At 40.8% G+C, this 144,179-nt stretch overlaps 1 protein-coding gene across 4 annotated transcripts; it reads left to right on the top strand.

Annotated features, from left to right (window-relative positions):
* Positions 1-38,142: 38,142 nt before the first annotated feature.
* UGT8 (UDP glycosyltransferase 8) lies at positions 38,143-110,929 on the top strand. 4 transcript variants are annotated; one of them, XM_054031137.1, is made up of 6 exons: positions 38,143-38,723; positions 66,154-66,977; positions 95,809-95,951; positions 100,737-100,813; positions 104,770-104,989; positions 108,127-110,929. In XM_054031137.1, exons 2-6 carry the CDS (start codon positions 66,156-66,158, stop codon positions 108,488-108,490), a joined length of 1,626 nt encoding a protein of 541 aa, XP_053887112.1. In that variant the 5' UTR covers positions 38,143-38,723; positions 66,154-66,155; the 3' UTR covers positions 108,491-110,929. The 4 variants fall into 4 exon arrangements, with proteins under 4 accessions (XP_053887112.1, XP_053887115.1, XP_053887113.1 ...); XM_054031140.1 differs by having other exon boundaries at positions 38,176-38,195; XM_054031138.1 differs by lacking the exon at positions 38,143-38,723 and adding an exon at positions 39,076-39,149.
* Positions 110,930-144,179: the final 33,250 nt, after the last annotated feature.

Raw genomic sequence — 144,179 nt, forward strand, 5'->3', positions numbered from 1 at the left:
TAAGGGGAAAAGCTACTTTCAAATCTGGGCAGGGGGGAGGTTTTTGCTTTATGCTCTGTGTGTGTTGTTCTCTCTGAGAAAGAGAGACCAAGCAAGTAATCCAGCTCCTACTGAAATGATACATCTAATATTACAGATAAATAGTAAGTAATAGCAAGGAAATGCATTAGAATATCTTTTGTTTTAGCTTGTGAATTTTCCCTATGCTAAGAGGGAAGTTTATTCTGGATTTTTGTAACTTTAAAGTTTTGCCTAGAGGGGAATCCTTTGTGTTTTACATCTTATTACCCTGTAAAATTACCTTCCATCCTGATTTTACAGAGGTGTTTCTTTTACTTTATAATACAGTTCTGTTTTTAAGAATCTGATTGTGTTTTTATGACACTAAAAACCCAAGGGTCTGGTCTGTGCTCACCTTGGTTACTTATTTGGTTGTTATATTATTCTCAAGCCTCCCCAGGAAAGGGGATGAAAGGGCTTGGGGGGATATTTTGGGGAAAACAGGAACTCCAAGTGGTCCTTTTCCTGAATCTTTGTCTAACTCACTTGGTGGTGGCAGCGATACCATCCCAGGGCAAGGAATTTGTGCCTTGAGGAAGTTTTTAAACTAAGCTGGTAGAATATAAACTTAGGGGGTCTTTCATGTGGGTTCCCACATCTGTGCTCCAGAGTTCAGAGTGGGGAGGGAATCCTGACATAGCACCTATGGAGCAGTCCTTGCTTCTTCAGCTTATAGGGCTCCCCCCTCCTTTGTGTAGCTCTGTCAATTTTCCTTCTGCAGTCCCTTCATTAGCATTTGACTTAGTATGCAAATAGACTTCTATTGTAAGACAATACACAATGGTCAGCTAGAGAGATAAGTGCCTCCCACCTCCTGTCTGGAGAAGTGTCTCAAGGCACACTACCTCTGGGTGACTTGCCTTTAACTACAAGGTCTCAAGAACATAATTTCCAGTATTTATACACACATATATCACCGTACATATCCGCAAATACACTTAGTAAAGATTATGAATAAAAATGCCATTTAAAAAAAAGCTAATCCCCCCTCCAGCTGTTTGAAAGTCACTATATTTGTCTCACATTTTTAAAATACTTGATCAGTCAAAAGAGGTCATATCCTGGGGATTTTTTTCATTGTAATTAAAGCACTAGTTCCCCCAGTCATAGCAGCACAGAGGAGACAACTCTAGAGAGATCTACTCATCCCATTAGGAAGGGATCCTATGAAGGACTAGTACTCCTTGTCTCAGGATCAGCAGGGGACCCTTCCTGTGGACATAGATCTCTGTTGGGTGCAGGACTGGAGGATGCAGAGAGTTAGTTAGCATACATGCACATCCCTTACGCTGGGGAACTCAGCACAAGTGGCTGGTAAGAGCTCTAGCATCATAACCTACCTCCTGAGAATACCAAGGGATTTGTGGTTGAAAGGCAGAACCACTTCTGTTTCCTCTGAGCATCAAAGATCACCCTTCAATGGGCTGATACAAAGATAATTCTGTAACTTTGTGATAATGCTCTGGGTGTCCCTAACCCTGAGTGCTAGAAGCTGGAACTGGACGACAGGGGATAGACTGTTTGATAATTGAACTGTTCTATTCACTCCCTCTGAACCATCTGGTTCTGGTCACTGTTGGAAGACAGGATACTGGGCTTGCATTAGTCTGACCCCAGAATGGCCATTCTTATGTTCTTAAGAAGATCCTGAAGGAGTTCTCACCCCATCCTACAAGTCTTCTCATAAGAGAAAGCAATCAGGACCACAGGTTTGGGTTTTTGATATCTTAAAATGTATTGAATATACTCTCAAGTGTACACTCATTTCAGTGCCAAAGTTCTACGTTCCACTCAAATTTGATGCCCCTTTGCATTTGATGCCCTCTTGCTTTTATCATAAAAGAAATTAAAAAAAAACTGAGGTTGTAGAAGTATTCATTCCTTTAGTGTAAACAATTCTTACCTAATTTTAAGATTCCTGTATGAGTAAATTTTTTGGAATCCTGTTATCTTTTGCTTTTTATAGATCATAATATGAAGGAAGCCATGAACAGAGGAGGATTGAAATAACCATATTTATTAATTCTATGTCACACACACACTACTGCTCTGGCAGGGTTCTGGATAGCTTCTGTACCATAGTTTGTGTACCTTTTAGTGGACTCTGTTTTCTGTTCAGAGGGCTACTACTACCCAACTCCTATACAATACAGATACCTTGTTCTGGGTCTTTGTCACATTGTGTGTCACACACGAACCACATCAAGTACTAAGGCAATGTACTTTAAAACCCAGTTAGGTTTCATTCACATCTACTTCTTAACACCCCTGAACAGAAGGAGGGAGATACAATCTTGCTATAAGAAGTTGTATATATACACAAGTTTGTGTTTTTCCCCCATATGAACATAAAATACAGGGCCGGCTCTGGCTTTTTTGCCGCCCCAGGGAAAAACGCTGCCGGCCGCCCCCGCCCCTGCGGGGGGAGAGGGCGGCCGGAGCCCCGGGGGGAGGGCACCGGGAGGGGGAGGGCGGCGAGCCCGGCCGTGGCCCCGCTGTCCCTGGGGGCTGGAGCGCCGCGCCGCCCCCCTCCAGGTGCCGCCCCAAGCACAAGCTTGGTGGGCTGGTGCCTGGAGCCGGCCCTGATAAAATAGAAGTGTATTATTGAAACATACATTTAAAAATATACCTAGTTCCACAAGGGCAAGCTTCTTAACTTCAGTGACCTGCCTGCCAGAATACAACACAAACAGTAAAAGTCAGTAATCGTGGGTTTTTTTAAGCTATGAAGTACAATAAAAACAGGCCTCTGGCAGTTGGAAGTGTAAGAGCCAAAAAAATGCAAGCCAGTTTTCACAAGACACCTTGTTAACTAAACACTACTTTTGACAGGCAAACAGTGTTTTGTTAATAGACTGATTTGCTAAGTAATAAATCACAGAGGGCCTGATTTTCTTATCCCGATTCATTAAACTCAACCCTGTGCAGCACAAGTCTTATGCACCACTTGAATTCTGTGTAGGCCCTATTTTACATGACAGTTAAGTGGTGCTTATTCCTTGACTTTAGCAAAGCTTTTGACACGGTCTCCCAAAGTATTCTTGCCGGCAAGTTAAAGAAGTATGGGCTGGATGAATGGACTATAAGGTGGATAGAAAGCTGGATAGATCGTTGGGCTCAACAGGTAGTGATCAATGGCTCCATGTCTAGTTGGCAGCCGGTATCAAGCAGAGTTCCCCAAGGGTTGGTCCTAGGGCCAGTTTGGTTCAATATCTTCATTAATGATCTGGAGGATGGCATGGACTGCACTCTCAGCAAGTTTGCAGATGACACTAAACTGGAAGGAGTGTTAGATACGCTGGAGGGTAGGGATAGGATACAGAGGGACCTAGACAAATTAGAGGATTGGGCCAAAAGAAATCTAATGAGGTTCAACAAGACAAGTGCAGAGTCCTGCACTTAGGATGGAAGAATCTCATGCATTGCTACAGAGTAGGGACTGAATGGCTAGGCAGCAGTTCTGCAGAAAAGGACTTGGGGGTTACAGTGGACGAGAAGCTGGATATGAGTTGACAGTGTGCCCTTGTTGCCAAGAAGGCTAATGGCATTTTGGGCTGTATAAGTAGGGGCATTGTCAGCAGATTAAGGGATGTGATCATTCCCCTCTATTCGACATTGGTGAGGCCTCATCTGGAGAGCTGTGTCCAGTTTTGGGCCCCACACTATAAGAAGGATGTGGAAAAATTGGAAAAAGTCCAGCAGAGGGCAACAAAAATGATGAGGGGGCTGGAACACATGACTGAGGAGAGGCTGAGGGAACTGGGATTGTTTAGTCTGCAGAAGAGAAGAATGAGGGGGGATTTGATAGCTGCTTTCAACTACCTGAAAGGGGGTTCCAAAGAGGATGGATCTAGACTATTCTCAGTGGTACCAGATGACAGAACAAGGAGTAATGGTCTCAAGTTGCAGTGGGGGAGGTTTAGGTTGGATATTAGGAAACACTTTTTCACTAGGAGGGTGGTGAAGCAGTGAAATGGGTTACCTAGGGAGGTGGTGGAATCTCCTTCCTTAGAGGTTTTTAAGGTCAGGCTTGACAAAGCCCTGGCAGGTATGATTTAGTTGGGAATTGGTCCTGTTTTGAGCAGGGGGTTGGACAAGATGACCTCCTGAGGTCCTTTCCCACCCTGGTATTTTGTGATTCTACATGACAGTTAAGTGGTGCTTAGTGGTACTGGTCTACACTAGAGGGAGGGGAAATCGATCTAAGTTACACAACTTCAGCTACGTTATTCACATAGCCGAAGTCGACGTACATAGATCGACTTACCGTGGTGTCTTCACTGCAGTAAGTCGACTGCTGCCGCTCCCCCGTCGACTCTGCCTACGCCTCTCGCCGAGCTGGAGTACAGGAGTCGACGGGAGAGCGCTTGGAGTCGATTTATCGCATCTAAACTAGATGCGATAAATCGATTCCCGCTGGATCAATCGCTGCCCACTGATCTGGCCGGTAGTGAAGACATATTGGAAGCCTACTAAGATATTCTAATTTGACCTGAACAACAAAGACAAGGGGATTTTTCTGAATACTCTTTTAGAATATAAATATACTCATCTCTTTCAAAGCCATTATTTTTTTTAAACTTTTTCCACAATCAGACTTCTAAACATTTGCCCACTAGAAAAATTGTATTTGTTCAATTCCCCTGCCCCACCTTTCTTCCCCCCCCCAGTACAATTTTGCCACCCTTACTCACTTTGAGAAGCAATTTATGCAGCAAGTACTCCCACAATGGGCCCTGAATGGTGAAAAAAAAAAAAAAAAAAATCAAGGGAAGTTTTCCAGAAGGCAAGTAACCTTCCTCATTTTACCAGGAGTCTGCCAAAATTTAAGAAAGAATAGACTGATTAATGCTTTACATCTTGTATACTAGCCCCCCCCCCCCCCCCACACACACACCTGTTCAGAGGGGCAGCATCTTACACCAGATTTCCCTCAGATGTAAATGAGCACACAAGTGGCAAGGCAGTGGAGAATTAGACATTTTTACTATAAAAATAGAAACATTTTATATTCAGTAGAAGTACTCAGGAAATAGTAAGTAATGTCAACAAAAGCAGAAATGGCCAAGTAGTAACTAGCCAAGTAATAAGGACGTAGGTACAGCCCATAGCAGAGCATGTTGCTGAGACACAGCACCCCAAACACCAAAAGGCTTTCTTCCTCCGGAAGGCAGAATATTTAGGTTGCATGACTACTACTTTGCCCCACTGTTAACCTAGGCAACTCAGGGATTGATCTTGTAGAAATCACTTTTCAGTTGTCTTCAGAGTTTGTCTCGAGGCTGCTAACAAGCAACAACTGAGACAAATGGGAATACTTCAAGTTTAAGAGAGTGAGCAGTAGGGGCTAAGGATGGAGTAAGTGGCAGGTCCAAAGAAAGTGTTTAATTATTAAATTTAAGAGCCAATGCTACTGTCATTTATACCAGTTTTACTTTGGTATAAATCCACCAGGCCACATTCTCAACCAGCACAGGTAAGGAAAGGGGTGGAGAAAAAGGTGGCTCTAAGACACCTTTGGCAGCTTGGGTCTTTCGAGAGCCAGTTTGTCCTCTGACACGTGTAACACAGAGGGCTGCTCTAAATTCTGCTAATGGTCACCGGGGATTGCTTAAATGGAGCAGCATCTGGCTATGCCCACTTTCCCCAGCCATCTCCATGCTGAGGTATATGGGGGAGGAGTTGCATGGGGAGGGAAGGAGTGAGCTGTCAGTATGCCTCTGGGGAGCTGGGTCTGCTTACAGGGTTATGCAAAGGAACTAGAGGTGTGATAAGGCTCTGGCCCATTGAATTTAGTGGGACTAGAAATGCAGTGGAGGGGAAGTAGTAATACTCCCTTTGAAGTCACTGGAATGCATGATCAGGCCTTTAAAAGAAGGGCCAACTTATTAAGCATATTAAGAGACAACTCTTACATCTGAGGCAAAGGAACTCCATCAGTGTTCTCAAAAAATGTCATATTTCAGGCTATTTCTTTTACTACCCAATTCTGATTGGCCTAGGGTGACCATATGTCCCATTTTAACCCAGACAGTCTCTTTTTTAAGCCCTCCCCCCAACCATCCCAACTTTTTTGGCAAAATAGGGCATTTGTCCCATTTGCTCTTGCCAGCTGATCATCAGTTGTCAAGAGCCAACTGGACAAATGCCCAGTTTTGTCAAAAAGTGGGGTGCAATGGAACATGTGGGGGGCAAGCAGCAATGCCGGCCCATACGGGTGGGTAGCAGAGGGGCTCAGACCAGCCCTGCATGTGGGAAAAGAGGGAGGCCTCAAGCTGCATCCCTGCTGGCTGCCCACATGGGCTCTTGGGCCTGCCCCACATGTGGGGAGGATAGGGGCCCTTACACTAGCCCCATAGAGTGCCCGGTTTTCTCTTTGGGGAAACACGGTCCCCCCCAGATCTGCTAGTTACTTTAGGAAGACAGGGGCTGCTCCTTAGGGGCCCAATTGAAAGCACACTGCAATTATGATGAGTAGCCCCACAAACATTGGTGGGCTTTGGATCAGGTCAAGGTCTCCAGGTTCCAGGTCAGGTTCTCATAAAATATCTGGTTTGATAGATCTTCTGTACACCTGATGGATTGGTTCATTTCTTGTCATTCTTCCCAGTACATATTTGCCCAGAGGGCATTAAAAGTAAGCCAGCAGTGACTTGAGACTAGCTGTCAACCCGATCCCACCGCTTGTATTAATGGAAATCCCATATATATCCTTGTAGAAAAAGCAAAGTATTGTCATTTTCTTATTTCCATAGGAGAGGGGAAATGGCATGTTCTGTACAAGTGGCAATTGCCTTCATGCTAAAAGATTTCCCCAAAATACCTCCTTTTGCGTGAAAGTCCTCTTTATATTTAATTTTGTAACTATTTCACAGATAAGTTCATAATGTTAAGAGTTTGCATACTCAACATATTTCCCATGTCTATTTCTCTGTATACACTTCCATTTAACCTATCAGACACACATGCCCATTTGCTTTGGTGTCAAGTATTTCTAATAAGATGTGGGGCTGATGAGAGTCATGTGCACTGGCTGTAATTCCAACCTAGCCCATTGAGAAATTTGTCATGTGTTCTATGTATGTACTGTGTATACTAAGCTATATTTTAAACAGGGTTTTAAAAAATTTGAAGGGTTCTCTACTGGATCTGTCTCTCTTCTAGGTATGATGTTTCTTTTCCAGTCTCTCCACTTCCAAGAGTAGTTGTTATCTCAAGCCATTTGGCAAGCCAGCAACCTCTCTTGTATGTTGATATTAACTCTATTTACAGAAGGGCCAGTTTCTAAAGACCTCTCACTGTGAATCAGATTCAGGAGATCCAGGGTGGGTTTTTTTTTTTTTTTTGGCTTGTTATTTTAAAGAGAAGTTATTCTGAAAATAAACATCCTATCCCAGAGAAATTACTATTAAATAGCAGCCCCATTTATCAGTTGCCTCTACTGTTTGTGCCATTTCAGAATCTTTGCTTCTTGTAAAGTAAAGTTGATTTACCATAGCATTACAATTGTCCTATTTTGGTATTATAAAGGAATTTAAGACTATGCTGAAGGTCCTGTTGAAAGTATGAATAATGGAGAAGACTTATGAAGTTATATAATATAGAAATAGCAAGTATCATATGACTAGTTCTCCTAAGCATTATGGTAACAGAAATAAAAATAGTAGTAGTATAGAAGCCAAAATTCATTACTGGTCTAATTCCACTGAAGTCAATGGAGCTGTCAGCAGAGTATCTGAAACTTCCTCCAGTGCTATAAGCCACCTTTGTGCTCATGATACCCAGATTGTTGGGGGTGTTTTAGCTTACTCCCACTTTTACCTCTATGAGGACACATATTGCAAATATCACCAAATATTCACACTTCAAGTCGGAGTTGTTTCCCATATATTACAAACAAAACTGAAGACATGGCCAGCTTCAAAATTGCATAGCATGTGCCTAAAGAAAAATGGTAAAAAACATTTTAAAAGTGTGTCTCTCTCAATGATCCTTTCCCACCATCTAAAATAGTGACAAATAGTTCTCAACTATCCATTCCCATGTGGAGTAAAAGGGTCACTAGGTCTTTTCCTTTTTATCTAGGAGGGGGAGAAAGGATTGAACCTTCCTGCAAATCCAGCATAGGGAGATGCAGAAATACTCTGCAGAGTGGAGGATAATTAGAGGGCAGGACCAGGAGTGTAACCTGATGTCAGTGTTAGAGATGACAGGACTACCTTCACTGAATACCTTTACAAAAAAGGTCACATAAAAGCCTTGTCCAACAATCCATCAATACAGAAATAGCCTATAAGTATGGATCAGGTATGTATGTTCCTCTCCTCCCCTAACATTTACTTCAGTTTATAGTGATCACTCTTTGGAGAGATCCAAGTTATAATTATAGGGTTCTAATGTTTGGGGCTGGATGGTCACATCTTGTTCCCTTCGGGATGAGCAAGTACCTGTAGTTTGGAGAAGGAGGGGGTGAGGTAGAACTAGGTGTGCTTATGAAGCATCTTAGCTGTATTCTCTTCTGTGGCAAAGCTCACCAAATCAATTCAAGGAAATATAGTAGCAATAAGGCACCAAAAGGAGCAAATGCCACCTTTGCTGCCTTGTTGCTATGGTATTGCAGCTGTGTAGATATGGGTCTTGCAACCAAATCTCCCCCTCTGTTGCAATATACTTTCCTACAACAGATGGAAGTACTAGAAGTCACAAGTCTGCGAAAGAAAGCACATATTCCTTTAATGAATGCATAAAAATCTCTTTTTAAAAGTATCCTAAATTCTAGCATGCAACACTGAAGGCTGTTACATGCAATGTGAACATGAAGCTACACACCAGGGTAGCAGTGTCACAATACTTTAGACTTTATTTTATTTTAATACAAAGCTTTCTTTAATCTATAAATAGCCTTGCTGAATAGTCCTTCTGGATGGTTTTGTAATTGCAAGTCCATAGGAAGAAAAGTTATTGTAGCACTAAACTCCACCTTAATCTTTTGTTGATCAATACCAAAAGCTGAAGAGTCTACTAGATCTTCAGTAACTCATTCATAGATTTCCAATATTTGTTTATAAACTGACTGAAGATAATTAACTGCATAAGAACAAACAATTTTATGAAGAATGGCAAATAAACTGAGAACCTGGTCCACTTCAATTTTCTGGATGCCTTTTTTAGCCATAGATTAGTCACTAAAATGTGGAGTGCAAGTAAACCATTTAAAACATTTGAGGAAATACTCATTATAAGTAGTTACACTGTTTCTTCAAACATTCACTTTTGACTGAAAACCAACTTGAAAAATTTCAGTCCAACGGGTTGCTTTTTAACTTAAAGGGAAAAAATGGAAATCTGACTATAAGGCCAAGGAAACAATTACTGCATCTTAACAGCAGATAACATTTAAATTGCAGTAGCCAATGTGCAATGGATTTTAAATTAAACACGTGAAGTCCAGTTCCCATTGATCTGCATATACAACCCCTATTAATGATTATGGGTATTGCACATGTGTGAGAGGTGAATAGTTATGACTATGATAAAGAAAAGATATAGTTGCAAAATGCAGAACTATTTAAAGTACATAAATGCCTTTCTCTAACAGCTGAGTGAGAGAAAGAGGGGGCTGCCTGACAGGTAAAGGTTCATTTCATGTGTTTTAACTAAACAAATTAAACAAGGTGGGTAGGGAAGTCTGTATTAAGTGAATGCCTCTGAGAAGGTTAAGGGATATTCCCTGGGAGGAACAAAAACAAACAACCAACCCGTCTGAGTCTAGTTCACATTTACTATAGCATAATTTAAAGATCTTTAGAATAGCCCATGGCCACATAGGTTAGAAGTCCACACTTTAGCCTTTAGAACATGTTTGCATGATCAGGTTCTTAGTTTCATGCAAAGCTCACCAAAATCAATGAGTTTTTTCCCATTGACTTCAGTGATTTTGGATTAGGCCTTCAGACCTTGATCCAGCAAAGCACTTAAAGAAGCTCCACTGTATGGCCTTAAATTATGTATTCGAAAAGAAACAGTGATATATGGGCCAAATCTCAGTTCTTATTCAGGTAAAACACCAATATTAGAAACTATAAGTATAAATGAAATGCTATTTAGTAAACATAGAACAGACATATAAACAATAAACAGTTTATTCTATATTAATAGAGCCAGGGTGGGTTCAAAGGTTCTCACAGATCAATATATGGGTGTGATGTGGAAATGGAAAGTGGGTTTTGAATGTGCCTGAATAACTGTGTTACTGATCAGATGGCTAGTTAATGAGTGACATTATAACAAGGTCTGTTTATAAAACCTTGAAAAGTGAAACTCCCTGACACCAAACATGGAAGCCATTGTATTAAATACTGTAGTGGAGTCAGTGAGAAGGAAAATATTTTTAGTGTTAGAGTTGAATACTTTTAGTTTAATACAAATGATGAGAAAATAGAACGAGTGGGATTCTTTTCAATCTTGATGCAGTGCAGAATATGGATAGGTACTTAATGCTAGAGAGTGAATGATAAACCTTGATATTTTTTTAAAAAAAGCAAACTAGGAGAAAGATAAAATTACATTACCAGAAAGAACAGTTAGAATAGTCACTGCGAATCAGGCTTTCCTTTGAGTTAGAAAGGTTACAGAAATGGTGAGTTGAAAAGTTACTTGCATCACCCTCATCCAAAGCCCTTGCGGTCAGTGGCAAGATTTCCATTAGTATTAATGGGAGCAAAATTGTGCCCCTAGTGGGTTAACTAAGTGGCATGGATAAACTGCTATCATTTTAAATGCATTGATGTATATTTCCCCCTCCCACCCTCCAAGATCTACAACCAATTTTAAAAAAGAAATCAAGATTAATTTTTTTCAGATCTAAAAGTCAATTGCTAACAAATTAAATGGAGCAAAAAAAATGTACAACTTTACATGGGTGTTGGGCTAGATTTAAAATTAAAAAAATAAAAAGCTCAGTTGCCAGTAGCTCCCATTTGGGTACCTAATTAATTGGCTAGGTTTGCAAAAGAGTTCCACTCCCAGAAGTTCCCACTGGAACTCAACTGGAATTGCAGGGTGCTGAGAATTTTTGAAAACCTGACCTTTAAAAAGTTAAAGGGCAAAACCCTGTACTCCATTACACCCAGACTATCCATTGATTTCCATAGGATTGTCTAGGTGTTTAGAGGACAGAATATGCCCTACAGTTCCTAGTAGTAGTCCTGTTTCTCTGTATGCATAATGGTTTACTTAAGCCATGTTGGCTTACCTTAATGCATCAATTTAATATATTTATGTCAGAACATCAGCTGTGTGAGAGCTTAGGATAGCACTGAAGTACCTACAAAAGGCATTAAAGCATAACTAATTAGCTCCTGCAGGTTATAGTTCTTGAATCATTAACCTGTTGGAGAAAGCCATTACAAGGTCAGATAGGCCTTGCTCTGCATTAGAGCAGTACAAAAGAACAAAGCTGCCTTTTCTTAAGTATTTGGCAGTATCAGTAGAAAACCTATCCTCCCCCAACCACAAAATGCAACTGATGTCAGGCTTAGCCTAAATATAGACCTTAGATTACATTCCTATCCTGATTTTAAATATCCCAAAATCAAAATGATTGATAGATAAAAATAGATATAAAGCCTTATTAATTGGTCTAGTTAAGGGAAAAAAAAAAAAAAAAGAAAATGTCTCAATCTTTGTCCTCACTGTTAAAGACCAATATTGAATTAGATTGGGCTTGTTTTCCTCAAGACAGACATTCAGCCAGAGGATCTACGCTTTGAGAAGTACTCTTATGGAAAAGGTAAATTGAACATCTGATTAGCATTTAGTTTTTTGAGGGAATATTGATGTTACTCTAAACAAACCAAAATGATGCCAGCTAGAGTTAGAGGAAATATAAAAGGCACAGACTATCTAACAGATCATATCTATCCAGTTGCAAGTCTCTACTGAAACAAGGTAAATTTAATGTCCCCCCCCGAACTTACAAACTCCTGTGTAACTGAGTTCACTCATCACTAGGCAACCCCTCATGGCCAGGCATGGCACTGTAGTTCCCTCATGGCACTTGTATCCCCTATCAATGGTCACTCCATCCAGGCCACCATCTTAAGTTCAGCCTTTCTGGGGTCACAATTGTCCAAACAGAGAATCCAAAAATGTCTAACAGAAAACAATTCTTTCTACCCTCTCAGGGGCTCTTCCTCAATCTGTCTTTGGCTCAGCCTGAAGCCCCATCACTGGTCTCAATAACCCATTCTATGAGTTTGTATGCCCCTTCCTTGGGGCCAGTAGGGGAGCCCACTCCCACCCTTGATTCTGGGCTCAAGCCCAGGGCCCTGTGCTGAACAACTAAGTCTACTCCTTTACCTCTGCTGGCATTTTTCTGAGTCACTTCCTACCTCTTGTCTCAGCTTCCCTACTAGGTCTCCTGGTCACTTTGCTGATTAGTCAGGCTCTCTCTCAGGCCTCACTGGGAGAGCTTTATTTACTCTTGCCCTGCTAGGAATTCCTCACACAGCTTCCCTTCCTACCTAGCACTCCCTCCCACTCTTTCATAAGCTGGGCTTTATCACTAATTAAGCTTGCAGTAATGAGAACAAGAGCCAATCTTCTGCTCTTTATGGGGCATTTGAGTGATTCCCCTCAAGTGGGGCTTATTCTATAATTAGGATGGCTTAGCGCCAGAGGCTCTCTAGCCCACAGAGAAAGCCACCCTATTGCACCCTATGACCAGGAATTGGTACCTGATGTCTGTCTCATTCACCGACAGTTGTTACTGCTCAGGCTATAGTTAAAGTGCCAATAGGCAGAGAATAGCAGAAAAATACAGAACAAGAACCAATGTCTAGAAGTTAAACCAGACATTCAAAATGGAAATAAGGCAAACTTTTAATAGTGATGGTGGTTACACGTTGGAACAAGCTAGCAAGGGAAGTGAAGAATTCTCCAGCTCTTAAAGATTGCAGATCAAGACTGGATACTTTTCTGGAAGATATACTTTAGTCAAGCAAGTTATTGGACACATTACAGGAATGGGTGAAATTCTATGGTTTGTCTTATACAGATCAGTTGATTTAAAGGTCCCTTCTGAGGTTATGAATCTATTAAGCTTAGGTTTGTTTTTAAAGTTTGTCTTTACTGACTCTGATTAAAAGCTTCACAGTTACATTCAGTAGCTAGATAGCATTCTCAGTCTTTGTACAATACAAGCCTGCTTGAGGCTATGTCTAAACTGCAGCCAGAGGTGTGATTTGCAGCTTCTGTAGACATACTTCTACTAGCTTTAAATTGAGCTAGGTCACAAAAAACAACAAGGACATGGCAACATTGGCTTCAGCATGGGCTGCTACAAAAGTCCACCTGACCCTCTGGGTATGTACTTGCTTGTGCAGCCTGCACAGAAGCTAGCACTGCTATGTTCTCACTGCTATTTTTTTAGTGAGCTGGCTCATTTACATCAACATAGCCTTAAAATAAGTAAATAAAATAAAATCTTAGAATAAAGCCATTCTCAAACTGGCTTGCTTCTCCAACTACCACCCCATCTCTAAACTCATTCAGTTTACTGTTTACAGTTGCTATCTGGAGTTCCGCTTCTCCATCCTAGACCTCTCCAGCTGGCTTCTGCCTTTGCACTCCACAGAAACCACTCTCGCCAAAGTCGCTAATGATCTCTTCATAGCCGAAGCTTAGAACAAGTAACCCAATCCTCATGCTCTTTGACCTGTCAACTGCCTTTGATACCATTGATCACGCTCCTCCTCTTAAAAATTGTGTCCTTCCTTGGCTTCTGTGACTCTTATCCTCTTGTGGTTCTCCCCCTACCTTTCTAATTGTTCCTTCAGCATGTCCTTCAGTGGATCCTTCTCATCCCTGCTCCAACTTTTTTGTGGGACAACCACAGGGCTGTGTCCTTAGTGTCTTTTCTCTTCTCCTTCTACACCTTGAGATATTGGCAACTGTGCTTTTAAGGGCTGAGCTTCCCAGACACAGAATTTGGGTAGGGTGCTGTGAAGCTCAGACACTGAATGAAGCAGACCTCTCTGTCAGTCTCCTTGGCTCAAAGTGATTACTGAACACCACATGGTACAGAGAGTAAAACAAACTAAGAAAGTACTGAGTGGAAGAACAGACTAGTTAAAAACCACACCAGAGTCACAACTCTCTGGAAATGTGGAAGGTAACAACTGGAGAAGGTTTAAACAGTACTTCACTCTGTATCTGCAAGCAACAGTTAGCACCAAAAAAATGAACACCGCCAGAAGGTCACCTTATTTCTGACAATAGCTGGTTCAGAAGCATTTGGTGTGCAAACTGCCTGGAGTTTATTTAAAAACACTCTACTATAGGCTCAAACTAAATCTATATCCCTAATTAAAACAAAACAAAAAAACAACAGTAAGAGGATCAAATAAATTCCACCATGGCTAAACAGCAGAGTAGGAGAGATGATTAGAGGCAAAAACAGTAAGAGCATTTGTTTTTAACTACATCAGAAGCAGGAAGCCTGGAAAACTACTAATGGGGCCACAGGATGATTGATGTGATAACAAAGTATTGAAGGAAGACAAGGCTGTAGTGGAGAAGCTAAATGAATTCTTTGCATTTGTCTGAACTTCAGAGGATGTGGGGGAAATCCACACACCCAAGCCATTTGTTTTAGGTGATGAATCTGAAGAACTGTCCCAGATTGAGGTGTCAATGGACGAGTTTTGGAACAAACTGTTACATTTAACAATTATAGGTCACCAGGACCAGATGGAATTCACCCCAGAGTTCTGAAGGAACTCAGATGTGCAACTGAAGAACTACTAACTGTGGTATGTAACTTATCACTTAAATCAGCCTCTGTACCAGAAGACTGGCAAACAGCTAATGTAATACTGATTTTTAAAAGAGGCTCCAGAGGTGATCCTGAAAATTACAGGCCAGTAGACCCAACTTCAATACCAGGCAAACTGGTTGAAACTATAGTAAAGAACAGAATGATCAGAAACAGATGAACAAGATATGTTGGGGAAGAGTCAATCCAGCTTTTGCAAAAGGAAATCATGTCTCAGTCTATTAGAATTCTTTGAGTGGGTCAACAAATATGTGGACAATGGATCTGTCCTAGGACCTGTGCTGTTCAACATAATCCTAAATGATCTGGGAAAAGGTGTGAACAGCGAGGTGTCAAAATTTGCAGATAATACAAAATTACACAAAATATTTAAATCCAAATCTGACTGAAGAGTTACAAAGGGATCTTACAAAACTGGTTGACTGGGCAAAAAAATGGCAGATCAAATTCAATGTTGATATGTGCAAAGTAATGTACATTAGAAAAAAAATTATGACAACTATATATACAAAATGATGGGGTCTAAATCGAATGTTACCATGCAAGAAAGAGATCTTGAAGTCATTGGATAGTTCTCTGAAAACATCTATTCAATGTGCAGCAGCAGTCAACAAAATGCTAACAGAATGTTAGGAACATTATTAAATGGATAAATAAGACTAAATATATTGCCACTATATAAATCCACACTACACGCACACCTGGAATACTGCATGCAGTTCCAGTTGCTCCTCTCAATAAATAAACAAATAAAAATTATATATATATGGAGGCAGTTCTATACCACTAATCATTTTTGTTGCCCATCTCTGTACCTTTTCCAATTCTAATATATATAGGAAAAGGTACAGAGATGGGCAACAAAAATGATTAGGGGTATGGAACTGCTTCCATATAAGGAGATGTTAAAAGATGAATGGTTCAGCTTAAAAAAAAAAAAAAAAAAGAGGGAGAGAGATGACTAAGGGGGGAATAAGATAAAGTTCTATAAAATCATGACTGGTGTGGAGAAAGTGAATAGGAAAGTGTTATTTACCCCTTCCAATTACACAAAAACAAGAAGTCAGCCAAAGACATTCACAAACAGCATGTTTAAAATATAAGGAAGTACCAGTACTTCACACACCTCACAGTCAACCTTTGGAACTTGTTGCCAGGATGTTGTGAAGGCCAAAGTATAACTGAGTTCAAAAATGAATTAGATAAGTTCATGGAGGATAGACTGACCAATGGCTATTAGCTAAGATGGTCAGGGGTTCAACCCCATGCTCCAGGTGTCCCTAAAACTCCAACTTCCAGATGTTAGGACTGGGTGACGGGGTGGATCATTCAATTTCCCTGTTCTCTTCATTCCCTCTGAAGCATCTGGCACTGAGGACTTTGAGAATACAAGATTCTCAGCTAGATGGACCATTGCTCTGATCCAGTATGGCCATTTTTTGTTCTTAAGAGCTTTCAGTTATCATAGGCAGAGGAGTCCATCTATGCTTACCACATAAAAATCAAACATGTGAAAGATGTTTTTAAACCAGAGAGTACAAGATGTTGCAACCACAGAAGGATTTCTGACTGATTTATGGCTGGCAAGTTAACCTTCCAACTTGGGGTGGGGAGATGTGGCAGCTCAATCCAGATAACAGACCAGATTGTTATTGGGATCTGGAACAAAAAAAACCCCCTCAGACTATTGGTAGACAATATACGTTAGACAAAGATATTAAAATTTGCCAAGCAGAGGAGGTCACCCTGAAGTTTATGGAGGGTGGACTCTGCTCTGGTACTATAGACATGATGTAGTATTTTGGATTCTCTAAGGAAAAAAAAAAGAAGAGAGACATGAGGCAGAAAGACACGTGGAGCTTAAAGTCAAAGTCCACCATAAACAGCACATAGACCTACCCAGACTGTGGTAACCAATGCAACCCAAGACAAGTACATGGGAAAAGATGCAAGAAATGCAATGCACTTTTCACACACCAGCATGGTTGAGAACTTTTTCTGTTTAGAATATCACCAGGTTGAATCATCACTGGGATTTGCAGTCAGTTACTGCTCAATTTTTAAGTTCTCAGACATTTTCAGTTTTTTTTACACTTTACAATTACACTTGTATGACAGACTATTACTTAGCTGCTTTTAAATTGGACACGGGTGCACAAGCCAATATGATGCCAGAAACAGTGCTATTAGCACTGACAGAAAAGCCACAAGGCAGTCTAAGGTAAATGAGTAAAATTCAGGGTTTACAGTGGTGGGCTTATCCCCACTCAAGGTATATGTGAATTAAACTTAAGGGTAAATAAATTAGAAAAGATACAATTTGAAATAGCATTAGGGAAGAGAACACTTTACTGAGTTAAAAAAATGTATTGATCCCTTGGTCTGCTCAAGAAAATGCACTCTTTGGAGAGGCAGGGGACTGAAACAATTGAGGAAGCATTTCAGGTCATCTTCCAGGGGATAGGCAAGCTCTCACAAGAGCATGGAACAGAGCTGAAAAAGCCCATCTGTTCCACAATTCACACCCCTCATGTAAACAACGGCTAAAAGGAGGAGCTGGATAGGTTCATTCCTCTGGGACTCATAGAGCAAGAGGAAGAACCAACAAAGGGGGCTGCACTCATTGGTAATTGTAGAGAGAGAGAAAGAAAAAGGACAGAACTAATTACTTATGTAAAGACCCAAAAACATTCAATAAGTATGTAAAAAGTGAACATTTCCCACTACCTACAAGGTGAAGATTTTTTGGGGGGAGATGGCTGATGTCAATTTTTTTTCCATGCTTGATGTATTAGCAGAGTTCAGGCAGATGCCCTTAGAAAGACAAGTCATTTGTACACATTCAACAGCCCCTCTGGGAAACATTTTTTCTGCAGTTTGCTATTTGGGTTGTGTCTAATTTAGTTGGCAGAACCAGAAACCTGAGAGTGGTGCTGTGCAAAGACGTTGAATGGACATGGGATACAAATCTTCATAAAGAGTTTGAGAAACTTAAGGAGTTAAATATAGAGGCCTCAGTCCTGAGGTACTGTGACAGTAAGTGCAAATATAAGCTATCCACGGATGCCTCCGAGGAGGCTATAGTCTACAGTCCTCTTAACAATATGGTCAAAACTGGAGACCAATGGCTTATGTGTCATGAGTTCTAACAAAAATTAAGCATCAACGTGCTCAAATCAAGAAGGATGAAATTGAACTTAGATCTCCAGTGCCTTAACTACAAACCATCCTGCCTCTGTGCTGTTTAGATTAATAATATAGATGACCCACTATTGAACCAACTGGGAAAATACCAAGAATTATTGTGCAGTGTGGATGTGTATTGTTAGTGTTTGTTTGTTGGATGGGGCATTGCATGTTATCTTGTGCGCTGTACATGCCTGTGATCATTCTGGCAGGATTTTTATTGACAGTTAGAAATTTTTTGGATAAACTGTTACCTCTGTGGTTGCATTTCAGGCTGTGGTATATAAATGCAGCCAGCCTCAACTAAAGTTTGACCTCATTGCCTACTTTTAAAGAGATGCTGATGGGACAAATGTAAGCAAGACAAGATTTTAAATTTAAGTCACACATTTTTTGATTTTTGTTGAGTTTTAATACATAAAAGATTCAGAAGTATGTTTCAGCACTGTCCACAGGGACAATATCTGATATTTTAGTTTCTATCAGAAACCCACTAGGACTCTACTACAGTTCAAAGATTAAATTACAGAGATGTATTCATACTTGCTCATGAAAATAAGATGAAATATATTTCAAATGAATTGCATTACAAACAATATTGCTGAACACTTTACTACTGTAATATAACAACAGTTTTAGAATGGAGCATATAAAATGGACCAAAGAACAAATATAAAACCAGTATAGCTAACACAGTATTGTGAATGAGGTACTTTTGGCATACTGGATTTCAGCTTTACTTGAAAAATCTCATATGGATCTCACACTTCTGTTACAACAGAATGCAGTGCCTAGACAAATAGCAGCATGCTAGGAAGTTAATCTGTGCTCTGTAACATCAACTTGTGCTACAGCTAGCCTGATCTATCACATTACTCTGTTTACCTTGACTTATTGTTAGAATCACTTTTCTGTTGTGGAAACTACAGGCAGCTCTCACGTTTGACATTCTTTAATAAATAAGCAAGTATTAACTCTACATATAATCAGACTTCCACATCCAAGCCTTTTTTAGAACACTGAAAACAAAGAGCCATAACATAAATCAGGGCTGCCTAGAGGATTCAGGGGGCCTGGGGCAAAGCAATTTCGGGGGCCCCTTCCATTAAAAAAAAGTTGCAATACTATAGAGTACTATATTCTCATGGGGGCCCCTTCGGGGCCCAGGGCCTGGGGCAAATTGCCCCACTTGCCGCCCCTCTCTGGGCAGCCCTGGCATAAATCAAAATGTGCTAGCAACATATAATGCTAAGGATATACATCTAGTATGCCTTGTGTTTGAATTTAATAAAACAAAACATGATGTCAAATAATCAATTAAGTTGAACTTTTATTTAAGTAAGACAATTAATCAATACTTAATACAACACTATATAGAAAGGAAAAATATGCATACCAATCTGAGACTGAAGAAGCAATGGCAGCTTACTTCAGTTCAACTTCCCAAACTAACTTCCTAAAACTCATCTTTTGTATACTGGTTTAGAACAAAGAAAATACTTTCCTATCCTTTGATTTTTATTTTGAATCAGTAGGACAGTGACATTTGTAACTAATTTATCATGTCTGAGACCATCTGAAGCCATAATTAGCTCTTAATAACTTATATATATAATCAATACATTACTCAATGGTTTGCCATTACATTGATTATAGAACACATCTGCTATACCAATTGTTCCCTGCCCCTTTTGTTAATTAATATTTTATCAGTTATATTGCATTTATGATAATAAGCATCTGCTAGAATAATTTCTGATAAGCTAAAAGCATCTCTCAATAGATCATTATCTTACCAATCATACGAAATACCTGCCTCTTATAAGTTACAAGTGTCCCCTTTCTGTCTATCTGATTCAGCATTACACTCCATCTGCTTTGTGCTGCTCTGGTGATCTGAAGCAGGACTAAACCAAGCTTAACTACCTGGTTAAAATGGATTTATGGCTGCTTTACTTCATTGCAGTGGCACAAGGCAGATGGGGGTAATTTGGCCTGGGCTATTTAGGGTCACATTCTGCCAGCAGTTACATCCTTATAACTCTGTTCAGTGAAGTTGCACAGGTGTAATTAAGGGCAAAATTTGTCTTTAGCACCCAATAATTTGTTAATATTTCTTTATACATTATATGTTCAATATCTAGTATACAACCCTTTCTGAGATTCATCCGGTCATTAAATTGATGAGTTATGCATTAGTACTGACTTACACTGGTACTTGCTTAGACTTAGAGCCTGTTTCTGAGCTGTGGTTTAGTGTTCATGGACACTAGGCCAAATTCTGTGCTAAATTACAGCTATGCTACCACCTTAAGCTTATTCATCATTCGGTGGAGTTACCTGTTTTAGTGAGGGCAGAATTTGGCCTACTTTGTGTGATGAATTATATTCCAGTTCAGAATTCCCCAAAACTTGTTATACTATTGAGACCTCTAACATTCCAGTCCAGGGGAGTTCCTGAGAATGTACGGTATTCTGTATTCTCAACGCAGGGCTCACCCTATCATCTATCTCTGATAATCTTGCCCTGCCTGTGAGTTCCTCACCGAAGTCCCATGTTTCACTTTTATAGTCCTACACCTGCCATGATCGACACCATGGCTTCCAAAAGGCATCCCATTGGAGAGGCAGCAAACAATCTTTCCAGATATACAAGTCAAACGTTCCCTCGGGACAAACCCACCCTAAGGTAACATTCTTTGGAAAAACTCGCAAATCTCTTCTTAGACTACTAAACCATAATGAATGTGTCATAACTACCTTACAAACACACACACATACACATATATACATACACATGAACTTTCATTTGATACATGGTCTATATTTGTTAAAATATTTTTCAGAAAACCAAGTTTTGCTGAGAATAAATTATACATATCTCATTTACATTATTCCTGCTTAAGGAGAAGTCTGCAGAGTAGTATTGTCATAAGAACATAAGAACAGCTGTACTGGGCCAGACCAAAGGTCCATCCAACCTAGTATTCTGTCTTCTGACAGGGACAAATGCCCCAGAGGGAATGAACAGAACAGACAATCATCAAGTGATCCATTCCCTGTTGCCCATTCCCAGCTTCTGGCAAACAGAGGCTAGGGATACCATCCCTGCCCATCCTGACTAATAGCTATTGATGGACATATCCTCCATGAATTTATCTAGTTCTTTTTTGAACCCTGACATAGTCTTGGCACAACATCCTCTGGCAAAGAGTTCCACAGGTTTAATGTGTGTTATGTGAAGAAATACTTCCTTTTGTTTGTTTTAAACCTGCTGCCTATTAATTTCATTTGGTGGCCCCTAGTTCTTTTGTTATGAGCAGGAGTAAATAGCACTTCCTTATTTACTTCCTCCACACCAGTCATGATTTTATAGACCTCTCTCATATCCCACCTTAGTTGTCATTTAATTCCTTGATTCCTTCTAGACTCTGCATACTCTGCCATACATACAGAAGGCCAGATTATGACCAATGTATATTTGTGAATTCAATGGATCAAAATGAGGACCTAGTGTAAGCATGAATAAGGCCACCACTTCAATGAAGTTGAAGCCACTTAAACTAGATCTGAGTCTAGTCAGTAGGGATACACAGGGGTAAATGAGGGAAGAATTTGGCCCACCTACTGTAAATAGTATGAGCTGACACTCAAGGCCATCGCAGATTTCAGGCTCTTCCCTGATTTAGCAATGTTACCTAAGGGTGAACATGTCAAGCATGAAGATTTAAAGGGAACCGTCTATACCAAGCACATTATTACAGCATTAATAAGAAGAATTGAAATATTTGCACTGCTCTTTCTTGGTCTTCAAAGTCAATTTCTCTATGCAAATGACTGGCAGAGTAGATGGGTTGGAAAGTTATTACATAACATCAGGAAGAAGCCATGAAACCTCACTGCTTGATGCCCTTTGAGTATAGCACAGGAAATTAGTATGATCAGCATGGGCCACCTTCAGATTCACTTGTTAATATTACATTCTCCACATAACATCACTGAAGAGGTAATGTCAACAACACTTTTTTTCTCCCAGCGCAAGAGATAATCTGAATAACTATTATTTCAGCAGGACACTGAGTAAGTTCACCCATGTGCAGAGAGCCAGCAGTACTGCACTATTTAAATTCACTGGTGCCCTATTTTAATTTCAGTCACTGAGAATAATTAAATTAGAATTGGTTCTGAGTCACAGTGTTTAAATTCTTATCCAAATTTCCCCAATGTTTATGGGGAAAAAGAGGGATTCGGTCGGATGTTTGGGTCCAGACCCTTCTTTCAATGTAGCCTAAATTATATATCTTAATAATTGACAGAGGAACCCTATAGTAAAACAAATTAAAACAGAAGTAAACAAAGGCAAGGTAGAAAGAAGACAGGGAAGAATAGTGAAACAGAGAAAACAGGAGAGAAGAAAAAAACAAGAAAAAGGAAAGTGGCAGAGATGATTATAATGTACCAGAAATAGGAGACAGAAAAGGAAGAAAAAAAAAAAAAAAGAAAAGACAACTGTTAGGTTACTTAATTTTATTTGATATATTTCTTTTTTGGGTGGAAAGCATGGAGTGGATATTTTCAACACTTATGTTAATACATTATAACCCATTCTGGATTTTATGATTAGATATCTCAAGGAAAAATCATAAAAATAATCTAAAACTCACACAAATACTTCTTTTGATAGGGTAACAAGCCTGGTGGATGGTGCAGGGAGGACAGTAGATGTGATATATCTCGACTTCAGTAGGCTTTTGATATTGTCTCATATGACCCTCTCATAAGCAAACTAAAGAAATACAGCTAGACAAACCTACTATAAAGAGGGTGCACAACTGGTCGGAAAACCATAATAGTAGTTATCATATATGTGACTCTGATAAGCCAGGTGCCAGCTCTGGCCAAACCCTAGGTGTCAGCTGAGAACCGACAAACTCGCAGCTGAAATCCAGGCCAATTCACTTTCGTATGAGTATAGATCAAAGTGATTGTTAAATGCATAAGAATGTGTTTGGTGTTTAAACTTCATGAAAACTAAAGAGATGCTGCATACATGGTTGTCACTTACCTGTATCCTGTTAGAATGTAATAGCAAACATTTACAGTGTATTTACACCTATAACTAAATAACCCATCAAACAAGAAAGAAGTCTTGTTAAAGTGTAATGCAAATGAAAAACTTTAACAGGGAAGAACTACTTGTGCATTTGAAGGCAAGTGGTCATTGCGTGTGATGATCAGAGATCAAAGACTTTAAATGCACTCTGCTCTCTCCACCATAAGAAAGACCCCACATGGGTAGTTACACTGTCAGCTTGTTTTCTATGAGAAGAAGTTATAAGTAAGGACACAAGGAAAAAATTTTCATGTCTGGATTGTTTGGATTCTAACTGGGCAGAATAACTTAATGAGAAGATGGGGATCCCCAGAGTTATTCTGGGTAGCTCTGAGACACTTTTCGGAAACTGGAAGATTACTACATCTCTGCTACATTTGGAATTATTGATTGTGACTCGCCTGTACATATATTTTTTTACCTGGTTTAACCTCTCCATAGTTCTCATTTTCTTAGTTAATAAACCTTTAGTTAGTTTACTATAGCAATGGCTACCAGGTTTGTCTTTGGTGGGAGATCTACGATACAAATTGACCTGAGTGCGTGACTGGTCTCTTGGGACTCAGCAAAACCTGGAATATTTGTGATTTTTGGTGTAAGTGACCAATTATCATATAGTTGAGCTTGCCTGAATTAGATGTGTCTGTGAGTGTGTATTCTCAAAAACTCATCTTGCTTGTCCTAAAAATCCTAACGCTGATTCTGGCCACTTCTTTAACAGAACATACTACATGAATTTTCATCATTAATAATTCCTACATACCCCCTTTCTACAACTATTGTTCTGCATCTTATTTGGATTATAAACTCGTTGGGGCAGGAATTGAGTGTGTGTGTGCAAATGGCTGGCCAAATTTTTTGCACTATATAAATTAATTGAGCCATTTGACTAGAAACTAAAAATATTGTAGACAAAGATGGATGACCGCAGGAATGGGCAAAACCCTCACCTCCTTTTATTAGATTTGCCCTCTCTCTCCACTTCTGAATTCACAAATCCCCAGGCTCCTACTACCCCTGCTATCCTTAGATATCCTCAACGAATTTGGGGTGAGGCATGCTGAGGGATGTAAAGGGGCCAGAATGCAACAGAGATTGCAGAGCTCTGAATGCTGTATTTTGGAAATTATGATATTTTTGTCACAGTCATTCAAATGATGTAGGTACAACATGTTATTTTATATTACAATCCCTTTGTTCAATTGTGCAACTACTTCATATGCATTTCAGATAAAATTTAAGAACACTGTCATATCTTCCTCCCTTTAACAATGATTATCTTGTAATGGTTTAACAATTCAGTATGTACTTTATCTACCCAGATGTTTCTTTTCTGGAACAGGGATTTATTTATTTATTTATTTTGCAGTGTTTGTTTTTACTTGCATTATTCTTACATCAGCAATGTCCTGGTGGCAATACATATTCATTGTTTTATGCTTACTCTGCTTTTGTCTTCATTGTGTTTGGGTCACTAGGTTTTCATCCTGCAATTTTTTTCATGCTGTATCTTGTCACAATAGTGAGTGAAGGGCAGCATTTCTGTTGCTGATGCCAGGTGTCAAATGGCAGTTGCAGGTATGCATCAGTGTAAAAAATACTGAATGCTGATAGGAAACACATAACTGCCTCACTGTTTGCAATGCCATGTGAGAGAGTGAGGCCTTGCCATCCATACTATCCATGTAGTACTCTTGTTGCTCTCCCTGTGCAATAAAAAAGACTTGTCTCATCCTGCTTGTTTAAGTATTCCATTACCAGGAAGTTGTCTATTGTGACTAAAACATGCTTTGCAAGGGTGAATGGAATTAAGTCCCTGAGGGCAGAGCACATCATCCTTAGTTCCAAGAAATAAACTGTTTCCCTTTTCTGAGCCAGACCACCTTTTCTTAGATGGCTTGATCACCTGGCAAACTCACCTTATGGTCAGGACATTTCTGTTTGCCTCACCTCTCTTGTGGTTCTCAGAACACCTGAGTTTGCCATCCTATCTTAAAAGGATCTGAGAACTGATTAGGATAATTGGATTTTGGCTGATATTTGCAGGACCAGCTCCAGAAGAAGGGGTAATAAGAAACTTTGTAGAGTTTCTTCATGTGCAGTCTGCCCATGTTAGGGCATTCCATTAAGGTTCATCAGATGTCAGACAGGCCCTTATGGTGACCTTTTCACTTCCAGATGGCCATAAGAAACTTCTGGTATTTCTCTAGGGAAACAAAGACTATATTGTATGGTGTCTTTCCATACCCTTAGCTAATGAATCCTCTGTACCAGGGTGGGAGCCAATTCAAAGATCGGCCTTGTTTGGCTATTTCAGTTAGGGGTCCAAATCAGGAGGAATGGAGACAGGCATATTTCTTGTTGTGTCAGTTGTGCTACCAGAACTTTTGTAAATAATTTTAGAGCTGTGGCCATGCCAAAAGGTTGGAGCTTTCAGTTGGTAGAAGCCAATATCATAAATGAAGTTGTAAAGGCATGGAGGTCACCCTGGCATGTGGTCAGGCAGAGCACTGGAGGGAAAACCTCAGTTTCCCCTTATCTGGGGTATAAGCAAGTCCAGACTGGCCTTTTTAGTATTAAAAAGAATACCCTCTTCATAGGATCTCATTTATTGAACAGAAAGGACAACACAGATATAAACAAAAGTTTCAGTCAGCTACTCCTCCGGAAGCTCTTCACCCTAGCCTAATAGGTCTTGTCTTGCTCCTCCAGGCCCACAGCACTCTGAGGCTGAATTACCTGCCTGGAGCCTGGCCCTCTGGTGGGCATTCCACTGACAGTGCATCTCTCTTTGTTGAGCCAGTCTCTAGTAGTTGTCCAGTAGGTGCTATATTCAGTTTTTTCTCCTGGGCTGTTCCAATCTTTTGCCTGGGAACACTTTCTCTCTGAGCCTGTTCCTTTATCTGTGAGCCTCTGCTCTCCAAGGAGATACCTCTAAGAGTAGCTTCCTAAATGGTTCCCCTGAGGATCCTCTCTCTTCAGAAGCTTCCTCTGTTCTGTGAATGACCCGCTCATAAACCTTTATTTGGTCCAGGTGCTCCTTACATAATTAACTGCTGCCCAACTACCTAGGCAATTAATTATCCACAGACGGATCTGGGTTGGTTCAATCTCCTTAACAGCCCCTGTAACAATAATGGAGGGACCATTTGTTAGATTAGACAGGTTTCATTGAGCTCTATAAATGAGTGGAAATCTGCTTGAGCAAGAGGTAGCTAAGGTAGATTTTAGAGTTTCCATTTTGAATCTATTCAGGAATTTAGGGAGAAACTTCAGACTCAATATGGCCTTACGCTCTCTGGATCTTTTTTGGTAGTATAAAGAATATTGGTCTCCACTTTGTTCCTCTGGAAGTACTGGTCTATGGCCCTTCCCATAGTGGTGGTCTAGGGCAGTGGTTCTCAAACTAGGGCCGCCGCTTGTTCTGGGAAAGCCCCTGGTGGGCCAGGCTGGTTTGTTTACCTGCTGCGTCCACAGGTTTGGCTGATCACGGCTCTCACTGGTCGCGGTTCACCGCTCCAGGCCAATCGGGGCTGCAGGAAGCGGCACGGGCCAAGAGACGTGCTGTCTGCCCTTCCTGCAGCCCCCATTGGCCTAGAGCGGTGAACTGCGACCAGTGGGAGCCATGATCAGCCGAACCTGCGGACGCGGCAGGTAAACAAACCGGCCTGGCCCGCCAGGGGCTTTCCTGGAACAAGCGGCGGCCCTAGTTTGAGAACCACTGGTCTAGGGCCTCTAACAAGACTACCTGTAGTTAGTCCTTATTGGAAACAACTGGGAGGTGGGCGGGCTTGTGCCCACCCACTTCTAAAGCCCCCTCCACCAGCCTAGCGGGAGGGACCACTGGACCCAGGAACCAACTAATCTCTGGAGACAACTAATGAAAAAACAGGGAGTGGAGTGACGGTCAAAGGTTCAAAATCAGGGTGCCGGATGGGGACACCGAGCAGAGGACCCCGGACAGCGCCCACTGCTCCTCAAAGGTGTCAAGGGAGCCAGCGGACGCTGCCCAGTGGAACTCTGCCCGGAGACGTGAGACCAGGGAGGTACGGAAATAGCCCCACAGTCGCAGAGCACCCCCTCGTCCAACATCCTCTCCCTGGTATTGTAGATGGTGAGTTTGGCTAAAAGGAGGAGGTTGACGAGGAGGTCTTGCGACTTCGTGGGGCCACGGATAGGGTGTGCGTAAATGAACAGGTGTGGGGAAAAGTGCAGCCAGAACCTCAACAAAAGGTTGTTCTGGAGGAGCCAAAACAGGGGCTGCAACCTGGCACACTCGAGGTAGGCGTGCGCCAGGGTCTCCCTCACGCCGCAGAATGGGCAGGCCTCGGGAACAGGGGTGAATCGCGCCAGGTACACGCCCGTGCTCATGGCTCCGTGGAGGAGCCGCCAACTGATGTCCCCGGCGGGCCGTGGGACTAAGGTAGAATAAAGGCTGGCCCACCGGGGCTCCTCACCCTCCACAGGCAGTAAGTAGTCCCACCATTTGGTGTCGGGGCGGGACGCGAGGGTGAGGAGATGCAACGTGTGGAGCACGAGCGTGTACGGGTGGTCTCTGGGCGCAGTTCAGAACCGGACCGGCTGCAGGGCATGCAGCTGGCTCGGCGTATGGGAGCGGGGAAGCCAGGGGCGCTTGCGGAACAGGGGCCCGAGAAAAAGGTCCGGAGGGCCCGGGGTGAGGGGTGGGCGGGGAGAGCCCTCTCGCAGGGCCTGCCACAGGAAGCTGAGAGAAGGGGGCGACAAGGCAGCGCCCACCTCCTGGAGTACACGCAGAGGGGTCGAAAGGGTGGAGAGCCCCATGCACCGGCCAAGCGCATGGGGATCCACCCAGGAGGAGCCGCAGGGCCTGCCCTGTGCCCGCTACCCGGAGGAGCTGCCGAGCCTGCCTGGCGCCCGCTACCCGGAGGAGTTGCCGGACTTGCCGAACGACGCCTGGCCTGACGAACCCATGGTCCAAGATCCCCCCGAGGCTGACACCAGCCTGCAGGTAGGCCCAGAGGGGGAGTGTGGAAGTAGCCCGGGGGCAGCCGACCCGAGTCTGGCTGCAGCACTGCCAGAGCCTATGTCAGTGTGTTGCGGCCAGGATCCCCACTGACTAAGCAGAGGGCCTTCTGCCACTGCTAGGGCCCCCGGCTGGGACGCAGTGGAGGGGGAGGGCCTGCGTCCCCCCTGCCACCCAACCCATGGATGGCAGTCTCCCGCTCTCCCAGGCCTGTTGAGGCTTAGGGTATACTGTTGCTCAGCCCTGACTGAGGGCCTGAGCGCCTGTCCCAGCGTTTGTTGCCCCGCCCTGACCTAGGGCCGGGGCCTAAATACTTTATACTGTTGCTCAGCCCTGACTGAGGGCCTGAGCACCTGCCCCTGCGTTTGGTGCCCCGCCCTGACCTAGGGCCTGGGCCTAAATACTTTATACTGTTGCTCAGCCCTGACTGAGGGCCTGAGCACCTGCCCCCGCATTTGTTGCCCCGCCCTGACCTAGGGCCTGGGCCTAAATACTTTATGCTGTTGCTCAGCCCTGAGGGCCTGAGCACCTGTCCCAGCATTTGTTGCCCTGCCCTGACCTAGGGCCTGGGCTTAAATACCTTTTACTGTTGCTCAGCCCCGACTGAGGGTCTGAGCCCTGACATAACATCGGTGTCTGCCCAAAGGTAGGCTCGGGCTTATCGTGTCTCTCAGGACAGCAAGGACCGCCGGGGAAACCCTGCCGCCGGACAGAGTGCCCAGTCCCGGTGGGTAGTGAGTCGGTGTGGCTCCCCGTCGCCCCGGGGAGGGTCGAGCCCTGGCAAACTCTTGTATACTACCCTTTTTTTATATCAGTATCATCAAAACCCAGCCACACAATAACATATTATAAAATCACTCTCAGGACTTTTCATGTGGAGAGCTTTAAAAAGGATGTTATCACCATTTTACAATTGGGGAAGCAATTTGCAAACACAATAAAAGCCAAAGTTCATCAAGTAAATTATTTGTTGCAAATTGTTGAGCTTTAATGTTTATTTCCATGTTAATGATTAAATTAAATAAAAGTGTTGAAACTACCATAATCACATTGGCTGTTGGTGTATATTTTAATCACATATCAATGGATGTGAACTATCAGTAACACAGCATAGTTCTCTGGCTATTTGTGTACAAGCAAGCAAGCTTTAGGAGGTAGCTTTGGTGAAGGATTTGTGTAGCTTCCAGCTCTTGCTTCAGATGGAAACTTTAGTGGCCCTAGTGAAATATACAAATTCATTAGAAATTTGGGCATTTCAGCATGAGCATCATATCTTACTTGAACAGGATACTTATGGCCATTTCCATTCCATTTCACATCTGCGACCAGCTGTGTCATAGGTATGGCCAATGTAGTCTCATAGCACAGATGGGAAAACTCCTTGAAGTTCCTTGTGCTAACAATGAATAGCTGTGCTAAAAATGAATAGTTTCCACATCCCATGTCTATATGGACAGAGGAAGGTTTATATATTTTCATTATGTGATGCTTTTCCTGAAACAAAAACTTCGATACCTGCATTCACAACATTTTTTTCTGTGCTATGAATGTTTATGACTTCCTCCCTTTTAGATCCTTTATGCCTGGCACGATGATCAGACTGACATGTCTGATTACCATTTGGGAAGTGGTTACCATTTGAATACAACAAAACAGCCATCACCAGCCTTGTCCAGGGCATGCAGTTTAGTGGATAATTATATAAGCCTTTTATCTGGTCCTCTGACCACTTTTGTCCCCTTTCTTAGTTAATACTCACCACATAACATCTTCCTCAATTGCTCCTTACTTTCCTACTTTCATGGTTCATCATCTTCCTGGTCTCTCACTTCTCGCACTTCCCCACTTCCAGCTTCCTGATAGGAATATTCCTGCTCCTCTCCCTCCTCTGCTTCTATAGTGTTTGTTACTTTGTCACCACTAGTCTCAAGGTGCCACCTTCCTTCTTTCTGCCTTCCTTATACTCATTTCACCTTCTGCTTTTCCATGGTGCATGCAGCAGAATGTGTTTGTGTCAGTGGGGATGTCTGTGTTGTACGGAGAGCAGCCTCTCATTGACAGTGCCTCTTTTGTCTTTGCTGACATGATCTCCTTGTCCAGAATGAGCAAATAAGGTGCATGTCAAAGATCTGTTCCACCCAAAAATATTTTTCTAGGGCACTGTGGTCTCTGTATGTCCAAGTGGGAAGGGTGACCTTGCCCATCTGCCCTTGATACTGGTATTCCTCTAATCCAGGAATAATGATTCATGATACCACTGGCAGCTGCAACACCTTGTTACCTAATTATGATGCAATGTTTTTTAAGTAGACTCACTCTTCCCCTTAGCCATTGCTCCTTTTACGATTATGCACAAGGCAGCAATTACGAGGAACACAGAGGGTGGATATGAGGCAGCTGTGCTCTATGCAAACATGCATTAGATGTGGAAATGCATCCTGTGCAGCCTTCTTGCACCCCATGAGGGGAATGCAATTCCAAAAGGGGGTACATAACTCAGTACAGGAATAGCTCCAAATGTGTCATCCTCCTTCTTCCTGTCCCAAAAAGCAAAATTCACATGAGCTATGTCGTCTAGGTCTATTTCTTTAATAAATAAATCCTTCAGCTGCTGAAAAATAAACAAAATATTGCCTTGCAGCTTTATGTGCAATTAACTCCTGACTTTAAATTGCTCCATAAATTATTCATTAAATAAAACAACCCCCCTCATTATGTCTATTTTAATAAAGGAGAAATTGTGGCACAGAGTGAGCAAGGCCCTGACCTACAAAGTGACTTTAGGCATTTTGATGCTGAGTGTTGCAAAGCTTAATTTTTAGACACTTAGAAAGTCAACAACAACGGGATCCACAACGCTTGCGTTAGGCATGTAGTCTCCCTACACAATGAATGGGGAAAGGTGGGTGCCTTAACATATGATCCACAAAAGCCTGCACATGAGGTGGGGAGCTGCCTAAGCCAACCAATGGGAGATGCCAATGAGGGGGGCATGTCCTAAGCCTCACCCCTCTCATGGAATTAGGTGCTAAGTCCTGGCTGCAAGGAGGCACCTACCTCTGTTTGAGCTCCACAGCCAGTAACTCCTCTTCTAGAGTCAGGCACCTAAGCCTTCTATGTAATTTCTTACAAGAATGAGTTAGGTGCCTACCTAACTCCACACAAAACAGCCAGAAGAGGAGGGGTTGATGGCAGCAGCTTCCTTATAACTTTTAGTCTAGTGGTTAGAGCACTCACCTGGGATGTGTGAGACCCAGATTCAATTTGCTCCTCTCTGCCTGGGGGGCAGGGAGAGAGAAAGGATTTGAATAGGGGACTCCAATTCTCAAGAGTGTTCCCTAACCAATAGGCTATAGAATATTCTGATACAGAGCTCCCTCAATTCCTCCTGTTGAAGCCATTCCATTTTGAATAATTAGTGATTTAGAGTGATTGGAACAGGGGGACTGGACTCTGGGTCTCCCATCTCCCCAGTGGGTGCCCTAACCACCAGGCTACAGCATCATTCTCTCTTGCTCTTTCTTTCTGCACCAGTGACTTTTTAATTATTCATACAAAGTAGAACAGCTTCAACAGGAGAGATTGAGGGAGATCCACTAGTGTTCTATCCACTGGACTAAAGGTTCTGAGGTTGGTGACACCAACATTTCTTTCTCCTCCAAATTTTGAATTGGAGCCTGATCTGGTAGGCAGCCTCTGAGCAGGCCTACTGGATCAGACCCCACAGGCAAGGGAGGCAAGTGAGCACGTATGTTCTCCAGGTTTTAGGTGTGAGACAGGTATCTGGATACTTGGAATGAGGTAGCAGTGCACATGCCCAGAGGCAGAACATTAGGTGCCCAGGGAACTTTTACAACAAAAATTTAGACACCAAGTGAACTTAGGTGTCTAAGAGTTTGGCAGCATCCAAAGTGGGGGGTTTGTGGTTTGCAGTGGTGCCTAAAACTGGGAATTAGGTGCCTCAGTACCTCTGTGGATCTGGGTCTAAGTGACTTTCCCAAGTTCACACAGAGAGAAAGTAGCAAAGCTAGGAACAGAACCCTGCTCCCTCTACCTCCCAGAACATTCTAACGACTGAATGTGCTTGTTTTTTATAAACAAATTAAAAAAAAACAGCCCCTATTTTTGTGGGGACAATCCAAGATCAACTTGCAGCAGCAACAGTTGACTAATAACAAACACTAAATCAGATGTGCACTGTACCTATGACATCCAAATGGGGCTGGTGTACAAAGAAGAAGTAAACAACAAAAACAAACATAGAATCTTGTCTTATGCCCGATTAAAAAGATAGAGCCTAATTATCAGTTACACTAAGGAATCTTTACAATTCTGTAGCAGTGAATAGGAGCCTTAAGTGGGCAGAAACAGCCTTCATGAATATCCCTTCTTGGAAGGTCTCCACAGCTGGCATATAGCATAGAGGACAGATTGGCAGCACATTGGGGGCCTGACCAAAGTGCGCTGTACTACAGCCATTCTCTGTATTTTCACCTATTTTTGCTTTTAAGAGCCCATATGGGGCTATGGGAAGCCGAGTGTAAATCAGTGCAGCTACAGGCTGGGTAGGCACATGAATGGTCCCAGAACATGGAGACTGCAAAGGTGATCTAAATCTACCTTTGCTCCCCACTTTCATGCCTACCCCAAGCATAGGAACTGAGTAAATTATAGTTGGGTCCATCGGACAGAAGGAGAAGAGTAGGAAATAATTTTATTTGCCTAAGCAAATGGGCAATATAATCAGGGAAACCATTTTTATTTTTCAGCTCCCAGGCTATAATAAACAAAAAGGATTTAAACAAGATAAAACTAAAAAGATTGGCAGTTTCCTTCTGAATGGTTTTATAAAATGCATTGTACTTTGTTGTAAAATCTCTTAATGTTGTTGTATAGACATAGTGATACCAGTCTGGAGAGAAGTTTAAGCTGTATTGTTTTGGCTTTAGTCAGGTAATGAATAGAACATGGCACAGAAAAAAATATATACATTTTAATTTTCGCCTTTGTATAGTCCCATTGTTTATTTCAGCCTTCCCTACTGAGACTCATTGCACTACACGCCTCTGGTTGCATTCCACTTGAGACAAAGGCATATTTTAGGAATGTACCTCTCACAAAGAGATATTGATGGATCAGGAGTCAGACTTTGGACAAATGACCATTTTATTATAACACAGCCTAATTGTTTAAGCTTTTCATTATTCATCACTGTGGCTCAGCAGTGAATGACTCCTCCCCCTGCCATCAATAAAAATGCAACCTCAGAGAAATGTAGATTAAATGCTTCTACTTTTCTGACTCTCTTCTTGCAATGTTTACTAATAATTTACTTTTACTTTTCAGCTTGCCTCCAAGTAACTAGGGGAAAAACAAAACAAAACAAAAAAAGAGTCACTCCTGCTTTTCAGAACTTGGTTCATCAGACTCTAATTCCAGGAAAAGTCAGGTAGCAGATGGCATGGCCAATTGTCTACCATTCAGTTGACTCCATGGTCATCTTCTTAATTGCCACCATCTGCTCTACACTTTACTCCTTTATCATGCCCTGCCCCTCCTTCATAACTAACAAACTCCCTCCTTCATACTAACCCTGGCTTTCCTCTCACATCCATTTCCTCATGCCCTGTGAAGGTTTCCTTTTGCATAATCCAGAACATCTGCAAAGAAGAGACCAAAAAGGGCCAGTGCCAGGACACCATCAAACAGTCAAACCTATGAGGAAAGGTTAAAAAAAACCCTGGGTATGTTTAACTTAGGGAAAAGGAGACTTGTGAGTGAAATAATAAGTCAAATATGTGAAAGGTTGTTACAAAAAGGACAGTGATCAATTGTTCTCCATGTCCATTGGGGGTAGAATGAGAAATAATCAGCTTAATCTGCAGCAAGGGAGATTTAGATTAGATATTAGGGAAAACTTTCTAGCTATAAGGATAGTTAAGCACTAGCATAGATTACAAAAAGAGGTTACCTCCCTGACATTTGAGGTTTTTACGAACAGGTTAGACAAACACCTGTCAAAGATGGTTTAGATTTACTTGGTCCTGTTGTAGCACAGGGGGTGGACCTCTCGAGGTCCCTTCCAGCCCTACATTTTTAGGATTCTGTGTTACTACCTTGCTGAATATGAATGCCTACAAGAAGGATCATTAAGAGGACACCACAGCAGATATCATGAAATATGGAAATCTCTCCCAACATTACTTCATGGTTTGGTAGAATACAGGACTCTGTGGTGATGGGAAAGCTGTTAATCAAAACTTGGTTTCATGTTTGGGATCTGAGAATAAGGCTATCTCCAGGGAGATATCCAAACCAGACAAATCAACGTCTCCAAACAACATGGTAATTAGGCTAGACCTAAAGAACAGATGGCCCTTGGAGTTGGGAGTAATTGTTTGGAAATAAAAATCATACATTTATAGATTTTAAGGCCAGAAGGGACCACTGTGAACATCTAATCTGATCTCCTTTAGGACATAAAACTTCCCTCAATTAATTGTTGCTTCAAGTCCACTCGCTTTGTTTGAATTACAGCATATATTTGAAGAAAAAGATCCAGTCTTGATTTAAACATTTCCAGTGATGGAGTATCTATCACAGCCTTTGGTAAGTTGTTCCAATGGTTATTGTCATCAGTATTAAAAATGTGCCATGTCCCTAGCCTGAATTTGCTAGTTTCAGCTTCCAGCCATTGATCTCTTTATGCCTTTGTCTGATAGACTGAAGAGCCCTCTATCATCAAATTTCTGTTCCCCATGTACTTATAGATTGTGATCAAGCCACCCCTTAACCTTATTGTTTGATCAGATAAAAAGATAGAACTCCAAGAGTGTTTCACTTTAAGGCATGAGATAGAAGATGAGATGGAAACTCATCAGGTCAAAAGAACTCTAAGTTGGAATGACAATGAAGGAAAAACAGGAACCAAAATTGTTTATCTAAAGCAATGAATATAATCCTGAATGGATTTGGGACACAAACAAACAAGCAGAATAAAAACTAGAGACTAATTTCCTACTTAGGAGAATACATCTGGATAAATACATTTATGAATACATGGGGTGGGGGAATGCAGACAAAGTAATCTGAAAGGGGTAATGCAGGCACCCCAAGGAGGAAGAGAATGAGAGAGGAAGGATGACATGAGACACCTGAGACCAGAGGCCATACTTCTGACATGATGCCTGGATTTCGGTACAGAAGCATATGGAGGTTCTTGAACATGATGTGGGTTTATGCTATGCATATATTCATAAATATTCTTCTCTAAGATCAGCTATAGATGCTACTGGTGAGGTAACAGTAGCTAGAAAGGGAATGGAAATAGTCCTAATTTGCCTTGACTATTCTTGTTTCCTGGTGTACTGGAAAAGTCTGTTGTTGTTTCATTTGAAGTGCAGTGTTAAGGCAATAATATGGTATCAGTGTTGTCAAACACGCATTTTCTTTTCCTGATACAGGGCTGGTCCTCCACTTCCTCCTCTCTGGTCCTCCACTTCCTCTTTTGTGGTCAACATCTCTGGTTCCTCTGTTTATGGAGAAATATTTATTTTCTGGTACAGCTTTAAGCAATTGGCATGGTAGAATTTATCTACCTTTCTTTTTCCTCTTGTTATGCTAATTTTGTACACAGAGGAACTGTATCAATAACATAGTGTGGACCACTCCATCAGTTAAATAAATTGTATTCTGGTACAGCCTATGTCAGGAGCATAACCTGGTCTCCAATTTCCCAAGCATTCTTTCTATGGCCTTTATCAAAATAGGCTTTTGCCTTCCACTTAGACTTTCCCAATTCAACAGCTACCTGCAAGTGAACCTGATTAAGATGTTTGTTTAATGCTTGCAGATAGGCCTCTAGTTTGACTCCTTCTTGCTGCGTGCCTCTGATATGCCAGAAAAGGTGCTCTGGTATTCGCATAGTTCAGCCAGTCATCACTTCAAAGAATGTATGATCTGTGGAGGCAGCTGGAGTTACCCTGGGTGCCATTAAAATGTTTGGAATCAGGGTATACCAATTGAATCCAGCAGCTTCCTCAGCATTAATTTGATGGTATAATTTGTTCGCTATACCCTCCCCGATGATTTAGATCCTTATGGTTATAAGGGATAGCAAACAGAACAAAGCAGATTACCAAGCAAATAAAACAAAACACGCATACTATGCTTAAGATCTTAATGAGACTGGTTTCAAGAATTAATTTCTCACCCTAAATATTGTTTTAGGCAAGTAGCAGAGTTTCTGTAGCTTAGAGTTCCATTTATTTCTCTTTACAGATTAGACTCCTGTCTTAGTTTCAATTCAGCCCTTGCCTTTCCCACCACTCAGTTCCTTTGTCTCTTTAGATACTTTCAGCAGTCTTTCTTCTTGGGCAGGAAGACCATGGAGAAGAGTCCTGTTTGCCTTACTCCCCAGCCTTAAATAGAATTTACATAAGGCGTGAATCTTTTGTTTCCTAGTCTTGACCTCCCACTCCTTTTAGTGGAAAATTACTAAAAGTCCAAGATGGTGTTTAGTACCAGCTGACAGGACTACCTGACCTAGTAGTGTCGCAGCTATGTCCCAGGATGCCTCTCATGAAGGAGAGAGATTAGTATCTTCAAAGTCTTATTGTTTCTTCCTAATGGCCCATCAAGGCTGATGGCCTGTTGTCTGGTGGGTGTCTCCCAAATACATACACTATTGTAATTGTTACATAGTCAGTATTCCTAATTTTAGATACAGAAATGATACATGTATACAAATTAGATAATCACTTTCAGTAAATTATAACCTTTCTGATGATACCTTACAAGACCCATCTTGCATAAAGTATATCTCAGTTGTGTCATATGCATATCATATATTCCCTTCCCATTAGGATACTTTGCTGTTTCACTTTTATATTGTCTCTTTGAGAAACTGCCAACTATCCCGAACTCCTTTTTCCCTTTGATTTTCTTCCCATGGTACCTTACTCTAACAGTTCTCTTAGTTTTTTAAAGTCCATTATCCTTATTCTGCTGCACTCACTTCTTGCATAAAGTCCCCCATTACTACCAGGTTTTGTGTTTTGGATATTTCTGTTATTTTTTCTGGAAATGTCTCATCCACCTTATTATCCTTATTTTGAAAATATCCACAGCTAAATCAGATGTATAAAAATTGATTCTAATAAACTTTCATGCTTCAGGACATAAGCCACCTACTAACTCAAGGTGCTAGGAAGAAACTTCCTCTACATCCATTATTCCATTATTGTTCACATCTTGCATCTTCTCTGCAGAATCTGATACTAGCCAATATTGAAGATAAGTACTGGATTAGATGTCCTACTGGTCTGATTCAGAATAGTAATTCCTCTGTTCCTATCTACATTCCTAACTTTTAAAAAATCTTACATGTATAACCATCAGTAGTTTGGAATACAATGTAACCAGCACAACAGTGCCATGAAACAACATGGTACAGCAGCCAGTTGGTTCTGTATCCTAGGATTCAGATAATTCTGGTGCACTAGGACTTGGAGTTTTGGGGTTTGGGAGCTGGGGAAGGGAGGATCCAAAAATTGTCCGGCTCCACCAGGATGCAGGTGAAGGAGCCCCGTTTTTTCAGCACTGCTGCACAAGGGTGCATAGGAGGGTCTAGGTTTAAAAAAAAAAACAAAAAACAAACCCTAATTGGTTAGGCTTGTTCATTTAGGAAGTAGAATTTTGGGGACTGGGCTTTATCCCAGAGTAGCAACTGAAAGCCCAGCAGCAATTCTACTCTCCCTTTCAAGTCTTGTTTTCCTTCCAAGTTTCCTCCATGTGGCTGATACCTACCTCCTTTGCTCAGGAGGACTGCTGGGGGAACGGACAGGCTGATTGGAGAGAGGGACAGCGGGTCCCGCCTGCTGGAGGCGGGGATAAGGGGCTGCCCTGTTGAGAGATCTCTGCTGTATTGGGAGTCTGGGCGGTGTATGGAATTGGAAGGCGCTTGATTTGGAGAGCAGATCTCAGAACGGGGGAAGAGGGTAAAACATACTCGATTTGGCTGACAGAACGACCTGGAAGCTGCATCAGCACCTTCCCCCTCCCGGGAGCTGCTCAGTGTGTCAACGTGGAGAGTGTGGACATAGGCTCTAGAGGACATATGTCATTATCAGTCCATGTGCACAGCGTGTGTTAGGGTGTCTGGGGCACAGCGTTGAAGGGAGAGGCGTGAAGGAGGTAGAAGGACCTGTTGAGGAGTTGAGGGGGGCCTGAGTTTGTGTCCCCTTCTCGATCCCCAGATTTCAGAGACAGCAGAGTCCCGCAGGAGACAGAGGAGGGGGCAGCTGGGCTCTGCCTGTCCTGGGGAGCAGCAGCGGGCTTTTGGAAGAATTCCCCATTTGTATCAGACACGGAAGAGGCCTGGGAAGAGTCATACAACCCACCTCCCCGAGCCCGTTGTTATTCCGTGTGACAACAGCGGCCGGTGAAACTTGGGCAGCGGGGAACAACCCCCCGCTGTCTCCCGCCCAGTACAGAGGCAGCGGCCAGCGGAGCAGTCCCGAAGCAAGGTAAGGGGCGGAGAGGCAGGGCTGCAGGAAGACCTGGATTATGCTGGACATCCATTGGGAGAGGAGGGGAGCGGGGTGTCAGCGGGGCACGGTGGGAGTGAGAGTGGGCTGGAGAGGAGCAGAAGGGGGCATAGGGAGAATAGGGAGGTGGTATTGGGACTTGCAGGGAAAGGCTCGGACGGGGTGTGGTGGGACTGAGGGACAGGTGCGAGGAGGGGAAGGGGAAGAACAGGAGAGGTACGTTGAGAATAGGAGAGGGGGTGGGGAGGGCTCACGAGGCTGGTTAGCGGCAGGGGTGGGTGTGTCCGCGCGCGCCTCTTCTGATGCTTCGCTACAGCCCGCACAACTTCGCTCCGGAGTCCCGCCATAGCAATGGGGCAGGAGAGCGGGTTGCCCTTGGCCCTGCAGCAGCGGCCGGTCTCCAAGGTGCAGCGATTTACTGCAGGTTCAGCGCCGGGGATTGGCCCCGAAGCGGGCTGCGGGGGGAGAGGGATAGAGGCAGGAGGCTTTTATCCCTCCTTGTGGACATGCAACCCCCTCAACAATCATATGCTACCGGAGGGGGCGGGAGCACAAAGCCCCTCAGCGGGGGCCATGGACAGGAGAAGAAGGTGACTGGGCTGGGGCCAGTGTCCAAGTGGCCCATTGGTCCCGGCAGGCAGTGGAGAGGGGCAGAGTGGCTCTGGGAGGCGTGAAAATCTGAAACAGGGATTATCCTGCTTCTGGGGGACTTGTCTCAGCAGAATAAGCAGGATGGGGGTAAGAAGGAAATTGAAACGGACTGTATTGGCAGCAGTGGAATCCTCACTGGATAGGGTGCTGCCCTGGGTGTCTGCACTGGACTTGGAAGATGCTGGTGGATGCATCTAAGGGTGACCAGATGTCCTGGTTTTATAGGGACAGTCCTGATTTTTTGGGTCTTTTTCTTATATAGGCTCCTATTACCCCCCACCTCCAGGGCCGGCTTCAGGCACCAGCCAACCAAGCACGTGCTTGGGGTGGCACCTTGCAAGGGGCGGCACCTTGCAAGGGGCAGCCAATCTTGGGGTGGTGGGGGGCGCTTGAGGTTTTGGGTTTTTTTTTGGTTCGGCGGGGTGGCGCTTGAGGTTTTTTGTTGTTGTTGTTTCGGCTGGGCAGCACTCGGGGGGGGTGGGTTTTTGTTTCGGCAGCGTGGCGCGGCGTGGCACTGGGGGGGTGTTTCGGCAGCGCAGCACTCGGGCGGTGTTTCGGCGGGGCAGGGCGGCGCTCGGGGTGTGTGTTTTGGCAGGATGGCACGGTGCTCGGGGGGTGTTTTGGCGGCACGGCGTGGCGCTTGGGGGGGTGTTTTGGTGGCACGGCGCGGTGCTCAGGGGGAGTGTTTCGGCAGCGTGGCGCTGGGGGCGGTGTTTCAGTGGCGTGGTGCACAGCGCTGGGGGCAGTGTTTCGGTGGCGTGGTGTGGCGCTCAGGGGCGTGTTTTGGCGGCACGGTGCGGCGCTCAGGGGCGTTTCGGCGTCGCGGTGCGGGGGGTGTTTTGGTGGCACAGCGCTCGGAGGGGGTGTTTCGGCGTGGCGCTCGGGGAGGGGTGTTACGGCAGGGTGGTGCTCTTTTTTTTTGCTTGGGGCGGCAAAAAAGTTAGAGCCAGCCCTGACACCCCCTGTCCCAATTTTTCACACTTGCTGTCTGGTCACCCTAGATCAGGGGTCGGCAACCTTTCAGAAGTGTTGTGCCGAGTCTTCATTTATTTACTTTACTTTAAGGTTTTGCGTGTCAGTAATACATTTTAACATTTTTAGAAGATCTCTTTCTATAAGTCTATAATATATAACTAAACTATTGTTGTATATAAAGTAAATAAGGTTTTTAAAATGTTTAAGAAGCTTCATTTAAAATTAAATTAAAATGCAAAGCCTCCCGGATCGGTGGCCAGGACCCGGGCAGTGTGAGTGCCACTGAAAATCAGCTCGCGTGCCGCCTTCGGCACACGTGCCATAAGTTGCCTACCCCTACCCTAGATGCATCTGTGTTGGTCTTGAGGAACCATCAACAGTGTTAATACAAAGGCAGATGCCAGCTTGCTCCAGGGTGGCTAGGCCTGGAGAGCTTGGGGAATAAAGCCTGGGCTAGAAGTTACTAAGGGGAAAGAAAGTTTCTAGGTCTGTCCCTGACTATGCCTGTTCTATGGCTGCAGTAGGGGCCTCCCTTTCATCCTAGTCTTACCCACTAAAGAACACTGTGCATTAGATGAGATTGTGCAGTAGGTCTAGGTGTATAGGAGCTTCAGTTTTATATGATAAAATGTCCCTGAATGAGACAATCATGCTTAGTTTGCATTTTAAATTAATGTTTGAAGAGGTGGTTTAGCCAGTCGCTTTGCCAATGAATGCCAAATATTCCAGCTTGATTACATAAAATTAGGCAGCTAAATCCTTATTTGGGGGTCTACCACAAATATTTAAATGCCTGAACAGATTTACATGCCTTTAAGTACTTACAGTTGAACATTTAGCCCTCAGAGAGCATCTCCTACGTGTGCTGCCCTTTCACTGAATGATAAATTCAGTTTAATCAAAATTGCCTTGCTATTTAATAGAGTTCCAAACAATTATTTGGTTCCTACCTGCCCTACAGCTAAGATGATAGTTGAATCTTAGTTTGGGAAGGAAAGGTTTTAATGAGTTTTGGTGTCTTAATTTGTATTAGCCCGGATCTTACTTCAATGAGTGCTTGGCTGTAGACGATGAGTATCCATAATTCTATATAGTGTTAATACATATATTTCACAATGATAATAATCACCAGTGTGTCATTAGCTTTCAGAAAAGACATCACTCTGTATACCCATATAATACGGTAATATTATATATGATCAGTTGATTCAATTGCTTATCACCTGAGGTTCAACTTCCTGTATTTAGAGACTGGTAAACTTTTGAAAGGGATTATTCTGAAAAGTAAAACCCAGACCAAGCTTTTCTTTGCTGCTGGGTGTAACCTTGCTGTCTCTTCCACCCACCTGTTAGCTTGATAGCTTTATTTATCTCTCTGGCATGCCAATATGCCTTCCTTGTCTTTACCTGATGACGAAGCTGGTCCAGACAAGCCACCTATCTCTGCTTCCAGTCCATCCAGATATGTCCCTGATGAAGAGTGCAACATGCCCCCTCATAGCTGGGCATGGTGTAGCAGATCTTTCCTCATCTAGTAGCATATGCTGAGAGCTCCTCCAGCAGTCTCTCTTCTCGTGACTCAGCCAGGTCACTTGAAAGTCTCTCCCCTACTGAGGTATCAGTGTCCCAAACAGACAGCAACCTACATGACTCTAGTCCACTAGTATGATGCCTTCTGCCCCTCTAGGGCTCCTTTTCTGGCAGAGTAGTGGCCCAAGTTTTTTAACGAGTCTCAAAAGTGAAAGTGGAACTACTACAAAAACAACTTCTGTCTCCTTCCTCAGGCTTCAACCTTTAATCTATCCAGGGTCCTCCACTTCTCTATTCTTCTAAAGGCTTAACTTGTTGGAGTCTTGCCTCTACTCTGTCTCTCCCAAGGCTGTTGGTAGGCCTTTTCTCTGGGCTACTCCAGGAGTCTTCTTCACTCCTGCAGAACTATCCTATCAGGGCCCATCCCAAGATGTAAACTCCCTCCTGAAATTCCTCTTCAGTTGAAAGCCTGCCTGGGCTTCTTTCTATGAGGCCCAGGTCCTGGGCCTTTTGTCAGGGCTCTATCCTGGAGCATGTTCCACCCCAGTAGCTTCTTTGTATCCCTCTGGCTTCCCTTTGCTACTACTCTGAGTACAACTAGTGAGTTCTTCCTTCTCTTTGCACCCCCTTCTACTTTGGGCTTCCTCTCTTTACAGGAACTACTCAGCTGCTTCCCCATGGGACTCCTCTTTAATTAGACCTTCCCCACCTTCCAAGTCCAGTCAGGTATATTAATTGACCTCAGGCCCACACTAACCTTTTCACCACCAGTGTAGGGTAAACACCCCAGCACAGTCCCCTTCTGTGCTCCTCATCTCATTCCCATTTTCCTCTTGAATTCACTTCCCATCCACACAAGCTTACCATGCATAGTTCCCACTGTGGACTTGGAGCACTGGGAGGATAGAGGGTTCTGATAAGGCCATTTGGTTACCATGTGATCCCCATTTTCTCTTCTTGCCTCTCATGAATTCACTTACTCTTTTATTCCCTTTTCATTGTTAAAAGGAAAGGGGGAAGCCAGCATGAGGGCACATTCTTCCTGTACCAGAGAAGAAATAGTCAGGAGACTCCCTGATGTGAAACCTCCTCTCTCAGCATGGATAGCTGTTCATCTGACTACAGTTGGGAAGGCATGGAACCCACCCACTTCAGATTCTCCTGCCTGATGAGGCCTCATTTAAATCAGCCATGGGGGAGAGAGAAGGAGCTCTGGAGAAGCACAGTACCCCAACCCTAGAAGAAGAAGAAGAAAGGAAAGATGGGGGCAGAGGGGAGAATCTCTTCCACAGGAATGTTTCCTCCCCCCCGAGTTTGACCCCTAGCAGCTTCCTTTTATTTCCTGTTTGTGTTTAGTTATAGTGGAATGCTCCTTCTGCCATAGTAATGCAGCTGGATTGCTCTGGATCAATTTGTTAGCCTTCCTGTGAAGGCCAGGTGTAGGTGGTTATCCCATTACTATAGCTCTCATAAAATTCTCAGTGACTATATTCTGAAATGCTGTTTGTCACCCTGGAGCAACTTACCCCGCTCAATGAACTTCACCTCATCAACATTGTGATTTTCCTCACACCTCATTCTGCATCTTGTTTATATTGTATTGCTCCTTGCATAGTAAAAAAGTCTAGAATTAGCACCACTCCACAAATGTGTGTTTAGCTGGGGAAGGTCTCTATTTGCATTTACCATGCTCCCTTTTCTGTCCTTCCGGCTCCTACCACACTCCTAGCAACTACATGCATTTTGAACTCTCGTCACCAGTGAATGGTTACAGCATGTGAGCTGCATCCACCTAGCACTCACAACTCTCCTGGTGAAGTAAACCAAAGTAACCATTTACACTAATTAATTTTCCCATTTCTCCAAATTTTGCCTTAACTTACACTTCTGCAGTTTCATTCAAAGCACTGGTGTTCCGTGGGTGTAACAAAGCAGAATTTGGTCCAAAATTGGTGAAGAAAGAGGCATAAAACTTTAGAATGCTCTATTAAAACTCCTCCAAATCCATCCTATGAAATGTTAGTGAATGTAAAGAGAGCGGCAAACAAAATATTCATCTTGGGTGCCTAAATTAGACAACTAAGTTCATATTTAGGTACATAAACAAGTGATTTTGAAAAGTGCTGAGTGCCTACAGCTGTCACGGGCTTCAAACATTTCTTTACAGATGTAGGTATCTAACCTGAAGCACCCAAGTCTGAAAATTTTGGTCAGGAGTTCTATAAGAACACCATTAAACTAATGGACTATTAGAATTGCAAGTATCTTTTCAAAAACCTACTCTACACATTAAGATAAAAACAAATAGAATGCTAAGAATATTCTGCATATAGTACATAGGAGTTTCTAAGAAGCCCTGAGTTTCTAAAAAGGGCAACATATATTTGTTTTATTTATTTTAATAGTTATAGTAAATGTTTTAACATGCTGGAAGGCAGAGAGAATGTGTTGTGACTAATCCTGCTGTGTTTGAGGTGTGAGCTAGGGTTCCAAGCAGCTTGGCATCATCATGACTTAAGTGGTTTTGAGAACATGAAGCTGTGGAAACTTTAAGCATCTAAGGAATCTAGGTGCTATAAGGTTAGGGGGCAGCTGAGCAGGGTTTTAAGAGTAAATATCTCCACTTTAAACCATTGTTGGTCATGTGTATTATTTACATTATGCAGGTATTCTAGGTATTTTTCAAACACATAGGAATACACAGACCTTGTTCCAGAGAATACAATCTAAAAAAACAAGCATAGGGCTGGGTGCACCACATATGCAAAGTGATGGTGACAGTTTGTCCCCAGCAGCCTCCTGCCCTACCAGCTGCAAACTCAGTTATTCTCCTCTTTATATTGGCTCTCTATCCTTGATACAAAAACTTTGTTTTTAAACTAAGCACGCTACATTCACCTCCCCTACATCTTCCCTCAAAAATTAACCTCCCCGCATCTTCCCAGTAATCCAGCCTCAGCTCCAGTATCCTTACATGCATCCCTCCCAACATTCCACCTTGATCTTCATTCACTGCTGACATCAGAGATTGGCAGGAAGTGTACTGGGGATGTGAAAACATGCTGCTACATCTCCATCAACAATTGGAGTCTCTCTCTTCTGATGTGCAAGCTGTATTTCAGAGGGGTACTGTTGGGGCTCCTACTCTATATGTCATTCTGCTGTGGGAGCTGAGTCTCCTGGACCAAGTGTCCATGGGGTTACAGTTGCTTAGTATAGAGTGGGTGAGCAGTAATTAGTAATATTACTGTGGCACCCAGTAATTGTCTACTATGAACATGAGCTCAATACTGAAATTTGCAAGACAAGGACCCAGGTTCAAAATGACATTTTAACGACAAAAGTCTTCCATTTTTTGAAAAAATATGCTTCTATGCTGAGTAGATTTTTCCAGAATCCAATCATCTTTTCAGAAAATAAATATTTCAAAATTCACAGTCTTAGTCAGCACTGCATCGGTCTCTAAAGTCTGCTCTCTTGTCATGACGACCTACTCAAGCTTGAAATTTCTATATTGCTGTTTATTATAATTAACATGAATGTGCAAACCATAACATATTATATATTTCATATAACAAGTACTAACTTTTAGGTACTTCATGTCCATTAGTTTTCATATTTAAAACAATAAGGTTTTTTTATATATGAAGGCTTAGATGAAAACTAATGGACATGGTGTACCTTACAAGTTAGTACTTGTTATATGAAATCTATAATACACTGAGAAGCAATATTTATAGAGGCAGGAAAGCGGGTTTATTCTGAGAAAGGGACAGTTTCAAATCCAAGCTCTGATAATCAGAAGTAAAACTGATGGGAATCTTTTACTTTTACTCTGTCACAGGAAAGTGAGAAGGAGTAAGGTAGTAAACTAGTTCTGTTGATTTTTATCCTTCATGCTAAGAAAAGTACCTTTAAGTGTATAAATTCTAAAATAAAGTCAAATCAAGGATGACCAAGCTATAAGAGATATCATTTTGAAATATCCTACACGATCAGTGATTTAAGGGTTGTGTGAACCAATGCCCTTCAAAAATGGTCTTCTGGAAAAAAGTAACCTACACAAATCTTAAGAAATAAAGTTACTTTAATTTATCTGAATTGAACAAGCTTGCCAACAAGCATAATTAAAACATGTATTTTAATAAAATTTTATTTCCACTACAGTATTTTACATACTGGATATATCTTACTTTGCAATTTTAATCATGTGATTTATTAATGTTTGGTCACTTGTTGTAGAATGAAGCAGAACATAAGAATTCTTTATGGCCCTTTTAATGCTTCTAGATGCTTGGCTGTCATATGATGGCGTGAAATGGGGATAGCTTGTACCATGCTGGAGCTAGCTATACTAGAAACAAGATACCAGGGCATCACTTCTCCCCCTAAATGGTTTATTTTAAAATTAAACTCCAGTCTGAGTAAAATAAAATTATTATTAGTTTTTACCAAACCATTGCTGTTTCAAACTCTGACATTGATCCTTTCGGATAAATTCTGCACTATGACCCGTAGAATCCTACTGAAGTATCCAAGAGCACATAGCCTGCATTCTTCTCAGCCCTCTCAAAGACATAAACAAGCCTTTTAAAATACATCTATTGTTCATCATATTGCACTGTAACTTCTCTCCTCTGCCACTTCCCACAGAGTAGTGCTGCCATGGGAAGACCTATAATTGATGGAAATGTTTTAAATAAACTGCATCTTTTGATACTTAAGAAAAAGTTCCTAATTTTATACTGTCATATGCTAGTCTACAGGCTTCATGTTTCCTCCCTCCCACCAGAGGGAGACAAAACACTGCGGCTTTAATACGGTATCATCTTCATTACATATGCCACTTTGGTTGTCAGCCTCCGCCAGATGAAGATCCGTTTAATGCCTGTAATCCCTGGGAGTTTAGGTAGGCCTTGTACCCTCTAAGGCTCTTGGATTTCCCTATGCTCCCCTTGTGCTTACAGCACAGGCTGTTGGTTCTTTACTTCCCTCTGTGTTTCTGCCTGTATGGGCCAGGAGTGACTGGGATTGAGCTGCTTCTGTGTACTCCGCCCCACACACACTCTCAGGAGTGGCTCAGAGATCTTTGGTTAGAAGTCTCTTCTACCTCCCACTGTTTCCGGATACGTACTGAGTGTAATACACACTCTCTCTCTGCAGGTAAAAGGCTTTCCTCTCGTCCCCCTCATTTACTCTCATTCCACCACTTTACCCTGGTGTCTGATAAGCAAATGGTGGTTAATGGTGGCTGACTTGTGTGCTCTGTTCGGTTATTAAATTATATTGGTTGTATTTTTGGTAGAAGTGAAGTATAGGAGTGGGAGCAGGGCCACTGTTCTCAAGTGTTTCTTATTAAACACTGATATTGCTGTAGATTATGTGCCTATCCCTATTTTATATCTTTTCCCCCCCTTGTGTTTGATAAGACAAGATTATAGCTCATGGTTACTTTTGTGCAAGATGGCTGAGCAATTTTGAGAAATGTTGCCTGTAGCTTTGTCAAGAAGCTTCCTCAGAAGGGGAATGGGCACTTCCAAGATATAACATAGGAATGTGTAAAAACCAACAGAGAGTCCTGTGGCACCTTTAAGACTAACAGCTGTATTGGAGCATAAGCTTTCGTGGGTGAATGCCCACTTTGTTGGATGCACGTAATAGAAATTTCCAGGGGCAGGTATAAATATGCTGGCAAGAATCAGTCTGGAGATAATGAGGTTAGTTCAATCAGGGAGGGTGAGGTCCTCTGCTAACAATTGAAGTGTGAACACCAAGGGAGGAGAAACTGCTTCTGTAGTTGGCTAGCCATTCACAGTCTTTGTTTAATCCTGATCTGATGGTGTCAAATTTGCAAATGAACTGAAGCTCAGCAGTTTCTCTTTGGAGTCTGGTCCTGAAGTTTTTTTGCTGTAAGATGGCTATCTTTACATCTGCTATTGTGTGGCCAGGGATATTGAAGTGTTCGCCTACAGGTTTTTATATATTGCCATTCCTGATAGCTGACTTGTGTCCATTTATCCTTTTATGTAGAGACTGTCCAGTTTGGCCAATGTACATAGCAGAGGGGCATTGCTGGCACATGATGGCATATATAACATTGGTGGACGTGCAGGTGAATGAACCAGTGATGTTGTAGCTGATCTGGTTAGGTCCTGTGATGGTGTTGTTGGTGTAGATATGTGGGCAGAGTTGGCATCGAGGTTTGTTGCATGGATTGGTTCCTGAGTTAGAGTTGTTATGGTGCGGTGTGTGGTTGTTGGTGAGAATATGCTTAAGGTTGGCAGGTTGTCTGTGGGCGAGGACTGGCCTGCCTCCCAAGGTCTGTGAAAGAGAGGGATCATTGTCCAGGATGGGTTGTAGATCACTGATGATGCGTTGGAGAGGTTTAAGCTGAGGACTGTAGGCGATGGCCAGTGGAGTTCTGTTGATTTCTTTCTTGGGCTTGTCTTGTAGCAGGAGGCTTCTGGGTACACGTCTGGCTCTGTTGATTTGTTTCCTTATTTCCCTGTGCGGGTCTCGTAGTTTTGAGAATGGTTGGTGAAGATCTTGTAGGTGTTGGTCTCTGTCTGAGGGGTTGGAGCAGATGCAGTTGTACCTCAGTGCTTGGCTGTAGACGATGGATCGTGTGGTGTGTCCAGTGTGGAAGCTGGAGGCATGAAGGTAGGCATAGCGGTCGGTGGGTTTTCGGTATAGGGTGGTGTTAATGTGGCCGTCACTTATTTGTACTGTGGTGTCTAGGAAATGGACCTCCCGTGTAGATTGGTCCAGGCTGAGGTTGATGGTGGGGTGGAAGCTGTTGAAATCGTGGTGGAATTCTTCCAGAGTCTCCTTCCCATGGGTCCAGATGATGAAGATGTCGTCAATGTAGCATAGGTAGAGGAGGGGCGTGAGTGGACAAGAGCTGAGGAAGCGTTGTTCCAGGTCAGCCATAAAAATGTTGGCATATTGTGGGGCCATGCGGGTGCCCATGGTGGTGCCACTGGTCTGGAGGTATATATTGTCACCAAATTTGAAATAGTTGTGCGTGAGGATAAAGTCACAGAGCTCAGCAACAAGTTGTGCTGTGTCATCATCAGGGATACTGTTCCTGACAGCTTGTATTCCATCTGTGTGTGGGATGTTTGTGTAGAGAGCCTCCACATTCATGGTGGCTAGGATGGTGTTTTCTGGGAGACCACCAATGCATTGGAGTTTTCTCAGGAAATCAGTGGTGTCACAGAGATAGCTGGGAGTGCTGGTGGCATAGGGTCTGAACAGAGAGTCTACATATCAGGATAGTCCTTCAGTGAGAGTGCCAATTCCAGAGATGATGGGGCGTCCAGGATTTCCAGGTTTGTGGATCTTGGGTAGTAGATAGAATAACCCCGGTCGGGGCTCCAAGGGTATGTTGAATTGTTCCTGTGTTAGTGTAGGGAGTGTCCTGAGTAGATGGTGCAGTTTCTTAGTATATTCCTCAGTGGGATCTGAGGAAAGTGGCCTGTAGACTTTGGTATTGGAGAGTTGTCTGGTAGCCTCTGTCTGGTAGTCAGACCTGTTCATGATGACAACAGCACCTCCTTTATCAGCCTCTTTGATTATAATGTCAGGGTTGTTTCTGAGGCTGTGGATGGCATTGCGTTCTGCACGACTTAGGTTATGAGGCAGGCAATGTTGTTTTTCCACAATTTCTGCCTGTGCACGTTGGCGGAAGCATTCTATGTATAGGTCCAGACTGTCATTTCGACCCTCAGGAGGAGTCCATGTGGAGTTCTTCTTCCTGCGTTGTTGGTGGGAGGGTATCTGTATATCAGTGCACTGTTCAGTGTTATCTTGAAAGTATTCTTTGAGTCGCAGGCGGCAAAAGTAGGCTTCCAGATCACCACAGAACTGTATCATGTTCGTGGAGGTGCTGGGGCAAAAAGAGAGTCCCCGAGATAGGACAAACTCTTCTGCTGGGTTGAGTGCGTAGCTGGATAAATTGACGATATTGCTGAGTGAGTTAGGGGTATCACTGTTGTGGCCCCATGTGGCAGGTAGGAGTTTAGACAGCTTACGGTCCTTTTTCCTTTGTAGAGAGGAGAAGTGTGTAGTGTAGATCTCCTGTCTTATTTTAGTGAAGTCCATATGCGTGGAGGGTTGGTTATTAATGTAAGTCTCCAGGTTGGAGAGCTCTTTTTTGATGTTTTCCTGTTTGCTGTATAGGATGCTGATCAGGTGGTTCCTCAGTTTCTTTGATAGTGTATGGCATAATCTCTGACTGTGGTCTGTACAGTATGTAGATAGCAATGGATTTTTCACCTTCAGTCCATTTGGTATGATGTCCATCTGTTTACATTTAGAAAGGAAGATGATATCTGTCTCTATTTGTGCAAGTTTCTTCATGAGGTTGATAGATTTCCATTCCATACGGCTAAATGCAGTGCCTTGCATGGTGTCAAGTATCAGAGGGGTAGCCATGTTAGTCTGGATCTGTAAAAAGCAACAGAGAGTCCTGGGCACCTTTCAGACTAACAGATGTATTCGCTATATTCCCATTCTCTACATGTTTTTTATGACTACACGGTACATTGAAGTAAGAATTGTTTAGTTTGGCTGCAAACATTCTCACATTTTATATGGTGAAGACTCCAATAAATATGTATGTTACAACCCCTTAATCAAGATTTCCTATCTCTGTTATTCAACTATATAGCAAAACTTAACAGAAGTCTCTCCCTTCTCTGTGACACCACATCTGCACACTGTTGGAGTGATTACAGTTGAATTCTTCAGTTATTTTGAACCATTCTGAATAATTTTTTTGGCAGGCTCTGTTTGAGAATGCAGCTTTCCTGTCAATATTGTACACCTTTGCTTGAATCTCTATTTTGACCCAACTCTTTTAGACTGTACCTAGATAATTAATGGTTGTACAGTCTTTAAATTTAGTAAAAGAAAGTGAAAGTTAAACTGGAGATAAGTTGTATTTGTTTGGTAGAAGCGAAGCTTCAGAAGAAAAATATTTTGCATGAAGGTGAATGTGTTTTAGCATTATTAAGATAGCGGACACCTGATATTATAATAAACTCATTAGCCCTGAAGCTGTAATCCTCAGTTTCATAAATCATCCATTGACTTGATTATTAGTTTTACCCTATGTGAACAGATCCATTGAAACTTTAGTAAAACACACCTTTAATCTTTTTGATAGCCCACTTAGGCTGTTCCAACACTGTCTTCAGTCCCTGTAATTCTAGAGCGTGAAGTCTCATTTTAGGCATCTGTTTTGGAGAGTCACTGGTATAATGCTAGCAGAAATTATGTATCTCAATTATTATTAAACATTTATATATTAGGACTGTATCATGCTTTAGAAAATTTTGATTCTAAAGAATTTTTAAGGACTTTTCTTAAAACAATGTTTTAGATGATACCAGCACTTTTGGATGCAATTATCCAAGAGAGTTGCATGTTAGAAGTAAGTCTGACAGTTTTGGAAGAGAAAGATAAGTTTGTCCCTTTAAGAAGAGTAATTTCACCACTGGCATGTCCCATCATGGCTGGACATCGTATAACAGGCTCTCCTTGACTACAGCACCCAGTTGCAGCTGCTCTAGTCCTTCAGTGATCTGCCTCATCTCATGACTTGTCCCTCCAGCCAATCCACTTTTTACCCATTGCAGGGTAATAGAGTCCATTGCCCTTGCATCTGGTATTCAGCCACAGCTCTGTGCCCCAACGTCTTTACACTCATGGATCTCAGGGTTTTCTAGTGTCCTTATCCCTCTGTGTGTGTGGGGGGGGGGAGGGGGGGAGAAGGGGAGGGGTGTTTCACGCCACCTTCTCACAAGGCTGATAGAGAAACCTAGGCCTTCCCACTATACTGCATCCCAGCCTAAGGACCCTTTGATAGGCAGGTAAAGTCTGTCTACTCAGACCTGCTCCCTGTCACTTATACCTGTTACCAGGCATCCCCCACAGCCTCTCTTCATTCACCCCTCTGTCAGGGGTGAGTCTCGTGTCTCTCCCTTAGAATCCCTCAGCAAATCTCAAACCCAAAATACAAACAAACTAACTCTGCCCTCCTTGAGGTTGACCTTTCATCTCTGTTAAGCATCCCCTGTTCTGTTCCAGGTCTCTGTCTCTTTAGAAGTCCAGATTCTTCCCTTTTATCTAGGCTCCTATTCTCAAAGGACTACAGAGTTTCTTCCTATTGTCCATCTAGTCTGGGCATTGTCTCTTTATTCTAACCACACACCTCCTTACCCAGCTGGGGCTCCTCTTTATTTGTCCCTGGCCCACGTCCCAGGTGCAATCAGGTGCCTTAATTGACTCTTCAGTTCCAGTTAACCTTTTCATTACTTATGAATGCTACATACTCCATTATAACCCCTTTTAAGTAAGGTGCATTTAATACTGATTCTTCTTCATTATTTTCTTCTTCAATGTAAAAGTTTGTTTAATCTACCTCTAAATTTGTATTAGATGAAGTCAGGTAAAATTGGGTATATAAACAGCTGTCTACCCCCAAAAACTGCTATAAGTTGTCCTGCAAGCATCTCAAATCCTTATACAAAATCAGCGGACTCCCTTGGCAGTCAGAACAAACCACTTGGTGCTTTGACTGAAGCCATCAGATCTGTTCTCCACTTCCCACCCAGCAGATGTAATATTTTTTATATCATACTCTCAAACCCAATATGCTTCTTCAATGGATAGATTGGGGGTGCAGCTGTTATTATTAAAAATGAGATGAATAAAGAGTAAATACAATATTCTGTCTTCAGCTGTACGTGCAGGACTCCTATTGACTTCTTAAAAGGCTCATTCAGTGACTTGAATAGGTGCTCATAGCTGCAGCCAAGGCCAAAGTTTGTACCTATTCATTTTCATACCTAAAAAATTACAAGACAGAATAATACACTGTTTCAGTGATCCCTAACAAGATATGACATGAAAACCTTAATATAAATCCAGATGTCTGCTGTAGTTGGTGTAGGATCTTTCTCCCCCACACTGGACAATGTATTATTTCTACACTCCAAGGTTTTGTGGGTCTGTAGACCTTTGGTATCATCATCCCTGTTAGAACTCCACTGGCTGCAGTAGAATGACACCAGGCATGAGAGTGGCCCATTTTCTTTACACTTCTGTAGCAAGTTTGTTTCTTACCCCAAACTGCAGATTCATAACTTTCTCTTTAAAGCCCACTCTCAGTGGTTCTGACTGAATTTAGTGCTCACAAAAAATACTGGAGTGACTAAAGTGATTTACCTATAGAAAATGTAGAACACAGCCATCATTACAGGCATAGGTTCCAAACTTGCAGATGGTAGCTTGCAAGTGCAGCAGTCCAGCTGCACTTATTCAGTTGCAGTATCTTGCCTTCCCTCATATCTGACCTGGTGGGACCACCTTTAATGGCGAGACAGTAGGTCAGCCTCCCTGTTCATTCAGTCATTTTCCTTTCTTCTAAGACTGGTGATATATGGTCTAATTAATGCTAATTTGGTGGCTTGGTGGCATTGTCTTGTAACACTCCCAATATGAATGCTGCATGACTAACATTAAAACTAACCCTCTCCCTCAAACATACTTTACAATTCTTTGATTTTTTTTCAAAGGTATTTTGTTTGGAATAAAAATGGAAAGTAAGTCCTTTCCTTCTTTTCTGTTCATTCCCCTCTTTTTGATGTCCTCTGCATGATGTACATGGCTTGTAACCTTCTGAAGTATCAGCTGCTTTCTGTTTGACTACTGCAGCTAACCTTGGGCTTGGAATGCAGGCATATGATTTCTTTAAGTGCCTCTATAAAGCCATTCTATCAGTAAAATAGCAGAGAATTCAGGGTGTGTCAGAATCATTATCGAATAAAATTTACACCACACAAACTCTTCAGACCAACTTCAAACCAGGATATAAGTGGGTGCACCTCTGCTGAAGTCAGTGGAATTCGACCAAATCTAAACTTGGCCCCTCACCCACAATTCTAAGGTATTTGAGGTATGATAAAATGACTGGCATCCTGCCCTTACTTCAGTTCAGCAGTTTTAACTGTAGTAATGACCTTCATTAATGACCTTCACTTTGTTTCTGATGTTTAAAAATATGAAAAGAAAACGCATTTTTAAAACATGTACGCCCATAAAGGCCTGACCTGTATTTCCTCAATAAAGTGGTGCTTAATGAGAGTTTAGCCTAATTTGCCTTATTCAGCCAAAATTCCTGTCGACATCTGTGGGAGTTTGACCAGAGTAGAGAGAATGCAGAAGTGGGCCTTTGACAAAACTTGTGACATTGAAATCCACTTCGGATTTTTTAAAAATTTCTTGTTCTACTGTTCTGTTTAAAACTGATTTCTGTGTTCATCTGCCTGTCTCTCTCATTTTTGAATTCATTCATAGGTTTTATCTCAGTTTTGTTTTCATTTCTTTTTCCATGAGTCTTTTTCAAATTTAAACTCTAGCAGTATAAATATTATTATTAGTAGTAGTCATAATAACAAGAATAATACTGAGCTCTTATATAGAACTTTTCATCAGTAGATCTCACAGTGCTTTACAAAAAAGGTCAGTAGCATTCTCATCAACATTATTAGCAACTTTCAGTCCCTAGCTGAACATTTTACCTATGATCTGTTTTATAGTGTGATAAATATGCTCTAGTATATAGTACTTCCCTAAGCAGCATTGGTCATAGAAAGTGGGTCTGCCAGTAGTGATGACATTGTACTGCTTACAGTTTTGTTTTTTGTAGCATGAAGGGTGACCTCTGATGGCAGCACTAACAGATACATTTACAGACGTTGATTTACAATCTTGTAATTATATGTATATATGTGGTTGAGAAAAACATAAGTCTAATAAACACATTAATGATTAACCCAGTTGCCAATCAATACTATTTTTCCCTTCCAATCTGCTCCAAATGGGAGAATATAATTTGATTGCATTCCAGTTTAATATTTTAAATAAAAAGCCCCAAAAGATTTTAACAGCTCCACAAACACAATTTATATTCCTTGCTCTGAAGTTTTGATTTTATTTAGGAGATTATAGGATAATGAGAAAAAACAACATTGCAGATGGGTGGAAAGATTCAAATACTGTAGTTAAATCTCTCAGTGCTTTTCCAAAGCAGTGCCTGTAATTTGCAACCTATCTAAATCTCCATTTTTTCTGTTCTGTAACTGAATAGTATCTTGTGATACATGTCTGCTAGCTTTGAGAAGAGTGTAAGAAATTCATTGTTAATCAAGATTTGAATTCAGATCTCTAGAGGTGAAAATCTAGTTTATTAATCTGCTGCTTTTCTGAGCTCCTTTATATGCTCTGGTATTTAAAAATATTAATAATAAAAAAATATATATGGAGATATATTTATCTCATAGAGCTGGAATGGACCCTGAAAGGTCATTGAGTCCAGCCCCTGCCTTCACTAGCAGGACCAAGTATTGATTTTGTCCCAGATCCCTAAGTGGCTCCTTCAAGGATTGAACTCATGAGCCTGAATTTAAGAGGCTAATGCTGAAACCACTAAGCTACCCCGCTTTGTTGAGTTGTAACAAGTAACTCAAAATCTCTTTGTAGGGTGATGAGAGATCTATGGCTAGAAAGATCTCTCCTTTGCTGACATTGTATCCCTACTGCTTAATATGAAGGGCACCTTTTTATCCATGGTTTCACTCCTTGCTGGCTAGATTTAAAAAATAAACAAAAAAATTAGTGTGTTTGAAGAGTGAATATGAGTGGATAGAATGTAGTGGCATTAATATTAACAATGCTTTCCCTGGTTTGCCTGCTGGTAAAAATTACAAGCAGGCCACTTTTAGTTCATGAAAGACACTTCTTTTTTTGCCCTATTGACTTCTCTGGGGGGTTTACCCAGAAGTGCAAGAACAGGATCTAAGGCCCATATTTTGCAAGATGCTCTACGGAGCTGGACCTCTGTGATTATATCAAGCCTGACTGATTTCAGTAGGGCTCTACACAAGTGAAAGTGGCTGTGTGGATCAAGCTGTAAGTCTGGAGGTTGAGTTTGATTTCAAATAGGGTTACCATATTTTAGTTTTAAAAAAGGAGGACACTCCACGGGGCCCTGGCCCTGCCCCAACTCCGTCCCTTCCCCGCCCCCAGTCCCGCCCCAACTCTGCCCCCTCCCCTGAACGCTCCGCCCCCTGCTCCTCTCCCTCCCCTGCTTCCCGCGAATCAAATGTTCACGGGAAGCCTGAAACAGGGAGGCAGCAAGTAAGCTGGGGCTGGGTGCGGTGCGGCGCGGCCCAGTCCGGCCCCCCTGGCCGAGCGGCTCCCTCTGATGGGTGGCCGGCCGGCCCAGGCCAAGAGGCTCTGGCCCCGGCATCTCCTGCCTGGCTCGGCTTGGCTCGGCTCGGGCCCTGGGGTGCTGGCCCCTGGCCGAGCACCGCCGGCGCCAGCCCCCGCCCCTGTCCCCGTCATGGCCCTGGCCCCAGTCCCGGTCCCGGCCGAGCACCGCCAGCGCCATCCCCATCCTGGCCTTGGCCAAGCACCACCGTCCCCGTCCCCGGCCGAGCATCGCCGGCGCTGGCCCCGGCCCGGGCCGAGCACCGCCGTCCCCGGCCGAGCACCGCCGTCGTCGTCCCCGGTCCCGGCCCTGGCCGAGCACCGCCAGCCCCGGCCCCGGCTGAGCACCGCCGGCCCCGGCCCTGCACTGCCGGGCCCTCGCTCCCTATTTTCCCAGACATGTCTGGCTTTTGGGGATTTCCTCCCGGGCGGGGATTTGAGGCCCAAAAAGCCAGACATGTCTGGGAAAAACCGGACATATGGTATTTCAAATGGATTGAAGAACAGTGAAATTGTTATTGCAATTCTAGCTCCTGCTTTATCAGTTTTGGGAAGGGGAGAGGTTTGGAGTAGTGTGTTTTGGTTTGTTTTTTATAATTTCAAAAAGTCATTGCTTTTAGCATTTTGTTATAAAGGAAATGTATTCAGAAATCTAGGAATTCTTCTAGTCTTCGGAAAAAATGTGTTCATTTACACATCGTCTATGCTTGTGCTTAGTTTGCTTTAGCAGACCATTAAGATCTTCACATTCTTTATGTGTAGTATTTAGAATGGGTTTAATGTTTAACCTTTTGATTTTTGCAATATTTAACTTTCTCTTCCACTGCAAAGCACTTAGTTACAAATACTACTCCAAGTTTAAAAAAAAACTATTGGTTTCTTGTTTCCTTTTGGCTGAGGGCAGTAAGGGTTTAAATTCAATGCTTCGTTTCTGAATAACTTTAATTTTTAAAAAACTATCAATCTTCTGGTTTACAGGGATATTGACATCTGTTTAGGCCACACATTTTCCTTATTTTATTGAAGGCAAATTCTAGGAAAATCGGGGAAAGGAAATCTTTTATTTTAAATAATTATAAAAATTAATTTGAAGAAAAATGTGTGTGCCTTCATGGAGCCTTTTAATTAAGAGCAGAAATATTAGTGACTTGTTTGGGTTTTTTTATGTGTGCCTATTTTCAGCTGTATTCATCAGCCTGGCATAACAGCCTGTTGACATTTAGATCAAATCTGCTTTTTTGGTCAGATAAGTTAACTTTTGAGAAAGAGGCATAGGCTAATGGCCTCAGGATGACAGAGTTGCAAGGCATCTGGTTTTCGACTGGAATGCCTGTTTGAAAAGGGACTCTGGTGGTTCCAGCCAGCACAGCTAACCAGGCTACTAAAAATCTCATTGACCACAATGGATGGCTCCATACGGCTCCTGGAAGTGGCCAGCTTGTTCCTCCAGCTCCTAGGTGCAGGGGCGGTGAGCCCACAGCACAGGTGCTGCCCTGAACACCAGCTCTACAGCTCCCATTGGCCAGGAACCGCAGCCAATGAGAGCTGTGGGAGCGGCGCCTGTGGACGGGGACAGTGCGCAGAGCCCCCTGGCCACCACTGCGTCTAGGAAACAGAGGGAAATGCCAGCCGCTTCCGGGAGCTGCCTGAGGTAAGCGCCGACTGGAGCCTGCACCCCCTCCTGTACCCCAATCCCTCACTCTGAACCCCTCGGCCTGTGCCAAGAACCCCCTCCTGCACCTCAAACCCCTCACTCCCGGCCCTACACCAGAGCCCACACTCCAGCTGGAGCCCTCACCCCCCCAAACCCCAACCACTTGCCCCAGCCCGGAGCCTCCTTCCACACTCCAAACTCCTTGGCCCAACCCCCCCAGTCCAGAACCCCCTCCTGCACCCCAAACCCATTATCCCCGGTCCCACCCCAGAGCCTGCACCCCCAGCCAGAGCCCTCACCCCCTCCTGTACCCCAACCCCTTGCTCCAGCCTGGTGAAAATGACCAAGTGAGCGAAGTTGGGGAAAGCAAGTGTTGGAGGGAGGGAGAATGGAGTGAGTGGGGGTGGGGCCTCAGAGAAGGGGCGGGGCAAGAGTGTTTGGTTCTGAAATCAGAAAGTTGGCAACCCTAGAGTTGGAGCTAGAAGCTCCTAGATTCTGTTTCTAATTCTGCTACTGACTAGCTGATGTTGACATGTCCTGATGGAACCACTGCAGCAAACACAACTGCAATTAGCCCTTGGGCTGCTGTAAGTTACATCAGAGGATAGAATTCTGCTTTCATGTACACTTGTGTAACCCCAGTGTCTATCCTTAGGCCCTGGCAGATACTGAACATCTCCACTTAGGTGCTGAAATCCCTCAAAGACTCCCATCAAAGTCAACGGGTATCAAGGGCTCTGAGGAACTTCCTGGAAATGCCCAGCATGTTCCAAAACTGATTTCTCACAGAACACTAATGATACAAATAGCTTGAAGAGAAGCAGCATGGTCTAATGGATTAAGCATGGGACTGAAAGCTGGGTTTAACTCAATTTTATTAATGGTTTGTTTTGTTGCCTTAAATAAATCACTTAACCCCTCTGTCTCAATTTCTCCCATCTGCAAAACGGGAATAATAATATTTAACGGTGATGTTGTGAGGATTGATTTGTATGCATACTGCTAAGTGTTAATTGATGTCTTGGGGCAGCTCCTTAGCTGTGCCAGAGTGTAATCCTTTCAAGTCCCCTAATCCTGAGTTGGCTCTGGGCTGAAATGGCCTCTATTGTAATTTAAGGAAGCCAAGAGCTGATAGTAGTAGGTTTTGCTGGAACAGTCTTCTTGGGACATCTGTGTTGTCAGAGGATCAGGCAGAGCCCTTTGTGCTCTGACATGGTTCTGGTACACTCTGTGCTACCTGAGGATTCCCCTCTATTGTGGGAAATCATCACCAACCCAATAAGGCATCTCTCTGGGATCAAGAGTATAGCCCTTTATGTCTAATATTAATGTTTCTGTTAGGGATTATATATGTATTGTTGTTAGCATACAAAGCTCATCAATTGCAATGGGAGTTTTTGTAATACATTTTGAAACATTGTATTGGTGCTGAAAAGAAGCACTACACTAATAGTGAAGGGATTGTGTTTCTTCTGCATTTGTATTGACTGGATAATGATTTCAAAGGAGGAATATTGTGTCATTGCTGCAATATTAATGTGCATTGCTCAAAAATGTGAATGAGCAACCTGAGGACATTTATTACATTTTATTTTATTTTGCATTGATTCTTTTTATGCTGCAACAGAAATATAACACTATTTGTAGTAAACAAAGCATTATAAGAATTAAGGTACTCCACACTGCACATATTAACACTGCAGTTTCATTGAGGAGTTCTGGTGACATTGTGTTACCATAACCCTCAGATGGAATTACAGCTTTAATTTATGTAGCTTTTGGGGGTACGTACGTAACATAATACATGGAAAAATACTCCCTTTGGTTACATAGTGTACTTATCTCTTCACTGAGATTAGCGGGGATCTCTTTAGAACACTCCCAGCCTGTGCCAGCCCTTCAGCTTTTGTTACGTTTCTTTCGTACTGATGTTAAGAATGTAAACACCTGTTTATTTCTCAATAAGAATATTATGCTGTCATGTATTATGTGTAATTTCATATTTGTTAACTAAAGTTGTAATTTATTACTATAAGAATGTTTATAGCCTGAGGAGATGTAGTTGCTAAATGTTTATAATAATTTTATTAGATGCTGTTCAGTTAATCATTGATTTTATTATTGGCTATTTTATGGAAGAATTGATTAATAGATTTGTAGATTCCAAGACCAGAAGGGACCATTGTGATCATCTAGTTTGATCTCCTGTATAATACAAGCCACAGAACTCCCCCTCCTACCCTAAAATTCCTAAAGCAGATATTTTTAGAAAAAAACATCCAATCTTGATTTTAAAATCATCAGTGATGGAGAATCCACCATGACCCTTGGTAAGTTGTTCCAAAGGTTAATTATCCTCATTGTTAAAAATTTAAGCCCTATTTCCAATCTGAATTTGTCTGGGTTCAACTTCCAACCCTGGCATCACGTTAAACCTTTCTCTGCTAGACTGAAGACTCTATTATTAAATATTTGTACTTACAGACTGTAATCAAGTTACCCCTTAATCTTCTCTTTGTTAAACTAAATAGATTGAGCTCCTTGAGTCGATCCCTATAAGGAAGGTGTTCTAATTCTTTATTCATTCTTGTGGCCCTTCTCTGAATCCTCTCTAATTTATCAACATAACATCCTTCTTGAATTGTGGACAACAGACCTGGACACAGTGCAATTGCAAGACCAGGGTAGGCACATGTACCCATTCCTAAACTACATCTTTGTCCTGAATTGCACCTGAGCAGCCACCAAAGTTTTGACATATCTGTCTGTTCACCCTGCAATTACATGGGTTTATCATCAGCACTGACAAACACAACCTCTCTTATACAGTCATATGCTGATCTTGCAGTTAACAGAGGACACAGTAACCCTGTCAGTGGAGTGATTCTTGAGATTCAATCAGTGATCTCCCAAGTGATATCCAGTACCTTGATATTATTTTTAGTCAAGATTGGGGCTCCAGAGAAAGTGAAATAATTCCTAATGTGTTAAGCAGAGGAACTGAGGTCGAAAGAAAAGATTCCTCTACCTGTAGCCCAAAATATTGCAGATTTATGCACAAGCAGAATTTGTGTGCAGCTGTTTATAGAAGAAGATCAGCTAATGACATGTTTAACAACTCAGTTTGTGCAGGCAAATTCACATTTGCAAGCATATGTAAAGGTGCTGTATGTCAGCTTTTAACAAAAACAAATTGTTTCTTTCAGTTTATGTATATTATACATTTTGGAAAATGTTATCTGTTTATCTCCAGGCGAATAAATAGGCGATGTGAGCACCATGTCTAAATTAGATTGACTTTCACTTACCTTTGTGTGTGTAGCTTATTTAGTTAGTTTTATTGTGTTTGCATAAAATTGGAAGAAAAAACTGAAATATAAGACCATTTACATCCAAAAAGATTTTAAAATACCCGAATTGTTCCTCTTTTGAGCACCAACAGTCATAATACTTGTACGTAAGTAGCTGCTGGTATATCTGATTTCAAAGTGATACTCTGAAGTATTTTTGAAGTTTTAAAATAAAATATTTACATTGTTTAGAAGCTTGCAAATATAACTGTAGTCTTTGCTGATTTTGATGCGTATAGTGGGATTTAAAGGTACTCTTTGAGACCAAAGGAAGTTAATGGAGCTTTTTCAAAACATGGATTAAAAATGATCCAGTTTAAATGGTTTTTAAAAAGTTTGCCTGGACATTATGGACTTGGCAGATCTAGTTTCAAACTGTGTTTTAAAAATTGTTCTAGACTGTAGACATGGGGCCAGTTAACTAGCTGGTGTAACTTGGTGTAGTTCTATAAAGTCAGTGAAGGTACATCAATGTACATCAGCTGATCAAAAAGACAAACTGTATTTAATATGGGTTAGCAGGAACTGTTGACAAATCTTTTTATAAAGTGATTCCACTAATTCAGTTTAAAACCCAGTGCAGATGGAACTTTCACTTTTTCCATGAAGCATAAAACTACATCTAAACATTTTTTTTTGCAGAATTCAGTCATATATTCACTTTGTAGCTTCTATTCCAGAACCAATGATATTTAAACAGTGCTGGGAATAGGTTTTCCCAGTAAATTTGTGTTCGTTGTTCTAGCTGGAAGGTGGTGTAGCAGCAATGTGCAAAATGTTCTAGATCTTATAGTACATAAACAGAATTTAAAATTTCTAGATGACAGATTGGTGGACAGTTCAAATCAAGTGGGAACATTTTAAAAAGAGCTCAAACTTAAGCCAGGAAACTGACAATCTCTGTGTATCACTCTCTTTCTGGGAAGCAGAGAGCAGGACTCAATATTTATTTAATCTGTGAAGCCAAGGTCCCATAGCAAGGAAAAAAGCTAACAAGCTTCTTGTTATGGTTTACATTACTAGATGGTGTGGTGAGTGTATTTGTTTCTTCAAGCTAAAAGAAAGCAAGAGGAAAAGATAAGTGCCTTAAATTTCCATTCTAGAAGCAGTTATTTCAATTTACTCACTTTTTTTACATTTGTTTCTGTAATTGAATATTAGAAAAAAATCTTGTGTATCCAGTTTTTTGCTGGTGATAAATATTGTGTGAGGCTCTTTTCCTCTCAAGAGGCTCTTTTCCTCTCATATTGGACACAAAGGCTATATGGATAGCAGTACAAAGCTTAGATTCCACCAAAATCTTCAAAACAGTGTTTAAATCAGAATTAAGTAGTGCATAGGCCTTGTGCTAGTCTTCTGACTTTGTTGTAAGTTACTTGGTGCTCACAATTTTTGAAAATCAGGCCACTTATTTAGGTGTGAGAAAGGAGAACTGGGTACCTTTCTTGATGCACAAAATCATATTTTAGTGGCCCAAAGGCATTACTATCTCATTTGTGGACCTGTATAACGTTAAAAAACAAATTAGACTATGCTAAGGGAATTATAAGGATGGCCCTACTGGGTCAGACCAAAGGTCCATGTAGCCCAGTATCCTGTCTTTTGACAATGACAAAGCCAGGTGCTCCAGAGAGAATGAACAGAACAGGTCGTCATCAAGTGATCCATCTCCTGTCACCCATTCCTAGCTTCTGGCCAACAGAGGGTAGGGACACCATAACTGCCCATCTGGGCTAATAGCCATTGATGGACCTAGCCTCCATGAACTTATCTAGTTCTTTTTTGAACCCTGTTATAGTCTTGGCCTTCACAACATCCTTTGGCAAGGAGTTCCACAGGTTGACTGTTTGTTGTCTGAAAAAAATACTTCCTTTTGTTTGTTTTAAGCCTGCTGCCTATTAATTTCATTTGGTGACCCCTAGTTCTTGTGTTATGAGGAGTAAATAACACTTCCTTATTTACTTTCTCCACACAAGTCATGATTTTATAGACCTCTATCATATCCCCCTTTAGTCGTTTCTTTTCCAAGTTGAAAACTCCCAGTCTTATTAATCTCTCCTTATATGACAGCCATTCCATACTCTTAATAATTTTTGTTGTCCTTTTCTGAACCATTTCCAGTTCCAATATATCTTTTTTGAGATGGGGCAACCACATCTGCAAGCAGTATTCAAGATGTGGGCGCACCACGGATATATATAGGGGCAATCTGATATTTTCTGTCTTATTATCTATCACTTTCTTAATGATTCCCAACATTGTGTTCGCTTTTTTGACTGCTGGTGCACACTGAGTGGATGTTTTCAGAGAGCTATCTAAAATGACTCCATGATCTTTTTCCTGAGTGGTAAAAGCCAGTTAAGATCCCATCATTTTATATGTATAGTTGGGATTATGCTTTCCAATGTGCGTTACTCTGCATTTATCAACATTGAATTTCATCTGCCATTTTGTTGCCCAGTCACCAGTTTTGTGAGATCCTTTTTGTAGTTCTTTGCAGTTTGCTTGGAACTTAACTATCTTGAATAGTTGTGTATCATCTGCAAATTTTGCCACCTCACTGTTTACCCCTTTTCCTAGATCATTTATGAATATGTTGAATAGGACTGGTCCAAATACAGACCCTGGGGAGACACCACTATTTACCTCTCTCCATTCTGAAAACTGACCATTTATTCCTACCCTTTGTTTCTTATCTTTTAACCAGTTACCAATCCATGAGAGGACATTCCCTCTTATCCCATGGCAGCTTACTTTGCTTAAGAGCCTTTGGTGATGGACCGTGTCGAAGGCTTTCTGAAAATCTAAGTACACTATATCCACTGAATCCCCCTTGTCCACATGCTTGTTGACCCCCTCAAAGAATTCTAGTAGATTGGTGAGGCATGATTTCTCTTTACAAAAAACATGTTGATTCTTCCCCAACAAATTATGGTCATCTATGTATCTAACAATTTTGTTCTTTACTATCGTTTCAACCAGTTTACCTGGTACTGAAGTCAGGCTTACTGTCCTGTAATTGCCGTGATCACCTCTAGAGCCCTTTTAAAAATTGGCATCACATTAGCTATCCTCCAGTCATTTGGTACAAAAGCTGATTTAAATGATAGGTTATAGACTACAGTTAGTAGTTCTTCAATTTCACATTTGAGTTTCTTCAGAACTCTCGGGTAAATACCATCTGGTCCTGGTGACTTATTACTGTTTAGTTTATCAATTTGTTCCAAAACCTCTTCTAATGATACTTCAATCTGGGACAGTTCCTCAGATTTATCACCTAAAAAGAATGCCTCAGGTTTGGGAATCTCCCTCATATCCTCAGACGTGAAGACCAATGCAAAGAATTCATTTAGTTTCTCCGCAATGGCCTTATCGTTCTTGAGTGCTCTTTTAGCATCTCGATTGTCCACTGAGTAATATTACTCGCTGTTAAGTATTCATAAGCCCTCTGCTAATAGAGGATCAAATGAGTGGAGTGGCACACCCTCTCTCTGTCCTTCCCCATTTGTGACATCTTCTCTCTCACCTCCCTTATCCCCTGCATATGTCAGAACTCAGGAGTTGGCTTTCTGCCTGCAAGAAATTCCTTTACACCCCAGGAATTTTCTATTGGTCACTTATGGCCAGAATCTGGCCCCTTTGTTCCATATGAAGTGTATGGGACTTAAGCATTTGTTTAAATGCTGATCTGAATAAGGATGACTTAAGCACATGCTTATTGTCATACTTCGCACATGAGTACAATTGTTATGCTTGTTTGACATTTGTGGTAACATGCAGAGTGAAGTAACATGGGGAGTTGAGATGTGTTGAATCAAGGACTAAATTAGCAATGCAAACTTGCACATCTCAACTCCCCATGTTACTACAAATTTCGAACAAGCATAACAATTGTACTCATGCGAAGTATAACTTTCAAAGGCTCAGAATTCAGTCATATCAAAATTAGTTTTGCTGCAACACTCACAGGTACTTCTGTTTCAGGGAGAGCTATTGTTTGGATTATAACTTTGTTAAAAGATAACATTAATATATGCATGGAAAGTTTGTATGTGAGTTTTCATATTCTTCACCTACGGAGAAAAGCTTGAACCATTTTTGTCTCAAACTTAAAAACTAAAAAATATAAAGTCACCTTCAGCAGAGGTCAGGCCTGGAAAATGCAGGAGAAAGTTTTTGAAGGCTATGGGCAACTGTGACAACATGAGCTTACAATGGAAATACACACGAGGCACTGTTGCTCAAATGGTAATGAGTGCTCATCCCCAAAATCCACCATCAGAATTGTTGGAATTCTCAATTGAGAGAGTCAGGAATGCATTGGCAGAGATGGTGCTTCTAGATACAGGGTTGAGGCATACTGGTGGGGAAGGTTGTAGTGCTACTACACAAGCTGTGCCTGTTATGTAGATAAACAGAGGAGGTTAGCCTCTAGGTCTTTGAATCCTTTATGAATATTAAATTTACCCAAAATACTTAACATGAACTGGCTGCAGTCATGCTAGTGCTCCAAAGCCTAGGACAATCTGGGTTTCAGAGGACACTAAGTTCTTGTTTCCCTTTGCTGTTGGATACCATGTATAATTCAGAAGCCGTACACACAGTATCTTGCAGGAAGGTACCAGTTGCATTGTCCTCATCAGCTTTCCTGCCATATAATACAGGAACTCTATCAGTATCAGAAGAAATTGCTTGCCCACCTGTATAACCAGATGGAAGGGGAGAAGGGAAAAGAGAGAGAGAAAAAAATTAAAGCCCAACAAGAAACTAAACACAACACCTGCTTCTTTTTTAACTAAGTAGCTATCTTGTTCCCAGTGAATGCTACTAAAAAGACTTTGGGATAAAATGATACTAAAGGTTATTCTGGCAAAGACTTGAAAATGTTATCAAGTAATGTTTGTTTATCAAACTCTAAACAACAGGTGGGATTTAAATCTGTTGAAATATTTTTTTTCTTTTGTCATTTCAGCTATGAAGTCTTACACTCCAGTTTTCGTTCTCCTGTGGGGCGCTGTCGGGATAGCAAGGGCTGCCAAAATCGTTGTTGTGCCGCCAATTATGTTTGAAAGCCATCTGTATATTTTCAAGGCCCTGGCCTCAGCCTTGCATGAGCAAGGTCACCAGACAGTGTTCCTCCTCTCTGAGGGCAGACACATCCCTCCATCTAATCACTATAGACTCCAACGTTACCCAGGGATCTTTAATAGCAGCACCTCGGATGATTTTCTTCAGTCCAAAATGAGGAGTATTTTCTCTGGAAGACTGACAGCACTAGAACTGTTTGACATCCTGGATCATTATTCTAAGAACTGTGACATGATTGTGGGCAACCAGAACCTAATGCATGTCTTGAAACAGGAAAAATTTGACCTCTTGCTAGTGGATCCTAATGAGATGTGTGGGTTTGTTATAGCTCACCTTTTAGGTGTTAAATATGCTGTTTTTTCCACTGGCCTTTGGTATCCAGCAGAAGTAGGTGCTCCGGCTCCTTTATCTTACGTTCCAGAATTTAACTCACTTCTCACAGATCATATGAACTTTCTAGACAGGATTAAAAACACTCTTATTTATCTGGTTTCAAGATTAGGAGTCAATTTTTTGGTTCTGCCGAAATATGAAATGATAATGCAGAAACACAAAGTGCTGCCAGAGCGGTCGATGCATGATTTGGTTCATGACTCCAGCCTGTGGATGCTGTGTACAGATATAGCACTAGAGTTTCCAAGACCCACGCTACCAAATGTTGTTTATGTGGGAGGAATCCTCACCAAACCGGCCAGTCCTCTACCAGAAGTAAGGTTTGCTGAGTTTTATGGTAATTTTTGTAATATCTGGATAAGTCTTATTTCTTAATGAATTTGAAAGGTATTTAAGTTAAATGATGACCTAATATCTTAAATTTTTTAAAATTGTTTTTGTTGTTGTGTTAAATACACAATAACAATAATTGGAAATACTTTGTAGATAGAAACTCCGAGCATAAAAGCTGTTCTTTCATGTAGATGTTCTCTACTTTTCTTACGCTTGTTCCTGCTTTGAATTAGATGTTTCATGATCCAGCAGAAGGATCACAATGTATGATAGCTTGGCTGTTAGAAATTGAAGTCCTAGCTGAGTGCAAATGAATGTAGCAGAGAGATAAATGTGATCAGATGGACAATTTTACATACAGAGATTTCATTAATATTCTACCTCATCTTATTCCCAATTTCATGATGCTGGTATGTTATCTATTATAAATTATTCTGTTAGCTAGGGGAATAGAGGATGTCCTGTTTTTATATATATATATAACTTGTTTGGTTAGCAGTCTGTCTTGTTACAAACTTTTCTGATTCATACCTTATATATATTATAGATATTATATATAAGGTATGAATCAGAAAAGTTTGTAACAAGATAGACTGTTTGACTTTGAAGCAATATTAAAAACATGAAGTATTATTTCATTAGTTTGTATTATATTATATATAAGGTATGAATCAGAAAAGTTTGTAACAAGACAGACTGCTAACCAAACAAATGAGATTTGGTAACAGTGTAAAAGTTTAAAGTCTGAATAAAATAAAATACAGCCACAAAATACAGTAAAACTAAACTTCGTACAGAAACAGAGCCAGTGCTAGAGCCAGTATCATTTTTAGCAAACGCAGAGACCTGAGAGTTCATAATGAAATTTAATTACTTGAGTGCATCATGTGCTCTTGACACATGATATCTAGGAATATCTCTGTTTAGTAACACCATGATGACTCAAAGGCAGAACAAAATTTTTCAACAAGCTGTCATTTATATAATGATTTACATATGCATTGTCACCTGTGGTTCAGGACTAATCCGTTCAATTAATGGATTCTGCTGGCTGGCATGGAGAGAATATTGGACATGAGGAAGGATACAGAATTGAGGTAGAGGAATTTAATGTACCTGTTACCCTCAGTTGCTTCTCCTATGGAACTAGTATATGGAAAGATGGGACTACAGAATAGAAAACTTGGTCAGGATTTCTAGATTGAAAACAGAGGCTTATATAATGATTTCTGTTGATAAGATTCTGTGTAATAGCCCTGCATCAAACAAACTATAGTTTTTGGATATTGTGCAAACTAATGAAATAATACTTCATGTTTTTAATATTGCTTCAAAGGTCATATATGTAAACTATTTAAATATTTCACATGATTGATTTAAAGAGTCATTTTGAACTCCATTAGTAACTGTTAATGTACTCAAAGATTGAGAGAGTGAGAGAAAAAGTCAAAGAATCCAGCACCTCTTAGGACTCACAAGAAAGGCAACCATCTTAAGAACTTGGATACCTAAATTAGAGGTCTAGATCCTCTGTTGCAACTGAGATACATTCAGAGCAACAACATAAAGGCCAGGGGCAGAGGTAGCTTTATTCCAGTGACTAGGCTGGTTTCTAGTATAATTTACAGGAGCCTCAAAGCTTCTGTAATGTATGCACAGTTGCCCGTAATTCCAAGGAGCCAGTCAGGCACCTGGGGAGTTATTGGATATAGGAACTTGCTGGCCATGCTCAATTTCTCCTAGAATAAACTCTTACATGGGATATTGGGAGGATAGCGGTGTAGAGCTGCTACTTTGGCTTGTGCCACCAGCGATTCCTGAGGAATCCTCCAGGAGTCAGTTATCATATGTCAGCTTCCCTGTGGCTCTGGGGCATTAGAGGGGACCTGAGGGTTGGAGTCAGGATCCCAATAAGGGCAGTCAGGGGAAAGGACAAACCTGAGGCCGGAAGTAGCAGAGGAGTTCATTGTCAGGTCCAAGCCAGGGCCAATACTAAGGGTCTGAGTCCGAGTCAGGTTTCAGATTCCAAGTCAGGAGGCAAAGTCCAAATCAAGCCAAGAGTTCAAGAGCAAAGAACAATCATGGCAGCCCCAGAGATCCACACTGTATCCTGGACAGTTCCTGGAATGCTCCTTGGGTTTATATCTGGCAGGGAGACAATCAGGAGCCATGGGGCTGCTGTTTGTCAAATTGCTGAGGTGGAACTGCCCATGGGCTGTGTCCTCAGTGGGTTCATGGGAAGTGGCACACAAGCTAGTTAAGCTGCTGCTGGGTGGTAGCCTGGAGATGTCAGCTGCTTGGTAGCACTACAGGTGTGGCTTCTAACCTGTGGGCCTTATAGTTGGGTCCAGTGTCCAAACTGTGTTCTTAAAATAGGCACTTATATACCCCATCAAATACCAATTTTAAAGCTCAAGTGTAGATCCTAATTTAGACATACATATTTTGAACATTAGTTGCACAGCTGTAGGAAATTCAGTTGACAAGGTTTGTTTTATTAATGGTGGAAAGACTGTATAGTGAAACCAACTCATTTGTGATCTGTTATATGGGGGAGCACTAAATTCTGAGCTCGGAATTTCATGCAGCAATGAATAATTCATGTGCATTATAGTCCTGATCTCACAGCCCCAGTGCTACTCAGAGGTACAGGAGGCCTAAAGGAACAGACCATTCATATGGATGCTACAGAATTTAAATGTCTGATGTTGAACCAGTCATCAGTTAGAAAAATGGGCATGTTTGCATGTACTGTTGCAAGGGAGGGAAAAGGAGAGTTGTGAAGCTTATTTAATTCAGCCAGAATTTTGAGATTCGTGTACCTAAAGGCAGCTATAGGCTTAATGTTGCCACATAAGTAATGTGGGCTTCATTGGTATATTTAATAGACCTAGGATAATTCTCTTGCCCACTAAAGGCATTGTGTCTAAGTCAATACAATTGAGTTGGTCCCATCCAACTGCATGCAATAATGGTTTAAAAACTGAACGAATGGCCAATGTGAAAAGGTGACTTAGTGCCCAAAATTGGGTATATAAAAACAGCTCTACAAACAGTGTATGACTGAGGGTGATTGATAATCACATATAGAACATCTTAAATGTAGGTCTGGATCCATTTGGTTCTAAAACCGAAGAAAAATATTAAGTCTATGAAGTGTGCAGTAATTCGTTTGCTTGTAAATGTTGCAATTGAATTTATTCAGCTTGAACTTTTTTTGGAGGGTAGGGGGCATTAGTTAGATTTTGTTGAAGTGATTTGAATTTCTTTTCCACAATCAGTTGCTGTGCTAAAAGGCATCTTTTGAGTTTGAATTAAATATGTAATAAAGTCCTAAAGTGTAAGGTTAGAAAGGCTCCCTATGATCATCTAGTCTGACCTCCGGCATAACACAGGTCATAGAGTTTCATCTAGTAATTCCTGGAGAGAAGGAAACTGTTCTTCTCTCCTACATAAGTGAACCCTATTTATTAAGTGAATACTATTGAGTCTAATAACTTGTGGTTGAATTACATCTTTTCTTTTAAAAAGACATTCAGTTTCAGTTTTAAGACTCCAAGTGATGATGAATTCTCATGAGTAATTTGTTATGAGTTATGACCCTCATTGTTAAAAATTGCATCTTATTTCAAATTTGAATTTTTCTAGTTTCAACTTCAAGCCATTTCATTTATAAATGCCTCTCTTGGCTAATTTAATAATATCAGCTATCTTCTGACTGTGTAGGTACTTGCAGACTGTGATCAAGTTTGCCTCCTTATTTCCTTTGATGAATTGAATAGATTGTCATCCTCTATTGTGAGATATATTTTTCAGACCTCAAATAATTTTTGTAGCTCTTCTCTAAAATATGCTCCAGTTTTTAACATGTTTTTCCAAGTGTGGACACCAGAGTAATACACAGTATTTCACTAGTGGTTATCTTCTAATGCATGCGTGAAATGCCTTCCACAAGGCCTGTTGGGATGCTTACCTCATTTTCATATGTCTACATGGATAAAACAAATGCTTTCTTTTTAAAGAAATCTCCAGATAGGTACAGTATCTAGTCTTTTATGTCCCACACTTCTGGCCAGAAATACACAAGTGCACTGATCTGAGACAAACATAACCCTATCTTAGAAAAGAAATGTGCAGGTGACTGGACTAGATGACCTATTGAGGTCCCTTCCAGTCGTACACTTCTATTATTCTACTCCCCCAACTACAAAGAAGGGGAAAATCAGACAGTAGATTGTGATTTGGAGTTAGACTCGGTTTACAGGGTTACTCATGGGATAGTGCAGTGACATGCTGCCCCACGCCTGGGGCTTGTAGCAACTAGTAAAGTCACAATGTAATATAGAGTTTTCCTTTACTTCAGCTATCTCATAAACATTTGGTATTTCTGATTTCCATGCAACTTTTTTTGTTTTGTCTGTTATCTTGAAAGCCATTTTTTTTAGTAGATGATAATTGCACTGGCACTAAATCAAAGACTGTAATTACATGGGCCAAAGTAATGAAGGTTTATATTAATTCCTGACCCAGTGCAAAATGAACTGCTAGATCAAGTGGAGTTAACAGTAATGGTTCTGTGATTACTTTAATGACTAGACTATTGTTATTTCTTTAGCCCTGACTATTTAAAAACTAGTCTACTCCTTTTCCCCTCCTGAGGTTGTTGTAAATTGTTTTTGCGAGTTTAAAAGCACTGTTACATTTATAAGTTTTTTTCTAACTATTCAATGACAGCATATTGATCACCCAATTTGTACCAGTGCTTTACTACCCTGACAGTTAGGAAGTTTTTCCTACTGTATAGCCTAAACCTCCCGTGCTGCAATTTAAGCCCGTTGATTCTTGTCCTATCCTAAGAGGTTAATGAGAACAATTTTCCACCCTTCTCCTTGTAACAACCTTTTATGTACTTGAAAACTGTTATATCCCCACTCAGTCTTTTCTTCTCCAGACTAAACAAACCCATTTTTTTTCAATCTTTCCTCTGTACCTTGAGTTAGCCCCATCTATCACAGTGTCTGTCCCCCCCAGGTTTTGCCCAGTTCCCATGGGAAATGGTGTAGGAGCTCTGTGGAGGCTGCTTTTCCACCCTCTGCATTACTACCTGCCATGCCTTTATTCCCCTCGGCAGGAAAGGCCACTTTGGCACTCACTGTGCTTAATTTGGTCTTTCATTTTACAAATTATTAATATTAAAGATAGTAATTAAAAATAAATTGGCTGTAATGAAGCTGTGCTCATTTTTACTAGCTAGGGATGTGGCCCAGCGTGTATAATAAAGGGTTAAACACTGAGGGCTAGATCTTGCAATCCTTATTCATGTTGGTGAGCACTTACTGACACAGTAGTCCCATTAAAGTCAATGAGACTGCTCATGTCAGTGACTGTTCACTTAAGTCAGTGATTTTCCACCTGTGGTCCGTGGACCCCTGGGGATCCTCAGACTAATGTCTAAGGAGTCCACGAAAGGTTGTCGTTACGATAGAACAGTGGTTTTCAATCTGTGATGCATGGACCCCTGGGGATCCACAGACTGTTTTTAAAATTCCCAAAGGGCTCCTCACCTCCATTTAACATTTTTTAGGGGTCCATAAATGAAAAAAGATTGAAAACCACTGACATAGGTGAGTGAAAGTTATATGGCTTGCCTGTGTGAATTACCAGCTTAGAACATGTAATAAGGTGGATCAATGCCCGGTGTGTATATTGACAGCTCCATAAGTAATGCTGAGAGAGTCTGATTAATAGTTGTATTTACACCATCTTAAATATCAATCTGGTTTTATTTGGTTGAAAACTGAATGAAAATAGAAAAATCTATGTCACACAAAGTATTTCCTTAAAAAGAACAGGAGTACTTGTGGCACCTTAGAGACTAACAAATTTATTAGAGCATAAGCTTTCGTGGGCTACAGCCCACTTCTTCGGATGCAAGCTGTAGCCCACGAAAGCTTATGCTCTAATAAATCTGTTAGTCTCTAAGGTGCCACAAGTACTCCTGTTCTTTTTGCGGATACAGACTAACACGGCTACTACTCTGAAAAGTATTTCTTTGTAATTGTTGCAAATAGATGCTTCAAAGGATTTTCAAACAGTTTTTGTCAATGATTATCCATACAAGGAATTTTAATATCTGGAGTCCAGAATATAGACTAAAGAAGATGTGCAATAGAGATAGGGTATTATCTGGGTTATACATTCTAAATGGTTCTTCTCCACTTGTGGTGTGTCTCCTTTTAAATATGTCTAGGAAATTCTAATTTGTAGCTACATATAGAATACCTGGGAAAGTATTGTTCAAAGAAAGTACCATAGTAGTGTTCTGCCCTGGAAAAATTTCTAATAGCCCACAGTTCCTTGGCATCTCATCTTTTAAACATACTGCTTTCCTTTTGTGGAGTAAAGCCTTGTAGGTCATATATCCACAAGGACAATGATAATTCACGCACTGTGGCAAAGAACATTACAGTCCTTCCCTAAATTTGCAGAATAGTCCCTAGGTTGGGATTTTGTGAGATCTCCTGCTGAAATAAAAATGTCTTTGCCACATACTAAGTTAGAAAGAATAATAGGGAAGTAATATATTTCTTTGCTGCTTTGCAATGTGGAGCTGTTGATTTGAATTTCTGTAAAATATAACCAGTTCTAAACATATTGAATTACAAATGCCCATTTATAAAATCTCCAGTTTGGAGGTTAACCCTTATGTTGTCTATCCGAGGCGTCTCAACAAGCTGATTCTTGATCTCATTCTGTACCATAAATAGCTTCATATGCTATTTAGTTCTTTTTTTATAATAAACAGGTAGTGTAGTGGGATGACTCGTTCATAAACTCACATTATCACATGGACAATACAATATCCTACTGAGGGCAATGTGAGTAGATTTATTCTTAAATCATCGCAGCTAAAGACAGAAAAAAAGTCCAATCATTAAAGACATCACTGAATCAATAGGATCTGCACGGTAATACTCATATAGTGGTTCCATGCTGATAATGGTAATATAATGTGGCAAACTAACAGATAATATTCTCCCTTCCCTTTTTCTCACCCTCATTCTATTTCTTTCAGGGGGAACTTCTTAAGTTCAATAACATTGGTTAATATTAAATAAAATAAACAATGGAAAATTCTGAATTATGACATTCTTTTAAAACAGATTGTGTTAGTTAGCCATTAATCAGTAAGATAAGCTATGTCCTTGAATGAGTGTAGGAGCCTAAGTTTACCCCTCTTTAGTATTCTTAAACAGGTATAAGGACCAATAATTAGAAGTATCAGTTTCATACTGAAAGAAAAGGACATTGAGAATGATCAGGGAGCCTATTTACAGTAAAAGGATCATAATGGATTTTATATATGCTCACTTAAGTGTACAGAGATGGTAGATTATGTGGAGAGTGTAGGCTTCTCTCAATCACTACCCAAAATTTAGGTTTTCATATTATTAACATTATGAAATCAACTCTATTAACTAACATATAATCACAAACTACGGTCATATATATTAATATACATCAAATAAGAAAAAATGAATTATTTAAATATCTTTCATTTAACAAATAATTTTGCCATTTAATTATATAGCAGCATTAATTTAACACAAAATAATGTTTTAAGGTTTTTAAAGTTAAGATATTTTTAATCTGCATTTCCAAATTGTAAAGCTTCCTCAGAATTTTTAAACATAAAGCTTTGTGTTTCTTCAAAGATTGTGAAGGTTCTTGAATCTTAAGTTATAACTAGCTGATTTTGAAGTAGCTTTCTTGTTGGGTTGAATGCAGTTATGTGCTGCTGTGAGAGGGAGGAAAAATCTTAGAAAAATGACAAGTTTTTATCCGAGTAAGTAAGATCTCTCTTTTGTATTGTAGCTTATAAAACTGATTGTCTATCTTTACATTTCTGAAGGAGGATCACTACATATTGGGGTGAAGGCTGTTTTGTGCCTAATAAGCTTTGTTATTTTAACATTCTTTTTACCTGTAGATCCAGTAGTTTTGAATCCATTCAGAAAAAACATTTTCCAGTACTTAACTATCCTTATAGTTATAAAGTTTTTCCTAAGATCTACTCTTCCAGTCTAAGAAGGACAGCAGAGACCTTTTAATTTCTTGAGTCATTACGTAGTCAAATTTAAGTTAACTTCCTGTATAATCTTGGAGGCCAGATCATTGGATTTTACATACTGCATAGCTCTGCCATCTTGACTCTTTTCCAGAGCTGTTCCCCCTCTTTTAGAGTTGCTAGTTTTGATATTAAATTAATAGAAATGCCTTTCTGAATGCTCTAAGAGAAGGTTTAGTGAGATGTATATGTGATTTTCATTAGTTGAGGGGGAGGGGGGAATTAGTACTTGAAATAAGGATTTTATAAGATTGCTGATGGAAGCTTATGGAGACATTGTAGGTGCTATAGTGCATCATGTGACCCCTTATTACCTCCTCTTAAAATAAATTTCCATATAAAATATCTTCCTACTGATTGCCCCATTCTGACCTGCTGCACTCACTGGTTCTGTCTGATGGTTTAATCTTCTTAGAACCCAGAACCTTAATATGATCACTTCCTTCCTGTCATAATTTCCATATCCCCAGATATTCCTTTCTCACTTACCATTTCAGAATAGTGTTCTCAAATTTATGGATTTTGTGGGAAATCTGCATTTCAGCTAAATTAGGCTGTTTGTTCCACTGCTCTGCTAAGTCAGGCAATGTTCCATAGATCATCAGTCCAACACCTGTCCAAATAACCTGTGGCCTAAAGAAAAAGTGCCCTGAATTAGGCACCAGAAGTCTACCCAATTTGGTATCAAATCTACTGACTGTGGTTTATATTTCAGTGCACTACAGATACCTTATTATTGACAAGGCCTCAAGCCCTATCTGCAGAAGCAGTCCAATATCATTCCTCTCTTTTACAAATAAATTGACAGAGGATTCACAAGGTTACTGCAAGCAAAGCTGGCAATATATCCTGTATCTCTAATATCTCAGACTAATCTCTTGTCCTCTCAGCCACATTGCATTTCCAAGTGAATGCGTGAAATATGGGCTTGGCTATGATGGCTGCAGCTAATGCTGTAGCCAATAGATCACAATCCTCTGTGAAACCCTGGAACAGAATTTAAGATTCCTAATTTCTAATACTTCTGCTGCTGTCCAGCAAATAGTCGTGTGAGCCAATGGCAAATTTGTACATAAAGTATCCCTCTGGCAGGTGGTCCATTTGTAGTAGCAGAAAACAGATATTCCGTTAGCTCAAGAAGTAGAGATCTGCTGGGACCTGAACATTTAAGGTTCAAACTTGCTGATGCTCAGAGTGGGTCAAATTCATTATGGTTACACATGATGACAGAATTGTTTTTTTTTCATTTTTTTTTGTTTAAAAATGGTTTATTTAATTGTGCAGTGAAAAACCATTTTTATAAACAGGGTCTAGAGATTAAAAAAGTGAAATTAGATTTAAAAAATTTTTTTTTTTACATTTTCAATAAAACAGATATACAAATAAGAATGCATATTAAATAGTGATACATCTAAGATTAATATAGTGCAGTGGTTCTCAAATGTATTTGATTGATTCTCCCTTCTTTGTGTCAGTAGTCATTTACTGTCCTCCCCCAAGTACATATACTGCTACCCAGCTCTGAAGACAGAGCAGAGAGCAGTGGCTGCTGGGCAGGTGCCTAGCTCTAAAGGTAGCGTCATGCTAGCAGCAGTGCAGAAGTAAGAGAGAAAGTGTGAAAAGTGGTATTTGTCATCACTTTTCACAGCAGACTTAGTGCCACATTTGCTACCCTTACTTCTGCGCTGCTGCTGCCACACCGGGGCTGCCAGAGCCCCGCCACCTCCAGGTGAGGGATTGGGGGTTGGGGGAAGGAGAACCTGAGCCCGGGCTGCCTCCTGCTGAGGAAATTGGGGGTGGAGGGGAAGGAGAGCCTGAACCTGGGTGGCAGGGCTTCAGCTGTCAGCCCCAGGGTGGCGTGGCTCCAGCTGTCCCCTTTAATCCCCACCTCTGGGGTGTGCATGGCCCTTCTGCACGAGCCCCAGCCACCCAGGGCTGACAGCCAGAGGTCTTAAAAAAAAAAAAAAAAAAAAAAAAAAAAGCACACAGCTTGCACCTCCCTTGACACATTCCCGCATCACCCTTGGAAGGCCTGCCCCATAGTTTGAGAACCGCTGATAATATAGTGGGTGAAATCCTGGCCATATTAAAATTCCTATTTTCTTCAGTCAGTACAGGATTTCACCCAGTATTTCTAAAGAGGTACTGCACCTCCAACTTCATTATTAGATAAAATATAAGTACTCACAGAAGTCCGTACAAATAACATTTTCTTTGAACATCTAACACTTGTCTCAAACCATTTTCAAAATGGATGTCAGCATAATGTTACGTATGACTTGTCTTAGATTTGTAGAAGACAAGAGGACTCCAATCTGGTGCTCCCTGAATGTGTGCCTAATGAATGGCTTTCAGAACACTGACTTTTTACACCTCACATGAATTACAGTGAACAACAGGTCATGAGTTAAGGGTACTGTAGAAGGTTTAGCTGAGTTCTTTTTTTGTGTCAAGTTGGAAGTTTAATGTCATTTTAACATTATTTTTTGCATTTAATTATAAATTCTACTGACAGGATAGGAATTAATGGCATCTTAATGGTGTCTCCTTTCTTGTCCAAGAGTAGCACCAGAACCTGCAGGGTAGTCGGTCACGTGAGATTCTTGTTGAGAGAAACACATTCAGTGATACTGTAAAAACATAAATTCTTTTGGTCCTTGGTTTTATTTTTAGGAGCTGTACAGGCTGGGTGAAGGCAGTGAGGTGCTTGTGAGAAAAGGGAATGGGAAAGAGGGATGAAAAGAGGAAAAACTGGTGCAATTCAGGGTCTAAACAAGTTAGTACTGAGTAATCAATGAAGAATAGCATCCAAGGGTAGGGCCTTGTTGGTTTCTGCACATGGACTTATAAAATAGAAAGTACACCCAGAAAAGTGGTTTCAGTTTTTGTTTAAGACTGATTAAATAGATGAAAAGATGAAAGGTTCCAGAGTTCAACTTACTTTATGAAATTAATTGGGACGAGAGTATATCCTCCTGGGAAATAGGGTGACCTGGAGGAACTTGAATGGCAAGAATTAAATAAAAAAAGAAAGCAGACTGTATTCATTTCATTGCTGCTTAAAAATTAAGTAGCACAAGGGAACAAGAGGCAGAACAGCAGACATATATCCTTGTTGTACTCTTCTACTGCTGTATTTTGTGTGCATCTATAGTGGGACAGAAGTGCCCAAAATGCTGGCCTCTGAAGATCTCTGGTGGGAGACATCATCAAAATAGGATAGACGGATGATTTGGATGTATAGAGAAATTCATACGTTGACCATAGTTACCATATACACACACCATTTTCTCCTTTCCACATCTCACCTCACAATGACAAAATATGGAATAATGCCACCCTTCCTCCCATACTCAAATGATATACCACCTCTGAGTATGTAATGTGCTTGAAATCATAACACTTTCCTGAACACTCTCTGAACCCTTAGCCACTATTCTGTTTGTAGCTGTTGCTTATTTTGAATCAGGAATGGTTTCCTCTTTTGGCTTACACAATAGGGCCCAGTTTTGTTCAGCAACACCCGGAACCCAGTGGAAAAACTTGCATTTCACAGTGCAGCATTTAAACAAATACAAGCTTCTCTGATTTAGAATACACCAGGAAAGTTAGGAAACTAGAAAATAATAATAATAAAAAAAAATACAGCCATCTTCATGCTTCTTTATTATTATTCCTTATTTGTATTACTGTAGCCCCTCCTCCTCCATTGTGCTAGCTGTTCTTTGCTTAGGAATTGATAAAAATAAAATAACTATAGATTAATTGACAACTTGTTACTGAAAATTACTTTAATTGTACTTTCTAAATTAAATCTGTTTTTTCCCCTCTGCTGTAAACAATATTTCAGCATTTAAAAATTATATAAAATATCACGTAGCGTGTATGTGTTTCCATTAAAGAATGATTGTCCACAGCCATATTCAGAGAGCAGACATTGATGCTATTACACATTTGAATCTACGAACTGAACAGGGAAAGTTTCTGATATTTAAACTCAGTTATGTTTGCATATGTGAACTTTGTTTATTTGAAACAAAGCTCAGTATTAGGCACTACTGGTTACTGCCAGCTGGGACCTTACCCCATAGTCACAGCTGTGCATTTAATATTTAAACCAGCTAAGAATAGCTAATTAGAAAATCAAACTGAACAAAGCTCACACAGTAGTGTCAGCACAATACCATTTTTGTCTGTGAATGATAAAAAAGATTTTTTTCCATATAATAATAATGGCTGGAGCCATAAGTGCTTATTCCAAGTGTACAAACACAGACAGAACTTTAATAAAAGAATATTACACACTTAAACTCCTCAGTCTTCAATAATATAGTCTTGTGTAGAAACTATTCCTCATCGACAAATATAAAAAAGAGCAAAGCAAGGTCATAATATCTGCTCCTTTATGAAACGCTGGCTACAATAAATACTACTCATATAGGGAAAGGAGAGGATTGCCTAGACAGTCTCTTTGAAGAGAATATATGTGAACCTTGAGGAAATTAATTAAAAAAACATATCTGGCTTCTGCTGGAGCTAATATCTCCTTTGAAACATGGGATACCAGGATAAATCACTGATTTTAATCAGCAAGCAGGACACCTTGATTTAAGTAATTGATTTTAAATCTAGTTTTGCATTTTTAATTTGTAGTTATTTTTCTAAATAAAGGTTCAGTCTCATTAGCTGATAACCATAAAAACATGTTGATATGCAATCAAATATATTTTTTATACTAAATTTGATATTTCTTTTTGCTAATTAGTAGGATACACTATATAGGTATTTGTTTAGGCAATCCTAGAGTTTAACTTATATTTATGTACACTCTTAATTTTTACATCTATTATGTTAGAAAATGGTCAATAATGCATTTCTTATTTATTAGAAGATAATTTTTACTTAATATTAGTTTCAAACTGCATTTAGACAGAGTGTAAAATTCAATTAAAAATGTACAAACCCAGCATTTTAAAATTGTTTTTATTAGTAAAAAAAATGACTTAAATGTGCTGGACAACATAAGGAAAAAAATAAGTTTATCAAAACCTGTTTTTGTATTTAAAACTAACTCATGTATTATACTAAGGAAGTATTTACTGAAGTTAGTGAAGTGAAGGTCTGGGAAAGCCACCATCCCCTGCCCAGGAAAATGTGAGACACTGTACATCAGGTGCTAGAGGCAATGTTGGACCTTAGGGTGATAGAGGAATCTCACAATGGTTGGCAGAGCCCCACTGTCCTAGTGTCCAAGACAGACAGAATGACTCTGTTTTGTATAGACTTTAGGAAGGTAAATGTGATATCCACATTTGTTGCCTCCCCCATTGACATTTGATGCATATTCCATGCTCCGAGTCAATTAGTTGTTAGAGTGATTCACGGCCACAACAATACATCTCAACCCCAGATCTGACCAAAGGCTACTGGCAGATTCCTCTAACAAGGGGTCTTGAGTGAAAATGTTCTTTGCAACACCTTTTGGCCTGTACCACTTCAAGACTATGCCCTTCAGCCTTCACAGGGCTGCAGCCACCTTCCAAAAGTTGAGGACACAATCCTGTAACTGCACAGCCAGTATGCAGTAGCCTACCTAGATGATATAATCATTTACAGTGGTTATTGGGAGACATACCTTGATCATACAGTGACAGTCTTACAGGATCTGGAGGTTTCCAGCCTCATGGTGAACCCAGACAAGTGCAGATTGGGGTTTCATGAGTTGATGTATCTGGGAAGACCATTGAAAGGGGCAAACTTAGGCCTTTAATCAGGAACGTCCAGGCCTTGACAGACTGCCCTATCCCATCAACAAAGAGGCAAGTTACACAATTTCTGGGTCTGGCTGGCTATTATAGATGGTTCATACCCAGCTTTACCATGATAGCCACGCCTGTCACTGACCTGCTGAAGAACTGTAGCCCCAAGAAGGTTGCCTAGTCTGAAGTTGGCGATTAAGTCTTCAGGACCTTGAAAGATCTCCTGGGCAGTGAACTAGTCTTCTTCCACCATGACTTCACAGGATGGTTCATATTCTACACCAATGCTTCCAGTGTAGGGCTAGGGGTAGTATTATGGTATTACCTACTAGGAAACACCTTCCTCTTGATTATGGATCACACACCCCTCTGCTGACTCAATTCCAGATCGCCATGGACAACTGCCATGACATGCCTTAAGGAGAGAGATAGAACAGTAGGAAGAGGCCCGGGAAGATTGTTAGCTGGATTGCAGGTAGTGGAATCCTGCATTATGGTGCTCAAGAGGGTCCGTGGGTTGAAAACCAATGGAATGGGAGGGCTTGCATTCCCCTACCCTACCCCATTACCACTAAGTGGTGCTGCAGACTGTAGCCACTCGGCAGGGAGGCTCATCTCCACTCACAGAAAGACAGAGAGGAAGTAGTTTTGGTAATGGACCAAGTCATGAACAAGTGTTTAGTTTCCAGGACAGAGAAGAATGGATGGATTTTTGATCTGTTGTCAGGGAAAGAACTGCAAGATTTTGAGGTGATGGCATGAAGTCAGGGAGGAGTCAAAGATTTCCTTCAAGTTGCAAGACTGGGTAAGTGAGCGGTGGTGTGAATTGTGTTAAAGAAGCGGGTAAATGGGAGAGTTGAGGAAGGTAAATAAGTAACTTGTATTTAGCTTACCGTATATACTCGATCATAAGCCAGTTCACTTATAAGCTGATGCCCCCAAGATGGATAAATAAAAATGGAAAATTTTTATAACCCGTTCATAAGCCGACCCTATAATTCAGAGGTCAGCAAACTTTGGCTCCCGGGACATCAGGATAAGCCGCTGGTGGGCCGAGATGGTTTGTTTACCTCAAGCATCTGCAGGCATGGAGGTAAACCTAAGTAGACAAAAGTGTCCCGGTGCCCCAACTGCTTACCCTGACGGGCCAGAACAGCAACTGGTGGGGAAATTTTTTGGGGGGGAGAAGCTGGGAGTCAGGGGAGTAACCCGTGTGACCACCCCCCACATGACCCCACCCCTAGCCCGGGACCCCCCTCTCTCTCCATCCCATCCCTTCCCACCTTATCTGGGGAGGGCCAGGGGAGGATGTCTCTTGCCTGGCTGGAACTGCTCTGGCAGGCTGGGCAGCGCAGCCGCAGCCTCCTCCGGTGGGCCAGACCAGGCGGCGCGGCCGCAGCATGTTCCAGCGGGCTGGGCCAGGAGGCACGGCCGCAGAATGTTCCAGCGGGCTGGGCCAGGAGGCACGGCCGCAGCATGTTCCAGCGGGCTGGGCCAGGAGGCACTGCCGCAGCATGTTCCAGCGGGCGGGGCCAGGAGGCATGGCCGCAGCGTGCTTCGGCGTCCGGGCGGTGCGGCCACAGCCTACTCTGGGGGGCGGGGCAGAGTGGAATGGCTACAGCCTGCCAGCCCTGGGGCTGCAGCTGCTTTGGAGGCTGGGGGGAGAGCAGCATGGCCAGAAGCAGAGGGACTCTGGCCCTGCCTCTTCCCTTCTGGCTGTGCTGCCTCTCCTTGCTTCCTCTGTTGGGGGAGGGGCTGTGTCCCACCTCTCCCTCTCTATACCCGTTCATAAGCCGACCCCCGTCTCTGGTGCTTCCCTTTTTTACTAAAAAAATTCAGCTTATGAACGAGTATATACGGTAATTTGTCTGTGAGACATCCAGGAGAAAGTGCCAGAAAGTTAGGCTGATAATAGTCTTCCTCATTGTTCAGGAAGAGGTAATATGTGATCTACGTGTCAGTTCTGGAGAGAGATAATTACTCCATGAAGGATTTAACCCCAACTGATTGTAATTGTGGGAATGTCTTGGTGGATGGAGTTTCCAGAATGTTGAAATCTTGGTGAATGGAGAGGTGACTGGAACCAAAGCCAGGGAAAGAGAAAGTCCTCCGGATAATATATGTATGGACTGAAGAAAGGGGTTTTCATTGTTCATTATTACTGTGTAATCTAAGTGTAACTGAATGCTTGCTTTTCCACATGGCAAAGTTTAGTGTGATCTTCCAGTAGCATTGTGTAAAGTGTTCGGTGTGTAGAATGTGTACTTTAGTAGTACAAGAGATATGGTTTTATTTATATATTGGAAAGGGATGTAAAGAACTTGAAAAATCATTGTGTGCACAGGGCCGGCTCCAGGTTTTTTGCTGCCGAAGCCAAAAAAAAAAAAAAAAAGCTGGAGTGCCACGCCTTGAAAAGTGCCGCTTCCAGGCACATGCTTGGAACGCTGGTGCCTAGAGCCGGCCGTGCGTGTGCAAACCAGAAAAAACATGAGTTTCAGTTATTCATATTTTTCATATGATACTATGAGAAGATTCTTTTTAGAATAGTACTGAACTTGCACAGTACCATCAGGCAAAATAGCAAAAAGTGTTTGCTTTTTTTGTCATTGAGGACCTTCTCCAAACCCCAGTGAAGTCAGTGGGAGTCTTTCTGTTGATTTTAGTGGGCTGTGGGTCAGTCTTTGACTGCCCATGCTTTTTAAAAGATTTGTTCCATCCATGTTATGTTACTGCATGACAGATGTCATGATTTCAAATGTTAGTGGCATACAGTTTTCAAATAGCTGCCAATATGCTCTTCGCACTTGTTTTCTGTTTATTTCCAGTACCATAGAGTACCAGATCTATTCAGTCACTGCATATGCCAGACAAACAGATTGAAAAAGGAACAAACATTTCCTTCCCAACACACTTTTGCTTTCTCCTTATAAAGCTTAGGTAGATTCTACCATAAATAATAAGAAAATATAAACATAATTGCCATGAACAAAATATGAATCTATATGGAAACATGGATACCTCTCCCCTGTCCCTATCAGCTTCCTCCACTAACCTACTTTACAAAGCTTGTTTTTACAGCACTCTTTGGGACTGGAGCTATTGTAACTGTCACTGCAGATGTCTATCTTGATGTAAAAATATCATGTGATTTGCAGCCTAGCTCTAAGACTCTTTGTGTGGGAGAAGCAGGAATAAGCGAGTGCTGAAAAGAGCCAAGTATGTATGTGATGAATAGGGAATGCTGCTCTTTTCCTCCACTTCAGCCTCCTGGAACAGTCATTGTTCATGTCAGGAGAAAAATGTGAAAAGAGAGTGAGAGAATAACTAGAATTAGGATCCTGGCATGTCCATTCTCTATGTAGCTCTCTGTGTGTCTATTGTACAAAGTGCCGTTACTTTAGTATATGCGTGCTTTTATGTGCTTGTAAAATGTGTTATGTTATACCATAAACATGAAATAACGACCATGATTCTGCCATAAAGATGCTGAGAAAACACTAACTGCACAAATAGCTCTGTATGTCTGTTTTTCCAAGGATGAGAAATCATTTGATAAGGATAACAATCAAAAACTTTTTAAATACATTGATCGGATTTTTTGTTTGTTTTGTTCTTTAAAAAGTAATCAAGTGCACCCAAAGGGCATGTTCCATTGGGGATGTACCGCACTTGTTTATGAAAGGAATTGTGCAGTCTTTAGAGTTTTTTTTAAGAAGATGTTGATATTTTAATGCATAAGAAATCTCAAGTTAAAATAAATATAAGTATATACAAACAGCTGATAGTACATTGCAGATGTGGACAAAAAGTCACCACTATTATTATTGCACTATCAAACAGTGGGGGTGGGGGGGCAAGTGAATGGCAATGAAATAATATCTTTCTCTATCTGTCTTCTATGTCAAATCCCAAAAGGGGTGAAAATTCGAGTATTACTTTATGATACACTGCACCCATAACTTGTAGGGATTGACAAACCATTGGGCATAATAAATAATAAAATGAAAGAAGTTGATGTTTATTAGAGTCGGTTGACTAATTCGTTGGGATTTGTGTGTGTACGCATGTTTTGCCTTTTTTTATTGTATACTAAACTTTATTTCATTATTTGACCATCTGTAATATAAATAAACTTAAAATGTAGTAGAAAAATACTGAGCTTAAAATCTTAAAAGGTATTGCAGAGGCTTTTTCGTTACAAACTGAATGGGATGAGGGTTTCTGGAAGCAGATTTGTATGTAAACAATTTCTGCTGACTGGATATTATCATGACCTCATGCCCATAAAGCAATCGCTTTGGAGTAAAGAGGACTGTAGACAGGACCCTTCAAGAATGTTTCTGAGTTGAATTAAAGCAGACAAAGGAATGCAATTTGTTTGGAGGATGTCTGAACTGATATCAAGGAAACTCTGAAGAGTACAGAGAAGAAAATGCATCACATTTCCCTGACCTAAAATAGTTCCTGCACTACCTAGATTGAGCACTCAGATCACTGAATTTACAATAGCTTAGGACAACATGAATACCATTTAAACTGGATAAGGGGATGGGGGGGAGGGAGGGGGAGTATGCTGATCCACCCTGAATGGATTTTGAAAGCCAGGAACTAAAGACATGTCTACACTACAAAATTAAGTCATCCTAACTTATATCAGCATACAGCTGCCATAGTAATTACATCACTTGTGCATGTGTGCACTTTGTTCCTTGTGTTGGCGGAGCATGTCCTCATCAGGTGTCCTTGCACCAACTGAATTGTCAGTGTGGGGAATTGTGGGATGGCTTCCGAAAGCCAGCAACAGTCGACATTGTCTACACTGGCAATGCATCGACCTAAATATGTCCACACTGACTCTATGCCTCTCGTGGTAGTGGAGTTATGCAGCGGGCGAGTTACATCAGTGGAGCAAAATTTTAGTGTAGACACTTACAGAGTTAGGTTGACATAAGCTGCCTTGCATTGACCTAACTCTGTAGTGTAGACCAGGGCTAAGTATTTGCAGAAACACTGGTCCAGTGACTCACTCTGGCTAAATGTCAGCGATTTAAGACTCTTAGGCCAGGTTTACACTATAAACTTGCCATGCGTCTGACGAAAGCTGTATTCACCCACGAAAGCTTATGCTCCAATACGTCTGTTAGTCTATAAGGTGCCACAGGATTCTGTGTCACTTTTTACAGATCCAGACTAACACGGCTACCCCTCTGATACTATAAACTTACATCGGTATAACTACATCACTCATGGGTGTGAACCCATGAGTGACACAGTTATACCGACCTAACTCCCAGTGTAGCGAGTGCTATGTCGATGGGAGTGCTTCTCTCATCAACATAGCTACTGCCTCTCATGGGAGGTGGATTAACTACGCCGATGGGAGATACTGCGCCGCTGTAGACCTGCTCTTAGACTGCCTGCAACTTCACAAAATTAGGAGGAAACTTGGAGAGCAGCAACTGAGACCTGCAGGCTGGACTGACACAGGAGGGGAGTCACTGCCCATTAAAAAGTGTTGGGACCCATGCATATACCAAAAAAAAAAAAAAATGATGGCACTAGGTAGAAAAGTAGTTGAGACATCCTGGAAGTGCTGGTGGTGTTAGTGGAAAGAAGCAAAGAGCAGGAGCTGTAAGCCACCAGAAAATACCTCCCAGTGGAAAAGTTTTGCCAAAAGCCAAAGAACATTTTTTTGTGTAATGGCTTAGGATTTATTAGGTAAAAGGCATATACAGCCCTTTACAATGTGCTCTTGGGGTTGGTAATCTGAGTTTCCTCTTAGAGAATATCAGAAAGAGTTTTATCATTTATCATCTCTTTACCAGACAAGACTGATCAGTGAAATGTGGAGAAACTGTAGCTGGAGAGAGACAGGGCTTCAGGGATAGTGTAGGGAAATTGGCTTCACTTGCTGTTTCTGTCCAGTTGTGTGAGACCCTCTGGAAATTGACAAAATGAGGACAAGGTAAAAAATGGTTGCAGACTTTAATGGCGGACAAACCAGGTCAGGGATCAGGCAGAGCTAACTGAACTTGGAAACAGAATGAAATCATGGCCGCACTGAAGTCAATGGGAGTTTTGCCATTGACTTCAGGGGGGTCAGGTTTTCATTCAGGGCATTTCTCTCTCTGGTTGCAGGGTGAAAAGCAAGAAAGCACTTTGAGAAATAATGTATATATCTTAGGAGAAGAAATACTGGTTTTGTAACAGTGAATTTTCCTGTTTGGTAACATGTCATTACCGTTTAATGTTCACAAATATTTCTGTTTTTATTAAACAAACATATAGAATCATGGAAGGAAAAACACACAATAGAGGCATTTCTGTGTCCAGGTCTATAACCAGCCCCGCAAAGCATATTCGTAAGTGCATAGATGGCATAGGGATGGGACTGCAAGTTTACATTAATGACAAAAGTGGGTGTATCAATAAAATAGTGGCACTGATGCTGCAGCCTTAAGTATGCAAGTTATTCAACTGGGATTACTTGGGTGACGAAGGTTTGACAAGATCCAGCTCAGTATTTGTATTTTACTCTAGTAATCTTGCATGAGACTTGTGTTAGGGGTGCAAGATCAAGAACTCAAAAGAGAAAATTTCTAAAGATAAGGCTGTGACTGCAGTGTCACAGTAATTATGTTGGTAAAGAACTGTTTGTCATATTCTAAGGGCTCAGTTCATATTCTGTTTTTTCAAATTCTAAGTGTTAAGTTGCACATCTTATATATTTTATAATATGCATTAATAATAGGGTTAGCATATTTTAAAAATAAAAAAGAGGACACTACACAGGGCCCCGGCCCCGCCCCTTTCCCACCCCCGGCCCTTCCCCAAAGTCCCCACCCTAACTCCGCCCCCTCCCCTGAGCGCCCGCATTCCCCCTCCTCCCTCCCAGCCACACAAAAAGGGCTGCCCGAGCGCTACCGGCTTCACGGTTTGCCGGGCAGCCCCCAGACCCTGTGACCTTGCTGGGGGCGCAGGGTCTGGAGGCTGCCCAGCAAACCATGAAGCAGGTAGCGCTCAGGCTTCGGGCAGCCCCCATGCCTCCAGACCCTGTGCCCCCGGCTAGGCACTTCCCCTCCCGGGCTCCAGCGGCTGCTGTGCTCCCTAAACTCCTGGGATCTGTAAGAGCTGAGCTGCCCGAGCACTACCGGCTTCGGGCAGCCCCCATGCCTCTGGACCCTGCGCCCCCGGAGCCCGGGAGGGGAAGTGTCCGGCTGGTGGACCAGGACCGGGTCCGGAGGCATGGGGGCTGCCCGAAGCCGGTAGCACTCGGGCAGCTTGGCTCTTACAGAGCCCAGGAGTCAGGGAGCACAGCAGCCCCCGGCGCCCGCTCTAAGGTAAGCCAGGGAGTATTTTTCCCAGGCATGTTCGGCTTTTTGGAAATTCCCCCCGGACGGGGGTTTGATTACCAAAAAGCTGGACATGTCCGGGAAAAACCGGACATATGGTAACCCTAATTAATAACAGAGTTATAGAAAATACTACATTTGTGCAGTGTGGCTCTGTTAATATTTAGTAAACATTCATAACTGATTTGCATGCTTCATTTTGTAACCTTAATGGTTAACACTAGTTGTTTGGATTTAATTTCCTACTTTTTTAATAAAAATACTAAAGAGATAATGGGAAAGGATTATATGTATTTAAAAAAAAAAAAGAAAATCTAGGGGAAAGCTATTGCAATTTATAAACTTTGCAAGCAGTGTGTGTAAATTCCGGTTCTGCATTTCTTCAGCCCATGTACCTTCTGATTATTATTTTTACATAATATTTATATGACAGTAGTGCCCAGAGGCCCCTGTGAAGGTTAAGGCCCCATAGTGCTATGCAAACAGATTTAAGGACACAGTCCCTTCACTGAACAGTTTAGTATCTAAGAACACAATTTATCTGTTCTATTATCTGCAACCCATGCACAGCACTTCTAATTTTCAGCACCAGCCTGTGCTGAAAGGGAGGGTTGCAGTCCAGGAAAGTAGGACAGCAATACCCCTGATTATGTTCCTTAGCTAGAAGCCTATGTAAGCCTTAAACAAATGGTATTAAGGTAAATCTGAATTCAGAAACCAGGATTCAGGCTCACCTGGTTCAGGGTCACCTGGACCTCTCCTGGGCTGGCACAGGTAAGAGCAGCCCCTTAGAGCTATTCCTAAAAGAATAAGATTTTTCATTATTATTTGGCATCTTAGGGGACCAACCAAGTTTCCAGTGAAATCAGTGGGAGCCTTTTCACTGCATTAAGTAGTAGTTGGATCAGGCCTTAAACAGAATAAAAGACAAAGCAGCCATATAATGAGTTAGATGCTGTACAAAATTTTAGAAAGACAGTCCCTGTGCTGAATTGCTTAAAGCCCAAGTAGACAAGACAAATGTTAATTTTTGTTTGTATCTAACACCACTTGTATTATCTGTCTTGTCTCGTTGGACTTACCTTTGGTTTACCTTGTAACAAACACCATAGCTGTTCACTGCTGTTCACATATTGGAAGTCATGCATCCTGTCCAATAGGAACCAGCTGTCTAATTCAGCCTAGCATAGATACTGCTGTCTAAGCTACTGTTAATGTTTCTTTCATTTACTTTGAAGCTCCTTAATTACAGAAGATAAACTTTTCAGGATTTCTCTCAAGGATATGACTTCCCGTTGCTGGAAGAGAAAAATAATTGAGCAATAGTGCCAGCTATGGTGTTTGTTATCTTTGTTACAAGGGAAGCCTGCCATGTTTGGAATTCTGTTGCTTGAGATCAGTTAAAGTAAACACTCCGTGCCAGTGTCCGTGTCACACACCATCCTCTTCTGCTTGTGTAATGACATTGGATTGAAGGGGAGAAGCACAAGGTTGCCTAGTTGTAACATCTAAATCAAAGACTATGGAGATATGCAAAAAGAAGAACAGGAGTACTTGTGGCACCTTAGAGACTAACAAATTTATTAGAGCATAAGCTTTCGTGGAGATATGGTTGACACTGTATAAGTAGGGCCCTACCAAATTAACGGCAATGAAAAACATGTCATGGACTATGAAATCTGGTGTTTTGTGTGCTTTTACCATATAGTATATAGATTTCACAGGGGAGACCAGCGTTTCTCAGACCTGGGCAGCTGGAGACTGGAAGCTGTTGGCTGGGTGACTCGTTCTGAAGGCAGTGCCCTACCAGCAGCAGCCGCGCAGAAGTAAGGGTGGCAATACCATACCATGCCACCCTTACTTCTGCGCTGCTGCCTGGGTGGCCAGGGAGTGGTGGCTGCTGACAAAGGGTTCAGCTCTGAAGGCAGCAGTGCAGAAGGGTGGCAATACCATACCATCCTTACCTCTGTGCTGCTGCTGGCAGCAGCTCTGCCTTCAGAGCTGGGCTACCAGCCAGCAGTGCAGAAGTAAGGGTAGCAGTACCGCAACCCTCCCTCCCCCGACAATAACCTCGTGACCTCCCCACAACTCCTTTTTGGGTCAGGACCCCTACAATTACAACATTGTGAAATTTTAATTTAAACATCTGAAATTATGAAATTTACAATTTTTAAAATCCAATGACCATGAAATTGACCAAAATGAGCCGTGAATTTCGTAGGTAATAAGTATAAGCAATGCAAAGTTCTTGTGGTCTCTCTCTTTCTCTCTAGTTCTGAGCATAATACTTTGCATTTCTCTAGTGCCTTTCATGAGATCTCAAAGTGCTTTTCAGATGTTAATTAATTAATTAATAAAACCTCAAAACATCTTTGTAAAGTTGGTATTTTTATGTCCATTTTCTCTATGGTGAAACTGAGGCGTAAAGAGTTTAAATTAGCAGCTAAGGTAAAAATGGAACTGAGAGCCTCTGACTTGCTGTCTTGTACTTTGGATACTTAGAAAAATCCCAATTATAAGAATACATATATACTAATAGAGTTATATCACTGGCCTCCTGATCAGAAAAAGGCCAACTGAGTGCTTTAAGGGAAAATTAAGTAGGCCCAAACTTTGACCAGGATAATTTTAATTAAAATAACTGTGTACAAGGGGCAGGAGGAAAGAGAGAATGAAAAATGTCAGTCTTGTGAAATGTAACTGTAATCGCTAGAAGCCTTAACCGCAAAAGTATAACCTGTGAATAACAGGAAAAGTTTGCTAGAGAAACACCTGTGAATAACAGGAAATCTTATTGCTTTTGTATTCCTAATAAGGAGCTGGTTTTCTGTTTAAAAGGATGTTACAAATGAAAAGTGTGTTTGACTAAATGTGGTTTTAAGCTATATACGTTTTTGTGTTCCTTTGTTAGACAGACCAGCTAGGCTGGCTGTGTCTCCCTGCATGCTTGTAATAAAGTGGGCCTCAGGCTGTTCGGATCCAAACACAACGTGTGGTTAATTTTTCCACCACAGTGCACAATCTCAAGGGAAGTCAAAGAGACCTCTAAGTCTTTTAAAACAATAACAATGGATGACTTCAACTAACAATATATCAACTAGTCATATGTCATAATTGGACAGGTTTAAAGATGCACCTTACACAACACCTCACATTACTGTTTCTGGAACAGCTTGTTCTAGAACACACAAGAAGGAGAGGCTATTCTCAGTTATGCCCTAAACAACACACAGGAAATGGTTAAATTGAGCCATTATATAAAAATTACCACAATTTAATTACGTTCAACATTTTCAAGGGAAGAATTATACCAAAAATTAGCTCTGCAACACTAAAGATTAAAAAGAAGGGCTTCCAAAAAATGAGGAAAGTAGTCAAAAAGATCAAAGTATAGAAATTAAAAGTCTTACACTCAGCTAAGGATACAGTTACAGTCACAGAAGGAATGCAAACCCCCAAACAAAAAAGAATCAGGAAGGCAAGGGAAAAAATATGGTTAAGTGGCAAGATGTGACTTAAACAGGCATTCTTCAGAAAATGGAAATCCTTTTTGCATTGTGTAGCAGGAGGCAGTTCACTGGCCACTGGTACACGTGCTGTATTTTATTGGATGTTAGTTTTTGTGGTGTTATGTCCTAATATGTTAGTAAATTATATTTATACTGTTTGGGCTGCTGTTGACAGAACAAGCTGCACAGTGTTAACAGTCCATTTAATTTTCCTTTTACTCAATTCTCATGCCCATTTCCTATTGCTGTGTGGGAATTGTAATTGTGGGCCTTATAATAAGTCTAATGAAAATAGCAATGAATCACGGTTCCAAGAAATTAAATAGCATTCCGAAGACTAGGATATCTATAAGGCATCGGTATCAATTTATAGCACTGCCTGACATCAGTTAGGATCTAAATAGAATTTGAGTTTGTGTTTCCAAAAGCAAAAGGCAAGTCTATTTAGCACACTGGCCTCCTGGTCTTATCTACCTTTTCGTGATATCCTGATGACATTGTTCTGGTGATTGTTTTGGATTTCTGTTTAGCTAGCAACTCTTCTTTTTCTGATCTACAGAGATATTTTTACTCTGACTCTGCAGGGCTTTGCTATCACAGTATTCTTGGGAAGTTTTATCTGCTGGCTTGGGGTTATATAAACTTTATTTCAACAAAGTCAACGGAGGGGTTCAAATTTTGCTGTCTCTTTTTTTTGTAGTTTAACTGTTACAATAAATAGGCAGATGACCTGTAATGGAAGAAAAAAGACTCTTACTGTGGAATTTCAGTGAAAACTAATACTGTACATTTCAATTGATTATTTTACACCCTGCATCAAAACCCGGGATCAATCAATGAGGAATTTTCCTGTGCTTCCTTCCTTTTGTTTATACAAACACCAGCTTGACCTTATTATAAGTTTTCTGCTGACTATAACAAGAACAGGATAAATTACTTAATATCACTTTTGTGTTCTGGAAGGGAATGTGTCCAGTTCTGAACTCTGGAAGACTTTCTGCACAAAATTCCATCCAAAAAAATCTGACTGTTTCTGTGACACCACACACCAGTTGTATTTTAAAATTACTTTTTTAATATTAATTACCTGAAGCTGCTAACAGGCTTTTGCCTATTGTATTAAAAACTAAGAGTGCAATCTTGACTCTATTGAAGCCAATGGCAAACCTCACATTGAATTCAGTAGAGCCATGGTTTCACCTTACTTGTTGGTGAAAATAAACATTCATACTGTTGCTGTTTTTCTTATGATTATATCCTTTCCAATAAGTGACTGATGAATCCTGGAACCATTCTGATATCCATTATGATGAATTGCTTGGGGAACATTCTATTGCAGGCTCTTCTTTAATATCAGTAGTATTTTCTGTCACATGCTTCTATAGTAATATATTATATTTGAAAAGTAGCAGTTAACATTTCATGTAGTATCCAATAAACTTATTAGCCACTGAAATACTACCTTTCATAAAAGGTTTGATGCTGCTTTGCAAATATAACCATTGAAAGTTCCAGTCAGTGCCATAAAGTTCTGCTGATTGTGGAAGTACTGTCACCTTTGCCTCCTTACACAGTAGATTACAGATACTTGCAATGCATTTGGAAAGGGAAAATGACCTTGTCTTAATAAAAATTAGCATGTGTTGTATTGTTCATTCTCTCTCTCTCTCTCTCTCTCTCTCTTTCTCTCCCTCTCTCTCCCCTCTCCTCCTCTAATTGCCTCTCTTTATCAGCAAATTGAGTTTATTTGATACAATTAGTGGAGACTGGCTTCTCCACTGACTGAGAATGTGACAGTGTTGTTACCTAAAACATTTTCAAAATGTAAATCCCTCTCCTCTGTTGGCAGGTGAATGTCCCACAGTAAAACAGGCATGTCTAATGCCTAGTGGGCACAGATTACCTCACTGGTTTATGAGCTACTGCTATGCCTAGGGGAGGGCTGATTTAACTTGGGTTCATTAGTGGAGGTACTGAATCATTCCCTCAGGCAACTGGTCCATGCCCTCTTCCCTGCCAGTGCCACCTGCTTTTGGTGATGGGCAGATCATCTGTGCATCCCTTGGTGGAGAGGTGACTTTCCATTATTGGAAGCCCTGTGCCCTGAAATTCTGAAGGGCAGAATCTGACTTAACCTGGAGATGAATGGGTGCTTGTGGAGTACAGTAATTACAAGGCTTTAATTATGCTATGTACTAGAGAAGGCATCCCAGTCTGTGCTACTGTTCTTTCAGTAGATAGTGTTAGGACGATTGATTTTTTTTTTTAATCTGACAGCATATTTCCTCATGTAATTCATTGCAGATTCACAACTTTTATTAGTTTATTAGCACTGCAGGATGAATCTGAAAACCCCTTACATTCCTAAGCGATAAAAGTATGGGCACTTTCACCTCTTCCACTGTTACATTGCTTGTTAGAGGTGGATATAGTTTTTGCATGAAGGGGTTCTGCAGAAATGCCATTGCAAGCGGCTTGCTGCTTAGAGAACAGTTAGAGGAACTAAACAAACAGTGGTAAAACATATGAGTACAGTGTAAGAAAACTGACTATTTGCATATTGTATATCTTGTATCATATATGTACTTTAGTGACAGAACTGAAGAAATTTGCCTTTGGTATATTTGTATATTTTAATATAGTCTTCATAGTGAAATTCTGATTTAACTGAAGTCCATGGGGGGGGTTTGCCTTTGACTTCAATGGTGTCAAGATTTCAGCTTTGGTTTTTAACTTGTGTAGAAGGTTTTGATTGTTTGTTTTGGGGCAGTGTTATTTTATAATATTGTTATTTTATGTCTTTGGAATGCTGCGCATGGCTATCTAAATAAACTAAAGAGGCGTTCAGTGAAGTTCAAAGGTAAAGAAGTATCTAAGCCTAGGATCTGGCTATTCCTAGTGATTGCGAAAAATAAAATAGCTTGTGAAGTGAACATTTTGTTGTTCAGCACTCAGGGCCGGCTCTAGGATTTTTGCCGCCCCAAGCAAAATCAATTTCGGCCGCCCCTCCCACCCCCGTTTTTTTCTTACCCCACCCCCGGCCCCGCCTCAACTCCGCCCCTTCCCCAAATCCCCAGCCCTGCCTCCTCCCCCCAGGCTCTCAAGCCTAGGAGGGAGGGAGGGAGAGGGAGAAGCAGCGCATGTGCCACGGCCACTCAGGGTCTCCCCTCCCTCCCAGGCTCTCAAACCCGGGAGGGAGGGGGAGATCCCTAGTGGCCGCGGCGCGCGAATCAGCTGTTTCGCGCGCCGCGGCCGCTCGGGGTCTCCCCTCCCTCCCAGATTTGAGAGCCTGGGAGGGAGGGCGAGCAGCGGCGCGTGAGCGGCAGCAGCGGAGGTGAGTTAGGGCGGCCGGGGCACATTTTTGGGGGCGGCATGGCCCGCACCAGAATGCCACCCCTAAAAATGTGCCACCCCAAGCACCAGCTTGTTTTGCTGGTGCCTAGAGCTGGCCCTGTCAGCACTGTTAACTCCAGTTTTATAAGAAGAAATTATCTGTTTCTCCAAATCCCTAGGTCTCTACTCTTTTGTACTTATAACAACCTAAGAAAACGTCATTGACCTTTAAAAAAAATCCTCTATTTAAAGTTCCTTCCCTTCTTTGATTACGGCCAAACCTCAGATTCTGGAGTTTAGTTTAGAGCTTTATTCATATGTTGCATATACCTTGCTATTGTACATTGGCAGGCACATGAGCTGATTTTTCAAAATACACAGCTATGTATACCTGTCTATCTGAGATCAGATGCAAATCTGCTTCTATATGTAAACAATATTTGTTACCTTAACAAATTAGGAAAGAATCTCTTGACCCGTTATATTGGCTGTTAATATAAAGGCTTTAATTAAACCCAAAACTAGGGATAAATTTAATATTAATAACTTTCAAAATATCAGTTATGTAGTCTGAATCTCTTGGTTATTATACTACCTAATTTCCAAAATTCAGATGCCTCGTGAAGCACTGCTAAGCTGTGCAGTGACAGACAGACAAATTTCCAGTATGCAATGGTAATTTTATTCTGATGCTTGTTTTACGATGCTCCGTGCAAATGTTTGTTTCCACAGGATCTTCAAACATGGGTGAATGGTGCTAATGAAAATGGCTTTGTCCTTGTCTCATTTGGAGCTGGAGTGAAATATTTGTCAGAAGACATAGCAAATAAATTAGCATATGCCCTGGCAAGACTTCCTCAGAGGGTTATCTGGAGGTAAGAACTACAGTATAATACATGTCTGAGGTAGATTTTAAGGTTTCTGACCTCATATTTGGACTGTCCTGGTTTGGAAGCAAATTGAATTTGAGACACACAATGTAGATAGGCAGGATAGCAGGAGGGATGTAATTCTTTCATGAAAGGTGATATTTATTGCCCTTTTTTAGCCTCCCTCCTCACTTTCTCACAGAAGCTGGATTTGCAGCATTGTCCTTGTAGTCAGAAACACAGCAATCTCCTAGCAGAGTGCAGTTCAGGTTATAAGCACTGGGATGTAAGCCAGAAAAAAAGATAGAACAATATGAGGAACTTTGTGAGGGTATGTATAACATAATCATTTGAGGCTTTTAAACATCACTGCTAGCTAAAGACCTCATATTAGGAATTGGGAATGACATTATCCTATTGACTTCATGTTGGGGATGGGGCCAGGGAAACAAACATGACAGGAAGGAAGGAGAAAGGGCTGTGTGTGAACAAGAACCTTTGTTCAGGTAGGAAATTCTTGTCCTCTGAACTCTCTCTCCTTTGTCTCCATTTGTCTCAATCTCTCTGTCTTCCGTGCCTGCAGCTCCCTGTTGTTTGTTTTGCCCTCATCCTTGTCTTTATCTTGCCCGTTAAACACAAAGAGGGAAAGAGAAATATCTCTCCCTTTGCTTGGCTGGAGTGATTAGGAGATCACATGGATGTGGAGACTCCTCTGTCTAAGCATAAGGCATCCTCACAATCTCACTTGGAAATTTAGAAATCTCCCCCAGGTCTCAGACTGGTCCATAGGTACTTGCATTCCTTAGCTTGCTGTGTAACAATAATTAGGTAGGAGTGGGTGAGAAATTTTGCATTTCCAGCATCTCCTGGTTTGAGTTATAGAGCCACTCCTTTACTATCAGTGACAGCACTTTTGTTAAAAGCAAATGTTTGACAGCACACAGCAGTGCAACACAACAATTTAGAACAGGAAATGAAGAATATTAATCCTGAATCTCCCTTCTGGAGTCTGCTCAGGATGAGGGAGCAGCACTTTCTTTAAAATAGATCAAATTGCCCTTCTCCAGGAGAGCAACATTTCATTGCCTTCTGGTAGCTGTTGTTCCTGCTGTCATTTTTAATGGACATTTGTAGTTATGTATGCTTTATTTATTCTTAATTATTAATTATCATTATTATTACTAAACAGCATTGAACTGAGTGATCCAGTGTTCTGGCCCCTCCCTGTCCCTTTCTTTATGTTTAAGTTTTATTTTTGTCTCAAAAATGACAGACTTTGCACAGTATTCTACAACATCATTGCCCGTAAGAGAAAAAACACCAAGAGGGCACAGATTATTTAGAAAACAACAAACACCCTGAGCATAATGCTTCTCACTCTAACTCACCCTCCCCTTAGGGAACTGTTGGTGTTCAAGAAGGCAGCAGGTTCCCGCAGCAGTTAATTTCAGCTTGAGCTAGTGAAAATGGCGAAAGACACAGCGTAGACCAGCTCTGCCCTTTTATAACCTCCCAGTCTCCTATGTCAGGAGACTCCCTGATCAGCTTCATAGGTGATCACAGACCCCTACCAGCTGACTTGTTGCTAGATGACCTCTTCCCTGACAAACTAGTTCTCCTGAGCAGAAGGGAAAAATAAGAATATTTGGACCAACTCTATTTACCAGCTTATCTCTACTAAATGGCTTTTGGTGCAATATTACAAGGCTGCTGGTCCAGTAATTTTTTTCTTTTGTGGGATGGGTGAAAAAGAGATGAATAGCAAGAGAAATTATTTACTGTTTTCTTGCTTGTTATGGTCTCCACTTCAGTTTTAAACACTCAAGTAAGTGAACTGATTTTCAGAAGAGCTGAACATCCAGGTGCTCCCATTAGCTTTACTGGGAGCTGCTTAGTCCTCAGCACTTTAGAAAATCAGGCTACTTAATTAATGAGGTGCCTAAATATGAATTTAGGAATTTTACTTTACATACCCATGTTCTTCTGATCATTCACCTATGGAAGTCTCTTCCTGAGTTTGAAGTGGGTGTGCTGTGCCGAGGGCAGTGGAAACGTTTCAAAGACGTACTGAAAGTACATTTTAAAAAGGGAGACACCAACCCAAAAGACTGGGAGGACTTGGCGCGGAACAGAACACAGTGGCACCACACCATACACCAAGCCACAGGGGGAAGTCACTTTGAGGAGAACAGACGTGCTCATGAGACAGAGAAGTGACAAAGGAGGAAAGAAAGGCCACAACAGTCCAGCCAACAACTATGTCTCCTCCAAGATTACACCTGTCACTTCTGTGGGAAAATCTGCAGGGCAAGAATTGGGCTCCTCATCCACTTAAAAATTCACCAATGAACCCCCTTGGCAGACATCTTCTTCACATCAAGGGATAGCCGAAGAAGAAGTGGATCTTGTATAACTGACCTTTTAAGTAGAAAAATACTTCTGCTTGTCATTACTCTTTTCTGTGTTAAATGGGGAAAGAGAAGGAGTATGATAAATGAAATTACTGTTGGGTAAATCTCTTTTATTGCTTTCCTATATATATTCTCCATCAAATTGTAGTCCAAGACCATGACACAGTTTATTTTTTACTTTATATATTTTTGGTAAATAGCATAGCTTTTTAAGAAATGCACAGAATGTGCAGCCTAAATAGTACAAACCATACAATGGTGTATTATTTATTTAACTGGTAACATGAGGATGTTCCTTCTTTTCCAACTAATAACTATATTCTGGGTTAAATAAACTCTGAAATCAAAGGTCCTTAACCCAAGATATGGCTGAGCAAACAGGGAGCTTCCCCAAGTAGTTATGTTCTGCTTTCTCTCCCCCCTCTATTAAATGTGTTATGATTGACTGCTATAAATTTCTAAGCACCTTCGTAATTACCAATCCATAATCCTACAGGTTGGGATTTTCAAATCAGTTTAAGGGAGTTAGGACACCCAACTGCCATTGAAAATCTTAGCCACAGTAAATATGGCTGCCTCTAGTTCTGATTCCCTGCCTGAACCCCAAGTCTTTGTATTAGATTTTTGCCCTTTGGGGAAGACTTAGCCCTCTCTCCCCTCTTACCACTGATAGTAATTCCTTTTAAATAATTTTTATTGTTAGGACCTAGGGGAGGTTGCATGATTGCAAAGGGAAGTCACACATTGAGCTGTGTTTGTTATGGATATGTTGATGGGGAGGACTGAGTAGAGGGATTTATATAGTAGTAGCCAGTCAGGGTAGCTTTATTAATATTTTCTCATTCAACAAAATGCCCATAGAGAGATTATACAAACCTTCTGCTCTATTTAATAATAGACTTCAGCTTATCGGAGTATTAGGGATACACCATGCCTCAGTGGGTCACAGCTGAGAATGCCAGATTCAAGACAAACTGCTGAGAAATAGGGCAGACTCACCCCCCAAACTGGTGGTTATTCTATCATTAGATTATACCAAGCCATTAACAAAAGTAAACTTCTGTCTCTGGTTAACACCGGTTAACAAGAAGTCAAAATGCAGTCTCCTTAGGCATTCCAGCACTTATTTCACCAGCCAGACACTAGATTTTATGATGAGTGGTTATTGATAACCAATTTAATCAAACAGAGGGTTTTTCTTATCCCAAGAGATCAGCCACATACCCAGATCAATATATAACTCAGATCTTACCCAATAATTATGCTGTTGCCAATCCTTTAGTAATTAAAATCCAAAGGTTTATTTATAAAGAAAGAAGAGGAGAATTAAAATGGTGACAGAAATCATACATACAAGTGATTGCAAAGTTCTTCTATCAGATTTGAAGCAGTGATGGAATAAACTGCTTGTTTGCAAAAGTCTCTCTGGAAATTACTCAAATGGCTTGGGGGTCATCAAATCCTTGTTTAGAGCTTCATCCAGTCCAGAGAAATGAAGCAGGAAATGAAGACAAAAAGGAGATGTTCCAGGGTCTTTTATTCCCTATACCATGTGACTGGAATTTTACTATCCGAAACAACGCTCACAGTCTCAGTTTGCCAAAAATTACAGGCAAAAGATGGAGCCCAAGGTCACATGTCAAGTCACATACTCTTACATGGCTTTGATGACTCGCAGGAGCAGCCATTGCCCACTTGGAGGCTAAGGCATCCGCAGGAAGACTTGCTGGGTGGGATAAGCTTCTTCTGTGCCCCTTGTGAGAGTCAATTGCCTTTGAATGGCCATCACAAAGCTGTCTGGCTTCAATGAGGATTTTACCTGGTGGGTGTTCCCCCTGGAACAAACACATTTGGGATATAGCTCTATAGCCAGTATTCATAACTTCAGATACAGAGATGATATATGGATTTAAACAGAATAATCATCTTTAGCAAATCATAGCTTTTCCATTGACACCTTACATGACATACTTTATACAGGGTTTGTTGCATTGTCTAACAGTGGCAATATCAATTATATAAATGGTCATGTTTCAGTCATACAGCATCACACAGGGATTGGTATGGGTATTAAATAAAAAACTATACTGCCATTACCCAAATCAGACACACATATTTATCTGTCAGCCAAAGTGTAGGAAAACTAAATAACTGAAATTACTCTGTAGTTATTGGTCAATTACTTTGTACCATTGGAACTGTCTGACCTGCTGACACAATTCCAATTCCATGTAATGGTACATAAATAAATCCTTTCTCCAGGTGAATGACTATTTTTAATATTCAGGGATCATTTGATTTGAATGTGTGTTTCAAGTCTATCAGTTTCAGAACTTTTGAGAATTTATTTTGAAAGATTGCTGTCTGCTGTGCATTTTAGGTTTTCAGGAAGCAAGCCGAAGAATTTAGGAAACAATACAAAACTCAGAGAATGGTTACCACAAAATGACCTCCTTGGTGAGTACAAAATGTGGTGAAAGCTTGCTTTTTTTAAAATCAAAGTATATACAGTTGACAGTGCTGTAAAATTTGTTATTTTAAAATAACCAACTTCTATACCAGAAATAGTGTGGTAAGAATGTAGAACTCAGAACGAAGTCAAGGTAAATAAATCACTTTTTATGCTCTGAGAGCAAAAGAAAAGTAATAATCCTGTGCTAATTAGTGAAGTTTGTCATGTATTGAGAATATAACTGAAGGAGAAAAAAACAGACTTCCATTTTGAGTTGTTTACAACGTTTTGAAAAGTTCTCCATTCCATCTGTCAGTTTTCCATGGTGGTTCTCAACCTAGAGGGATTTGTTTGCTTGTTTTCATGTTTGCTTGCTTTTTTGCTGGGGGAGTTTCAACAAAATCCAAACCTTTAAAATTTGAAAATTTAAATATGCCACTTATCTGGAGGACTTCTCGTGCTAATACTTTACAACCAACCAAAACCTAATTGAGCTCAGTGTTTAAAATCTCAAGGAAAACTTTTTCAGAACATTATGACACTAAAGATCAGGTCCTGCTATCTTTCCTCAGTTTCCCCATCACTAAAGTGGTAATTGATTAGTTAATGTTTGTACAACTCTTTGAGTATATAAAGTGCTAGCTAAGGCAAATTGATTATTATCATCATTGGGTTGTCATAATAGTTGAAAGACATTCATTTTTGGTTAAATAATCAAATGGCTTGAAATTAGGACCTCCAAAAGAACCAAAGACTGTGCCATCTTTAGTTAAGCGCTTACAACATCTATGGTGTCTGACAGTTGGATTGCTGCAAAGATAGTAATGATGTTCCCAACAACTGAAAATAATCAGGCTTTGACTCAGTCAGTGACTTTTATTGGCCAGAATTCTGCAAGAGAATTTGCACCTGGAAAACCACCCAGGAATACCCAAACACAAAATTGGATGAATTTACTAATTTGATGAATTCATCCCTTCAGTCATCTGGCAGTTTCTCTTACACAAAACATTGCCCATCTTCTATGTTTCTTAACTCCTCCACAAATGCATGTGCCTGGACTGTTGTGTAAAGTCACTACCACAGCCATGGCTTTTCCTCAAAATTAAACAATTTTCTTTCTTAAACACAAGGGCTAAACTAAGTCAGGTGTATCTTCAGTGGCTGTTCACTGTCTTCCCTAGTCAGATAAAGTGTAAATCAATAAATTATTATTTTATTTATTTATGCATTTATTATTTGTATTGTGGTAGTGGCTAGAGGCCTGGCCCCCTAAGGGTGGGCTCTGTATAAGCACAAAACCAAAATATGTTCCCTACCCCAAGGAGCTTATAATACGTTACACGTTTATTCCTTTTACCTCAGTATAAATCCCTTTATCAGTCCAACAAAACATAGTCCTGATCCAAAGCCTTTGAAGTTGGTAGAAAAAACTCCTATTGAATTCAATGGATTGTGGATCAGGCCACATCTGAGCAAGGGGAAACCTGTGATCTGTGAGCGCCTATATGTACGTACTATACCAGAGAAGACACAAATTCCTTGCTTAAGTTGGGATGAAAGAGGACCCCAGTGGAGTCTGCTTTAAAGCTCCTGTCTTGAGCCCAGACCATCCTCTTGGTCAGAATTGCTGAGGTCTATAAGATCACTGTCCTTCTCTCCTTCCCCAATCTCATCTCTATGTCTTTTCCTAATGGTTGGTTCTATTAAAACTAAGATGGCCAAGTAGTAGGTAATTCATAGAACTTCATTAGCCCACCTCCAAGAGAGCTGAGAGGATTCAAGAGATGGGATTTATTTTACATTTCTTTTAGTTTCATAGCTGATTTAAAAAAAATACAGGACTTTGTGGCCTTCATAAATGGGACAACCGCACTGAAGAAAGCTTTATACACTGCAAAAGCTATGCAATCATGAGATAATATTTTAAAAAGAGAAGTCACTTATGTAGAAATTTACTAGAATCATGCTATCTTGGAACACTGCTCACCAGTAACTATTAGTAAGTTGAGTACTATATGATGTTTGCTTTACCAGCAAACACTTCAAATATGCAGTCTTTGCTGATGTTTTCAGTGAAAATTCAGAAACATACAGACACACACACAATTGATTGAAACCTGAGGAATGTGTATGTGTGGCAATATAGTTATATATTTGCTGCTTGTTCCTACCGAAGCATTATCAGGCATAGGATGTGGATTACAAATTGATAACAAACTCTCTCAGTTTATGTATCAGGGTATTAAGCCATAGCTGTGTTATCTAAGCACCTGAGAAATAAGAAGTCAAACAACTGTATCTCAGACACAATGGTTTCTTTTTAAAGAATGTTTAAGATTTATTCCCAGGAGCTTTTTTACTTTGTGTCAACGGTTTATGAAAACACTATTGAGCTTAGGACCCAATGAAAGCTTGTGGTTGCTTCTAGGTTACTTAGAAGTTGTTTGCAAAACAATGCCAGTCTAAAGATTCATTCTGAGGAGTAACTTATTAAAAAGTAAGTAAGTGGGTGGGGGTGAGCGGGCGTGAGAGAGAGTATTAATTATAATGTAGTGATGAGGCAAATACGTTTTAACTAAACTAGTTTTGTTGTGGTAACCACAATGCACTGAGTAAGTCAAATTCTTCTATTTAATACAATAGCATATTGTTACTGTTACAGTCAGACCATTTTACCCCAAAGCAATTAATTATTCTGTCACTAAAGACTTCTATTTTTTATGAATGGAGCTAGGCTGTTCTCAGTGGTGGCAGATGACAGAACAAGAAGCAATGGTCTCAAGTTGCAGTGGGGGAGGTCTAGGTTGGATATTAGGAAACACTATTTCACTAGGAGGGTGGGGAAGCACTGGAATGGGTTACCTAGAGAGGTGATGAAATTTCCATCCTTAGAGGTTTTTAAGGCCCAGCTTGACAAAGCCTGTCTGGGATGATTTAGTTGGTGTTGGTCCTGCTTTGAGCCGGGGATTGGACTAGATGACCTCCTGGGGTCTTTTCCAACACTAATATTCTATGATTCTATGAATTCTTGGGGATAAAGGTTCTCTCCTTGGTTCATTTATAATGCTAAGTTAGCATGTACCAATGGTAATAATCAACAACAGTCTGTTAAAAGTAATCAGCTTTTGTCCCTCATGAAACTGATGTATTATTTAGATAAAAGTAAACATGAGGCTTTATAGGATGCTCCAATTCAATCCTATTATTCCTTCAACTTTTCCAGCAAATCAGAGTAACCTGAAATCACTCAGTGCTACTTTCCACTCTAAACAGAAACCTGAGGAAAGGATACCTGCATCTTTGTGCTGCTCTGGGGATACCATGTGAACTTAACTTCAGGGTCTGCTAGATTCGACCTAGTCAGAATCCCTCAATATCACACTTACCATTTATATTAATTATTTTAAACCATGTGTGTGAAATGAGATTTTCATTTTGTTGAATATATCCCACCTTGTATGTTGGACTACAAGGAATGAGAAAACATCGATTGCTAAATTTCTGTGACCTAAATTCAAGGAGGTACTTGAGCATATATGTAACTTCAAGCAATTGCATGCACTTCCTGAACTGAAGTCGTAGAAATTTGAAAGGAGCTGTGATATACTCAGATTTATTAAACCATTTTATACTGTGCCTCACAAAATCTTATTTGAAAAAATTGTTCACATTGGTTTGGACAAAAACAGAGGCTTGGAAACTAAGGATAATGATAAATGGCAATATATTAATTTGGCAGAGAGAGGCATCCAGTAGGAAGCTGGTTTTGTTCAATCTATTCACCTATGAATTGAGAAAGGGTTTAAAACAGCACACTATTCAAATAATACTTGATTGGGAAGAATTGCTGGATGTGATAATTGTTCTTTTCTATTTCTAATTTCAGTAATTTTATGATACATAATATACATATTTGTAAAGCATTTTCTTTCCTTTACTTCACTTTTCCTCTCTGTAGGTCATGCTAACATTAAAGCCTTTCTTAGCCATGGTGGTTTGAACAGTATTTTTGAAACCATGTACCATGGAGTGCCTGTGGTGGGAATTCCCCTCTTTGGAGACCACTATGATACTATGACCCGAGTGCAGGCCAAAGGCATGGGAATATTATTAAACTGGAAGACAGTTACTGAGGATGAACTATATGAAGCACTGGTGAAAGTCATTAATGATCCCAGGTAAGGAAACGTTGTTTTTTTAATTGTCATTAGGTTAAATCTTTATGCAAACGAGGATTTGTATGCACAGATATTTATGCAAATGGAGATTTCTGCACACAGCTGAGTTCCTGCCTGGTTGTCCAATATGCACAAAGAAGTGCAGGCATTATGGATACACAAAAAGTCATTCCTTTAAAATGTGGTCCTGTACATAATGCAGACAAATCTTTCCAATAATTAGTATTCTATCTGCCATATTAAAAATCATTATCCTCATTTACTTTTCTTGTTAGCACGTACAGTCACCAGATGAAGATCCCTGACCATTAATCCTATATTTTTCAAGGACAACAACTGACCCTTTCCCCACACACTTTATCCTTCTCTGTAAAGCAAAGCATCTGTATATCTGTCTTGATGGAATCACTATGAAACAGTAGTAACATGTAGAATGGTCATTTTTTGCTGTGTTGACAGAGAGGTTTAAACATATTTTATGCATATACTTGGCTCCATCAGCTGGAATATTTGAATTGTAGCTGATCCAAAATTGTTGTCTGGGTCCTATGGTATAATGGATACAAAAGAGTAACCTTGCCTTGTCTGCCCACAGCTTGGTTTAGAGAATAAACACAAGGTTCTCTTTTCTCATCCCAGAAGCAGATTTATCTTGGGGCAGAGGTGTGTCATTCAAGCTGATCAGTAAAATATTATCGTCTCTACAAAGAATTATGAATCTGAGGTCTTGAGTTTCTCTCATAATTCAGCTGGACTCAATAACAGCCTGGGTTCATAAGCTGGCTTCTATGTTGGCATGTCTGGAACTACAATTGTCAAGTTTTCATCTGCAGACACTTCAGTTTGGCACATGTATTAGTCACTTCAGTCTGATTCTATTTGCTTACCATTACTCTCTCACTTTGTGGCTAGAGGACAAGTCTTTCTGGCTGAATTTGCTCTTGGATGTCCCCTTAATTTACACAGTTGTCATGACAGACACTTTGGATGAAGTGTCCACTAGTCTTGTAGCAGAGAGCGCTTTCTCTTTTGACAGGCTGGAGACTGGATGGCAGGGCTGGCGCTTCCATTTAGGCGACCTAGACGGTCGCCTAGGGCACCAGGATTTGGGGGGGCGGCATTTTGCCGCCCTCGGCAGCAATTCGGCGGCGGGGGGTCCTTCCACGCTCTGGGTCTTTGGCGGCAATTCTGCGGCGGGTCCTTCACTCGCTCCGGGACCCACCGCCGAAGTGCCCCGAAGACCAGGAGTGCGGAAGGACCCCCCACCGCAGAATTGCCGACGATGACCAGGAGCGCGGAAGGACTCCCACCTAGGGCGCCAAAAACCCTGGCGCTGCTCCTGCTGGATGGTCTGGCATGTTATTACTATTCAGTGACAGGATGAAGGGCAAGATATTAAGGATCCAAAGACATAATAGCACCACAGAGGCACATGTAAACAGAGTGGCATGAAGAACATTGATGGGGCAGCCAAAGACTACTCTGTCTCTTGTGCACAGAAGAAATTAACTGTTCCTATTAACCTTTTATATTGAGTGAGTCTTGCATTCTAAGAAAACACTAACTGATTCAGAGTCACTGTCAGCCAGGGGAACAGGAATATCACCAGTTCACATCTACGATGATTTGTCAAAAATGCAGAATCTGTGAAAGGGCCCTGTTGGCTTCCCAAACAAACAGGAAGGCAGGGGTATTCTTTTTCAGATTTTAGAGACCTTTATATCTGGGGGTTCCACCAAGCATATGGCTTCTCTTCTGCCTCCATCTGCAGGGTAGAAGAAGTTACACCCACTCTGGGCTTGCAGAAAAGAACCTGGAGAAGTCACATTAACAGATAATAAATTACTATAAGCTGTTAGCAACCTGTGGTGAACAAAAGCATGTTGGTTTTATAGCATATGATTGTGTGAGAGAGATTTCACTTAGTCTTGTTATAGTGACAGACTCATGCTGTCATCAAGACTATTGCCATTGATGACAGCTCACATTCTCAAGGAGTGTGCCTGTGTTCACACTGTAACTTAATGTAAGAAAATCAACTGCTAAACCCAGTGATTATAGTACTGCTAAATGCTACCTGTTGTCCCATGGTACTTAAGAGGAGGAATATTCATGTATTAGATTCTTATTCCAAATGCATGCTATCATTTGTAGCACATAGACTATTCCTAAATTAAATAGGTCAATGTTCTAGCTAGTTGTCTAGTGCATTACACTGTAGGAGCTTTGGACACAACTTACCGAGTTGATAGGAACAGTGTCTGTGGGTGACACTTTTATTGTCTTAGGGCAGGACAATGCTGTGAGTAAATAAAATAGTCAGTAGGAGAAGGGTATTAATGAAGGAAAAAATACCTACGTAGGAAGTTGCAAAGGAAATCTCATGAATCCCAGTTACATCAGCCTTACACTGTACAGTTATCTGATTTGAGGAGGGGGTTCCCATTAGTAATCTGTTTGTCCTGAAATAAAGGGAAAAGGGAATCCCCATGATCAGGGCATTCTGATACTAAAAAATAAATTAAAAAAAATGCATCCCAAACATGAAAGATCTAGTGTCAAACAATATAAAAATCTGTTCAGACTATAGTAGAGACAGGGCATATCACTTTATTCTACATCTCTCTAATAACTAGCAACATTATTTTCCATATTTCATTGGACAGGAGTATAAATGAACAATATATTGGACAGAGTATGTGTCTATTTTAGTGTTGTAGGGGGGAATTCCTCTAATTTGTTTTGTTTATTTTTCAGTGTGAATAAAATTCACCCCATGTAGAAGGCCAACCGAAGGGCAATGCATCACTGAAGTCCCATTTAAACCCGTCTGCTGGCTCTCTGCATGGGGTGAATTTTACCCCATATTAACATGTGTACAGATATAAAGTACAACTATGTAAGTACAACTATTGTCAGTATTTATTTTTCTCTGAATACTTTTACTATTGAATTGAAGAGGACTCACCTATCCTATAGTGCATCTCAAAAACCTGCTATTATTTGTCATTTTCCTACCAAAATACCCCACTCAATATGGAGAAATTCAAGTACATCTCTCTGTTCACATGGACCCTTGTCATTTGAGAGCAAGATAATATTTTTAATTTGTCACATTGTTTGTTTCTTTCCCGCAGCTACAGGCAACGGGCCCAAAAGCTCTCTGAAATTCACAAGGACCAACCCGGGCATCCTGTTAATCGGACAGTGTACTGGATTAATTACATCCTCCGACACAATGGAGCACAACATCTACGTGCTGCTGTTTACACCATCTCTTTTTATCAGTATTTCTTACTGGATATTGCCTTTGTTGTACTACTTGGTACTGCCTTATGTTACTACATTTTGGCCAGGATAGCAAAGATTATCCAAAAACAAAGCAAACATCTTTGGTCAAGTGATGAACATAGCACCATTAATGGACATTACCACAACGGGATACCAAATGGCAAATACAGAAGAAATGGTCACATTAAACATGAAAAAAAGGTGAAATGAGCCAACTACCCCATGTACAGTAATGAATCAGATCAATAATTGATTTTATCGTTGTAACTTAGTCTAACAACTACTTAAAGTAAAACATCAGTAAACAGTTCTAACTCTCCCCTACAGTATGTAATCTTATATGATGAGATTCTACAGAACTAAGAAACATCTTTAAAAAACAAAACAAAAAACACAACCTAAAATGCAAAATGTATTTTATTCTTAATACTGATGCAGAGAGGTTATTTTGGCACTGAAATTTTTAGAAGCCTTAATTCTCTGAAGTAATTCAATGACCATATTTATGATTTCCCAGTTTTTAAACCTGAATGTGTGTGTCCCAGGAAAGGTTTCCTTTTACTTGCAAAGATTTTCTTATTTTTATTTTAAATATATATATATCCCTCTTTTAGCTGAGAGAATTTTAGAGCTAGCTCTGTGTTATATTTGTTAAAGGTTTGACATGTTGCCTAAGAATGATGTTTCAATAAAGTCATCTTTCCCAGTGTTTGACACGCAGCAATTAAGTTGCAGATTGAGAATGCAGCCATAAAAAATAACTTTCTCAAAACTGAACATTGAAGAAAAATGGTAAAAATATGTACCGCTTTTCCCCCCGATAGGCTATATAACTCTTCTGTTCTTTGCCATTGCTTTAGAGAAAGGGATTTTGATTAATCTAGGATAAGTTGTAAATTTTATATTTATGTATGTTTTATTTTTATTTTATTTTATGGGGGTTTAGTTGCCTTTCCCTACATAAATAATTTATTCCACTGGAAGAAATGTAGGGGACTTTTAATTAAATGAATAAAATGGCTGTGTGGGTAGAATGCATAATTAAGAAAAATAAATGCAACTCAGAAATTTTTTTTGGCCCTGAGCTCAGTGCAGAAGGTTTGCCATGGGCCTTGAGCAATGCAGAAGCAAACCACTATTTGGGGTTTGTTTAAGAAAAGTTGAATGTCTTTCCTAATAATTATTATTATATTAAGTTTTTTTCTAAATCACAGTGTTGTAGATGTTCTCTTTCAACAGTTCTATCTGGAAAAAAATATTAACTTATGTTGGTCTGGACCACACAGTCCCTGACATAGTTGCCAACACTAAAGTCTCTGAACATGGGATGGGTTCTCTGGGTTGCTAACCAATGCATGTTTAGAGGTTTTATGGCATGCGTGACATTAAACCTCGCAAACAAAACACAGTGTATAGAGATTGTCTCTTCTGCTCTCCAATATGGCCCCATCCCTCAACAATCTCTGTTAATCATTGTAGCTGACATGCGACTTTTCTGGCTTTGAATGGAGAGTGGGGATGCAGGGCACTAGTCATGAAATCAGAGCTGTCTTGCTGAACCAAAGTTGGCAACTATGTCTTATTTCCATGTCATTCTGTTTACTTGGAATTTGCACTACACATGTTGTGAGTGTATGCATTGTTTATTTATAGTTAGAAATCCCACGAATGACAGAGGAAGGAAAGAAGCCCATTTATCTTGTGTTGTTCACTAACATGGGAAGAGTTGTGAAAATGACAGAATGCTGAGATCATCTTCATACACAGTGACATTATATTTCATTATCATTCCATCAGGAGCCTCCCTTCTATAGCAATAAATAACATTACAAATATGTTTCTAATATATGGTACAGACATTTGTACTGCTTTCCGAATACTTGAAGAAAATGTTGTTATAAATAAGCCGATGAGATATATCTTTTTACAATCTTATCAGTACATGGCAACTAAAGGAACACATTGAGGCGATGAGTGGTGGGATGGTAACAGGATTTTGAGTGTATGACTGAGTTGCTTTTACTGTTTTTGGTATAGTGAAGGTACAAAAGCACTGACCGGATGATTAAGCATAATTTAATCTCCACTGTGATAAAACTTATGCAATAAACATGGATTTAATAGAGAAATACTTTGTTGGAAGTACATTTTTATTCAAATGATTCATATTTGTCTGGTTTTGTGTATATACATTAACTCATACAATGTGTGTATGTATAACTATATATATATGTATATTAAAATACATATATACTGCACTGGTCAGTATGTACACTCAAGGGCCTGGTATGTATGTGAAACTCGAAACATAAATATGTTTTGTGAGCATTATTCTGTTTCCTCATAGTAAAAATCCCATTACTGACAAAGATTATAGCGTTGATTTCAACTGAATCCCCAGCCAGATTAAAAATGCAGTAGTCTAAGGATTTCCAACATTTATACTGAACTCTCCAATAATATACAGTTTTCAAGAGCTTTTTTAGTGAAGCAAATTTTATTAGTGAATAACTCAGTTTTATTTGGCCATCTATAGGGGAGAACAAACAAAAAAGAGTGATAATATATTAAATCAGATATTGGATTTCTAAATAACGAAGTTTTCATATATCAACACATTTCATTTCAATATTGTAGTGTAGACATTCAGTTAATACTGACTTTTATACCAAACCACTGCTAATGTGTTCCTTTGAACTAGTCCTTTGCACTCAGTAGGACTGACTATGTTAAATTATAAAATTTTAAAAGATATAGGGGAAAATATCACATTGGTTTTACAGAGGTGTTTATTAAAATGTAGAGAGAGCTCTCTGACTAGCTAAAAGGTGTTTCAATGTGGAGTCTACATTTGGTCTGATGTTGAAGGTATCCTGCATTTCCTCATACACCTCTCTTCCCCCATTACAAGCTTTCCTGTCAGACAAATTCTTAGTGGTTGATCGCACCAGTTGTACTATTCTTCCACAAAGCAGCTCTGGCAACAGTAACAGTGTGAAACTGGCATGAGTCTAATCAGTTCTCTTCTCAGCTCTTGCTGGTACAGGGTAATAAAAGGGGTCTGGCCCTCCTTGGCCTTGCATATTGTGTAGCATTTTCAGCTATATAAAGTGAGTACAAAGTAGGTTTAAACCACTACAATCCATGTAATTGAGGAGATTTCTTATTTGGAGCCCTTTACATTCACTTTGCATAGGTATAATTAATTACATGAGTTCTAAAGTTGTGGACAGTCATGACCAAACTCATTAGGCAGTATAGCATGGCATTATCTAGAGGGAAGTTGAGAAAAGAGACAAATGTTTATATATAATGAAGGATATATAGGGATGCAGAAGTTGGAAGTTTTTAGAAGGAAGGGGAGGAGGGAAATCTCAAAAAGGAAGCAGAGAGTTTGAAAGACAAATAAACAGCTAATTATTTAATCCTTGGTTGGGAACTGTATTTGAGTTTCTTTTGGCTGCCGTCCTAACTAGTGGTGATATTTGCATAGGCAAAAGAAATTGAGGAATAAAATCTCTTTCCAAAGTGTTTGATTGCCTCCTGCCATAAGTTGGCAGACTATGTGGGGAGGAGATCCTACAGGCAAAAAATAAATTAAAGAAATACCACCTGTGCTAATGAAGAACAGGAGCTGACATACTGCCATCTGTAAAGTTTGCTCCTTACTCCCCCTTCCCACTCCTTGAGAGAATATGAAGCTATAACATACTTGAGAGGTTCTGAGGATGTCAGAAAAAAGTGCAGATCCTCCAAGGATGAGTTCAGTCATGAAATTGCTGTGATGTGCTCCCCCTGTTTATTTCTGACATGTACTTTGCTTAAGTGCAAGCCACTCTCGTTAACTTCTGTAGTGATCACACACATGTTTTAAAGGGCAGACTTTGGTCATTAGATTCTAAGTGGCCTCAACCGCCATATATGTCACAGCTGAGTTGAGGGGGCTCAATACCTGTCATATACAGATGGTGCACTTGAAAGTTCACTTTAGTTTTAGAGGTATTCCTGGCATCAGCAGTATTCTCAATTTTAAATACAGGGTATATGTATGCTGAACTTAAAACATCAACAAAAAAGTATATAATGTGCCCTAAGAAGTGCATGTTGTGCCTGTCCTTAATTAAAATGGCAGTTTCACACTAGCTTTCACAGAGGAGGGGTGCTAACTCCTCCGACATTTGAGCACTTTCTAAATACTTGTATAGGGGAAAAGGTACCTTGCACTCTGTGGCCAAGGTGGGACACCCAATACAAATTCTCCATTGGTAGAATTAGGAAAAGTCATCGTAGGCACTGTGACAGCAGTACATGGTATTCACATGGGCTGGGATTTTCAAGGAAGCCTAAGAGAATTAGTTATCGAAATCCTACTGAAATGGGATTTGATCAACCAGTTCTCTTAGGTGTCTTAGAAAATTCCAGCGATATTTGGTTATACATAAACAAAACAGTCATGGGCTAAATTTCTTGCCTAAAATGTGGCTGTTTGATCAATTAAAAATAAACTTGTAAGTGATTTTCTTTCCAGGAAGATCTCCCATAGAAGTAGCTTTTGGAAGATTGATATTAAAATATATTAACTTCAGGAAATAGAAAATAATTGTACTGCCAATTTACCCCCCACACACACATAAAATTTATTTTACAAAATTAAAAATGCACCATATTGTTCCCATTTTATCTATTCCTCTGTTTATGACACTTTTTGACATACAAGTTATAAGGATTTGGAATTCCATGAACTATTGTCTATTTATTTTTCTCATTGGAGTTTATAGAGTTAAACAAGTGAAAGGTATTAATTATTATTAGTCAAATCTGCACATCTAAAATGAAGAGAACATTAAAATGGGTAAGTAAGTATGTGTACCCAGATTTGGTAGTCATGCTGAGTACCCACCATTCTATATATACAGTGACCTCATTTTTTTGACAGTTTTCAAAATACTATAGATTATGGTGATATCCTCTTTGCTTAACAAGGAGAATATGTCTGAAACTGGTAATACCTCCAGAACAAGCATGAACTTTTCAAGTGTACCCACTGTATACAGCACGTAATGCACACACTCAGAACTGTCTTGGAAGTGTTCAGTACCTCGAAAGATTGGGCATTCCTGCCCCAATCCTGCAATTGCATCTGCCTGTTTAGAGTCCCGCTGATTACATTAGGGTTTTGTCCCTCAAATCCTCCACTGATTTCCTGGGGGTTGCAAGGCACATAAATCAGGGACAAATTTGGTCTAATGTATTCAATAATAGTACAGGTGAAAAGTCAGTCCCAATGCAATTGTATAAACTGAAGATCAACTAATTTCCTAATGCCAAATCCTGGTCACGGATTTCAGTAGGAATACTTGGGCCTAAGTGAAAATATAAGTAATTACAGATCTCTGAATTTGTAACGAATGATAGACAATTTCATTTTGTTATGCAGTCCAGTCACTCTAAAAGAGAAGTCTTTGAATTTGAGTTGCTTAGGTTTTCCATGAGATGTGTGAATACCTTTCATAAATTATAAACTTGCTTGCATAGTGTCTGGGAAAACATGACCTCCACAACCAAAGTGATGTTCTGAACAACTGATGTTTGGTTTATAGCCTTTACTCTGTTTGATCTACATGTAGGGTTATAGTCTGCATATTTGCCCCAGCCACCTGTCTTGTATCACAACGCTGCTGAACAGATGTTCCACCGAAAGGATATACTACCCTCTTTATATGATGCTGCCTTCCTGTTATGACAGTGCAAGTATAATTTGTACTGCAGTAGGACCAAATCTCATTCCCTTTTAGAGATCTATCGGGGCAACATGGAATTGGTGCATACTATGATGTTCTTCCTCTATTTTAACAAGAGGTTCCCCAGAATTTCCTATATATATTAGGATGTGTGGGTGCATTGGGGTGGGTGGATTGACAAATATTCATTCATTTCTCATTGAAATGCAAATGCTTTCTCATAACTAAGGAAGAAGGCAACATCTCAACAAAGGGCCCAGCCATGAAAACATATCAGAAGTCCCACTGAACTCTCTAGCAAGAGTAATTTAGCTTTATCCAGAAAGAGGATGACTCCATCAGAGGCAAATAAATCATTCCACAACTGTCCTTTCAATTTGATAATGATAGAATTTGAACCCAGAGACCCAAGGAATCTCCGATTGTCCTCTCTAGCACATCATTGGGTTTTGGTAGTCACCATTTGGAACATGCAAACATCCGAAGAAGCCACACCTGACACATTGTGGTCAAAATATGCAGTAATTTCTGCTCCATATCCCAGATCTATTATGTGGATGATGACGGAAGGATTTCACTCTTTGATATGCCAAGTAAATAGTATTACAGTGTTAACTGAGGGGTGGTGGTGGTGGGGTAAATGAGTAATCATCGACTATTTATTAGAGCACTTAAGGAAGAATAAAGTTTTTCAGTATATAACTTCTACATGCTCAAGCTGCATAAGAATTTTTAATACTAAATCCATGGTTTTAAAACATTTTGATCAATAATATTTCCTTTATCTTCCTTTTTTGCCTATGTACTTACAATTACAAAAAAGTGAACATTTTGATAAGTCTCCTCTAGCTATTCTGCAACACATGGCTACTATGGTAAATATGGTGTGCCTATTGGAATAAGGGACATTTTATCTGTATATAATTGATTTTTGCTGTTCCAAAAGAATGACCAATTAAAAAATAAACCTGTACATGATTTTCTTTCCTGTAAAATAAAATAAAGATCCAGAACATTGTGTGCATCTCTCAGCCTTGCAATTAGTCTTCTCAGTTATTCTGTAATACAAAAAGATTCCCTGTTAGATGGGGTCATATCTTAAGTACATTGAAACACAGAAGTTTGAATGATAAGTTTTTCTGATGGTGAATTCAGCTAAATGTAGGTACACTGAATCAGAGAAATGTAGGACTACAAGGGACCTTGATAGGTCATCTAATCCAGTCCCTTGCACTGAGGCAGGACTAAGTATTATCTAGACCATCCCTGTGTAACCAGTTCTTAAAAACCTCCATTGAGGGAGATTCCACAATGTCCTAGGTAATTTGTTCCAGTGCTTAACTACCTTTAAAATTAAGAAGTTTTTCCTAATGTCTAACCTAAATCTCCCTTGTTGCAATTTAAGCCCATTACTTCTTGTCCTGGCCTGAATGGTTAAAGTTAACAATTTATCCTCTTCTTTATAACATCCTTTTATATTCCTGAAGACTTTTCTCATATTCCCCCTCAGTCTTCTCTTCTCCAGACTAAACAAACCCAGTTTTTTTTTTCCTGAATTTTTCTTTGTAGGTCATGTTTTTTAGACCATTGATCATTTTTGTTGCTGTCCTCTGGAGTTTCTCCACTTTGTCCACATCTTTCCTGAAGTATGGTGCCCAGAACTGGATACAGTACTCCAGCTGAGGCCTTATCAGTGCTGAGTAGAGGAGAAGAATTACTTCTCATGTTTTGCTTACAACATTCCTGCTAATAGATTTCAAAGTGATGTTTGCTTTTTTTGTAACAGTATTACATTATGGCCTCAGATTTAGTTTGTGATGCACTCTCATGGGACGAGTACCCTGGTCACCCTGGGACGCAGCGAGGGTGTGATAGCCCCGCGGCGCAGCCACTAGGGTTGTGCCCCGCCTCAGGGACATGCGGCCCAATGACCAGGGTCAGTAGGGCTTCCCTTGTCTGTGGGGAAGCGCGGCCTAGTGGCCAGAGACAGTGGACCTCCCCTTGTCTACAGGGAAGCGTGGCCCAGGGGCCAGAGTCAGTTGAAGGTGTGGGGGAAGGCAGTTGGTGGGCCACCGCCCAGAAATGGGGGGCGGCCAGGTAGGAGGATCCAGGCCTTCCCTGCTCCACTGTGTAACATGCCGACTATTGCGGGGATGCTGGCTGGTCCCTCCCAGGGCTGCTTCCTACCTTGACTCCTGTAGCTGAGTCTGGGTGTCTTTAGGGTCTCGGGTTGCTATGGCTATAATCTCTCTGGGGCCTCTGTGGGTGCCTGGGTGCCTGCCTGGGCCGCAGCATCTCCTGCTCCCTTGGTATGGGCTTCCGGTTGCTCCTCGTCTGGAGCTGGCGAGGTGTGTCTTCTCTCCTCGGTGGTCAGTCCCAACTGAACTGTGCAACTCCCTTTTATACTGCAACAGCAGTTGGAGCATGCCCAGCGGGGTTGAGGGGGTGGGGCTTCCATGGCTCAGAGTGTTGCCTTAACCCCTTTCTCTCCAGTGCGGGGCCAGTACACCCCGTCACAAAGCCCCAGATCCTTTTCTCCTTCCTAGACAGTCATTTCCCATTTTCTATTTGTGCAGTTGATTAGTTCTTCCTAAGTGCAATACTTTGCAGTTGTCCTTATTGAATTTCATCCTATTTATTTCAGACCAGTTTCTCAACGTGATTTTGAAGTCTGATCCGGTCCTCCAGAGAACTTGCATCTCCTCCCTGCTTGCTATCATCTGCAAACTTTGTAAGTGTACTCTCTATGCCAATATCTAAATCATTTAGGAAGATATTGAGTAGAGCTGAACCTAGGACAGATCCCTGGGGGACCCCACTTGCCCTTCCAACTTAACTGTGAACCATAGATAACTATCTGGGTATGGTTTTCCAACCTGTTGTCCATCCACCTTATACTAGGTTCATCTGGGCTATCTTTCCTGATTTCTTTATGAGACGGTCATGTGAGACATTATCATAACAGCAATAGAGAGTCCTGTGGCACCTTTAAGACTAACAGATGTATTGGAGCATACGCTTTCTTGGGTGAATACCCACTTTGTCAGACACATGTAATGGAAATTTCCAGAGGCACATCATAACAGACATTCTTATTAGAACAATGTAGACAAATTTGTAGTTTATCATTATGTAATAAACAGAAAATAGTAAAATTGAGAGAATAGGAAACCTTTGTGTTTTGGGATGGCCTTAGGGCATCATTATGGCCCAATTCCTCAATTCTTACTTACATAAATAGCCCTATTGACATCAGTGGGAATTTGGGACATTTTGGTTGGAGGATCGCTTGATTAAGAGTTGCAGGAGCAGTCCATATGTACCATAAATGGCAACACAATTGAAATATTCACATGACTAAGATACCAATGTGTGGTGAAAAAGAAGGCCAAAGGCAGCAAGCTATACATGCAGCTCTGAGGTATAATGGCACTACCTGGAGTGTGTTACTGATTTTATTTAATGTCCTTATTGTTATATGTCAGTTAAGTGCATTTTAGTTTAGTTAAGTGCAACTAGTTTAAGTGCATTTTACATTGCAGATGTTCATTGGTATCACTACATTTTAAATCAAGTGCAAGTTTTTGAATATAGGTAAGCCCATAGAGGAAAAATCTCCTCTCAGCTACATGGTGAATGTCAGCTCCAGTATTCTGGTCTCCCGACTTAATATATTGATATTTTTTCATGTGGAGAAAAGCAGAATTTTGGAGTTAAATGCACCACAAAGGTATGAGAGGAGAATTTTGCTCTTAAATTGTCTTGTGCCTTTTTCTCCAGCTATACTTCCAAGGATTGAAAGTGAGAACCCCATTTCCACTATGCAGAAACAAACTTCCCCAAAACCTCTTGTCTTGAGTCTTCAGTCAAAATTATGAAAATGTACTTAGGGTAACCTTTTCCCCTTCTATAATGTGGTCATAGTGTTGGAACTCAGAAATTAATAATTGTAGGGGCTGACCTCAAACCCCCCAAATGGCTGTGGCTGTCAAGTAACAAAAAGGATTGTGATTTCATTCAAGCTACAGTTGGGCCCAGAGAAGGACTCAAGATCTGAAACTCGTCAAGTATGGAATAAGTTCATATCCACAGCTGAACTGTGACAGCCTGTTGGAACCCTGAACCTGAACAACCCAAACTCTGGGAAAGTTCAGATTTGATTCCAGATCCAGATTCGTGACTTAAGTCTATCTCTAAGGGTTTGTCTACAATTGAAAATTTACTGAAATAGCTATTCTGTAATAATTATTCCAGAATAAAAGTGTCCTCATAGGGGCTAATTTTGGAATAATTATTGGAGAATAGATATTTCAGCAAATTCTCAACTGTAGACAAGCCCTAATGCCGTCTTTCAGAAAAAGGAAGAGGTGTTGGATGGAAGGGAAAAAAATCTAGTTAAGAAACAAACCTCAATGGTTTTTAAAAAATCCTTACCTGTCAGCTCAAGGGCTTTTCTCAATTCAAGGTAGGAGTACATCTTATTGTTATCATCATCAAATTCTTCCAATTCCTCTTTCTGAGGTGCATCTTCTCCCAGGACCTTTTCTATCTCAGTAAATGTCAGGTATCCATTTGCATTTTTGTCAGCATCATAGAAAAAGACTTGGAGGTCTATTTGAATCAAAACAGTACACCAAAATGTGCAATCTTTTACATTTTCACCTAGAATTTACACCAGAATAATCCATTCAAAATCAAGGATAGGGGCCTCAAAGGATTTCTAGCCAATCACTCTTTTCAATTATGATTGAGAAAAGAGGTCTCTGATGCAGTAGATAACCATGTTGATAAGGTTAGGGTTTTATAGCCACAGCCCAGGCTGGAGGGACTGTTGATGGGGCACACTTATTTGACCAAAATTCCTTGTGGGGCTCCAATGGAGCATATGCTACTGCAGCAGCTCTGCTACCCTTGCAGTAGGTGGAGTGTGCATTCCTACCCATGTTGAATGGAGTCCACTGGCTGGTGGTAACTCCATGCATGATGAGTTAAAGAACCCTAGTAAACATACTAGCCCTTTATATCATCCATATTGTTTCAGATTCATTTTTATCACTTCCCTCTTTTGTTTCATTCCCTTGATAAATATCCTCTCCATTTTATAAACCAATCACCAGGTAGTTTATTCAATTAGATAAAAGAATCAACAAAAATAAAACAAAGCTGTTAGCTTTTGTCCTGCAAATGACTGATTGCAGCTGGTTGATGCAGCCCCCAAAAGAACATAAGCAAATCTGTTCTACTTTCCTGTGATCTTATGAAAGAGAATGAATTATTATATGATAAAATAACGCTACTTCAGCATCATGTACATTATCTTAATTATAGAATTATGCACATAGACATATGCATGGTATCTCAATCCTTGGATGTTTACAAGATTCTATTTATTTAGAATATGTATGGGATGTCTGGAATGGGGCCAAATTTGAACTCCTGGTGAGCAAATCCAGTTATTAGTCATGTCTCTGACATCTGAAACAAAAAAAGAATCTTCTTGTCAGTATATACAAAATGGGAAGTCACTTATAAAGGTTGTAAGATATTGGTGTGCCTGAATGCAGCTGTAGAGATGGCTTCTCCCTCCTCTGGAGAAAGCTTTTCTACTGCAGAATATTCAAACCTGCCAGACTGGCATTATATAACCTCCTGCTTCAGGGCATTAGATAGTCAGTTCTGTGGAGGTCAGAAAGAATTCTCTTGCACCCTTCATTCCACCTCTCCGTGACCACTTGGGCCAGAGCATTACTGATTAACACATTTTTCTTGTCAATATAAACAGCGAGGTGGTAAAATCTACAGATGACATTACACTATTTATGTTATTTAAGACTAGAGATGATGGTGGGGAACTGCAGCAAATAATAACAAAGCTAGGACTTTGGACAACAAGATGGCAGATGATATACCACATGGCAAGTGCAAGGCAATGTACATTAGAATGGAAAGTTTGAACCACTGATGATTTTCACATTAACTATGACTAGTCAGGAAAAAGATCCTGGCATCACTGTGGACTGCTCAATGGAAATATCTGCTCAGTGCATAGCAGTAATCAAGAACCAAATAAAATCAGTGGTATGAGCTCACTTTGATTTCTCTGTTAATCTCTAGCCACCCCCAAATAATAAAGCAGAAACAGAATAGGCCCATAAAAGAAAAAATAAAATGTTTAGAGGCACGGAAGGAATGCTAGCTGAGAGAAGATTTTAAAAAATAGTATCGTAGTATTAGAATTGAAGAAATCGTGTTACACCAGTGTAAAACTGATGTGATATCAGAATAAGGAATATCTAATAAATATAGAAAGGAGATAACAAAGAGGTGACATGATAAAAGAAATCTGAAATAATGAATGATGTAGGGAAGCAAAAGTGAACTTGCCCATGTTCTCTTTCTCATAATACAAGAACAAAGAAACAACCAAGAAAATTAAAAAGTCACAAATTTAAAATTGGTAAAATTAAATAAAACATTTTGCACAATACATAATTGACCTATGGAATTTATTGGACCTTGTCTCTCTAATATCCTGGGACCAAGACAGCTACAACAATATTCTTACAATATGTGTTAACTACTTATGCTAAATAATATGTTCCACTTTGTATTTAGCTGTGACACTCTGAGTACCTTTCCCAGACCTGAAGAAGCACTCTCTGTAGTTGGAAAGCTTGTCTTTTTCACCAATATTAGTCCAATAAAAGATATGACCTCACCCACCTTTTCATTGTTGTTCTAGGTCATTTATACCATCTACAGGAAAACTCTAAGCACTGTCTTGCATTGAAACTCATTAAAGCATTTTGGGATTGTAGTGAGGCGGTGTGGCTCCCCGCTGCCCCGGGGAGAGACGAGTCCCTACAGACACCAGAGCGGGCAGAGCCAGGGAGCTCTGAGCCCACCCCCGAGAGGGTCAGGCATGGCACTGGAAGTATAAAGGCCCAACCCCAGAGCTCACTGTGAGAGCAGCCACTGGGGAAGCCAGATGCCTCTGGCCTAGCTCACGATTGGGAAACCCCAGCAACCAGCGGTAAACCCCAGGACTGGCCCAATATGCCCTGCACCAGCTACCTGGAAGAGTTGTCGAGCCTGCCCTGTGCCAGCTACCTGGAGGAGTTGCCGAGCCTGCCCTGTGCCAGCTACCTGGAGGAGTTGCCGAGCCTGCCCAGTGCCAGCTACCCGGAAGAGTTGCTGAGCCTACCCCTCGCCAGCTATCCCGAGGAACCCATGGTGCTGGACTCCCCTGAAGACACCACCCTGACCCAGGTACCTCAAGAGGCGGAGTCTGGAAGTAGCCTGGGGGCTGCAGCACATTTTCCCGAATTTAGTGAGGCAGTGTGGTTCCCCGCTGCCCTGGAGAGAGAGAAGCCTGGGCTAACCTTTCTACAGGGAAACAGATCTTCAAAATAAAATTGTATTGTGCAGAGCTGCTGGGGATGTAACTCTCCCAGAGGCTATCTCGTTAGCTGGAATGAAATTCACCCTTGTGAAGGTAGGGCCTACACAAGATCTATGTACCACTTAAGTCTTATTTTGAGGTGTTTTGGTGGCCTTTTGTCGAGGGGTGACCTTCAGCCCTGGTGAATACCTTCCAGGTGGGATCCCTGTAGGCTCCTGACATTTATTCTTTCTGCTTGATTGCAGATAATGTCTTCCAACAACAAGGATCTCACCTGTAAGTTTCTTTATGAAAGGGATGTTTATTTTGTGCTTCTCTTCCACTGTCTCTGGCTCCATGGCTTGTGTCTGATGATCCAGATGAATCGGGTGTGAATCTGGTGCTACAGTGAACATAATAGCAAATTATTTCATTACATGAAAACTCATGTGAAATTATTACTTATTACTAACGGCAGAAAGACAACTGTTGCATAATTTATTTTAAATTACATAATTCTGATACTGAAAAACAACTGTACCCAGTGTACATTCTCACCACCTTCTTTTTGTTTTCTGAAGTTATTCACTCATTGTTTAGGGACATCATAAGTTCAATGTTCTTTTATTCTTCATACAGTGTGGTATGTGGTTATTGCTAATAGCTGGTAGTAAGCATTAAAACAGTAGGGACAGATTCTCAGCAGATATGAATAATTTTTGATTCAGTGAAGTCCACAGAGCTCTGCCCATTTACATTGGCTGAGGATCTGGCCTGTAATTCATAACAATGATATGCAGATTGATGTGAAACTAATAGCAATTCAGATGATTGGCATGCTGGTCAAAATATGAAACATAGTTTCCATTCAGTGGCTTGTAACTTTCTTGATCAGTACTTTGAAGGGTATTTGTATTAACTGTGGATCCAGCTGGTATGTTGGAACAGACCAAGGTGGGTTATTCTTTTCTTTACTGTGTTGCTGACTACTCATTTATGCTGAAATAAAAGCATAGGGCTCACAAAGAAAAGTTATTGAGTATCTTTATGTCTCTTTCAAGCAATTTGGGGGTGGGGATCATTGTTAAGTCAATACAGTATTTTGTATGTTACTTACTTGGAAAATATTAATTAGCTACTGTATAGCTTCTGCAAGACAAGTCTTCACATTGAATTAGAGGTTTAGGTGAGTAATAGAACATAAAGGGAAGTAATGTTAGAATCAGTAAAAGGAAACATCCCTTGATACACTGTATAGTTAACCAGTTAGGGTCACTAACACAAATACCGTGAAATACTTTTAAAGGGATGAACAACAAACTGTATTTTGTACCTATGAAGTTAAAATAATGTAACGGGTAATTTAACATCAAGTTTCAAGTCATAAACCAATTACCATCGGAAATCAAAGAGTGTTTTCTCCGCCATGTACAGCAGAGCAAAATTACTCTGGTACGTTCTGTAGGGCTGTTGTCTTCCTTCAAAACACCAAGTGCATTGCTCTGTTAAGGATTGTATCAGCATGTACAATAACTCAATACAAGGTTGCCTGAAATTCATCCAATTCCTGTCAATCTGATTTGTCTTTATCTTTCCAAATGTAGCTCTATAGTGAGTGTAAATAATGGGTTTAAATGTTAGTCTGGACTGAGGTGTATGACCCACCATAATTTTGGGAAGATGGAGACAAAGTTGAAGGTGTATCTTCTTCTGTTTCCTTTAAGAATTCAGGTGTGGACACATAAGACTTTGAGCGTCCCATATCTGTGTGGTTCAAGAAGTTCTCAATAAAATAGAAATCATCTTTAAGCTGAGAGATCTGAAGGAACACTGAATCCAATCCCTGTCAAATAAAGGACTGTTAATAGATAGGCCACGTATTACATCCATGAAATACTTTACCACCTCTAAAACAACATATCATGCAAAGCCACCTAGCCTTCTTCTTTGCATATGTGAAATTATTTGGACTGTGCCCTGAAAAAGTGGAAAAAATCAGAAAAACTTTGCCTCTCAGAATTAAACATTCTGTTTTTTCAAAACCATTCCTTATTATTCCATCAAATACAAATAGATTGGTGCGGTCAAATTTGGCTGTCATGTAACTACATTGATTTCAATAGAGTTTCACTAGAGATTAATATTAAAGCGGTGTTGCACTCTACCATACTTCTTCTTTTACAGTTTGACAATTGCCACTTTTTATTTGGTTTACCTCTTCCTGAATGGGCTTGACCTTGCTGTAGACCCCAGGATCATTGCCTGCCCACAGGATTCTTAGCAAGTTCAAAGAAGTTTAACAGACACAAAATTCGGTCCCCACTTTCATTCAATAGAATAATTAACCTCTTGCAGTGTTTGAATTCAGGCACTAAAGCTAGGTTCAGATGTGACTACTGAGTGGAAGGTACTGAGGCTCTTTCATCGACCACTAGGGCACACCTCTATTTCCTTGCATAATTCTAACAAGCCTGATGGTGAAACCTGTTTAATAGGATGAAGAAACTCACTGCACTCATAGTAACTTTATTTGGGATTTTTCTGTTGATCAGTTTTGGAGTGATTATAAAGCAGACCCTACTTCTGCACAAATTATTTGGAAATCAAAGAGTAGGGAGTCTAGAGAGCTAGTATCATGACTCTCTTTATTTTGAAAAATGAATTACCCAAAAGAGGACTTTAAACATCTTTATATCATGAGTTCAATGCTCACAGAAGGTGCTGGGTTAAAGTTATGGAGACGTTGAGCCCACTTCTCATTTACACTAAGGCCTCTTTAAACTGCCTGAGTGAGGACCTGAATGCCTTGACTTAATTTATCGACAGAACGAGTACAGCATGGCTAACAGAAGTTCCCTATATAGCCCAGAGTATTCCTCAATCCTGAGCACCTCTGAAAGTGACAGCCGTCATGCCCATTCAGTCCTTAACCTTTTGGTTCAGACTGCCAACAAGGGAGACAACTGTGATGTGGTTCCATTCAGTGAAGCATGGTTAATTTATACCTGCTGATGATCTGGCCCCATTTGTTTACAGTGGGCATGATGCAACAAATGGACAGAGCCTTTTCCTGCAGACAGTATGTTACGATGCTAGTTTATTTGCTGCTTCTAAATGCAAATGATTAAAACATTCAATGTCTTGATTTGTATTTTAAGCACAACTAATTTCAACAGCTACAAGCTAAACGGCGACAAGTCTCAAGTTCTGAAAAATCTTTAGGGCTCCACTGACATCTAGTGGTGAAGGCAATTCTTTGTGTTTTCATTAAATTTGCATTGGATTTCATTAAACTGCAAAGGAGAAATCTTCAAAATCCTTTTGCTTTATTGGAAATTAGGTACAATCAGGCACAGGCATAGACACAGACACGTCAGCTGGTTGTCAGACCCATGTGGGTATATTTAATAGATTGTTTCTGTGGCAAGAAACTCCCCCTCTCCATATGTTTTATGTAAACTTAACAACATAAGGGAACAGAAACTGAGCCAACAAATTCACTCATGTACCTCATCCTCGGAACAAGCTAATTCTGCATAGCTCAATCTGCTTATGATAAATACTCTGGGAACAAGCTGTGACTATTCCTCTTCCCCTTCTGTCCTTTTCCTTCTCCCTTCCCAACTCCAATGAAAAAATAAACTACAATTCATGGAATTAACAGAGCTGTGTTAATTCTTCACTGTACTCATTGGCTTTATGTTGTATCCACATCCCCTAGATTTCATTTGTGTGTGTCTAGACATTCTAATCCCTTCGGGGCAAGGATTGTGTATTTTCTGTGCACATAAAGCACTGATCTGTTCCATGTTGTATTTAGTTAAAACACTCTAAAGTCTGGTCTACACTACTGACCTATATCAGTAGAACTACGTCACTCACACCACTGAGTGACATAGTTATACTGACCTAAACCCACTGTAGAAAGCGCTATACCGGCGGAAGAGCTTTTGCTACTCTTTGCTCCATGTTTTGGCAGTGGGCAGCCTTACCAGGAATGCTTGTATCGATTGTATTGTCAGTGTGGAGCACTGTGGGATAGCTCCTGAAAGCCAGTAACAGTCAACATAACAGTATCTACACTGACACTGCATCAACATAATGACATCAACCTTGACTCTACACTACTCGTGGAGGTGGAGTTATTAAGTCAGTGCAGCGGAGCAATTACATCGGCAGGAGCAAAATTTAAGTGTAAACATTTCCATAGTTAGGTCAATGTAAGCTGCCTTGCGTTGATCTAACTACATAGTGTAGACCAGACCTTAGGAATTACTAACCTGAAATTAGTCCTTCTGTTACCTCCATCAGCCAGGCCAGGCCGGCCAAGTCACTGCTGCATACTCTGACCCTTCTGATAGTAGGGCATAGAGTACTCAGCAACAGCTTTAAGCAACTTTAAATTTACTATCATTTCCTGCTTAGCACATTCTATTTTTCTAAGGGAACATGTTGCCATGTTCTAGGGAAACAGCTCCTTTTCTCTGTATACCATCACTCGTGGACATTTTACAGAAAGTACAATGGCTGGAACATTTTGTGTGTGTGTGTGTGTGTGTGTGTGCGCGCGCTACAGCCTGTTTACCCACTGTCCCTCTTGATGAAATTTCCCTATAGGTTTGTCTTCCTTCCATAATGCGCAGTATTGGGAACAGGGAACTGAGTGTGTGTGTGATTTCCCTACCCAAAATAAATCACCACCTGAATATCCTGTATTTATTTCTATATCCTATGCCTCTGCCATAAGTATCCATTCACAATATCTAAATTTCCTTCTCTTGGAATCCAAAATTTGAAACACTGTGGTGCTGCAATATATTGGAAAAACAAGCCCCCATCCTAGGCAGAATACAAGGGCTACAATTTCAGCCCTGAGATTCAGCTGCTCTACTTGAATTGCGCTTTTGTGCTTTATGACATCCACAGAAGCATTTCACTGAATTGCTGCCTTGTATTCAGTCACAGACAGTGCTCAGTATTACCCTGCATTTTGCATAAGAGCATCTTTGAACATATCCCCAGTGCAATTCTAAGAAAAGACTGGCTGGAACTGGATAGAGAGCAATGATATTTTCTTTCCAAGGTTCGGAATCCATGCCATTTCATTTGAAAATTTTCATGCAAGTAATCACATTCTCTTGCTAGGTCAAAATCACGCATATTCAGGTATCCAAATTTATACTGCTAATAGCCCAGGCCCCTGAAGCTTGAGGATACATCTGTACTGCAAGGGGAAAAAGAAAAGAAAAAGAAAACAACCTGTGGCTTTGAAACTTAGACCCTAGGTCAAATGCCTTTGGCTTGCAGGGCTTTCAGTATGGGGCTAAAAATAGCAGTGTAGACATTCCCACTTGGTCTGTAGCTGAGGCGCTCTCCTTTACTGGGATTAAGAGCCAGGGCTCCAGCCAGAGCTGGAATGTCTACTACTGTTTTTAGTCCCATAGCAAGAGCCCTGCAAGCCCAAGTCATTTGACCCAGGCTCTGACTCAGTGCCACAGGGTTTGTTTTGTTCTTTTGTTCGTTTTGCAGTGTAGACATATCCTCATGTTTCAGTGTCCTAGGCTATTAGTAGTATAGTTTTGGGTTGTTTTTTAAGGAAATATTGACCAGAAATACATACAGATTTAATTAAAGTTATAATTCCTCATCCATAGACAAAAAATATGTAACCGCTAAAATATATCTAAGCATTATTAGTATTAATGAATATTTATGTTCTGGTAACACCCCAGGGTCCAAATCTTCCTTTCCACACTATAACTGGAGTGGTATTAATGGGTCACTTCAGCTTGAATGGTCACTTAGAATATGTATTAACTACTTATGCTAAACAATCTGTTCCACCTTGTATTTAGTTGTGACACTCTGATTAAGTTTTCTAGATCTGAAGAAGAGCTCTGTGTAAGGTCAAAAGTTTATCTCTCTCACCAACAGAAGTTGGTCCAATAAAAGATATTACCTCACCCACCTTCTCTCTAATATCCTGGGACATGGCTATGACAACACTGCATACATAAATATTTGATGACAATGGCTGTGTTGAGACTTTAGTGTATATTCCTGCCCCACACTACACTCCTAAATAGCAATGTTACAAATAAAACATTGTGTAGACTGTGTTATTGTCTGTTGCAAATCATATTTCATTTCTGAAAAATTAACAAGCTAACCTCTTCAAGGCGGTTTTGAAGGCTATTCAAAGCCTCAGTGGCATTGTTAAATTGTTTTTCCATGACATTCATCTTAGACTCAAAAAGATTCTGCAAGAGTTAAGGAAAAAAATGTTAAGCAATATTTTAAAAGTTAAAAGTAAAGAAAAATCCATTGGAGTAAGCATTCCCAATCATACAGAAAGTACTTGTAAAAGGTTATATATCTCTGAGGTACTCTTGTAAGGTCCAGCTTCTTTATATTGCAAGAAAAGCAACTGTAATAGCATTGGAACAATACTGACATCTAATGGACAACCAAATTAAACTTTTAGAGATACAGTCCAAGTTTGCCTCTTCATTAAAGATGACATGCTGAATAAAATTGTATGTGTGAAACAAGTGCTCCATTGAAATCAATGGAATTTTTGCCATTGACTTCAGTGGGACCAAGATTTCACCCAATATGCAGTGTTTAGATCCAGAGTAGAATTAGGCTAGAGGTCTCAGGTTCAGCTCTGGACTTGAATTACCAAAATCTGTGAGATCTTCTTGTGAGTTTTTAACAAAAAATGGAGGAAGTCTCATGAGATCAGTCATTCTTTTGAGATTTCAGACACATTCAAGCCAGCATTATACAAGTAGCCCGTTCAGGTGTTGCATACAACCTGGGTTAGGCTTGAATCAGGGGAGTTGCATTCTGAATTCCACACAATTCAAAGGGATTTTTTATTCAAAGTTCTTATTTTGACTCATCCATAACAGTAGCCACCTGGAAAGTCATATTACAATAAACAGTGCAATTGAGACACAATTTTGCAGCAATTCAAGTGACAGATATGATCTTCCAGTACAGTTTTCTCTGCATTTTTGGTGGTAAATGAAGTTATAGTATAATTGTTCTCTATTTCAGATGTTTGTTAGTACAATGGGGTTGTGATGGGGTGTGCATACCCCTCACTGGGCCAGAAGGGGTTAACCCCACACTATGGGAGGAGGAAGTTCCGCCCCTCAAACCATACTGGGCATGCTCCAAGTGCTATGCTAGTATAAAAGGGAGCAGTCCTGCTCAGTCAGGGCTGACAGCCAGAGAGGAAGGACCTTTGGTGGAGGCTTCAGCTAAGGAGCCGTCACAGCCCTTGCCTGTGGGAGCCAGAGATCCTGAGATCCAGACTGGAGATCTGTGGCCAATGGAGTCCCAGGGAATTATCTGCGCTGAGGAGCCCGGAGACCCCGATGCCCCATGGACTCCAGCTGCAGGAAGTGCAGTAGGAAGTGACCCAGGGAGGGTGAGCGAGTGGTATCTCCCACCCATGTGAGGTCAGCATGTTTCGGTGGGATTCCCCGCTGACCCAGTGGAGAACCACCCCACCACTGTTGGAGCCCGGTGGAGTTGGGTGGGCCTGGGACCCCTACCTGGGCCACCATCCCCGTAGTGCCTTATATGTGAGGGCTGCTATATTGACTCTGGCCACTGGGCTACACTGCCCTGAAATCAGGGCCTACAGTATTGACTCTGGTCACTAGCCATGCTGCCCTGAACTCAAGGGCCACTGTGTTGACTCTGACCCTTGAACCCGATCATGGTGAGGCCCAAGACAGTTTAGTAGACAGTAACCGCGGTGTCAGCACACCCACTGTCCACCCTGACACAAGATGGGGTGTGTATATGTAATGCTGACAGAGACCCCAGTTGTTGGTGTGCAGGATTGAACCTGGGGCCTTTAAAACTTAGTGCATGAGCCTCTACCACATGAGCTAAAAGCCAACTGACTGTTAGCTAAGGTTGTAGAGCAGACTCATTTTATCTTGCCCTCTAAGTGATTTTGGTGCCACTAGATGGGACAGAACATCACACCCAGAAGGTGTGAGAGTGGTGGTGTATGTGTATTTACAAAAACTAGAAAAATATGACATCTCAAATAAACCAAAACACCCCCAATTACAGTATAATAGCATTAACATATAGATAAATAAATACATATAGCATATAAGATTAGATATTAAGAAAAACTTTCTAACTATAAGGATAGTTAAGCACTGGAATATCAAAGGAGGTTGTGGACTCCCTCTCACTGGAGGTTTTTAAGAACAGGGTGGACAAATGCCCATCAGGGATTGTCTAGGTGTTCTTCCTCATGCATCAGCACAGGGGCTGGACTAGATGACCTCTTAAATCAGCCCTTCCAGCCCTACATTTCTATAATTCTGAGATTCTATAATGGCATCCACACAGGGTGAAAATAAAGACAACCTGTTGGAAAGGCAAGCCTGAGCAAAGGCAAAAGGTATGAGAGTAGGAGAATTTACCATTCCAATCAATATGATCAGATAATAGAACAAATAGAAAACAATGTTTCCTGAGCATGCTCCATTACCTGGATTAGACTTGGGGGAAAATATCAAGGTTAGAAAAGACAAAGGACCTGATTCTCCTCTCACTCATGTAATTCTATTTACTTCAGGGGAGTTATTTCTGAATGCACTGGTGTAAGTGAGATGAGACTCAGGGGTCAAATCCTGATCTCATTGAAGTCAATGGGAATTCCCTGCTGTGTCTTTTAGTTACAGATTCTTAAATTATCATTGTAACCCTGGGTTAGCAATTGTCAGCTCTCTGTACTGGCCTGATACACAATAAGGCAATGACCGCATCGCTCCTTTAAGCGGGCGGGGGGAATTTGTCTGGGTGGCCGAATGAGGAGAACAGTGCTTTATGGCTGGTGGGAGAGTTTAAAAGGGGAAGCCCATGCGGTGAAGTCCCCTTTCACACGGAGCAAGCTGAGGTAGCATCCACCCTCCCTCCCCTTTAGGTGGTGAAATACCAGGTTTGGTCTAGACCTGTTGTGGGCATTGTGCTCGCTACCCCTTTTGGGGGCGGCTGGGAAGGAATTTTTCCCTTACCACCAGATTGGCTTAGGTGGAGTTGGGGTTTATTCACCTTCCCCACAGTGAGTTCAGGAAGGGCTTTGTTGACATGTGGCATGAAGGGAGTTAGGCTGTATGTCATAACTCATTACGTAAGTGTGGGGCAGATTTTCAGTGCGGGTACTCCCCAGGAAAGGGATACAGTGACCGGATATATGGCTTGGTTAAGGACTTAAAAAGGAGGTGTTTTGTTAAAGGAATGGGACTGGGGGGAGAGATATTTTGGGTTCCTATGATTGGTATGGCAGGGAACCAACTCCTCTTTCTTATAGCCCACTTTAGCCCTCCTCCTTCCAAGGGGGGGAGGGGGTGTGATGGATGGTAATGTCTCAGCAATGGATTGGCTGGGGGTCCTGGATGGAAAAAGAGCGGGAGTTGCTAGAAGTGTTCTGAGAAGTTATTGAATGAACATGGGGTTAGTGCACTGTACACTTTTATCTGCCGGGTAGTCCCAGACACCTAATAAGAAAGTTGTGGCCTGATTAAAACCATACCAAATGTCTTCTGTCCTCCTTTCAGTATAGCCAGACAATGACAGGGTACAATTTACATTTACAAAATCAATAATAATTTTTGCACCGTCAGTGTAGAATTTAAATATCTTCCAAGCTGGAAAAGGGTTTAACATTATATTGTAAAAATGTTTGTCAAATTCGTCAAGCATGCATTGCAGAACAATACAGACCTGTGAGTTTAGAGAATGCATCAGAGAATCATCTCTTCCCTCCATATTGAGGAACTGGCCTGTGAAATTAAGCATGTGGTTTTGCAGCTGCATTATTCTGCCTTTCATTTCTTGGAACTCCATTGCTGTAGACATATTCAATTTATAAACACACTCAAGTAGATAAGAAGTCCCCTGTGACAAAAAAGGGGGTGGAGGGAAGAAGGAGGTTAAATTAAAGAATGTGGAATTCTATCATTAATTTAGAAAATCCCTTGAGAAATACAGATGGAGCATTGGATCCACTTCATCTCCTTGGTTGCTAAATATCAGAGATATTCTGTTCTCAAGCACAAGATGGAAACTGTTATTCAGCATTTGAATCCAACAGCTAAGTATCTCGCTTCATATAATCCTGCTTTTGCGGTACAAGAAAATGCTTACGCTATTTTCTCACGTTCTCATGGCAGTTTTGTACATTAAGGCTCAGTTCTTGGTTCATTGTGTATCATGGTATCTCTTTTTGCTGAATCTTGTATTTTTCTATTATTTAAAAATTAACAACATTTTCTAAACAGGAAAATAAATAGGAATATCTCTTCATTTCATGCTGAAAATGATAGAATGATTGGAGATGAGTCATTTAAACTAGCATTGCCTCAGGACAATGCCAGTCTGCAGCAAAATGGCATGGTATGAACTCCAATCACTCTTTAGGGCCCAAAGTTTCATTTCCTCTTGTACCTGCCACTCAAGGGCCAGATACAATCACAGCCTCTGCATATCCCCTGGTGGATGCAAATCACTACAGTATCATGGCCCACTCCCCATCTGTACCAGCCCATTCAAGCTGGACTTTCAATGGAGTGCTGGAGAATATGCACTTCCTCTGTATGCTGGGATGTTGAGGGAGGAATTTTGTCTTCTCATGCACAGTCACTCCTGCAGCTCCCTCTCAGATGGTCATTCTCTGCACAGCCCTATACTCAAGAAAGTGCTGATTCCTTAGTCTGCACTGTGCTGCTCAGTTACTGACAAAGCATAGCACAACTGGAGAGTTCCCTTCCCCCCTTTTATAAATATGTTTTAATTATTTTTGTTTATTATTATTACTACCTCTACTGTAGTAATGTCTAAGCACCCTGAACAGGTCTTAGAACCCCATTGTACTATCAGCTGTACACACAAATAACACAAAAATAGATGAATCAAGAGACAAATGGTATGGGTGATGGAGGGCAGTGTAACAGTCAAGATGGGAAGAAAAGGTGCATTTGCAAAAATTAGATATTCACTGTACTTAGCAGTCAGTCAAGTATATTAAACTAATAGTATCTTCTGTGGCTTTGGTATTTGTAGAAGTTCACAGCCACCAACCAGCAGGAATTGGACAGGGGCTAAACTGTGCCCAAGGGAGCACCATAATGGGGGCAAGATGAGAGCTCCCTATGCATTCCCCAAAGATCATCAGGGCACAATCTGTTCCAATGAGAAATATTTCATACCCTATGTATGAAATACATACAGCTCAGACTGTTGAGCTGAACTAGGAATATTTAGAGGATCTACCTACATGACTCTGGTTTGAGTGTACCCCCTGTGGATTTAGTCAAATTAATTCCAGTGGTCAAAACCTTTTCAGAAATATTTTGTTGTATTCCTGATTAAAACAAATCTAGCAGTATTCCCTGAAATGTTCACTTCTCAGTTCCATTAGTAATTTCCATCATGCTCTTTTCTGAAGAAGTCATCAGGGAGACTGCTGATAATAACAGGCTATAAATGGAAAACAGATATCTTAATTCTCAAGAAATTGGACACATTGGCATTCACATCAGATACAAGCAAGAGTGAATACAAAAGTTCCAACATAATAAGATGTTTTCAGTAATATCACCATTTACAAGATGTACTTTCATGTCTTCAAGATGAATCAAATAGATTACAAAGAAATGGTTCATTTACTCTAGATGGATAGCACTTTCTAGAATAAAATGTCATCTGATAGATTTCATTTTTACACATATGCCACCTTGTAAGTGAAAAACTCCAAGATGGATGAATCCATACTTCTCTACCTGAAGGTCTTGACAGGTCTTTCAAGATGACAGAAATCTAATGTGTTGTAGCTAGTTTATCGGTACCTTTAACACTCATCACCTCATACAAATGTTTGAAAAGTATCTCCCTGGCATACAATGTCTCAGCGTTTGTTTGATTTGGGCTTCTTATTAGTGGAGGTGGGCTCAAATGGAATGGTGGAAACAAACACTTCCAAATCCTGGGAAAGTTTAGACTCAGATCCCAGGCCAGATCCATACTCTGCAACTGATGCCTATATCCAGTTCTTACCATGAAAGGTGTAGTGGTGTTCCCCTTTAAATCCATCATAAGTAGGTAATCTTACTGGTTGATTCAGTCAGTAGTGCAAAAAGCTCTCCCAAAATTTAAAGCCCCAGGTTGTACCTTTGGCAGCAAAATATATTTGCACCAGACCTTGGGTATCTACATCTGAATGTGCTATCCTAAAGACAGTAGAGAAGATGGCACCATTTTGGCACTCCGTCCTAAAAGGTGCTGAGCCTCAATTCAACAAACATTTAACAAGTATTTAACTTCGAGTATGTGAGTTGCTACATTGTCTTTAACTTTAAGAGTGCAGGTGTTCTCATTAAAGACAAGCTTACCCCTTTTTCTGGCCTGGGCCAGAATGCTGAGCACTTGTAGGATCAAGCCCTAAGTCAATAAGGTTTTAGCATTGTATTTATCATAGTGTATATGGCAGGTACTGCAATGAGAATTTCCCATTGTCATGGATGAGATCAGCAGGGGTTTTTGGCACTAATATACTAAATGGGGCATCGCTGTGTAGTATGGGCCTCAGAGAAATATCAGTAAGATGGCACATACTAGATATTTTCTCTTTTGATAAGCAACAAAATTAACTGAAACAATTTATTTCTTTTCAGTATTACAGTATAACTTTGTAGGTATCCCAAGCTGCCAGTGTGGACCCCATGAAAATGTGGGGGAAAACACTCAAGTGAATGGAAATGTGAATTGAACCAATGAGTTTGTTAGATGTCTTGGGGGAAAAAAAACATCTGTTTTAAAAGAATAGTGAGGATTAGACTCAAACACACAAAAGCAAAGCTCAGTTAAGGCTGCCAATGTCCATTATGTAGGTTCTTGAACCTTCCTCTGAAGCTTCTAGTACTGGCCACTGGCAGAGACTGGGTTCCAGAGTAGAGTTTTTCAATAGAAACTTTTTTTTTTTGGTGAAAAATGTGCCACCAAAACAGTTTGTGAATTCATGTTAATTTTGCCTTATTGTCAAAAAAACCCCAAAGCCTAAAATAATTTTTTTTTAAAATGTCAGTATGTCAATAGTTCTGCAATGAAATGTTTAAACTTTCTGATTCAGAACTAAGTTTTGTTTTGAAATTTCCTTTAAAATTTTTATTATTATAAATGTTAAATATGCTCGGAAATGAAATAAAATTTCAAAGTTTTGTTTCAGTCTGAAGTAATTGTTCATTTGACCCCAAACAATAAACAAACAATGTTCAGCTCCTAGCTCTGCCACCTTCTTTTGTGATCTTATATAAATCCCTTATTCTTCCTCTCTCTGCATTCATCTGTAAAACTGAGACGATTCTACCTTTGATATGGATAAGAGAACCCACATGGCAGTTCTGGGGAGAACATACTGGGTAGTGCCAGATGTACTGTCTGTCAGACATCATTTTTTTCGTACCTGAAATGACAGCTGCAAGAATGGTGACAGAAAGGTGACACTGCCTGTTATTACATTGAGCCTGCCACTACTCAACATGCCAAGAAAATGAAAAATGCTAAGTGAGGTGAAAGCAGAACAAGGGCTACAATCTACAGGCCGTTTCCTATGTTTTCACTTTGTAGTACATTTACTTGTCAAGAGCCCCACAGGTGGCATAAAGGAACTGTGTTGAATTAGTCTTCTGTAATAAACTGGGGATATGTAAGTAACACTATTCTAATTGCAAAAAATCACTGCACATGGCAAATGCCTAATGTCTGCAGAGGTGCTCTGAACTACTCTATGAATACCAAGACCTCACAATATTATCAGTGCACCTGCAATGAATCCCTAATGACAGCTTACAGAAAATAAATATCCCTCTACCTACATTTTGTGCTCATTAGCCAAAGATTTCCATCTGCGTTAGTTAAGGACACTGGCAAACATCTGATCTAATTCCTTGATGCCTTTCCTCCTGAAAATAGCAAAATGGAACATATGTTTCCAAATGTAGGTTTTTGACATCTTGTGTGTTTTTTAGATAACGGAACGGTATAGCTCTCTATAAAATTAGAAGATGTAGAATGCTATCACACTTGAATGGAACTAGACTTAACTAAAACCATGATGAATAAATATATTTCAAGCAGAAAAGGGTGTACACTCTCAATTGCTATCTAAATTGTTTTAAATCTGGAAAAAATTATAATCTGCTCTTAAAAAAGAGTTAAAGTTAAAATAGGGAAAATTAACATAAATGGAAATAGGTGTTTTGTAGCAATAGATGGCTAGATTGATATTTCAGCAAATAACTGTTTGCACAGAAATAAGAATCCCCTGTTTGCTAGTGTGACAGATGTTTACCATACAAATTCCTGCAATATGTGTCTATTCTTCACTGCCCCCTACATCCACCTGCTGCAGGAAGTAAAAGAATCAACTATTAAGAATGCAGAGAAGGTACTCACTGTGATGGTCTTAATGTTTCGGATTTGAGGGAAAATATATAAAATGGCACCACTAAAAGTTGTACATTTATCACCAGATGTAGTTAAGTTTCACATAATAATTCCCATTCTAAATATAGGCGATATTGTGACTATCATGGGAAAGGTAAATATTTCAGGGCAAACAACGTACTTTTTAAATCATGTTCATTGTATAGGGACTGCACCTGTTTCCATTGATTTCATCTTGAGCAGAATGAATCCCACACAGTACTACAAGAAGAGGAGCAGTGACATCTATGTTAAACCTGCCTGGCACTTTCCATTCTAAAAACTCTTGAAGTACTCTAAAGACTCCATGTTTTATGTGGGACTTTGTAATTGGGCAGGGGGATAAACCTGGAGCAAGGGAGGTACTTTTTGCTAGTCTCATGTAAATCTATTCAGATTTTGCCAAGTCAAAAGCTGTCAACAATCACAATTTTCTTTCTCAAGTTTGCATAGCACAGCTTGCTTTTGGCACAGCACATAAGCCACCCTGGTGTCTTGCTTCAAAATTTCACACACAGCACACATTCCAGGCAGAATATAGACAAAATGGAGGAAAAAAAGAGGAAAATGCTTATTTCCCCCCTGCTGTATTTCCTTTATTAGACTATCTTTTGGTTTAGTGGAAATGCCCTGTGCTGGGAGCCAGGATATTGTGAATTCTAGACTCCGATCTTCTATTTAAAATGAGGATTCATATCCCACTGAGAGATTACATAAACTGGGACTGGACTCCACATCAACCCTCACAATTAGTCTATCTTGTCTCTGAAAGTGTCCAGTACCAGCTGCTTTAGAAGAATATTCTGGAATCCTTCCATAAGCATTTATAGGATAATCTGCCCACAGGGAAATTTTCTTCCTCATTACTTACACTTTGGCTTATGCTCTTAAGCAAGAGGGTTTTATAACACTTGAAATTTTTTTGTTAATCCTGAGTATTGTAACTCTAAGTTCTTGTTATCCATATACACGCCCATTCCTGTCTTGAACCCTGCTAAGCCTTTGGCTTCAATGGTATCTTGTGGCAATGACTTCTACATATGCATGCATTGTGTGAAAAAAGCTTTTCCTTTTATTGGTTTTACATTTGCTCCCTTTCAGTTTAATTGAATCTATACTTGTTCTAGTATTATGAGAAAGGTAGGGAACTTCAATTCACTCTAACTACTCTATACCATTAATTTCTATCATATCCCTTCTTACCTACTTCCTCCATAGAGTTAACAGTTCATCTTTTCATTCTCTTCTCATATGCAAGTTTTTCCATACCACTAAATCATTCTTGTCCCTCATCTTTGAACTGCTTCCATTTTTTTTGGTAACATACACATACATAAGAGGTAAGTATGATAGGTACATCATATATAAGAGCTAGGTATTATTGTAATTAATATCAATAACAATAATAATTCTATTTATTTATTTCATCAATTTTATATAACACATTCAAATGTTATGATAAGGAGAACATATGACCTGGTTTTCTGAATTAATCTGTGTACTTAAAGGTTGGAGGTAACAATAAAGAAGAAAGCTTTTAACTCAACAATGAATATGCAGTGCTGAATAGACTTAGAGATGTACTGCTGATAATGTATTTGTCACCATACATTTGAACCCAATTGTCAAACTTGCTCTGATGGCTTAGAAAACAACCTAGTGTATTCACTTTCCAAAGAAGTTTGTAAGCAATCTATAGGCTGTCGGAGGAGTAAATTAGTGGCTGCAGTAAGGTACTTTCCCTCTTGAGTAAAGGGGAACAAGAGAAAGAACTGTAACTCACTGAGTCACAATTTCTTCTCAGGGCTGCACCTGGCCCTTTTATAAGGCTAGAAATTAGGTCTCAAACTAGCCCTAAATCTGTTAATCTGTTTTCAAGAAAGAGCACTCCTGTTGCTTGGGGTCTCTGGATCCCGAAGCCCACTTTGAGAAATAATTATTAAACCCATCATTGAATAATTCAGAGTAACGAATAAATTCCTAAAAATCCAAGTCTATTTGCAGATAATTTAGAAACAGAAAAAGGGCTAAATAAATTAAATAAATTATTTACTACAAATAATTCACCCAACTCCAACCCTAAAGAGCAGTGAGCTGGGGAAGAGACTTGATCTTTGTTACATAAGGTACAATACAGGCTGGCAACCCAAAGGCATCTTTCATTTTATATAAACAAAGCTGTAATCCAATAGCCAAGGAAGGTCACCAGTCTGCTGCCAGAGCCTACTTGTGCCTTGGCAGCAGTAACAAAGCACATCCAAACAAATAGAACATCATCAGGACATCATGTACCAGGGATGTTGCTATAATAGAGTCCTACACTCACTGGCCCCAATTCTGAAGCCTGACGAGTTGCACGTGATTCAGAATTGTAAGAGATGGCAACTAAAGAGTTTTATACTACATCTGTAGTTCCCTGATCTGATCCTAGGGCCATCTTGGGGGCCAATTTGGTCCCCTACACAGCTTGAGCAGTCTTGAGCTGGCTCGAAGTTACACTGGTTAACAATGGTTCCCAAGCAGCACTCTGGCCTGAACTGTCAATAAGGTAGGGGCTAAGGGAACAAGCTACACCACTCGTAGTTTTCCTCATGCCAGGAGACTCCACAATTAGCCTTTTAGGCCAGTTTTATGGTCCATTATCCTGTTGGAATGGCACAGAAGGCCTGGAGTGAAGTCCAGGGCCTGGCTTTCAGCATAGGTATAAATGACTCTATAGGGTACAAGGCAGAGAAGAATCAGTTTCCAGGTGGGGTTTATTTTCCTACACTCTGCAGTTTGTATGATGTATTTGTTAATTTTTCTAAATGTAACCAGACATCTCATTAATACCATTAATGTGAAGCTATTGGCCAGCACTTTTTGTCAAGATTCTTGCTCTGAGAATAAATGATGGGCAAATAATAGGCCATGTAAAACTTGAGAAGCCAGCGATCCTGTAGGAGCTATGTGCCTGTTTAGGATTAACCTACATCATTCAGTTTGTTGAAATCCCAATTCCCCTAATGAAGGAACCTGTATGGATGCAAAGAAATACCTGGATTTCTTCTTCAGACCTATTTTCACTGTTGTGCTGAGCCAGCATTAATTTCATTTCTTCAGGTTTTTGGGAAACAATCATCTTTATGGATTTCATACCCTAAAATCACGAAGAAGGGGAAAAAAAATCAGCAACATTGCTCACAACTATGGAAATCTCCTGATGTAATTTCCATCATCAGCCCTTAGATAGCTATGCTGGAATATAAAGACATATACACCAGACTCTGCCCTAGTGCACAGCCTGCCTAGATCAGTACTCTGGAAACACAGGAGAGAGAAAGCTCCGTAGGGTTTTCTCATCTCCCCATGCCCTTGGATCTATTCTCCTCCCCTAAAATACTGGTCAGAAGAGCAGGAAATGAATGGCTGCAGTATGGAACTTTCTCTCTAGAGGAAGGGGGAACAAGAAAAAGAACTGTAACTCCCTGATTTACAATTCCTCCCCAGGGCTGTTCCTACTCCTTCTATAAAGCTAGAAATTAGGTCTCAAACTAACCCTTAATTTTTAAATCTGTTTTCAAGAAAGAGCACTCCTGTTGCTTGGTGCCTCTGTATCCTGAAGCCTATAGCAATAATTCAATGAAGACTAAATTTCCTGGGGATCAAAATTACAGTCCCTTGAGAGAACTGTAACCTCTGGAGCCAGCTAACCTCTGGAGCCACTTGCTATTTCTAACACATCAACTCTTTGTCTCAGGGAGACAGTGTCCTCAATGGAAATATCACTTCTGGGGTCTTTGGCTTCAGGAGTGGATGGCGATGGTTTCAATTCATCAACCTAATCGACAACAACATTTATCAGCCATTATTTCCCTGTTATGAAACATCAAAGCTGGCAAACAGCTCTGATGTCCCTCTCAATGAGACAGGTGTGCTTTTCTCAACTATAGAGATGGATTAATCAACGTAGAAGTTGTTGCACAGTGCCAGGGTCACAGATTCTGAGATTGCATGGAGGCCTTCTCAGTGGAAGCAGAGATTATCATGGGGATGTTTTCACAGTTTTGCAGAGCGTGCAGGAGCTCCTATTCTGATGATCAGAGAATTCTGTGTTCAACTCTCTTTGGCAGAGGGGATATGTATGTGTGATGGTCTATTTTCCCATAGACTCACAGAATTTACATGGTCGATTTGCTTCCATTATCGATGAAAGGAATTTCATGAACAATGCCCTGTGTATTAATAAGAAAAACAGAACCCTTTTTGTTTACCCTCCCTGAAAGTAAATTTAATTCAGATGAATCCAGGGGACGATCCTCATGCTCCTAGGAGTACAGACAGCTCCAAGATGGCAGAGAGGAGGCAGGGAAATGAATCTCCAACATCTGTGCACTGGCCTGTAGAGACATACACCCACTCAAGGCTGCACCCAGTGAAGGGTATAGCAGCCTTGAGTGGGTGTCTGTCTCTACAGGCCAGTGAAGGGTATAGCAGGAGAGCGTTGCCTCTGTATTCCTATCACTCTGAATGCCCACTAGTGCTTCCCTTAGGACTTCATGACTCTAAACTGCCCCAAGACTGGCCTGTGCCTATAGATGCAATTAAGCCCTTAATCTGCAAGCTTCTAAGAAACAATGGAAAGTAAAACCAACAGTAAGAATAAAGGAAGCAAAGTACTATACAATATCGTTGAAAATATCTTCAAAATATGTTTTAATCACCAATGCAATTACAGCAAGGCCTTATTCTCCATTCATCAGAGGCAGTTGTATTGACTTTACTCATTTGGCTTTGATTTACCCTGATTTATGAGAGACCCAAGATCTTTTTGAAGATTATTTTTACCAGCATAGTGATTCAAGCCCTTTACATTAATTAAGTACATTCACACTTCCCACCCATCTATTATGTCTTCTGTGCAAATCTAGTATGGAATTCATGAATTCATCTTTACCTTCTGGCTCAAGTCTTTTTGTCTGGATTCTCTTCTGCTGTTTGTTTCCACGTCCTTCTGCTCAGCTGAAATGTTGTTTAGAGTGGATATTTTATTTAAGAAAGGAAAACAATATGTTTCAAATAATTTTCATAAAATTGGATGCTGCATGAGCTAGAAATGTTTTCTCAAAGCCATACAAGATGCATATAAACATGTGGAATTATTTAAGGCTTTTAATGTTTATCTATAGCTAGAACAATATGAGATAAGCCAGAGAGAACAGCTTAATATGTTCCAAGTGTTCACATCCAAAGAAGGGTGCTTTTACAATTTCATGTGCATATGTGTAACAGAGACTATTTTTCTTTCATTCATATGGAAATTTCTCTTTGAATAAACTGAAAATCCAACACATCAGAAACTTTTTCCAAGCAAAGTAATTTAATTCCCATAACACTTTAAAATAGCCTTTGTAATACACATTACATTGAATGATGATAATCAATGATCCCAACAGGAAATAATTAGACACAGCAGAAGCTGAAGTCAGACAAACTGGAACTGAAGGTGTGAGAGGATCCTATAGCTTGTGGCTGCTTTAAAACAAACAAACAAAAAATCACAGCTATGCAAAAAACTGCATAGGATACAAACAACTAATTGGACTGAGATGCATCGACAGAAACATGCAGAGAAAGTTGTGTAGGCCTTGCACAACATTATACCTAGCTCAGAACAGTGCTATTCAACCCACACTTCCATGAGCACTAACTTCACCAATGAACAACAGCACAAATGATGCATGGGATAACTTTTCTTTCAATCAGATTTCAGCATTTTTCAGTGCTAAAACACGTCTATGCATTCCTGTGGGCTAACAAAGAGACGGAGAGAGGAAAAACAAGACAAACAGATGGACAGACCCTAAAAGCAGCACATAACTATGAGAGAGAATACTGCATGTTCCCCTATCATGCTTGAAGGGGCTCCATTGGTTTAGGGAATGTCTATCAGCATCTGAGTGGTCTGGCAGGAAACAACTACTATTTATCCTTCTACCTACCTATTAGTAACATACCAATCACTGTAGTATTTAAGACCCTAATTCAGTGAGGTACTCAAGCATATGTCTAAAGTTAGTATATTTCTAACTTTAATTTTTTAAACCCATTGACTTTTAAATCTCATTGAAATTTAAGCACATACTTGATGTTAATCACATTCTTAAGTGTTTTTCCAAATTGGAGTCTAGGTGAATTTGTTCCTGTATGTTAATACATGACTAATGGGATGAACTGTAAACATGCTTATCATCTGCAATGTTTTAAATATCAGGCAGAGGCACCAAAACATAGTTCATTTCAGTATTGGCAGAGACTTACCCTGGAAAAAATCTCTCTTTAAGGTGAGTACTTAGATTTAAAACTATCAGGTGTGGTAAGTATGGATCGGATCCTAAACCACTGAACACTGACAGCATGGATAAAATTTGGATCCACATCCAAATGTTGTGTCCTGGGTCATTCTGTATATGTGTGTGGGTGTGCTATAAACCTCCTTAACATTGTCCCCATGATACCACCTACTTGTAAATCATATGTACTGCTAAAGCTCTAACACATTCTCTTCTATTAAGAGGAAGACGGTATAGCTGTTTGTCCTTTGTTTTTAACACTTGTGTGCCAGAAATTTTGTAGTGTTCTGATGGCACTGTAAGGAAATGATAGACAACACTTTCTTTAATGTGAATTTAACCTGCCAGATATTGCAATTCCATGCTGCACTGATACATGCCAGGGATGGGAGGAATATATAACAGAAAATACATATAGAGAGTACAGTTCTTATTTGCAAAATAGTCTTGATATTTCATATTAGGCCCAAATTCACGAAAGAAGTTAAACATGTGCATAATGTTAAGCACATGAGTGTTCCTATTGATATAAAGCACCCACTTGCTTTAAGTTAAGCAGGTACATAACTACTTTCCTGAACCAGAAGTTTTGTTTGGAAAATGGAGAAAAAATATAAAAATTTGCATTTTAAAAAAAAGTGACTTTGTAAAGAGGACCAAACACTGCAGTGTTTATTCTGTGGCTCTTCAAGATAAACCTCCCCTGATTTCAAGGGGAATTTTGCTTATTTAAGAAGTAGGAGCAACAAGATTTGGTAAGACAAAATCACCTGGCAAAAGTATAAAGGAGAATGGGTACAATAAGATAAACTGGAACCAGGGCTGGCTCTAACTTTTTTGCCGCCCCAAGCAAAAAAAAAAAAAAAGAGCACCACTCTGCCGTAACACTCCTCCCTGAGCGCCACGCCGAAACAACCCCCCGAGCGCTGTGCCGCCAAAACACCCCCCCAGCGCCGCGACGCCGAAACACCCCCGAGCGCCACACCGCGCCGCCGAAACACTGCCCCCAGCGCTGCACACCACGCCACCGAAACACCACCCCCAGTGCCACGCTGCCAAAACATCCCCCCTGAGCGCCGCGCCGTGCTGCCAAAACACCCCCCCCTGAGCACCGCGCCATCCTGCCGAAACACTGCCCGAGCGCCGCGCTGCCGAAACACCCCCCCAGTGCCGCGCCTCGCTGCCGAAACAAAAGCCCCCCTGAGCACCGCCCAGCTGAAACAAAAACAACAACAAAAAACCTCGAGCGTCACCCCGCCGAACCAAAAAAAAACAAAACAAAACCCCAAGCGCCCCCCGCCACCCCAAAATTGGCTGCCCCTTACAAGGTGCCACCCCAAGCACGTGCTTGGTTGGCTGGTGCCTGGAGCCGGCCCTGACTGGAACAAATCCAATTATCTCACTAAAACTCATTATTCTTTTCAAATTAAAGGAAAAATTCTCCCTTTTTCAATTAAGTCATCTCATTTCAGTGAAGTTTTTCTTTTAAAAGAGTATTAAATACATGCTCAGCCTCTGCTAATTTGATCCCATGAAGTGCACAGAAAGATTTTATGAAGTCTGAAAGACAAATGTATGAACTCATAGCCGCTGAGAGCCACAGCAGGAGCAGAGGGAATGGTGGATTTTCCTTCGACCTTTTTATCCGCTCTGTAGGTGGCGGTTCCATTGATGGGAATTAATACAGAGAGTTGCTAGCGATGTGAAACTAATAATTCAGAAAGGCAAAAAAAGGAAAGAAGAAATAATAGCATTGTCCCTTGCTCATGGAAATTTTGCAGACCGCTTCCTAAATTACATCCATTATATGATTTACTTGGATCTCTCCTTTTATCTAGAGTCATCAGGATCAAAACAGTAATAAAGCTCTGTTCACAAGAGCCACAAAGCTGACTTTGTTCTGAGAGTCCATCTTGAATTTCTGC

The sequence above is a fragment of the Malaclemys terrapin genome, chromosome 5 (assembly GCF_027887155.1).
Source record: "Malaclemys terrapin pileata isolate rMalTer1 chromosome 5, rMalTer1.hap1, whole genome shotgun sequence".
Classification (NCBI taxonomy): domain Eukaryota; kingdom Metazoa; phylum Chordata; order Testudines; family Emydidae; genus Malaclemys; species Malaclemys terrapin.

Coding starts and splice junctions, on each gene's coding strand:
- UGT8 (XM_054031137.1), top strand. CDS start 66,156: ATGAAGTCTTACACTCCAGTTTTCGTTCTCCTGTGGGGCGCTGTCGGG. Junction 100,814..104,769: donor ACCACAAAATGACCTCCTTG/GTGAGTACAAAA, acceptor TCCTCTCTGTAG/GTCATGCTAACATTAAAGCC. Junction 104,990..108,126: donor AAAGTCATTAATGATCCCAG/GTAAGGAAACGT, acceptor TCTTTCCCGCAG/CTACAGGCAACGGGCCCAAA.